Below are 128,451 nucleotides of genomic sequence, written 5' to 3'. Positions count from 1 at the left end.
AACAATTTTGTATGGCTTGCTGCATTTTATATTATGCCAGCACTAACGTATGCAGCTACACTGCTCCCAAAAGAATATTTATAAGTGCTGTCAGAGGAGAATTTTGATGTTTGATAGAAAAAGTGGGTATATCTAAGGAAACTAGAGTTATAACTGAAGTGATTAATACCCCAATGTGGATGATGATGTGGGACAAAATTATCAGTCAAACCCATTTAGTAATAACAAAGACAGAGTGAAAGTTCATCAACACTTTAACATGAAATTCCAAGTAAAACTAGGGCCTATTTTTCATATTGGAGTGAAGTTATGGACCTTGTGTCATACAGTGCAGGTCACATGGTGTGGAACAACTATTTCAAAATTTGAGCAAATGTATCAATTTAAAACAGAGATAAAGTGAAAGTGCATCAAAAACGTGAACCAAGCTGTATAATGCATGGCCGAGTAGGGAATTCATGAAGCTCTCCTTATTGTATGGTCAAACAAATGTCTGGATTATCGGTACCATTAATAATATTTCAATACACAGTTTTTAACTTCAGAAATACGTTTAAACAAGTAATTTATTGAAGTGAACAACAAATATTGTAAAAACAGAAGTACACAAGTCCTTGGTAACCATTTTTGTTTACTTACTATCATTATATTTATGGAAGTATGTAGGGAATGCTATAGATGTAACATATTTTCATATAGTATAAGATAGGTCATGTCCTGTTATCTTTTCTTCATTCAGAAACTGCCTATCTTAATTACATCCATAAATGACAAAGATATCAGATTCTATGAACATGTTCTTGAATAATATTAACTTAAATATTTTGAATATAGCATTATGTACATTTTCCCTAACATTTTATATGTGCAAACTTTCTCTCAATTTTGTCAAACTCTTTTTTAAATGGCAAAATTTTGTTTTAATGCTAGCAAGTTCAAATAAGGAAATTTTAGCAATCTAAAGAGAGACATTATCTTTTTGCTGCTGGGGAATAATTTGTGATACCATGTTTTCAAACTCATCGGAGGCCATCAAACCAAGGTCTTGTTAATTTCACAGTCAAAATACCAGAAAGTAGTCCATCATATATCTGGACGAGCTGTCTTTTCAGGGTCACTGACAATTCAATGTCTGAATAAAAATCTTGTAAACAAGTAGTAAAACAATCACTTTATAAACCTCTCACCAAGTAGGCTCCAATTTAAAATTGGTACCATGTACATGTATATTAAATGTTGTCAGAAAATCACCACTGTACCACTAACAGAGAGCTGGAATAGTCCAAAATCAAAACATCCAAAACAAATACCAATAATTATAAATAATATTGTAAGTATACAGAGTATCCTGACACACCTGTACCATAATAATCCACCAGTTCTAAATTTTCGAAAAAAATCCAAAATAGCAAGATCTATGTTAACAGCCTTGTGAACTGTTTCTCGAAAAACTGAATTTTTAGTCGGAATAAAACCCGTAATTTTTTTTCCCAATCAAATAAACCACAGATTATTTGATTTTATGTTTGAACTGTTTTGATTAAATCCAGGCACTGACAGACACAAAGAAGACAGACAAACAGGGAGCTGATAGTGTTTATAAATTGTTCAAGAAATCGGTCAAAAAGAATAAACAGTTTATCTACCTGAACTCTTTTTCCACAGGAAATCATAATCTTTATTTTCATAAAGAAATCTGATAAAATAAATAACTCGCTAGTGTTTCTGTTGTATTATAATTGTGTTTCAATCTGGGACAAAGGAAAGAACAAAAGAAAACCAGTAAAACGTCAGCAGTATAAATATAAGTTTTCCTCAAAACAAATGAATGAATTATGAAGACAAAGACATAATTACAGAGCAGAGCTTTTCTTAAATATGCTCTATTTCCTTAATTGGTACATTATACTAATTTAGGAAACTGAAAAATGAATAAAAAATATTTATAACCCTATCACAGAGCTGACTGCCTCCTATGAGGTTGCAGATGTGATGGCCGGCAGCCAGTTAAGCCTCAAATCTGAAACCACCCTCAGTATTTGACTGTACACCATCATAATTCAATGTACAAGCATTCCGTATTTTCTTTTGTAAAAACAGGCTATTATGGTTTTTATAGAACACATACCTACACCTCAGCACAAAACTTCTGTAATTGCAGGCTTCTTTTTATATTCAGTTACAATTAAAAGTCACTACTTAACACTGAGGGGACTATATTTGAGAACAAGTTTATTATAGTAATGCATTTTGCTTGACTAAGATTTCCCCCACTTTAAGAGGACTTTATTCTGTCATTTAACAACTGATATTACACTAAAAGTACCAAAGCAAACACATGACCCACATATTAAAAATAAAATAACAAAGTACAAAAGTTTATGAGCAAGTAGCACCTAATTTTGAAAAATGAAAATAACTAGAAAAATCTTTTATTAGCTATAAAATTTCAATGCTTTACCACAACCAAACAGTAAACAAGCCCACCTACTATGTATTAATTCTGCCTTTTTGAATAAAAAAATTGAACAAATTCAAAATTTGTTCAGAAAATTAAACAAAAATAGTACATTATAATCAAATTGTCATAAAAGACGAGAGTGCATGATTAACGGTCTTAAAATGATGGAAACACCATGATGTTTACATTTCAAAAAGCGATGCTGAATGTTTCATGCATGTCAAGTTTCATTGATATCCATCTAAATATAAATAAAAACCTGAAACAGGCAGTCTTTTATTCATTTTTTGTAAGTTATTTCTGGCTCATAGATAAACCTTCATATACAATGTATGTCTTGAAATTTATAATGTTTGAGGTTCTTATTAAAGGGCTTATCAGTAAGTGCTTTCTACATGCATGCATGTTGCAGTGGTTATAAATAGTAACTTTATGACTGAACTATGAATTGCTAGAACTATTTTTACATCTAGTATAAATGAAAAAAATCATGATTCACATGATAAACAACAGACTTGCAAAAAGAGGCAAAAAGTGCAAGAATACATTCTCTTTACTTTTACTGTCAATCAAACAGGGCATGTTTAACGGAAGCAGTTGCATGATGTCAGTAACATATGATTAATTATTTCCCAATCAAATGCAGACAAAAAGTCTAACAGACAAATCAGGCTTAAAAGAAAACCAATTAAATAGTGAAATGTGGTCAAAATCTGGGGAACTTGTTCACCACAAATCTAACGCCAAATTTGCTCCTATGCCCCACCTTTACTGATCAAAGGATCTCAAATCGGAAATTACTGATGAACAATTGTGGCAAAACATTATCAGTTTTTTGGTCGAAGCAATCATTTTTAAAATGAAGTCCTTCCCATGGTTCATTTAAATCTGATATGTAACCTTTCTTATTTCTTGTATATAACATTCAGTTGACTAAACTGAGTTCTGCAAATATCCATAATGGAAAACAAGTAAAGTAATTCAATCAACACAAAAACAACAGACTTTTTGGTGAAATTTGGTGAATTTATATCCCCACGGACTATATTTTGAAAAACATAACAATTAAAGGACAGTAACTCTGTAGTTATTGAGGAAATCCTGATGAAGATAAGATCCTATAGCTACTGTGTTCTATATTTGTATCAATTATCCCAATTTAATGTATTAGTTTTACCAAGTCAAGTAAAGGGGGATAATACTATATGTAAGCAAAGGTCTGATGATGATGAGCTTATTAATGTGAGGTTTGGTGATTCTAGCCAAAATACTTTTTGAATTACAAACATTTTCCATTTCAGAGAGACGCACAAATGCACAGACGAGCAGCTTGAGGGGCAACACCAAATCTATATTCATCAACCTTCCATCATGGGGATAATAAAATGTTTAGACTGATCAGAACAACCACAGGTTTTATACTTTGCATCACAGAGCAATTCAAGTATTATGCTCAGGCTCAAGTCCTATATCACTCATAATTTATGTGCTGGAATGATAATAAAATAAAGCACATCTGAAATATTTGCTAATGATGGATAACTGATGTCTCCTGGATGAACAAACTTCAAAGAAAACCTTAATTACAGGTAGGATAACAGTTAAAGTATTACAAAAGCTTGATCTTTGCGCTTATCACATGATAAAGTTTCAAAATGAAGTTTCAGTATGCTTTGAACTGTTTGCCAGACTGATAAATCTACATCCACATTTACTTTCATACATAAAAAATGAGAAATAAACAAGTCTGTTTAGTGAACTGTCATGGACATAGCACCATAAACTCAGACTGAATTAATCAATTAGACTTTATTTTGTTTTTCAGTAAATTATCAAAATATCTGAATAAAAATAATACCTGTTATTTTCAAAATGAAAAATATCAAATATATTTTTCACTGGTAAGAAACTATAATATGGATAAATTTAGTCAAAACATGAAGAAAATCTGTAAGATCAAAATATTCTTTAACTCAAGAACACAGTATCTCACATTTTCATTTGCGGCTATGCCCTTCGTGATGGATCGAGTTCACTTATGAAAGATATAATTTCATTTTTACCCCTAAACAAACAAATAACTTGGCATCGTTGATGTCTTGTTTTAAATCTTAATTAAGAGTTCTGTGTATCAAATTTACTTCAAAGAGATAGTATCTATATGATAATGTTTAATTGAAATACATTCTTCAAAGTGATTAAATTTCATTTAAGCATAAGGATAGGTTGTCAACCTGTGACACAATCAAAATTCATTTCAATCTGAAGCCTGTTTCATTCAGAAAAGCCACATTATAAAGGTGGGTTTTCCCTACTTAACACTTGAGGATGTTATCAGAGGTTATACAAATATAGGATACCTATTAATCTGTCATTTCTTACTGATTTAAAACAGTATCATTTCTTCCTCAAATACTTTGAAAATATTAACCTAGTACTATTATGTCCCACATTAATGACACACCCCGAGAACCAGATATACCCAGAAATAATTCCACAGATGAAGTTAAACTCCTATGGGTATCTGTAAACAAAGCTTACTTTCTAAATAATGAGCAATACAAAGAGACATATCATATGGCTGGGCTGAACTTCTCTAAGCCCATCTCTCAAACAAAATCAAACAACAACAACAACAAAGACTGATAAGCCTCTTTGGCAGTGTCAAACAACCCTAATATATACCCATATTCGTCTGGAAGCAATTGTATATTAAATCTTCCTGACATTCTTGTCAATCTGAACATCTCACTGAAGTTCAAAATGTACTAATTAGTCATAACTATACCAGAGTTCCCAAATTAACAAGCGGGTTCAAATCATTTAGCAGCAAACCTTGTACCCCGCATTGGTGATGAACAAAATAAAGCATTAATTTTACCTTTTTCTATTGAACACTATCCATATAAGTTCTGCTAGGAAACAAGTGACAGGTAGCCTCAATATAGTATGAAAGTAAGACCAGGACAACACGTTCAGCAGAACACAGTACCCTGTATGTGTTTGCACTGATGTTCAGTTTCAAGTACTTTTATCACAGTATGAATACAGATCATTAATTCATGTGGTCACTCTGTGGTCAGTATAAACAGTTTTATCACCCCACCACTTTCCCTTTTTCAATATATCAGGTCATTTCATTGTACAGTTATCTCCCCTTTGTTTAATGAGCAGGGCAATATCATCTGTTCAGTTTATGAAAGTCTCTGTAATAATTTAGACCATAAAACTGCAGGTGAATGCCCTTAATATGTTTATTGGTCATTGACTTGTCCATAATTACTTCTGGAGAAATTATGTGACCTGACAAGCAATCTTGCGCTACAATTTAGTTCAGAATGTTCCATAATCTTCACTGCAGCAAGTAATTGCTTCATACCCAAAAATTTTAGTTTGATTTTCCCTGTTGAGAAATTCATGAACAGTTCATGAATAATCCTTGAACTATTCCAGAACTTTGTTCATGAACAGTTCACGAATAGTTCACAAAAGTTCGTGAACTACAAATGGGACTTTTTACGGCATCAAAAATTCATGAACTGGGCATGGTTCATCAAGTTCATGAACTGGACTGGTTCATCAAATTCATGAACTGGATGTGTTCATCAAAGTTCATGAATTGATAGGTTCATGAATTTGATGAACCAGAAATTCGTGAACTTGATGAACAGTTCATGAATAATTCTTGAACTATTCATGGACAGTTCATCAACTACAAATGGTATGAACCAGGGGTTCATGAACTGAAAGTAACAAGATAAATGGAAAGTTGATGAACCCAGCTGAATTAGAAACAGTGATTTTGACAATAGTGACGTTACTATAGCAACTGCCTGATAAAGCCTGTCTGAGAAAAGCAGGCTTTCTCAGGTCAGTGACTTGAGAACACTTTGCACTGTTTAAACCTGTGATTAAATCCCAAGGACATCCAATTGTGTTCATTTTGCATTTAAAAATTATTACGCCCTCATACGACACTGAAAAAGGTCTTTAAATTCCAAAATATAAAAAAGAGGAAAAAACAACAAAATCCCAAGTGAAATTTTATCCAAAATTCAGTTGCTAGATGGTCTAATTTACTTTAATCTCAAGACTGACATTCAGATTAGATACTAGCTTTGTTTCAGGGTCGTGAAAACATGTGACATTTTAAAAGGATTTTATATTTTTAAAATGAACAATTTATGACAAAACCATAATTACTTATTTGATATTCAGTATACTCATGTTCCTTTTAAACCATTCCTTACTGTAGTATGATAAATATTTCCTTCTCATTTGCTGCACAAACTTCTAAAAAATTGCTGAATCACATGTGCAAAAAATCTCCCAGCATGCAACAAAATAATGGAAACTGATCATGTGACATAAATTTAATGTTCATGAACATTCATGAACAGTTCATGAACTTATTCATTTATTGTAAAAGGAAAACCTAAGTTTTATGTTTAATGAGTGAACAGTTCAGAAACTCCTTATTGGGTTCAAGAACTGGTACTGAACTAGAAAAAGGTTTTGAATTTTTAGTACTTTTATTGAATCTTAGATGACTTTTTCTTAAGAACACATCAAGAATGTTTTAAGAATTTAATATTCTTAAACTGCTCATAAAATGTTCATCATTCTTTTTCAAGAATTTTTCTTGAATTCTATAGGTATATTGACATTCATGAAAAAATCTTGATTCATTCTTAAACAAGTTCATGAATATTTCAAGGATTTCTGGTATGAAATGAAAGACATCAATAAATTCACCAACCATGTATCAGTGTACACCATTAGTCTTTGCCAGTGACATTTTCTAAATTGCCAAATAATGATGAAACTTCTGTTAGTTATCCCCAATGTTTAATCAAAATTTTGTACAAATTGCAGACAACATAAAATACAAAATACATGTAGTAACATTCCTAGTCATATGTATGTTATCAGTAACTCTGGTATTAGCCTTCAGCTGTAAATACTAGAAGCGTTTACAAGTAAACAGATCCTGTTTTATGAATTTCAGACTTGATTGATCAATTCATTAATTTGAAGTTCATGAACAGTGTATGAACTTCAGGTTCATGAACCATCAGCATAATTGAAATAAAATCAAATACTGCACTGGAGTTCTGAATGAAGTCACTTGTTTGATTACTGAACTTATAATTCGTGAACTTAAAATCATGCACCAAAGGTAAATTTTGAAGAACCAGTTCATGAATAATTCTTGAACTTTAGGTTCACAGACAGTTGGTGAACTTTTTCAGGAATAGTCAGGGCCCACGCTGCCGTTCGCCACTCGAGCCATTTGGCGAATTTGTGATGAAAGTGGCGAAGAAAAATCGCGAGTGGCGAAAATGAAAAAGTCATCGTAATTTGGACCGCCATTTTGTTTCAGACGTTCTAAATCGTAACCTCCGAGAAATTATGTTTAAAAAAACAGTTGACTGGTTCCGATAATTTTACCTTATAAAATCAACTTATTTTGAGATAGTATACTACCCAGTCTGCGTTCACTTTACATTTAACAATGTGTAATAAACATCTTGACACGCGAGAAGATGCAATTTGCAATCAGTTAGCAACCAATTATCGGGTAAGAATAATCGTTTTGTTTTGTTGTCATTACGGCAGATTAAATGTCTGATGCCTTTAATTTCCATGGATCAAATAATTAATAAACAAATCGGCAAAATAATGAACGGTTTGATGATTTTTTTTTAACGTTGTCGCCACCGTCAGATCTTAGTAAGTAATTAGTAAAGGTGTTTGCCATGTTTTTTTAAATGTCTTTAAAAGTTAGGAATGGATTTGAAATGCAATCCTGTATTGGTTTTACCAAAGTTACCAACACAGAAGATAATACTGTAAGGGTAGATTTCTCGGAAGCACAGAACACCAAAAACACAACCCCAGAGCCATGCATTTACATAGTAGGCCCACAACAAAAAGAAGCTGTAATGGAAAAACATTTCAGACGGATTGATTCAAACATCCAACAACATTTTAAAATACAAAACTTGCTTTAGAGGTATACCCACTTTCATTCAAAAGTCCCCCTATATAGCTAGAATATCATCATTTGCTTATGGGAAGTGAAAAAAATTTTAACGCGCCGCAGGAAGGGAAACCTCTCCAGCACCCTCCCCACCGTTCCCGAAAAAAAAAGGTGGCTCCAACTTTTTTCAGCCCAGTGTGGGCCCTGAATAGTTTCATGAACAATTCATGAACTTTTGGTTCGTGAACAGTTCACAAACTTTTTGAGGAACATTCATCGCATTGTTCACGAATGGTTCAGGAATGTTCATGAACAGTTCATGAATGCTCATCAGTTCATGAACTACAGCTCAACAGGGATTGTATTTGTAGTCTGGCTAACAACTAGATAATCTTTTCAATTTTTTAAGAAATAATTTCTCTTATAATTTCTATCTGCTGGTCACAACATAATTGTTCTCTAGTATAAATCGAATGAACTAATAAACTTTGATAATGTGGCAATTGACCTGAATACAATCGACACTGTTTATTGTCCAATACAGGTAAATCCAATAATTGCTTTGCAATAGATCTATGACAGATTATCTTTGAACACCCCTGGACTTATTGGACTCAACTGCCACATTATCAAAGTTTATTAGTAAGTGTAATGTAAAAAGAAACGATCGCAAATCCACCAAAACAACGGTCATTGTACACGTAATGATTAACTATAGGAATTATTTTCATCTAGCCTTAAATCTGCATGCAGAATAGAATATTTACACTACAAATCTGTAAATTTAGTATCACTTATAGAATACTTAGAAACCAAATTAATGCAATTATAGATACTTTATTAGCTAACATAAAATATTTATGTTAAATCTTCATATAACTGAACAATAAACAATCTCGTTCATCAGAAATGTGCAGCAAAAGAGCTTTAAAAGATTTTTTGTTTTCCTTTTAAAACTGCAATACTTTCAAAATTTAATTTGCTGAAATTGGAGTACTTAAATTCATTCTAATTCTCAACTTATTTGAGAAAGTATTTTATGGTGCAGTATTTTACATAATGGTTTTGCAATCAAAAGATTTATTTCTGTAATATGTTGACACTTCAGAGCTCAAAAGATTTTCAAAATACAAACAAGGAGCTGCGTTCAATAAATGCTTGATGCCCCCCGGTGGCATCCTTGTCGATACATTTTCCAAAACGAGGTCAAGGTCAAGGTCAAACTTAGGTCAGGTGATGTTTGAAGATGAGGAATGGTCACAGGTTACATCTGTATTAGTATCAATTCATTCTTGTAAGCGGTATTGATGCTAGATGTAAAGGTCCCATTTGGTTAACCAAGAGATGGCCCATACAAAGCAACCTAAGTCCAAAACGAGGTCGAGGTCAAGGTCAAGGTCAAACTTAGGTCAGGTGATGTCTGAAGATGAGGAATGGTCACAGGTTACATCTGCATTAGTATCAAGTCATTCTATTAAGGGGTATTGGTGCTAGACGAAACGGTCCCATTTGGTTAACCTCGTACGGACAGATGAACGGACAGGACAATCACTATATGCCTCCCGCATCAGTAGATGCCAGGGGCATAAAAATCTACTAGTACCTTATCAACTTTAATATAATATTGTCTCTACAGTGTTAAAACAGTTACTCTAATAATGATTTGACCTAGTGACATAGTATTTGACCCCACACAACCAAGTTTCTAACATGACCTAGATTTTATAAAAACAAACATTCTAAGATGTTTCCAATAGATCAACTACAAAATGTGACCTCTAGAGTGTTAACAAGGTTTTTCGATGATATGACTAAGACTTCCTTAGTTTTTGATTCAATATGATCCAGATTCAAACCGGACATACTGGCAGCCAACTGAAAATATGGCCTCTAATAAGTCTAAAGTTTTAACATGATTTTTCTATGACCAAGTGACCTAGTTAATAACCCTAGATGACCCACATTCAAACTTTTATTGAGATAAACATTTAAAGCATCAACAATGTGACCTTTAGAGTGTTAACATTGAAAATGTTAATGTTCAACCTTAATTTGCTGAGTAGTTTTAGTCCTCTTTTTATCCTCATCAGCATGTTTAACAGTTGGACATGATATTCACATCCAGCCTCAATCCTTAATGCACAGTGTCAAAGTGAGAAAGTTCAATCTTCTTAAAAGCTGCATGTTTAATAATTACTTCAATAGAATGAAGGTCATGCTGCCATTTAATCGCTTTCATATGCAGGGCTAAAATACTAATTAAGGCCAAAATGAGATGCTAAGGTGTCTATCGTGGAATATGACATTTTATCAATGTTCCTAGCTGGATATTAATAACTTTTCTGAAATCTGAAAAGCTGACATTGTAAGTTCAATTAGTTTTCAAAATGCTCAAGGACTTAAAAATATCTTAATTGATGCAAACTCAGTGAGCATGTCCGAGCAATGAACAACAGCAAAAACATTACTTAAATGTACTGGGAGTATGTAACATAATGCAAGCAGTCTGTGTCAAATTGTTACAAGCAGCACACCTTTGCTACCACTGTAGATTGTACTGTCATCCAATGAAAGCCATCCATACAAGTACTAGTTCTCACTCTGCATTTTTTCACAGGTTAACACTAGGGTCAATGTACACAGGTATGACTTCACTTCTGAGAAGTATCCGGCATATGTGACACAAGTAGATCAACACATACACTTGTTATATCTGTCAACACATGAAAAACATCTAGGTCAACATACATACACACACTTTGACTGCTATATCTGTCAGCACATGTAAGACAATTAGGTCAATACGTGCACTTTGACTGCTACAATTGCCAACATGTGTAACACAACTAGGTCAACACATACACCTTGACTGATACAACTGCCAACTAGGTCAACAGATATACCTTTATTGCAACAAATGCCAACATGTGTAACACAACTAGGTCAACACATACACATTGACTGTTACAACTGCCAACATGTGTAACACAACTAGGTCAAAACATACACCTTGATTGCTACAACTGCCAACATGTGTAACACAACTAGGTCAACACATACACCTTGATTGCTACAACTGCCAACATGTGTAACACAACTAGGTCAAAGCATGCACCTTGACTGCTACAACTGCCAACATGTGTAACACAACTAGGTCAAAACATGCACCTTGATTGCTAAAACTGCCAACATGTGTAACACAACTAGGTCAAAACATACACCTTGATTGCTAAAACTGCCAACATGTGTAACACAACTAGGTCAAAACATACACCTTGATTGCTAAAACTGCCAACATGCGTAACACAACTAGGTCAAAACATACACCTTGATTGATACAACTAGCAGCATGTGTAACACAACTAGCTCAACACACATACTTTGCTTAGTAACAACTGTCAACATGTTTTATACAACTAGGTCAATACACACACTTTGATTGCTACAACTGTCAACATGTTTTATTACAACTAGGTCAACACACACACTTTGATTGCTACAACTGTCAACATGTTTTATACAACTAGGTCAACACACACACTTTGATTGCTACAACTGCCAACATGTTTTATACAACTAGGTCAATACACACACTTTGATTGCTACAACTGTCAACATGTTTTATACAACTAGGTCATTACACACACTTTGATTGCTACAACTGTCAACATGTTTTATACAACTAGGTCATTACACACACTTTGATTGCTACAACTGTCAACATGTTTTATACAACTAGGTCATTCTTTGATATAAGTAGGTCAACACACACACTTTGATTGTTACAACTGTCAACATGTTTTATATAAGTAGGTCAACACACACACTTCAACTGTCAACACAAGTAACACAATTAGGTCAACACACACAAGTACTGAAGTACTTTGACTGCTACAACTGCCAACCAGCTTATCCAACAACTGTGGCAAGAGCTGAGAGCCTAGTTGCAAAGTAGTTAACCTTCAGCATTATATTAAAGAGTAAAATACAATGTTTAGGTAATAGAGTTTCTAGGATTCTCAATTTGTGGTATAACATTTCAATACTTTCCATTCTCATGACATCCTTAGATAAATTATTACCATATAAAAAGTATAATGCTATACAGGTGTAATGCAATATTTTCTAACACCTGGTAATATTTCTTATTTCAAAGTGGTTTATCATAAGGCTCATTTTATGACACTTCCAGTTAATTAAATTCAAATTAGAGCTGAGACTAGCATTTTTTTGTAGCAAAATATTTTCGCTAGTTAACAGTTAAACCCCCTTTTAGAACGTCTTAACGCAGGTGCTTAAACTATTCAATTTGCATGAGAAAACTATCATTTTAATGAAACTGTATAAATAATACAAGTCTTCATGACTGTGGTTTGCCACAAAGTTAGTTTACGGTTAGATCATCATTAAAATTCTGGGCAGTTTTCACAGTTTACAGTGAATAGGTTGTGAGTAATTACAATGATTTGATGGTTGCATAACAATAAGGATGAGACAATGTCAGGACAACATCGGAAGTGGTTACATGAATCACGATCTTTTTCAAATAAAATGTCAAATGAAGCATGTAGAAATGCTCCAAATATAGAATAAAACAGCACAAACTGGAAAGGTACAAAATGTTCATGTAAGAAAACCGCAAAATTTTACCAAAAGCTAAAGAAAATAATTCATGACCAAGGGTCCCATTTCATAAAAGTTTGTAAGTTTCATCTTAATTTCACTCTGTAATAGCATGGACTTTTAAAATACACTTATTTCAAAGGGTATAGCTTCTATCCTTTTAAAAAAGTATCATTAATTGAATTTTAGGACAGATCTATCTTGTTTTTGATTGGCTGAGATTCTAACAATAGTCAAATAATCAATCTGACTAAAGTACTTGATCTTCTAAACGAAGATCTGAGAATGACCCATTCAAATTCGTCTTCTGTATATTTTGGATTTCTAATATTGGTATTGTTATTTTCACAAATCTTTTTTTATTTGAACCAATCAGACGACTTGTTCGAATGTCAAAGAGTAAGAAAAATTTGCAGTCAGTCCAGGGCTCGAACCCGGGACCCCTCGCTTACAAAGCAAGTGTCCTACCGACTGAGCTAACCGGCTATCTGACATCTTACGACATGAGAATTATAGATACGAAAAACAAAGGCTTTTTTAAGCTTGCAGAATGTTGTAAGTTAGCTTTTGATTGGTTAGCAGAATGGTCGTCAGAACGAGGCTATCAATAGCTCGAGTTCAGATCCTAAGCGTAGCATAACAGGAGATGTACTTTAGTCAGATTGGTCAAATAATTAAAATAAATTTACTTAAAATGATGTTCATAAAACAATAAAACACCTTACTCCTAAGTTCAAACTTTGTCCGAAATAGGTTTCCTGAAACAGGCCCAAGAATCAGAATAATTTTGTTTCCTCTCATTCCACAATACATGAAATGGTGAATTATAACTGGTAAAACCTGAATAGCCCTGAAAATGGAAAAATACCAAAGATGAAAAAGGGACAAAACAACTTTTTGCTGAGTTATAAACTTGAATGAAAAAGGGACAAAATGACTTTTTGCAAAAGTATAAAGATGGATGAAGAAAGGGACAAAATTACATTTTCTTGGATCTTCTTCTTCTTCTTGGCTTTCACCTTGGATGAACAAAAAAGGTTTAAATGACATTTTGCTGAGGTATTTCAGTGATACTGTTCAATTCTACAGAGAAAAGGACAGGTCAAGGTAATCAAGAATTACCTGCATTATCACAAGAGATGTTTTCACATCCAAATTATCCTGAAAGAGACAACTCGGAATGTCATTTCAACAGGTGATCCACTAATGACTGTAATCAAGTCATTGCTTGAGACACCGGAGAAAGCGAAAAATATATGAAATCATTACCTCGGTCACACTATATCAAATGTGGCTTTCTTACCGCTCACTTTGAATTCTTAAGCGACCTATCTGGGTCCTCGTAAATTCTCATTTCTTCATTTAAATGTAAGTTATACTAGAAATTAAAGAAAATCAACTTCAATTTTACGAGCCATAAATTTCTTGTACCTTTCAAGTATGTGTTACCATACATACCCTGGGTATAGAAAAACTAGATTGGAGGCAAAATTTATGCAGGACAAGTGTCAGGTTCTACAAAAAAAATGTCACACTTTATATAAGGGAAAATTAATGGGAAAATAAAGCAGATTTGTCTGTTCAAAGTTCAACTTGACTTTCGGACTGAATTACATTTAATTTTATTTGCTTTTAACATTTATGAACTCCTCCTAAACTTTACCTGCATACTTAATTAGATCAAATAGGCTTTCAATAGACTTTATAATAAGTATAACAAAGTCATACTGAAAGCAATTATACTATTGCAGAAAAAATAAGACCTACAGTCAAGCCTGCATACCTGCTTCTTACTTGAAGGTAGGTATAAAAATACACTATGTTTAAGCAAACTCAAAGACTGCTAGACTGCATAGCCAGCTAGCTGTTTGGTATTGACTTTTCAAAAAGGTAACTTCATGTATCAAAAGAGTAAACACACCAGAGGCTTTTTGAAATAATCTATAAAATCCATTTTCTACAAAATGTTTGCTTGCTCTCTTATTTCTTAATGTCATTTAAGTTTAAATTTTGTATCAAAATGAAGAAATAACATTTTTTTCAGAAGAGTATAAAGAAAAGAAGATGATAAAACACAAAAAGACATTTTGAACTTGGTCAGACAGCTTTCTGTTGTCCGGTATTTACCAGATTATGTCCCAACATGCTCAAGTGGCTTATCCACTGTATTATCAACCAGATTATCTACAGATAAGGCACTTGCTTATTAAAAGTCAAGACAAAATGTAACAAAACCTATTACAACTTTCTATAAACATCACTTCTTATATTATTACCAAACGTCTTAAGATTTCTTGTGATTAAGATTAGGATCAGGTCTACAATAATAATAACAAGTTTCAAGTACTTTTTCTTCTAAACAAATGGGTCATTAATAAAGGTCAACTCCACTCTAAAGGTATTTTATAAAATAAATATTTATTCATTACTGTCTGGCATAAACCATTAAACCATTTGTTTCATCTAATGAAGGGAGCTTACTTGTACATGCTTCACTCTTATTTCAAGGGAAACAACTGCTTTATAATTCAGCATCATGTAACAGAAGAGTTACCTATATTGACTAGAATTCCTACACCGATTTATTTCTTTTCAGCCCACAAAATTGAAAGTTCAAGCAACATTTAAATAAGCACTGTGATCAAAAAGATGCACTCTACTGATTGGATATTTAGAAATTTACCTCAGGAAATATCCTTTTGATTAGACATCAATATTTAAAGTGACATGGTCACACTCTGACTGGTTCCCAAAGATCTTTTTTGCAAAATGTCTGATTTAACCTGTAAATATGTGAGCAAAATAAAAAAATTGGCAAAATGTGCCAGACGTTCAATCAGGGAACCATGGCAGTCTCTGGTGTGGGAGAATGGGGATTCGCTGAATTATTATACTCCTTTCAACATAATACATTTTAAAAATATCTTGAAAAAGAAGAACAGATTCATTTAAAGGTATAAAATATTATGTCTGGACACAGGTGGTGTCATCTAAAAATTTCTAAAATAAGAACCATTGTCAATCATTGTGAAAATATTTAACTGATGACTATCCTATCTATATTGTGCTGACATAATACCTAGAAATATGCATTAATTTTGTTTCACATTCAATAACAATTATATATGCCTATTTTGGATATAAAGTGCAGTGTATCATGTATCAAGCAATATTTAAAAATAATGTTTGAGAAATTAAAAAAGCATACAGTCATATCAAATTGCTTATTATAATTCATCCTAGATATAGAATATTGTTAAGCTAAATATATGTATCCTTAAATAAAATATTTTCAAAAATATGTCAATTAGTAGAAATGAAAACCCCCGTCTTCATTTGTGTGTTTTGATGCTATATATTATATATCCAAAATACTTCAAAGGGATATAGCATCTTGAGAGAGACAAAATATTTAAATATTGCCCCAAGATAACAATGGCCACTGAAAATGAAATAATTCTGAACTGGTTTAACGCTATATTTTAGACAATATATCTCTTAACTCAGGTTTCTAGATCCTGTACATACATTGCATACAACTTCCCTACAACAATGAGCTAACATGAGTTCTGATGTCTGTCTTCTGTTAAACCACCTGCTGGGTACCATTATTTCAAACCCAGGCCAAGGTGAACATTCACCTTGAAGTTCATCTACTTCTGTCCTCCATCTCTATAGTCTGTAATTCATGTGGGGAAGTTGTCACTTACATAAACTTATGGAGAACAAACAATAAAATCAGTATGATACTAAAATGATAGCTGTGATACATAATAAAAAGCCTAAATCCATATCAACTGTACATTCATAATGGCATCTGGCCCTACAAGTTTGATACAACATTATATTATAGTGTTCAGGACACTAAAGTTATTGCTGCATTATACCTATAAATTTGGTATCATTGATTACTTTGAAGACAATAAAATAAATATAGTCTGTCTTGATGAATAATAAATATAAAATCTCAAGGTCTATTATACAATAACAGGAAACAAAACTGCACGCTGACAGAAAATAGTGCCCGAAACGTTGCACGCTGACAGAAAATAGTACACGAAACGTAAGTCATAACAACAAAACCAATACAGAAGCAGAATAAAAAATGTGCATGCAGGAACACACACAGGTCAATACCAAGATTAATTTCATTTCCTCATATCCAATTTTTTGGTGGAGTAGCCATAAAAAGTTTCTGTTTTCTCCATTCATATAGATTATATTCTATATCCACTTACCTGTATATCAACCACAAAACTAGGCTATATGTTACAGCTGTCAACTGAGTGAAAAAGAAACATCTTAATTTTCAGGGCACCTGTCTTTGATGTGATAGGTGAGGATCTATATAAACAAATTGCTTTATTCATTACAGAATAGAACTGTTTACTCTAAGGTTACTTCTTGTCAGATAAATCAGTAAATGATCTATAAATGGTAGTAGATATTCTATCCTCTATATATTTTATTTGGCAAGCCTACTTAAGGTCAACCCCATTATTACTTCCTGTCAGAAGACCTATTATTACTACATATCCTATGAATGAAATTTTAAAATAACAAGCATAAACTGAATGATCACATTCAGCTCTATTTTCAGTCAGCTTTATCAAATTATTTTTCATGTTTCTTTACTCTTCTCAATCTAACTTTTAAAATACTTATCAAAGTTCAATAAAAATGATATTTTCTGTGACAAATTGTATTTTTCTGACAATGGTAGAAGTTCAATAACCATTTAGGAACTACGTAGGAATGTATCTTACATTAAAACATGACCAATTCTCTATTACGTTAGGACATAGAAAAGTGTTGGCATTTTGACAATACAACATTTTGGACTGAATCCTATGTGACCTTGACCTTGAGTTAGGAGTCTAAGTCTGGCAAGGGATATGTCTTTTTGTATAGTGAATTAATGTTAAGGCAAAGTAAACTGAATACTCTATCCATGCTTACAGATTTTATAGACAGGACAAAAATAATAACTAGACATATTTTACCTTAAATGTGACCATGACCTTTGAGCTAGGAGCTTAATTCCTGCATTCAACACCTTGCTTAATGTAGTGAATAATTTTATTTAGTTATTTGAAATCATACATGCATACAAAAGTTAAAGGTATATGTTTTCAAATAAGTTTATGTAAACATAAAACAAACATGTTATATATATATGTATGTTAAAAGTGCTATGTACATTTTTTTTGAAATAATACATACTGAATATAATGTATAACTTATAAACACAATATAAATGTGCAGTACCATTGAAAGTCTGAAGGTTTTTTTAACAACACATATTTAATTTTGAATGTAGCTGTATATACACAGTTAATTTATATATTTAGTTAAATACATTTGATTTATAAGATTTTCAACATCTGAATAATCTAAAGACAAAATGTTTTTATTGAAAGATGGTCAATGGATATCTTAACGACAAGTCAAGAAAAATGATAAAAAAATCCTTGATTTCTAAGTACAGCCTCAACCTTTGAGCTAGGGGTTCTGGATCATGCATGCGGCATATCATCTTGTTATGGTGAACGTTTGTGCCATGTTATTTGAATATCCATCTATGCCCAAAAAAGTTATAGACCAACCAAGATTTATGACAGTGAAACATACGCGCGGCGCGCAAACAAATGCGCGCACACACAAACACACAGACTGGCACAAGCATGGACAAAGTGTAACAAAATACACTGCCCCTGTCCTCCGAATCACGCGTTCATACATCATATAAGGTATTTCATAATGCATAATGTCTTAAACAAAATATTATATTATAAAGTGTAAGTGATACTCTCTTCTATACAGGACAATTAATTTTAAACATGCATAATATATTCATCCTGTCACAATAAAAAAGAAATAAAAAACTTACATCAGGATATCCTTTGGCAAGTTATTTTTTCCTTTCTCATCAAAATCCAACATCAACAAAACTTCTAAAACATGAAAATCCGACAGTAAATCACAAGATAAAAGCTCTAAGTCTATATTAACCCATTCAATCGAAAACACTAACGAAGCGGAGAAGCATATCCTCTATTTCTCACACATAACAAACCCGCTAGTAAATTTCAACAATTGCAAGTGAATGGATTAAAGTAAATGTCACTGACACCCCATATTTACGTCCATAATTGGGCATTTCTCACGGCGAACCTTTGACCTGAATGAAAATACGATCAGTATGTGATGAGCTATGTCCAGAGGCAGGTAGAGAAATATTCGTTACCTGACATTAATCTTCCCTAATTATCATTAATGTACAAATTAGCATATTAAGGTAACATCTAAACAAGCATGTCACCACCCTAACTGTCAACTGCTGAAACCGGCTGCTGTTCCAATTACTTTCTACAGTTTTTCTCATTTTTCATGGCAGAGATGTGATTCTGATAAAAAATGCTAGCAATCGATAACAGCTCACTTATGTAATACAATTAATTGTTGTCAAATCATCACCTACAAAAACTTAAAAGTCCTAAAAACTTGCCTATGGTATTTGAACTCTAAATTAATATTAAAGATTTAATTGTGACTAATTATTCCTACCATATATTACAAGCATACTAAAAGTAAATACTTTTTTAACTACGCTGCCACAACATTAAAAATAAAAAAAAAGTAATTTCTAAAAAAAAAGAAAAAAAAAGGCATAATCTAAATATTTAAAAGTCATGAGGTACCATTTTTGCCTTTTGTTTAAAATGCATTTGGCTGCCTTTCAAGATAATGTCAAAATTTAATGTTCAAAATGAAAAACAAACCAATTTAAAAACATTGACCTTAAACTTTTACAATTTTTTATTAGCTTCATACATGTGGTTCATGACATGCAATGTCAAGAATATATTCAATTCAAGTTCAGTTTGAACTTGCTGTAATAGACTGTGAATTTTGTTTTGTTCAAGTATACAATAAATATCAAAGTTCTGTAACATTTCATACAAAACTGTGTCGTAAGGTTATATCATAAAAAAATGAAAAAGTTTAAGTTATTGTTCATATTGTTAACTACAGGTACATTAAAGAATTTGTTTCATGTTGGCCAGTACTGGTTCTTTCAAGGAAAAACAGCCTCGCAATTGTATCTGTGCGATACACAGGCAGGCTGTCTTTGCAAAGAGCTAGGCTAAGTTAGAAGGACAGGCCTGTATCTAAAAGAATTTCTCTCTCCCTGTTCTAGGGGCTTTGTCTCACTCTGTCCCTCTCATCAGATTGCTCTGTGTCTGTACAAGTAGAGGATGAATTTTGTGCCTTGGGTGCCTGCCTTTGCGCTATGTAAAGCGCCTTTGAACTTGTTGTCATGAAAAGGGTGCTATATAAATCTGGTATAATATGATATAAGAAGGAAATAGCTTTTGGTCTGTATATATTTTATTTGTTCTGAAACAGATGTAAACATGCACATAAACATATACCTATGGAAAAGTAATTCTTATTTTACGCTATTGATGAAAGACAGTGTTTATTCAGTGAACAATTTCCTATGTTTTATTTATATTGATTAAAGATCATGAAAGTTCTTGAAACTGTTTTTTGAATTAAGTTTGCCAGTGATGTAACTACCTCAATATTGTTCATGACTTTTTCCTGAATTATTGTTCATGTAAACACTAATTTATGAACTGGTCATGAGTCTGAATTTCATTTGGACTGGATGGGTTCAAACAACTCTGAGGTCTTGATTGCGCTGCTACTCATTTCTTCCAGAGCAGATTATAAGGCTGTAAGTGGTTCAGCTCGCCCAGCTTCAATCCTTGTTTAAAATTAGATTTTGCACACTAAATTAAACAAGGCAGCCTGAAAGACAGCTAAATCCCCAGCCACTGTTATGGATAGTGAAAGGGTAAACCTTTGACCTTGAGCTGTGACCTTTACCTTGAACTGACATGACTGATTCATAAATTTTGCACACTGTCTTGATGAGGTGATCATTTGACCCAAGTTTCATGAAAATCCTTGAAGGGGTTTAGGAGATACAGAGCTCAAACCTTTGATCTTGAGTTGTGACCTTGACCTTGAGTTGACATGGCTGACTCATGAGTTCTTGATGAGGTGATCATTTGACCCAATTTTGATGAAAACCCTTCAAGGGGTTGAGGAGACAGAGTGGACAAAAAAAATGGAAGGCTCAAACCTTTGACCCCAAGTTGTGACCTTGACCTTGAGCCAGCATGGCTGACTCATAAGTTCTGCACATTGTCTTGAGGAGGTTATCATTTGACCCAAGTTTGATGAAAATCCTTTACGGGGTTTAGGATACAAAGCGGACACAAAATGGAAGGCTCAAACCTTTGACCCCAAGTTGTGACCTTGACCTTGAGCCGGCGTGGCTGAGTCATGGGTTCTGCACATCGTCTTGACCAAAGTTTTGCAGGTCAGAGTTATGTGACTTGATGCTATCAACCAGAAGACACGTGAAGTTTAATTCAATATCTGCATTAGTTTTGGAGACAGTAACTTGCATGTGAAACTTTAACCAGGATTTTCTAAGTCCAAGAGGGGGCAAAATTTCCCCAAAATACATTTCAATTTATGGGACTTTGACCCAGTGAGGTTGGGTAATTGATCTAGAAAAAGAAAAAATAAGTTTCAAATCAATAATTATGCCTTTAGTAATAGCTGATGTACTTGCATGCAAAATTTTAAAACCAGGATTTTCTAAGCCCAAAAAGGGGGGATAATTTGAATTTGGCCAAAATGCAGGTCAGAGTTATAGGACTTGATGCTATCAACTAGTTTTATAACCCCGAAGACACATGTGAAGTTTCAATTCAATATCTGCATTAGTTTTGGTGACAGTAACTTGCATGTAAAACTTTAACCAGGATTTTCTAAGCCCAAAATGGAGCATAATTTGCTCAAAATACATGTCAGAGTTATAGAACTTGACCCAGTGAGGTTGGAAATTGACATAGAAAAAGAAAAAATAAGTTTCAAAGCTATATGCCTTTAAATGATAGCTGTATGTACTTGCATGCAAAACTTCATCCAAGGTGTGACGCCGACGCCGACGCCAGGGTGAGTAGAACAGCTAGACTAATCTTCGAATAGTCAAGTTAAAAATATCTATAAAGTGAACATGAAATAAAATGTATACTATTTTACATGTTGACATCATAAGGAAAAGATTTATTAATACATTGATAGTTTAAATCATTTCAGTTGATTACTTTTCGAGATTGTTCAAGGGTTAAAGAAGATACAGCATGTCAAGGTAATTATATGATTTCAAGATATGACGTAAACAGTCCTCGCCTGACGACAATGTTATAATGCTCTTGTCAAACATTACAATCAAGTCTGATCACATGCCACAGTGACTCATTATCTTCTTTACACAAAATATATAAACAGAAGATATTTGTTTGTTTCAAGATCATACCAAATATATCTCACCTCAAAAGCAAGAAAATTTGACATCTTTTCACGAGAACAAAGCGGGAGTAAAAATGTTTTAACTTCGAGCTTAGTTAGATTACAGTGAAATGCACATTTTGCAATTAATTTTAATCTTGTTATGAGAAACAGACAATGTGTAAACGAACATGAAGTAAGATTTCTTGCAACATTACAAGACCCATATGACACAAAGTTCCATCATTTCTGCGATATGGACAGACAAAAAATTGATTAAAACACTGTATTATGTACTATAATTGCAAAGGGCCATAAATCTTGTCTTCCTCTTCCAATCTGAATGAAACTTGCAGAGCTAAGTTGCCCTATAGTAGTTAACATTTTTACCATGTTTTATTGAAATCCTTCCAACCATGTCTGAGATTTGACTCCGAATGGACATAAAATGGCATGAAACATTACATATTTAAAGTACAAAGGGCCATAAATCTTGTCATACTCATGCAAACTGGCAAAAACTTGTAGCAGTCAACATTTCTACCATGTTTTATTTAAATACTCCACACCATGCAATAGACAGGGTTGTGGACAGATTATGCCAAAACTTTATAATATCCCTCTGCCTTATGCGGAGGATTATATTATAACAGGCGCTAACGGGCCAAAGTCGCTCACCTGAAGACAGTCTTAATCATATTACCTTCTTTCTGACCAAGTTTAGTAAACAGCCAGTTCATCAAAATAAAAGATATTAAAAGGTTTTTCTATACCGGTATTTTGCTGCGACAGCCCAAATATATGAAACCATTAAAACAAAACTTTATGACAAGAAGTGTTTTAACAAGAGGGCCAAGATAGCCCTAGGTCTCTCACCTGCGTAAAACACCATGACGGTGTAAACAGGTTTGACGTAGTGACCCAGTTTTTGATACCACATGACCCAGTTTCGAACTCGTTCGAGTTTTCAAAGAAATTAACATTCTGACTTAGTTTCATGAGGACTGGAGCAAAAATGTGGCCTCTAGAATGTAAACAAGATTTTTCTTCGATTTGGCCTAGTGACCTAGTTTTTTATCCAAATGGACCCAATTTTTTATCCATACGAGATTTCATAGAGACAAATATTCTGACCAATTTTCATTAAACTGTACCTCTAGAGTGTAAACAAGCTTTTCCTTTGACCTAGTTTTTGACCCTATGTGACCCAGATTCGAAATCATAAAAGACTTCATGATAACATTCTGACCAAGTTTTATGAAGACTGAATAAAACATGTGGCCCCTAGAGTGTAAACAAGCTTTTTCTTTGATTTGACCTGGTGACCTAGTTATTGACCCAGCATGACCAAAATAAAAATTATTCCGAGATTTCATAGAGACAAACATTCTGACCAAGATTTATGTACTTCAGATGAAAAAGCAGCCCCTATCGATTTGACCAGGTGACCTTGTTTTTAACCTGAGATAACCCAGATTCGAACTTGACCTAGATTTCATCAAAACAAACATTCTGACCTATTCCCATAGTTTCAAACTTAAAATGTGGTCTCTAGTGTGTTAATAAGATTTTCCTTTGATCTGGCCTAGTGACCTTGTTTTTGACCAAACATCACCCAGATTCGAACTTGGCCAAAAGATCATCAAGATAAACATTTTGACCAAGTTTCATGAAGACAGGGACATTACAATGATGCTACAGACCAAGTTAGATGGAGATCAACAAGCAGTTCATGAGATGTTGTTTAAAGTATTTTTTTTCTATTTTTAGCTTCAACCTCCTGTAAAAGGGACCATGATTGTGCCCCTATTTGAATAAACTTGAGACAGGACCAGTTAAAATGACGCTATAAGTCAAGTTTGATGCTGTTCATGAGAAGAAGTCATTTGAAAGTATTTCTATTTTTAGCTCTACTAAGTGGCCACTAAAGGGGGCCAAGTGCCCCCATCATAACAAATTAAGCAAACGTCTTTATAATGATGCTTCCAACAAATATTGATAAAGATCCATCAAGCATTTCATGAGAAGTCATTTCAAGGTATTTCTATTTTAAGCTCTAGTGGTCCATAAAATCACTCAAGTGGAACCATTTGAACAAAGTTCAGAGAGGAACTTACAAGTGTGTGCGACAGACCAAGTTTGGTAAAAATCTATCAAGCAGTTCATGAGAAGAAGTTTTTTTAAGGGTTATTAATTTTTTTATCTCTGTCGGACATTTCAAGGGGCCAAGGTAAACCATTTGAATTATAATACTTGATAGAAGTTGAAGACCCAAGTTTGATGTCACTCTGACCAGTAGTTTAGTGAAATATGTTGATGTAGGACAAGGGACAATGGACGCCTGACCATCCACCTATAGTAATAGCTCGCCCTAGACAAAGTTCACGTTAGCTAAATATATACTCATGAATATTTCATGAATTAGCCTACTTATTCATTGACCTAGTTCATTGACACAGTTTATGAAATAATACTTAAAATGTATTCATGAACAGTTCATGAATCTGCCATAGAAATTCTTACTGACACAGGGTCTAAGTTTTTTCTTTTGTTTTTTTTCAAAATGAATCTTTGACATTATTATCTTAATATATAGATAAGTACATAAGGCACAACTAAAAAAAAAAAACTTTCAAAACTACCTGTACAGTATCAGATATAGCTGTTATCCAGACTGACTCTAAATGCAGAAAAACCAAAGGAAGTATCTGATAACTATCTGGCACATATCAGTCAGACATCACCAGATTTCCTTTCAAACTGCACCACTTTTAAATCCAGGTACACAAAAAACTGAACAGGTTGCTTGATATAAGTATTTACACAAGGAAATGAGTTCGCCAGTTTTACTTTTAAATGTTTCCTTTTCTTTCTTAAATTAAGATTTCAGAAACAACATTATCAGAATGATTTTACTGGGATTAGACACTCTTTTGGATCTCAAAAATTTTATATTATTTTTTTTTAATTCCATCATGAAAACCTGATCAAAGGTTATCCTAATTGCCTCATTTTTCACACAACTGATTTGAACTGAGACAAGATTTAGCAACTGCTGGAATGTACAGTCGGGTACTTTTAGAGATTTTCAGTTATCTGTTCAGTAAAATAAGTTCACTGTTCAAGATATATTTACTAGCAACAGTATGACATAATTTTCCCCAAAAACCTCCTTGTTAATGGTGATAATGATGATATCCCATTTCATTATCATTTAACAGATACGTTACTAAACTACTATTACATTATTTATCTTTAATAATAAAAATGCATTACCTCTTATGGGGAAATTTAAACAACCAAGAAAGTGGTTATGAGTTCAATTCCTGATCATAACAAGGCAGTCTGAAAGACAGCTAAATCCCCCGCCACTGCTATGGATAGTGAAAGGGTAAACCTTTGTTTGACCTTAAGCTGTGACCTTGACCTTGAACTGACATGGCTGAACCATGAATTCTGCAAAACGTCTTGATGAGGCAATCATTTGACCCATGTTTCATGAAAATCCTTCAAGGGGTTTAGGAGATACAGAGCTCAAACCTTTGACCTTGAGTTGTGACGTTGACCTTGAGTTGACATGGCTGACTCATAAGTTCTTGAAAATCCTTCAAGGGGTTTAGGAGATACAAAGTGGACACAAAATGGAAGGCTAAAACCTTTGACCCTAAGTTGTGACCTTGACCTTGAGCCATCATGGCTGACTCATAAGTTCTGCACATCGTTTTGATGAGGTGATCATTTCACCAAAGTTTTATAAAATTCCTTCAAGGGGTTTAGGAGATATAAGAGCGGACACGAAATGGAAAAACCTTTGACCTTGAGCTGTGACCTTGACCTTGAGCCAGCATGGCTGACTCATGAGTTCTGCACATCGCCTTGATGAGGTGATCATTTGACCTAAGTTTCATATGAATCCTTCAAGGGAATTAGGAGATACAGAGCAGACACAAAATGGAAGGCTCAAACCTTTGACCTTCAGTTGTGACCTTGACCTTGAGCCGGCATGGCTGACTTATAAGTTCTGCACATCGCCTTGATGAGGTGATCATTTGACCTAAGTTTCATATGAATCCTTCAAGGGAATTAGGAGATACAGAGCAGACACAAAATGGAAGGCTCAAACCTTTGACCTTCAGTTGTGACCTTGACCTTGAGCCAGCATGGCTGACTCATGGGTTCTGCACATCGTCTTGATGAGGTGATCATTTGACCTAAGTTTTATAAAACTCCTTAAAGGGGTTTAGGAGATATAGAGCAGACACAAAATGGAAGACTCAAACCTTGACCTTGAGTTGTGACCTTGACCTTGAGCCGACAAGGCTGACTCATGGGTTCTGCACATCGTCTTGATGAGGTGATCATTTGAACCAAGTTTCATGGAAATCCTTCAAGGGGTTTAGGAGATATGGAGCGGACACAAAAGTGTTACAGACAGATGGACAGAAGGATGGAAGGACGGACGGAAGGACGGACGGAGACCATTCCAATAACCCCCCACCACTTGTGGCAGGGGATTAACAACTGAAATTTAAATATACATATTACACCTCCGGTGCATGAGAAAAAGTTGTCACTTTCTGCAGGAAGGTCAGTAATTTTATATATTAATAAACTGAATTAAATAAAAAAAAGCCAGAAAGTGGTTGTAACTTTGATCCCTGGAGGATATTTATTTTATTTATTTGGGTTTTACGGCACACCAACACAGTATAGGTTATATGGTGCAAAAACAGGACTACAAATTTTGGTTCCACATCTCATTTACATCGAAATAAAAACATGAGGTATGGAATGAAAATAATAATCCCTGGAGGAAGACAATATATATTAAAAAGATTTAATAGATAACAACACAGCTGAAGTCCCTCAATGTCCTCCTGTGATTCATGTGAGGAAGTTGTCAAATACTGTCAAGGACGTACCGAATGAAAGGTCAACAAACCCTGAATGATGTACATAGCAAAAATGTTAAATTTGTGAATGAGGTAATGGTTTATTTTAAGTTTGAACTAACTTACAGGCATGTAAACTACCTAAAGATAAAAAAATCAAATATGTCAATCAACTATGTCTATTCAGAACAAATCACATAAAACAAGCACCCCAAAATCAAAGTACACCTATCTCAGCTATCAACATTATAATTGTCTGAGGTGACTGCCAACTTTTTCACAATTTTGATCAATTCAAGGGCCACAACTCTATACAGATATTAATCTGAACTAGCTGATTATCTTGAAACATAGCCTAAACTAAAATAACAAGAATACATGTCCGAGGGCTGTGCACTAAACTTCTGTTACTGTATATAAATAAAAAACCAGATATACTAGTTTCGCACTCAGCCCTCGATGTTGACTTTAAATTGTTTAGTTTCAAGAAACAAAACTAGTTTTACATTTTTCACAATTTTGAGTAATTCAAGAGCTTTAACTCCAGAACAACTGTGTAGATCTGGCTGGCATTCAGCCTGGCCAAGGTATTTTGCCTATGAACATTCTGATAAAATTTGTTGAAATATTTCTGAGTCCAGAGAGTCGACAACTTTGCCGAATGGCCACTCACTGGCTGCAAACGATCCTATAATATTATTTCTATCTATATACAAACAAATCTATATCAAATAACGATTTTGATCAGCATTGGCTATAATATCGATATAAATATATACAAGTGTTAGAAAATATATAAGTACTTGGATTTCAGATTTAAAAGAATTAGGTCTATATTTACTGTAAACCTGATGTTTAGCTGACTGCAGATTACGATGATCAAATGATACAGGAAATGATAATTTAAAATTGATAAAAACTGGCTTATTTGTAGCAAATTGTAATGAAAGTACATGAACACTTTTTCAAAGAATACTTACCTGATATCTTGATACTAAATCCAAGCTGACGAACTTGACAAATAGTAATCCCTTCAAACCTCAAAAAACAGTTTTTTCAGCTATTCCCCCTGCACAGTAATTGAGATATTTTAAAACTGTTTATCTTCGCTATCTTTTGTATGAATTTACATGTTTATATCCCACAATGCACTGCTTACACCCTTTTTCAATAAATTTTAAACACAAATATTTAAAACTGACAGGTAAAAAACATGGTCTGTGTAGATCACATTAAAAAAGTAAACAATTTTTAAATGTTCCAAGACAGCAGATACAATCTATATTTACCATACGCCCAGTATGAGAAAATATCGACCAAATATCTACAGCCAGTATTATTTAACAAAATGAATACCTATTATATTTCTGAACTTGAGAAAAAAACTAGTTAAGCCAAGCGTTAAAACCAAGTTTTGTAAAAAAAAATAAGGTAACAAGTGTAGTGATTAAGAATGAGCATATATCAAATCCTATCACAAAGACTGTGCACAATGCACTTGACAGAATGGTTTATTTGAATTTAACTGAACTAAATGTGTACATATCAGCTACTAATTTTGTAATCTAAATGACTCATTGTCTGTAAGATAACAATGTTATGTACTTTGAAGTTTGTTTTGGTTTGTGTACATATTTAGCCAATCTCAATAACTTGAATGAAGAAGCAACTGAGCATTTTAATTTTATGAAACTTTTAATGCTAAGTTAAAGCTCTGTTGTGAAAAATGTTGAAGGTTTCTGGGCAAACCTGCAGTGTCCAATGGTCAGGTGTGCAACTCTGGCAGCTGGATCAAAGTTTCAATCTAACATTTATCATCAATAAATTACAACTCTCCCCTGTACTCCAGTGCTTAGATATTCTTAAATGTCTGAACTTGGGTCTGAGACCTAGACTTGCGGACTGTAAACAAATTTCTGAAAGCTTTAATCTGGCTGATTAAAAATTCTGCAAGCACTACAGACAGCCTGTCTATTTTTTCATTATTCAGCAAAAGATTTCAGTTTTTTTGTATATAGATTCTTTTTTACTAATTGATAATTAAATGCACTTTAGCTAATTATTTACCAATAACGTCAAAATATTTTTGGTTAAAAGAACTTCTACAAAAGCCTCTGAAATACAAGATTAACAGGGCCTTAGTTGCTGTTCATAAACCTGTTATGATTTTATATCCGATTTCATCTTTAGTGTTGATCAAAGATTTATTGCTGTTTGACTGGAAAGAGTAATAAATATATAGGTTAATTTAACAAAGTTAACCTCTTTGATACTTGTTTGATACAGCAATAATCTTCACCTTGATTTACCACACATAATGTTTGCAGTGGGTTGCCTAAGGGTGGCCAAAGCATGAAGTTCTTGCAGGACCATAAGTTAAACTTTCCATGTTTCAATTTGTGTTAAGCTGAACATGGCATAACAAAATATTTATGTAAACCCTACTTGTAAACAAAACTCTTTGACTATCCCAATGGAAACAGACTTTCATTTTCAGTCTACAGATAGGTACCCTGTTTGTACAGACACTAAAGTGTCAGATAAGAGAGTGTTGTTATCAGCATATTTGGCCACTTTGTCAATGTGACACAGTATTATGTTGACAGTTTCAAGAACTCTCCTCTCCAAACCTTAAAACACTACAAATGAAAATACAAATTCTGAAGTATTAAAATGAAATATTTGACATCCTATATATACATGTAATATAAAGACCACAACAGAAAATGATTAAAGGGGTCATTATTGACAGGTGGTCTCTCAAAACAGGTGGATATTTTGCAGCAAGTTTTATGGTTGTGGTTTCGTTTGTGTAAAAAGACTGTATTTCAGTTTCATCTCCAGAATTCACTCCTGAACCTGGAGAGTTGCTCAACAGAAGTTGTCTGCACTGAATAATATGTATTTCTATAATATGATATGTATGTGAACTAAAATGTGATCATTGATAGTAATTAAAAATTATGACAGATCCAATCAGATATTTTCATAAAAATGTTTCATGTATTTGGCTCAATCAATGAGGATACATAGTGTATACTAAGTTTTCTGAACTTTTTACGATAACACATTCCTACCTAGCAGAAACACCCAACCATGGAGATTTTCTTCCAATTTCCTAGGAAATTTATGTAAGTTAACAAAAAGGGAGTTTTTTTAAAGGAAAATAAATGCAAATGGACTCATGACTTCTCAATATTAAGTTTCTGACATAATTATGTTACAATGGTATTTCTGTCACAAAAAATAAGTACTTACCCTACCTACAAAATTACATTAAATAACACTACTTTTAGGTATTTTTTTATCATTGCTTCACAGTGTTCATGCAGTGCTTGACAATGATAGAAAAGACTAAATATACCTGTCATTGAGCACCTGAGACTTGCACTAGTATTTTAGTCAGTCTACTCTGTTTTACCTTAATGCATCAAAAATGATTTCATTTGATTTAATGCTGCCTTCTATAACTAGATGCCCACGGGCAACGTGTCGAGCCCGTCAGCTGTCAAAAGGACTGGGAGTTACACACGACACTCTGTCGCATTGAGGCAAACATTTATGCCAAATAAAAAAAAGATTGCAAAAAGTTACAATATAAGTTATTTGTAGTAACAACAAAGGGAAGTATATTTAAAAAAAAAAAATTATAAGTCCACACAAAAATCTTTACCAGATAGGTCAAAATACACCTCAAAATTGGATGTAACATGCGTGTTGTACTACAGAAAAGTGGTCCTGATTTTTCCCTACGACCAGACTGAGTAATAAAAAAGTTACAATATAAGCTATTTATAGTAACAACAAAGGGAAGTAATTCTAGGTTCTTGCGCATGACACTCCGTCTCATGATGGTGAACAATTGTGCCAAGTTACATCAAAATCCCTCTATGCATGAAAAAGAAATGCTCCGGACAAAGTCATTCTTGTATCTGACCTTTGACCTCTAAGTGTGACCTTGACCTTAGATCTAAGGACCTGGTTCTTGCGCATGACACTCCATCTCATGGTGGTGAACATTTGTGCCAAGTTACATCAAAATCCCTCCATGCATGAAGAAGAAATGCTCCGGACAAAGTTGTCATTCTTGTATCCTTTGACCTCTAAGTGTGACCTTGACCTTAGACCTAGGGACCTGATTCTTGCGCACGACACTCCGTCTCATGATGCTGAACAATTGTGCCAAGTTACATCAAAATCCCTCAATGCATGAAGAAGCAATGCTCCAGACAAAGTCGTTATTGAATTTGACCTTTGACCTCTAAGTGTGTCCTTGACCTTTGAGATAGGAACCTGGGGTTTGTGCATGACACTCCGTCTCACTGAGGTTAACATTCATGGCAAATATAAACAAGATTGCTCCATGCATGTCAAAGTTATGGTCCGGACAAACAAATCCGGATGGACGCACACACGCACATACACCGAACAGCCATTTGGACAACTATGTCTTTGCTTCTGCAAGCGGGCTCGACAAAAATCATATAAATTTACTGTACTGATTTTTATCTTCGCTGCTTACAAGAAAATTTGCAAGTTTGTCAAATATATTATACAACCATATTGCTATTCAATCGAGAGACCCAGTGTTAATGCCTGACTATGAATAACAATTTCTTGTCATAATTTCTAATTTCAAAGGGACTTTCTTTACATTAAATTTAATAACCTAAGTTTTCAATGTAAAGAAATATTTACTTCTTGATAATGGAGAATTGCTTATGATTGCACTCCAATAATGGTGGGAAAAAGTAAATTTGAAATTCAAATTTTAAACTATTGAATAAAACAGACTTTGTTTGAGATTTATTCTCTGCATCTTGTTGAAAGGAAAGGTAAAAACATGTTTAAAATAAAAATTCATGGAGGAAGGCCAAATTGTTCAAATTTTTTGAAGCCTATCTGGCTACCTGAGATAAATGAAGTACATGGAATAAATCTGTTAGCATATGTTTCTGGAGCCTGTTTTCCCAGCACAATTCAGATTGAAATTGCTTCAAACCTGAATAGAAAACTTCATCTTAGTCATCTTTTTGTCTCATTTCATCTTTAAGATTTTTTTCTTGTTTCATCTTTAAGATTTTTGTCTCATTTCATCTTTTAAGATTTTTGTCATCATTTCATCTTTAAAATTTTTGTAATATTCAAGATTTTTGTTTCATTTCATCTTTGAGATTTCTGTTATATTTCATCTTTAAGATTTGTGTCTCATTTCATCTTTTAAGATTTTTGTCTCATTTCATCTTTATGATTTTTGCTTCATTTCATCTATAAGATTTTTGTCTCATCTTCAAGATTTTCGTCAGAAAAAGTTTCAGTGAAATCATAAATATTTGTCGGGGAATTTTCCAGGATTTCATTGCAACAAACAAGAATAATTCCCATTTATTATATGCACATCTCTGAAAGAGCGGAACGCATCATGTGAACACCAGTGGCGGTTGGGTGGGCAAGTCCGCTCACTAATCCGAACAGTTTTCATTCGATCTTAACAGTTAACTTGCTGACAATGTTTGTGGGCATAATATCTCGGCCAAATTCAATAACCACCCACATCGCTCCAGGCACTCTTGGATTATGGCCCTTGAATTACTTGAAAAACTATGAATTTAGCCTTGTCCACTCTCCAAGTCAAACAGTTTTCATCCGACCTTCACCAAACTTGCTGAATATGTTTGTGGGCATAATATCTCGGCCAAATTCGTTAACCACCCAAATCGCTCCAGGCACTCTTGGATTATGGCCCTTGAATTACTCGAAAAACTATGAATTTAGTCTTGTCCACTCTCCAAGTCAAACAGTTTTCATCCGACCTTCACCAAACTTGCTGAATATGCCCATAATATCTCATCCAAGTTCAATAACCCCCCAAATCGCCCCAGGCACTCTTGGATTATGGCCCTTGATTACTAAAAAAACTGCAAATTTAGCCTTGTCCGCTCTCTAAGTCGAACAGTTATTTAAGAAATTAAGCTTGTTCAATATCTTATGGCCATTATTCAGATCAAGTAAGTTAAATCACATTCTACTAAAGTTTCATGTAACTGCTCAAGAAATGTTACGCTGCTAATTTCTTAAAAGGAAATGCACATTTTTTACTTATTCAAGGGCCATAACTCTGATGTTGAGTATGCAATCTAGCCTATTGTCTTGGATCCTTACAACAAAACCATCATACAGTTTTTTCTTATGTCTATCATGAGGCCTTTTTAAAACATGAAATAACATAGTGGCAATTCAGCAATGTTTATAATTTTAAATGCTGAGATCTTAAGATCATTATTATACAGACTGGGTAAGTTTCATGGATCAGATCTCTAAATGTTAACAAGATATATGAAGGGTGATTACCACAAATGTTCAGGTAAATTAAAATTATACAGACTGCATTCTGGTCTGTATGATTCTCTATAAATCTAAAGTGTGGTTATGTGTATGCGCAATTAACTTTGATATATTCATTATAAATAATTTGTATTCAGTACTGGATGACAAGACACAATAAAATGTGCACATGTGCATTCCTGAAATGCAAAACAAGCCTTGTGAGGCCATTATAAATTAATTGCTTAATTACCATCCAACATTTTAGTAAATAAGAGGGTCATGATGACCCTGAATCGCTCACATGAGTAATTGGGCCTAAAGCCTCTGGATTGTTAACAGGCTTTTCCTTTGATTCGACTGGGTAACCTAGTTTTTTTACCCCACATGATCCAGTTTCGAACTTGGTCTAGAAATCATCAAAATAAGCATTCTGACCAAGTTTCATGAAGATAGGGTCTTAAATGTGGCCTCTTGAGTGTTAACAAGATTTTCCTTTGATCTTGCCTAGTGACCTAGTTTCTGATCCCACATGACCCAGTTTTGAACCTGGCCTAAAGCTCATCAAGATAAATATTCTGACCAAGTTTCATGAAGATAGGGTAATAAATGGGGACATCTGATGTTTAGCCTCTTTAAATAAAGTCGTTACTTACTTACTTACTGTGGCCTCTAGTATGTTAACGGACAATGACTGGTCACAACAGCTCTCCTTGAGCACTTAGTGCTCGTGTGAGCTAAAAATGGGGAGTTGTGGGGAGTGTTGGGGAAACAGAAGTATAAGAATATGTATCATCTGTATTTCAAAATTGTTATCACATATTCAAATATGATTCACCACATTATTTAATAGTGGGTAATCTTAAATTCAATATCAATTGTGAGATATTATACATTTTGAACACTTGATATGGGCAATATCTCTCTCTATATTGTGTGATATAAAAAGTAATAATTTTTATGATTATCTGTTGCCAGCAAATCTAAAATACACTACAGTGGAACCTGTCTAATCCGTACATGCTCGGACCAGAAAAAAAGTTCGGATTAGAGGGGTTTTCGGATTAGAAAGGTTTCTATTTCAGAACGATGAATTAGGCTATTTGTTATACACGATGTGTAGATTTATCTTTTTATGAAAAGACAAATAAAAAATATTTAAATCATAAGCATTATGTAGATAACTTTTGTGTTATGTAAATTTCATGTTAATTTAACTTCGCAATATCACTTGTGAACATTTTTTTCACCACTCCTACATTCCTAGAAGGTAGCTAAAAGGAGGATATTTTTACTTGTCTGGTTATTGTAATGGTCCGATTTAGTACCCAATTTAGTGAATCAGTTTGCTGCTTTAATGAACAAATTCTACAAAAATGTGTGAGGAAGATACAGATTAATAAGGATCTATTACATTGTCAGTTCTTATTGCACATATGTTTATTCTTACAAATTTCTGTTCAAACAAACTACTTAGACTTGTTTCTTTCAAACCTGTGCTAATTGCACGCATCTGCAAAGCAAAAATCTGACATGACTTTTGATCACCAGTGTTGGGGCCTGTTTCTGTTGACATCTTTATAAAGAGTAATAGTTAAGATTATAAACAGACTCCAAAATAACAGAAGAAGACAAGATTTATATCAGAGACATTGACTAAGGTTCAGATTAGAAGGGTAGATTTTAATGTAATTATATATACCTAATAGGTATAAAATTCTCATAAGTTTGTTCGGTTTTCGGAGTAGAGAGGTTTCGGATTACAAGGGTATTTTTACAATAGAGAATTAATAAGAAAAAATGGGACCAAATAATTTGTTCAGTTTACAGAGGTTTTCAGATTAGAGGGGTTCAGATTAGGGAGGTTCCACTGTATCTACTATTCCAATTGTTAGCAGTTGGTGACTTTACCTATCACCTTTCTATTTAGAATCACCTATCTGAACCGATGATATCATCAATTAATATAGCATTAAACTGCAAAACAGTACTAAAAAAGCCTGGATGATTAAAATGTATAAGTTACTTTCTCTTCAGTTCATTTAGCTTAAAGGATAACCCACAGTCTTAAGCCTAGCTTTTGGACTATATTATTGATATATAATTTTTGTAAGTTTTAAAAATTTGTTGCATGTATCGTATGTCCTATATCATCAAAACACCATTCATCAGAGGTTTACTCATTATAATATACTGTTTAAAATTTCTCTACAAGTTAAAAGAAGAAATAAAATGTAGAAATATTAATGCCACTATTCAATGATCACTTTCAGCTTACAAGTCAATTACTGCAGCAATTAGTGTTCCTCCCACACGAGGGGAATAAACTGTCATTGACCGCATTATACAGTAAATTCCTCTTAACTTCCGAAAATATTTCTTACGAAACAATAAATACAAAATAAAAACTATATATAAAGCTCTTAATAGTTAAAACACCTACCTATTACTTATTCCACTTGTATATCCTTGAGACTCAATTACCGCATTTAAATAATAATTCCTTCAACAGTTTTCAAAAATTATGACTATATAAGTGATACACACTGGATCACCTTGTTTACTGCAATACCCTACAGCTTAGCACAATCTACAAATATTTATCTTTGAATTTTAACTGGACGAGCTGAAATAGTCAAACAATCTTGTAAAGCTGTTATTCAATAATGTTTTGAGACCTAAGTCAACAGTCAACATTGATAACAAAAGCCGGCTTGACCATTATCAATACTACCCAGCCAATGGGTCGGCTGACATAAAGGGATGTAACTCCGACAGCAATGAAGAGATTTGATTACAGATTTAACAATGGATGTTTATAAAATGAAGAGATCAAATTGAAAAAGGCCATAAATTCTTTAATTCCGACCTAATGGACCTAATGGACAATGTTTTCATTGGTTATCTAAACTTCTTTGGCAGGAATAAAGTAAAAGTCAGTTTTACGACAATGATTACCACCTTTGGACAATAATGCTTATCTGTTTGTCAACAAAAAGACCATAATACCCTGATAAATCCTCTTACCCGCTGTGGTGGAAATTTCAGTTTTATTTTTTATTTTGACATTTTAATTAAAGGGCCTCTTGTACATTATAGAATAATCCTTGTAAAAACAGTTATTATATCATAATTACCTATTGAATAAGTATACAGAAATTTTGATGCTTCAGCATTTAGTTACTGTATAGAAATGACTTATAAAAAAGAAAAAAATTGTATATAAACAACAGTTTCTTTAATTTCTATACCTTATACTTTCCCTCAAAAATGTTTTATGTGATTACCATACATCCTAATGTACTTACCGGGAGTAATTCGTAATGTACGAACCTGTAGCACATTGTGTAATGTACTTAGTTGTAGCACACAAGGAGTACATTGTAATGTACTTATCTGTAGCACATCTTAAGGTACTTACTCATAGTACAACTGGAGCACATCGTAATGTACTTACTCACTGCATATTGGCAGTACATTGTAATGTACTTACCTGTAGCACATCTTAATGTACTTACTCGTAGCACAACAGGTGCATATCGTAATGTACTTACTCACTGCATATCAGGAGTACATTATAATGTACTTACCTGTAGCACATCGTAAAGTACTAACTCGTAGCACAACAGGTGCATATCGTAATGTACTTACTCACTGCATATCAGGAGTACATTATAATGTACTTACCTGTAGCACATCTTAATGTACTTACTCGTAGCACAACAGGTGCATATCGTAATGTACTTACTCACTGCATATCGGGAGTACATTATAATGTACTTACCTGTAGCACATCGTAAAGTACTTACTCGTAGCACAACAGGTGCATATCGTAATGTACTTACTCATTGCATATCAGGAGTACATTATAATGTACTTACCTGTAGCACATCGTAAAGTACTTACTCGTAGTACAACAGGTGCATATCGTAATGTACTTACTCATTGCTTATCGGGAGTACATTATAATGAACTTACCTGACTAGCACATTGTGTAATGTACAAAATATATAGACTTTTGGCATGCTGATTTAAAAAAAAACATTCCTTTGAATAGAAGATTTGACAAGAAGAATTAAACAGCATGGCAGCTTGTAATCTGAACATGAACACACAAATACTTATTCACAATAAAATGCAATGAAGCTGATAGGTATGTAACAATCAATGTAAAAAACTGTTTGTTGTATTTCTTAGTAAATGGTTAATAGCAAACGTAATAACCCACTAATACTGATACCCGACAAGATAGTCAAAGTAAGTGTACATGTAGTCCTATTAATAAGACCGGACATTTTTTCCACATTTTGGCGTCTATCCATTATGTCAAATTAAAAATAAAATGTAAAATAATAAATGTTGAATGTTAAAGGAGCACTCTTGTAAATTATTTTTGACTAATAGTCATGTTGCCCCTAAGGCCATGTTGAAAGGTTCAGCCCATAATACCACTAAAACTGCACCATTTTCATAACTTTAAATTAATAAAAAATAACTTTAAATAGTAACAAAGATATTAATAAAGTATAATGAACACTAACAATGATATTAATAAAGTATAATGAACACTAAGGGGAAAACCTGTTCCATCTTTTATATTAAACAATTAATTTGTATATTGTCGGGCCTGAAAACTTAAAGGCACTCCTTATTTTGTACCCACTGAATATATACTATTTTTTGTGAGTGTACCATTCCCAATCTGTACTTATGGTAAGATAATACATTTAAAGAGTCAATTATTCATGCACCATCAAAGACAACATGAAAGGAGAAGTACTTGAGGTCAAGTGGTTTCTCAAGGACTGGCACACTGCTACTGGTTATCTGATTGTGGTGTTCAACCAATACTTGATTGAAGGACCAGCACACTGCTCAGATAGTTGTGGTGTTCAACCAATATTTGATTGAAGGACAGCACACTGCTCAGATAGTTGTGGTGTTAACCATGTAACAAAAAAAGGGGTATAAAATGTACTTTAATGGAGCTGATAAAATAGTAAATTCTGTTCTAGACTCAAGAATTGTTCCTTGTAAAAGCGAAGTTTGTGTCTTCATTTTCTGCAATAGTTTGCAACTATTATAATCATGCAGTAATCAGGTTTCAAGGATGTAAAGCTGAGTTTGGTATTGAACAACTTCAGGCCACTGCTAGCTCACAGTCAAACAATCTGATACTACAGTTCTGAGACATAATCCGGTCACAGGTTTATAAATTAGAATCAAGTACTAATAGCAACTTCTTCATAACAAATGATGAGAACATTCCACACGAAAATGAGATTACATATAAACTGTCATATTAAAGAACGACAAACCCACCTCACAATACCACAACATTGCATTTTCTGCAAAAGAACTTTTTTTGAATTATAAAACAGTACCTTTAAGTTCCCCATCTTCATCAGAACTCTCTGAGTGACTGTCACAGGAAGGTTCTGCAATTCTTGATAACGTCTGAAAATATAAGCACAAAATTTAGTATGTCGTTATTTATTCAAACATGAATTGTTATTCTTCTTTGAAGGTATTGTTATTTATAAATGTGTACAAGCTAGAAAACAGCTAGGAACATAGTGCCAGTCTGAAGTAGCACAATCTGATAGGACCAAAGAAGTAAGAAAGACAAATGGTAGTTAAAAAGGTAACATTCTTCGCAAGAGTTACTTGCCATTACAAATCATATTAAACTTCTATTGAATTCGACGGCAATCTAATTGCACCAAGTAAGTTTGGCATCTAATACAATTATATAGTTGTCTAGTTCAGTGAAATTTTTCCATTTCTTCTGCCATATGAGCCTTTATATCTCTTTTAGGCAGCTCCCCATTTATTTATAGTTCCTGTAACCTTATTTCTTCAGAACTATTACCTAGTTTCATGTCTGTTATATTCCTAAACATTAAGATAATTAATGTCTTTTATTCATTAGTGTGTTGTTTTTTTTCCAAACGACCCTTGACCTTTAGTTCAATGTCGCAGTTAAATGTTTTTACTTTTTAGCCACATTCTAACATTCTTTGGTTAAAGGTCCAGAGTATTCTTGAACCTTGGTATCTTATCATCTATAAGTTTTTCATTTTCCAGTGGGGCCTCCATGGCTGAGTGGTTACGTCCGCTGACTTCAAATCACTTGCTCGATGTGGGTTCAAGCCTCATGCAGGGCGTTGAGTTCTTCATATGAGGAAGCCATCCAGCTGGCTTGCGGAAGGTCGGTGGTTCTACCTATGTGCCCACTTGTGATGAAATAATGCATGGAGGGGCACCAGGGGTCTTTCTCCACCATCAAAGCTGGAAAGTCACCACATTACCTATAAATTTGTTGGTGCGACGTTAAACACAATAATTAAAATAAATTCATTTTCCAGTTGCTTCCAGTTTATTCTTTAATTAAATGCTCCTTTTTATGCCCCCCTTCGAAGAAGGAGGTAAATTGTTTTGCAGATGTCAGTCGGTCTGTCGGTATGTAGACCAATTGGTTTCCGGATGATAACTCAAGAACGCTTGAGCCTAAAATCATGAAGGTTGATAGGGAGTTTGGTCATCACAAGAAGATGACCCCTATTGATTTTGAGGTCAGTCAGTCAAAGGTCAAGTGACCTGGAACAGTTAAATGGTTTCTGGATGATAACTCAAGAACGCTTGGGTCTAGGATCATGAAAGTTGATAGGGAGGTTTGTTATAACCAGCAGATGACCTTTATTGATTATGAGGCCAGTAGGTGAAAGGTCAAGGTCACAGTGACCCAGAACAGTTAAATAGTTTCCGGATGGTAACTCAAGAACGCTTGTGCCTAGGATATGAAACATGATAGGGAAGTTGGTCATGACCAGCAGATAACCCCTATTGATTTTGAGGTCAGTAGGTCAAAGTTCAAGGTCACAGCAACCTGGAACAGTTAAACGATTTCTGGATGATAACTCATGAACTCTTTGGTCTAGGATCATGAAAGTTGATAGGGAGGATGGTCATGACCAGCAGATGGCTCCCATTAATTTTGTGGTCAATAGGTCAAAGGTCAAGGTTAAAGTGACCCAGAACAGTTAAACCGTTTCAGGACGATAACTTGAGAACGCTTGGTCTTAGGATCACGAAACTTAATGGGGTGGGGGGTGAGGGTGGTGGTTGATCATGACCAGCAGATGACTCCTATTGATTTTTGAGGTCAATAGGTCGAAGGTCAAGGTCACTTTGACCCAGAATAGTAAAACTTTTGTGTACATTGACCAAATAATTTCTGTTCCTTGTGCAATTACTGTACGCATCAATTGTGGAGGAGGGGGAGCATTTCATGTTCTATGAGCTCTTGTTTTCTCTTACTGTTAGGTCTAATATCTCAATTTTATTCTTGTCTTTAAACATGTGGCATGCCCAAATGTCCCTTATTCTTGAATCACTTGATAATTATTCTTTATATATATATGACCCTTATTTACAAAAGACCTAACCATTTCTTAAATGCCACTTCAGAGCTCCTTCATCTTCAGTCAAATGACCATAGTCTTAAAGTTAAACTTTAATCACAATTCCTGTTTTCTTTAGTAATATGTCCCTAATATTCCTTAGTTGCATTTCCTGTGTATTTTAGTAACCTATTCCTTATTCATTGGTTACATTTCCTACATTCTTTAGTAGCATGTGTCCCTTATTCCTTAGTTACATTTCCTGCTTTCTTTAGTAACATGTCCCTTATTCATTAGTTACATTTCCTGTGTTCTTTAGTAACATGTCCCTTATTCATTAGTTACATTTCCTACATTCTTTAGTAACATGTCCCTTATTCCTTATTTACATTTCCTGCTTTCTTTAGTAACATGTCCCTTATTCATTTGTTACATTTTCTGCATTCTTTAGTAACATGTCCCTTATTCATTAGTTACATTTCCTGTGTCCTTTTAGTAATATGCCCCTTATTCCTATTTATTTATCTATTTGGGTTTTACGGCGCACCAACACAGTAAAGGTTATATGGCGCCAAACAGGACTACAAATTTTGGTTCCACATCTCATTTACATCGAAATAAAAACATGAGGTATGGAATCAAAATTTGCATACCTGCTGTAATCACAGAGTTACTGCAAAACCAAGTGTTAAGACCCTATTAGTCGCCTCTTACGATCATGCAAGGGTAAGGCAGTGGTTCCAATTCTTTTCATACACAGATCATCCCAGAACCACATGGGGCCCCCTTATTCTTTCATCACATGCCACATATTCAAACTAAATGCCTTATATTCTTCAGTTTACTGTCCTTTGCTCTTTACTTTAACTCTCACCATGCTGGGCATGATTGATCCTGCCTTTGCGACCGTGAAGGATGTGCAGGCTGATCATGATCTACACTGTTTGCTATTCAGTCAGTATCTTTTTGGTACAATTAGATGCAATGATATTGTACTGTCAGACTCGTAAAGGGAAGTAACTAAAACAGTGGATTGAATACTACTTTCTACAGTGTTACTTTGGAAGGAAAAAAGTTAACAAGGAATAAATATATCTTATGTCCACAACAAAAAATGTGGCAACATCGTTATAACAAAGGCATAATGATCCAGCTACATGCTCTTTTTTCTTTAATCTTATTTTTTTTTTTTTTTTTTTTTTTTTGCTAAATTATTCTTTATTTAAATAATTAAATCTGCATTATTGTTTTTAGTTGTAAGCCCCAATATGGCAATATGGTTTAGTTAAGTCCTTTTTGTTTTGATACTTATATATCTCTTTATTCCAGTCAAATGCCCCTTTTTCCACATTCAATAATGCTCTTTGTTATTATTTAGTAATTACAGTCAGAGTCTATATTCATCAGAAAAATGTCCTTGCAAATCATTTCCATCAACATAAATTATTTTCAATTTTGACAAAAGTAAAATTTGTCAACTTGTCAATTAAGTTGTTCTGGTCCACTGTGAAAAAGGTTCATGGATTTATTCATGAACAAATTCATTAAATAGTTCATGAATAAATATTAATGAAAATCAAAATTTTAATTCATGAACTAGTTCATGAATATTGAAATTCATGAAACATAAATTTATATTTTCATGAATATTTATTCATGAACTATTTGTAAAAAAAAAAAAAAAAAAAAAAAAAAAGTTTCATGAACTTATTCATGGACTAGTCAAGGTAACCTGTTAGGAGTGACACTATGAAACCTGAGAGATCTGCATGTAATAGAATTCTTTGAAAATTTTTGGTAGAGCTTGATACAACAAAAAATCCTGTAGGTCAAAGTGTTGTTCAGTTAGTGGCCAGAGACTGGTTTTTTTAGTCACTGTGACAATGACATTTTCCACCCTCAACAAATGACATGTTGAGTAAAACAGTAAACTAGAGTGGGATTGGGAGCATAATAAGAAGTAAACAATTGCTGTATAAAATACAAAACAGTAAGTTAAACTATGTATAATTTCCTTTAATCTCAAGATTGAAATTCAGATACTAGCTTTGCTTCAGGGTCGTGAAAACTTGTGACATTTTAAAAGGATTTTATACTTTTTAAAATTACCGATTTATGACAACACAATAATTACTTATTTGATATTCAGTATACTCATGTTCCTTTTAAACCATTCCTAACTGCAGTATGATAAATATTTCCTTCTTATTTGCTGCACAAACTTTTCAAAAATTGCTGAATCACATGTGCAAAAAATTTCCCAGCATGCAACAAAATAATGGAAACTGATCATGTGACATTATGAATTTAATGTTCATGAACAGTTCATGAACTTATTCATTTATTGTAAAAGGTAATAAACCTAAGTTTTATGTTTAATGAGTGAACAGTTCAGAAACTCACAATTGTGTTCAAGAACTGGTACTGAACTAGAAAAAGTTTTTGAATTTTAGTACTTTTAATGAACCTGTGTTCATGAACAATTTTGGTTCTTAGTCTAGACCAACATTAACTGTTCAGGAACTGGTAAGTTCTATAAGTTCTTGAACTTTTGCAGTTTTTGAACCAATGTTCAAGAACCATCATTGTTCTAGAACCACAGTCTAAGAACTGTTATGCTGCTTCAAGAACAACCAAAGATGTAAAAATGGTACTAGTAGCTTCCTTGCTTGGCGCTCAGCATTAAGAGGGTAGTGCTGGGACTGGTCAGCCCGGTGTCAGTATAATGTGACTGGGTGGGGTATCATGTCACATGTCTCCAGCGTGATATTCCAGTGAGGCACACTATAAAGTTGGGCATTGTGCTCACTGCTACAAGTAGATACCATCGTTTATATGACTGAAAAATTGTTGAAAAAGACGTTAAACCCGAACACACACACACACACACACACACACACACACACACACTCAAGAACAGTTCTTTAAGTTCTTCAGAAGTTCTTGAATGTTCAAGAACTTAATACTAGTTCGAGAACATTTTTTACAGGGCATAACCCTGTAGTTCCTTAATCACAATTTCAATCATTATCTGAATTTCATTTTCAAGTTCATGAATTTCTTAAATTATTTAATGGATTTTCTGAAATGTTGATGAACTACATTTACACATTCATGAAATGAAAGTAATATTCTTGAACTTGAGAGTTCATGAATTTAAGTTAGTGAACTTTTCCTTGTAGTTCATATACTTTTTTGATAATTCATGAAATAATTCATGAATTCTTACAAATTCATGAATAAATTCATGAAGTTCATGAACCTTTTTCACAGGGGCTGCTCTGACCAAGCTAATTAATTAAATATCAACTGTAAAGTCAGAGATGGTGGCAAAATGGGACAGATCTAGATCTAGGTTTAATAGGAATACATTTGCGGATGTCTCTAAATTACATTCTGGTATTTATAACATGTGTAAATGTTAAGTTCTGCTCAACCCGGGGCTAGAGGGCATGGACAGTAGCTTGCACTTCCACTACCATCCATGAACAGGCTCAATCAAACCGAGCCTGCAACATTTTCATTTATGCCATGTTGGGCGACCTGTGGTTTTCCACTTTTTTTCTTTTTTTATATTATTTTAATAGGAAAACTTGTATGTTTATCACCTATTTAGTTTTATAGCAGATGATACAGTCTCACAGCAATTAAGCTATCAATTAGTATTTGGCTCACTTCATTTGAAGGCTGAATGCATTGAAATATGCTGGTCCTGAAATGTTGATGGCATTTTTCAGTCTGTGCTTTAATCTCTAAACTTTGCAGTTTTAACTTTCTACACATGCACTTGATGAACATGTAGAACAAGTAACAAGTTACTTGTTGCTTTACATTTTATCTTAATTACTTAAGTGGTTTTTATCTCAGCAACCACACTTTGTTGTCAAACAAAAATAAACATACATGAATAAGCAATTATATATGAATAAAAAACTCATGAATGAAAAATCTCATTTAAGTTTCAAAACATGACAATTTCACTCATAAAATAGCAGCAGGATGCTGGAAGTAATTTTGATTGGGTAAAACTTATGGACCAATACACTTATCTGATCACAATGTAATCTCTGGGTTTTTTTCTGAAGTTAACAAGTGCTTTAATTGTGTTAAAGGTACAAAGTGTTGCTATGTTATTTAAGAAATAATAAGTTCCCATGAGTGGTTTATTGTAGAATAACCCGTGTTTTGAGTTCTTTTGCGTAAAAATATATCACGAAGGCCGTAGGCCTGAGTGATATATCATTACACATAAGAACGAAAAACTAGGGTTATTCTACGATAAATCACAACTGGGAACTTATTTCGGATCTCTCGAGTGTTAACAAACTTTTCCTTTGATTTGACCTGGTGACTCTGTTTCTGACCCCAGATGACCCAATATCGAACTTGTCCAAGATTTTATTGAGGGTAACATTCTGACCAAGTTTCATTAAGATTAGGCCAAAATGTGACCTCTAACAGTCATATTGTTGACGACGGACAGACGGATGGACGACGGACACAGGGTGATCGCAAAAGCTCACCTTTGAGCACTTCGTGCTCAGGTGAGCTAAAAAATTTACTCTAATGGTTAACAATGGTTTCACTATTGTCAGCCACAGTAATAAAGTGTGACCATCTTTTCTATCAAGGTTAACCATGACCTGGACAATGTTTTCATGGTATCTGATGGCTGACTGTGATACAACATGGTAGACCATCAAAAACCATGGTAACAGTGCACTGGCATCCATCATTGGTCATTAGTTACCCAGGGCTGCTTGGGACCAATTTTAACCAAATAGGCATCAGAAGTTTGAACAAATCTGATAGAAGACAATGCTACATGCAAATTATCTTAGCTCCGGGGCTTAAGGTTTGGACAATAATTTCTACATTATTATATTTTTAATATATAATTTAATCTTTTCAATTTCACACACAAAAGTATATTATGTAAGCTAAACCTGGAACTTCCGTCTGTTTACCGCAACAGACTTCATAAGCCATTTGTGTGTGAAATAGAAAAAATTGAATAGCATTCTAAATCACAGGTATTAACAGGAGGGCCATAATGGCCCTATATCGCTCACCTGCCATCATTGCATTTAAGGACAAGAAGGTCAAAAAATCATAATCAAGATCAATTAAATGAATCATGAGAAAATATAGTTGAAATTTTCTTAAAGGTACAGATATGTCAAAATACACTTATAAATTGGAGGTACCATCCATATGGTGCCACAGGAAAGTGGTCTCGGTTTTTCCCTACGGCCAACAAGCAAATTCGATGAATTGGTATCCCCCGCCGAAAGGGTTTGTGGTGAGGAATGGCAAAAAGATATATCCGGCAAAAAGTTAAGGATGTTAATAAGAAGCAAATAATTTCATTAGTCAAAATCAATTTAACAGAAAACAAATGTTTAATTAAAGAGTACACAATAAATGTATGATACTTTGATCCGGACTAAAGAATTTATTTTAAATGGGATATGCTTACTGTAATAAGCTTAGCTTTTAAAATTAAATGCAGTTAATTGAAATGTGAGCTTGAAGTTTAACTGGAATGAAATATTGTCTTTGAGTGGTTTGGCACCAGGTGTTGCTGTTTTACATGTACATTTGAACTTAAAAGATCAGATGTCCTTAAGAGAACACAGATAAGATATCTTGAACATGGCTGAGGGCAAGGTTTGTGCAGTCACAACTTAACATGTTGAAGGTTTGAACATTTAAAAAAAAAAAAGGATGGAAATATATATATCTATATATAGATATATGTATATATTTATTTTTTTAGGGGGTGGGGGTGCAGGGGAATGGGAGAGGAAACAAAATTTCACATGCTGATTATAAATATTGATTGAAAATTAAAAATGAAAAACAAAAAAAGGTAAAAGGGTGAAGTTGGAGTGGGGGGGCGGGGCAGAGGATGCATGATCAGTGGTGGGCATGACTGGGTGGAGAAGTGAGGTGGGGGGATAGTACAACTTGGAAGGTTTGAAAAAATCTAAAATAAATGAAAAAAAAAATTTTTGGGAGGGGGGGGGGAGTGGGGTTGGGAGGGGGAGGGGGTGTGACCAAGGCAAGTGGGTGACCAGGTGTGGGTGCGCAACTTCACATGTTTATAATAAATGTTCACAGAAAAGAATGAAAGAAATTTAATGAAATTCTGCCAAATGGTAAGTTTGTTATGTACAAATATGTGGATTTTTAGACAATTAAAGGGCAATAACTCTGAAGTTACAAAAAGAAATCCGTACAAAATTGTCTGTGCACAACCACATTATAGTGCTCTAAATTCTGTTAAAGTTCTAGGTCAAATATATCAAAAATTATGATGCAGAAATTGGCATATCTATAGATCTATAGTACCCTATATAGTTAACACTAGAAACTTCTAAGGGCCATAACCCTGGTGTTACTAGGGCAATCTGTCTGAAACTTGATGGGCCCCATAACCTCATAGTGGTGAACATGTATATGAAGTTTGTTTGAAAAAAATCTAAAATAAGGAATGAATTTTATTTTTTTTTTTGGGGGGGTGGGGTGGGGTGGGGGGGGGGGGGGGGGGTCGGGGGGGGAGGGGGAGGTGTGTGATCAAGGTAAGGGGGTGACCAGGTGTGGGTACACAACTTCACATGTTTACAATAAATGTTCATGGAAAAGAATTAAAGAAATTTAATGAAATTCTACAAAATGGTAAGTTTGTTATGTACAAATATGTGGATTTTTATACAATTAAAGGGCAATAACTCTTAATTTACAAATAAATCCAAATGAAATTGTGTGTACACAACCACATTATGGTGATCTAAATTCTGTTTAAGTTTCATAGTTCTAGGTCAAATATATCAAAAGTTATGATGCAGAAATTGCCATATTTATAGTATCCTATATAGTTAACACTAGAAACTTCTAAGGGCCATAACTCTGGTGTTACTTGGGCAATCTGACTGAAACTTGACGGGCCGCAAGAACTCATTGTGGTGAACATGTATATGAAGTTTTAAATAAATATTCCCAACCATTTCCTAGATATGGCTCCGGACGGACGGACGGACGGAAAGACGGAAGGACGGACGGACGGAAAGACGGACGGAAGGACGGACAGACGGACGGACGGACAATGCCAAAACTATATCCCTCCGACTTTCGTCTATAATAATAAAAAAAGTTACTAAATAAGCTATTTATAGTAACATAAAAGGGAAGTAATTAAAAAAATTATTGTAAGTGAACTAAAGGATCTGCCAAATAAAAACAAGAGCACGGCAATGCAACACAAATGCAGAGCAATATACACACAAAACAAAGTCATATGACCTTTGACCCCTAAGTGTGACCTTGACCTTGAAGTGAGCCATCCAAAATTTGTGCTCTGCACATCGTTTTGATGCGGTGAACATTTGTGTCAGGTTTCTTTGGAATCTTTCAAGGGGTTAAAGAGTTACAGAGCAGAAGGGAAATTGCTAACCAACAGACAGACAAACAGACAGATGGACACCGAGGCGATAACATAATACGTCTCTTAGAGTGTATAGAATGGAATTGAGATCTTATGGTGATACAAGTTGTGTGCAAGTTTGGTTAAAATCAAATCATAAATGAAACTGCTATTATGTAGACAAAGTCAAAATAGCTAATTCTGGCCCTATCAGGGGCCATAACTCTGGAACCCATAAAGGAATCTGGCCAGTTCAAGAAAGGAATCAAGATCTTGTGGTGATACAAGTTGTGTGCAAGTTTGGTTAAAATCAAATCATAAATGGAGCTACTATTGCACAGACAAAGTCAAAATAGCTGATTTTGGCCCTTTCAGGGGCCATAACTCTGAACCCCATTAAGAGATCTGGCTGGTTCAAGAAAGGAAACGAGATCTTAGGGTAACACATGTTTTGTGCAAGTTTGATTAAATTCAAATCATAAATAAAGCTGCTATTGTGCAGACAAGGTCAAAATAGCTAATTTTGGCCCTTTCAGGGGCCATAACTCTGGAACCCATAATGGAATCTGGCCAGTTCAAGAAAGGAACCAAGATCTTATGGAGATACAAGTTGTGTGCAAGTTTGGTAAAAATCAAATTATAAATAAAGTTACTATTGCGCAGACAAGGTCAAAATAGCTAATTTTGGCTCTTTCTGGGGCCATAACTCTGGAACCCATGATGGAATCTGGCCAGTTCAAAAAAAGAATCAAGATCTTATGGTGATACAAGTTGTGTGCAAGTTTGGTAAAAATCAAATCATAAATAAAGTTGCTATTGTGCAGACAATGTCAAAATAGCTAATTTTGGATAATAATAACTCTGGAACCCATAATGGGATCTGGCCAGTTCAAGAAAGGAACCAAGATCGGACGACGGACAGACGGACGGACGACGGACGAAGGGCGATCACAAAAGCTCACCCTGTCACTATGTGACAGGTGAGCTAAAAACACCACACAGTTGAATTTCCATTAAAATTCCTGTATTAGTCTTCATAAAATAAACTTTGTAAAAGACTACTACACAACTTTAGCCACATGCCAAATGTCTGAGTTCAAGGACTTGAGGTTTTAGACAAGAGGATTTATAATATAAAAGTTTGATCACAGTGGTATGATTTGAACAAAAGTGGTAGATGCAGCAGATTCTGGGGATTTTGAAGTTTTTTCCAATAATTTCCATGTCAAACAAGTGAACCCCAGGGAACATACTTGGTAAATGCATGACCGCCACACAATGCTACATCAGCCAACTATCCAAGCTCTAGGCTTTTCAGGCTTTAGACAAAAAGATTTGTAATATAAAGGTTTGACCCAGCAATAAGATTGGAACAAAAGTGATAGAGGACCAACAGACAATGCAACAAACTCTCTAAACTTACAAAGTCTGTTGAGATCAAATAATCTGTGATGATATTAGTTTTTCCATACTGACACTGACATTTTCTCAGAAAAAAAAACATTTTCTTTCTATGCTCATCTTAACATTTGAGACAGAGGAAAGGGATATTGTATTTTTTTTTCATAAAGTGGTATCAGAGTGGATTGATTTTATGGCCACGTGTTTTACATATCTAATCACTCTAAGGACTGATGCCACTCTACAAACTTTCTGGAGAATTCTGAATGGAATCAAATTCTTTGAACAATATGAACATATGACCACTAAAGGAACATTCCTGTGAAGTGTGGTTGAAAATGACCCTGCGATTTAAATGAGGTGTATCTTAGTTTGAAGCTACTGCAGATGATGAACTCAGATGAACAACAATGTCTAACAAATTACAAGTAATAGCAGAGCTACCGGCGCCGCGAAGCGGCGCCGATAGCGTCGCATTACGGTTAAACGTATGAAAAAGAAAATGAATAGAGAGATCTAACTGTGTATACTATCGAGTTGAAAATTCGTGGTACTTTTTGGAATCGGTGTTGTTCGGATTTTTTCAAGTACACTATGCACATAGTAATTAATCAGTAAAGACGTCAGTAGACGCTTACTGTTTACGGTTGACAAAAGCGTCTCGCTTACTGCTTTGAATATTGAATAAAAATGCAAATGAGCGTTTGATAATAAGAAATAAATGCTAAATACATTTTCTACGAAGAAAAAAAAGAAATAAAACACAATATTTTCATTTTGAAACGACTTTCGTCACGCTGCCATTACTGAACTTTGTTATATATACTTATGTTTGTCACATGACGTCATAACTCCACAATGGTGTAGTGGTTAGCGAGTTCGCGTTGTAATCCAGAGGTCGTGAGTTCGAATCTCACCTGGGTCAGATTTTTTTTTAATTTTTATTTTTTATTTCATTTTTTTGTATTATTATGAGTTTTGAAAATATTGTATAACTAAAGTCTATTGTAATTAAATTTGGAATTGGAACATTAACTTTTTACATTACTGTAAGGCCTCATTGCCCAACATTCACACGCAAAGACACAGAATTCCTTTGGCTATTGGCCTAATGAGATTCTGTTAGGTTTGAAATTTTCAAAGTTCAAGCTTTTCAATTTGAAGCAGTTATCATTTTGTGACTGGTTTCCAGTATGATAATAAGTTATGTAAAATTGTTGATGCAGTGCGTTTTAAAAAGAATAACATAAATTATTCAAATACGTTTTTTTCTTTATCTTGGTGCAGATGTTAATCTATACCAAACTTTCTTTTGATTATATACAGAATATTTGTAGAGTTTTCACATGTCGAGAATTAATCTTGATGCAGTCTAAAACATGCCTACAGAAATCATGAATTATCATTAATAATTTTAATAGATCTAAAGAACATAAACTTCCTAAACGAATCCATAATTCCAGATAATTCCAGCACCACTCCTTTGATTTTTAACGGGCAATGGTGATTTTTCATGGGAACTCTGCCTTTTAGGTAGCACCTACTTTCATATTAGTCTTAAGACAGTGATAGGGTCAGAGCAATATTCTAGTCTGGAAATGCGTAGTTCCTGCGGGGTGAGAGTGGGAAAGCCCTTCAATAGGATGGGAACACCCTCACCAAGCAACTTTTAAGACAGATCTTCAGCACTTGTATATGTAACAAGACTTATGTATAAGTGAACATATTCTACTGGTTTTTGTCTTTTTTGTAAATGCATTGTATAACATTAAAGGTTGACCTAGATCTAGTAAAATTCTGTTGTCATTCCAATCAGGAACATTTTAGTAGATCCATTTGGCCAACTCAATTTAGTAGATCTACCGCTACACCACTGAGAAAAAAAGAAAGCATAAAGCCTCCAGCTTTAATATACCAGATTTTTGTTTGAACTGCCATTCTCCTTAGTTATGATGTTCGGCTCTTCGGCTGCGCCTCGCATTTCTCGTGCATTTCTAAAAATAGATTACCAGTTATTACAACTTGACGTTTCTTACACTGACACCGGAGGCTTGACAAAGGTCAAGGTAAGCAAATTCTACGTGCAATTTTATTTTGTAAACAAGCACTGTTATTAATTCCAGACAAAGTGGGTATATGTCAAGACATATGCAAACGTAAGTACTGTCTTTTTGTTGTAAAATGCATTGTCTGTCATGAATTTTCAACAGAGTAAAATTGATATTTCGTGAAATTCGTGGGCACATTTCTTTTGCACACAACAGGTCCCAGGAAGTCTCAAATTAGCTATATAGCTAAATCTAGCTATATATCAAGAAGTAGCTATAAAACCAATAACAATAATGCAAAATATGTCAAAATCAAATGCAAAATGGTCATAATCGCATCCAAATGGTTTACAAGAAGATAGACAATAACACAAAATTATTAAAGGTCTTTGTCCATGAACTAGTCCAAATAATTAGACGTGAAAAAGTTGTCATTTGACGTTCAGTAGTCAATATTCTGACATTTTACATTTTTAGTATCAAAGCCTTTTTCGGCGTCTAAACGCTAAGTATGAAAGAAGTGTAGCATAAAATCAATTTCTATAACATTATAAAGTCAGTAAACTTTGTACCTAATAGGAACAAAAATACGTTTGCTTCAGTACTGCAAGGTTAAAATGATTTACAATCCATTTAGGGATTTTTCTGGAGCGGAATAGCAGGGCGCAGTGCCCTGCCCATTTTTAGCGCCGCCCTTCTGCCCGAAATCGCCGCCCTTTTGCCTTTCTTCAGTGCCCCTTTGCCCTTTTAGCACCGCCCCTTTGACCATTAATTAAGTATTTCTAAACGAACTGCCCATCAGTCATCTGTCAAAATACATCCCAAATAATTGTCAATAGATACGAAGTTATGACACGCACCGACTATACACAGGTGCTGTGTATTTGCCCGACGCATGTATGCAGTATCAGTATGCAGATGACGACCGATCGAATCGTAATAAACAACAATTAGATAGGTCAGCAATTAAAACAAACTGCAAAACAAAATAAAAAAGGAGAAAAAACATATCTTAAAACAAAGTCTGCTGCTTATTAAATGCCAATTAATGGCCAGTAATTATCGGCAATTAGCGTGGCACCTCGTGTCAGTTTTGCTGTTCACAGTTTGATCTCGGTTGAAGATAACAGTCGATCTTTAATTAGTATCACTGCCTATCAGAATATCTATGATTTTGTTATATTTATTTCATCAAAATACTATTAAATTTGTATGATATTAATTTTGTTTAAAAGAAAATAAACCACTCGATCTTTTACAGAACGTAACGACAATATCAGAATTTAGCGTAGACAGTCAGCGCGTAGAGTAGTTTCCCTTTACCAAAATGGTGAAAATCGTAAACAAAGTTATTTTGAAGTTGGAAAATTGTCTACACCTTTGTATAATATGCACCCACGATTCGGAGTGGGGTTTTGTGGGGTGGGGGTGTCATTTATACACGAGTATCAACGGTACGTTCAGTAATATAATGAATGTATAATGACAGATTTGCACCAGAATTATTAAATTATTCAAAAGTATCTTTATCAGTTTATGGTATATTTCTTATCAAGAAAACTTTCAAGGCTAAAATAATGCATGCAAACATAAAACAAATTGCATGTATTTATAAATGATAAGCATGTTATATAGACACACAGGTATTAATGTTTTTCCTGACATTCAGATTCATTGCAAATCTTTCTGTAGTACCTTACAGTGTAGACATTACAACAAAAACCATGGAAATCTACCTTATGATTTTCGTAGACAAAGGTACGCAACGCGCAAAATGCACCCTGCCCCTTTTTAGTAGCACCTTGCCCTTTTTAGAGGTCTAGAAAAATCCCTACCATTATTATCCACGAAATGACACTTCATCTTTTTGACATCGAATGTTTATATTTGACATGCCACCATCTTGTTTCGAAATTGAAAGTACCAATTAAATTTGATCGGCGGTAGACGAAAAAATATTTCCCGCCAAATATTTTCATTGTAATTTTTTTTTTTTTTCATCATAAATGTATATCTTCTATTTCCATCCTAATAAATTTTAAATGTCTCTTCTGGAAATAGAAAGATTATTGACATTTATAATTTCTCTGTACGAGATAGAGAAAAGGTAACTTTCATTCAAGAAATGATTCTAATATGCAAATCATGTTTACATCCGGAACACCCTCGGTTACTACCGTGCCACTATTCAAAACTTTCAGCAGCATGGATACTGGATTAATTAATCGGTTAATTAATAACAAATAAGGTAAAATACAATTTTTTAATTGCTGCCATAAAGCACATTTATGATTATTCTTCATACTCAATGTGAAATTTTCAGTCATTTTTGCCAGAAAATCGTTAAAAAACCTTCAGATCAAAATTCAGATCTGAAGCGATTTTTGTGCTATACGTTATTTCAGTTCAACGTTAAGACCCGACATAACATGGAAAATAAAAAATGTAAAATATCAGTTAAAATGAACTTATAAATTGATATGAGTTATGTCAGGTCTTATATTTAGGACTATCCATGAACAGGCTCAATCAAACCGAGCCTGCAACATTTTCGGTTTTGTTGTGTTGAGCGACCTGAGCAGTTTCTACTTATCTCTTTTTTGTAGTCACATTTTTTGTAAATGCAGCAATATTTTGCAATAAATCATAATACTGAAATTTTCACTTGGGATAATCATCATTGTATAAGACAAATTTATAAAGACTTAATGCAGATATTCGCAACATGTATGGAAACTAATTTAATTTATAATTTTAAATAGAGACTGAAATCGATGTGACAAGTGGGAGATAAACAACTGACTGCCGATTTCACTGAACTGCAGAAACATATAACACAAAATATGTACATGTATTCATAAAATTCCAGCGAGGGAAGTTTATGCTTTAATGTGAACATAAATTCATTTTCCGAGATGTAATCTTTACAAAAACTTTGTACATGTACCAGAAAACATTCTCCATGGATTTCAATTAGAACAAGTTTGGACATGACAAAGACAGCGACAGTCAAAAGTGATCACGCTGTCCCGAAATGTCCCATTATTTGGACTAGAGACATATATGATGCAGCGATTTTTTCCCTTCTTTATAAAGTACCCCTAAAAGGACCTTTTCCCAATTGAGAAATGCAATCTTTTTTCCCCAGTTATCATCCAAAATTCCCCAAACGACCAAATTAAGTTTGCATTTTGATGATTGCAGAAGGAAAACTTACTTACATTGATATTTACCACGATTTAACCATTTTAAACATTTTGTTTGATGCTATTTGCATGGAATTAAAGGAAGAAGCATATTAAATGTTATTATTTTAATAACTGTACCAGGCTCTAGTTAGACTGGCTTGAACCTCAGCTGGGAATATATCTTTATGTAGAATTATGGGTGATCGTATGTGGTAGAACTGATTTATGATCTATAATGGCCGATATATTTCTGGGGAATTTCTCTAAACTACAATGAAGACAAGAGTCAACAACTTAGTGCTATAATTTTATTTATAGAATTAATCTAGGCTATATAAATCTATTTTTATTCAGAATTTGTTTAAATTTAAATAAACAAAGAAACTTAAAGAATAAAAGTAGAATTTTAATTATTAATCTAAAGAAGAGAAGGGAAATTAATCTTATGTTTCAGTTTTAGAGTTTTGCTATAAGCAAGTATTATGTGAGAATGTTCCCAATTAAACAAATGAAGCTCTTAGGCTTCAGTGACGTACCGGTTGCCCGGTACAGCCTATCTAATTAACAAAATACTATGCACAGGTATATAAATGGAATTTCCCGCGCATAGTCACATGACAGGTATAAACAATTTATAATTGGACCTAACATAAACCAATGAAAATACTTAAAACAATATTATAAACCAATGAAATAATCCGTAGTAAAATACATTCGGTGAAGAAGGCAATATGGCGGTGTCCATGAATTACAACAACAAGTGAAACAAGAATAGTTAAAGAAAATATTTTGAGCGTAAATCTGACCTGTTACATTCCTTTCTCCTTAAGATTTAGGAGTATATCACCAAAACACAGAAATATTTTATAAACGAACAACATCGTTACCAATATTTTACCTGACCATTACATGTTCTGCGGTACTGTCCTGTACTGAAAATATTCTGAAAAAGTTGTCCCCCTTTGAAAATGAATGCCATTTGTAAAGAAATAAAAATAAACTATTGTTGAAAACTGTGTTCCACCTAGTTATGTGAAATTTCAACACTCGCACGCTATTACAAATGCATCTAAACAAACATGTGTAACAGTTCCTTGAAAATGGTGAGTTTTTAAAAGCGCTTGACTGTCTGGAAGTGGGGCCTATTTAGACAGTCCTTTTTCGGAATTCAGTGCTTATATCAGTATACTGACACTTGTTTTGTAGAGTAATATACACGCTATCATTACAAAAACAACAAAACAAGTGTCAGTATACTAATATAAACATTGAATTCCGAAAAAAAGGACTGCCTAAAGGGGCCCCACTTCCGGGCAGTCAAACGCCTTCGGAAACTCACCATTTCCAAAGAACTGTTACACATGCTTGTTTTGATTCATTTTGCAATAGCATGCGAGTGTTGAAATTTCACTTAATTAAGTGGAACACAGTTTTCAGCAATTGTTTATTTTTATTTCTTTACAAATGGCATTCATTTTCAAAGGGGGACAACTTTTTCAGAATATTTTCAGTACAGGACAGTATGGCAGAACCTGTAATGGTTAAGTAAAATATTGGTAACGATGTTATTCGTTTATAAAATATTTCTGTGTTTTGGTGATATACTCCTAAACCTTAAATAAATTAAAATATTGCAAAATATTTTAATACGTAATGAAAAATCTATGTGAATAAGGAATGAAAGCAGATATATATTTAATGCTGACTTAAGTCTTGACTTAAGTTAAAGAGTTACTTAATCATAATCAAAAACAAAAAATGTAAAGAACAAATAGTCCTAGAATTAAATTATAAAGTACTTTAAAACCTACTGACATTTAACTCTTAAATTAATAAAAAGTATGTAATAACTATAGATTCTTTAATTAACAATTTATTTATAGCTCTATAATAAAAAGATAGAAATTTCAATATGAAATAAATTCAAAAATAACTGACAAAAATAGTGTGTTCCTAAAAAAAACCCATATAACTGTAGCGCTATAAGTAAATGAAAAAACAATTAACACTTGACACTACCAGTGACTAATTTCGTCATAATAATCCAATTCAATAGGTGACATTGCATTTAAACCAAACAGTTCCACACGTTGAGTATTTCTCCTTGCCTCCCTATCTTCCTCCTTCCTGCGTTGTTTCTCTCTCTCGTTTTTGACCTGCCTTTCTTCCTCCATATCCCTCCCTTCCTGTTGCGAGGGGAAGCGTGGCTTACTGACCCCTACCGGGCTGATATATTTCTATTCGCAATCCTAGACGCCTCACACAGGTGTTGTAGCCCGTTGCGTTTACTGTGCTGCCGAGCCTCATTACCCCTGTAGACTACAGTGGAACATTTCATACATTTGAAAACGTTTACTACTGGCAGATGTACCCTTGCCCAATGTTCACTGAATCTGACATAAGGACTGAAAAATTTCCCTGCTGAGCAGTGGGGTACAGGGCATTCCATCCCTTGTTCCGGCCATAAAGGTCTGTCAGCTGCTTCCAACATTTGTTGAGCCATGTTAACTGAAATTGGCAAGGAAAAGATTTAATTTCAAACAAAAAATTATAATTAGAATTAATAAACAAAATACATACTGTTTATTTCCTTATTTTCAAACTTTTTAAAAGCATTTTTGTACTAATTTATACCTTATTTATTGATTTTATTTTAAATAAATGATTATATTTATACATCATTTTTTTTTTTTTTTTTTTTTGATATTTTTATATAATTTATATACATTTTATAGATATATATTTTTTTTACAAGAAAGACAACTCTTTATAATTATATTTATAGTTGCAGAATTTGTCTCCCTTTTGAGTTTTAACTCTGCATACTATTGTATGTTGATTTAACACACAAGTATAAAGTAATACAATATAATAATCAGCATCATTAAACATAAAACAAGTTCCATGACTGGTATACAATTATAAATTTACAAGTTTCATGACTATTACATTTACATATTGTGCAATTTCATGAATTTACAAATAACACTACATTTTTACAGAAAATTGTGCTGATATGTTTACTTTTAAAATAACTGTATTTTAAGCAATAGATTAAAAACATCTGTGCTGTATTGAATACAACTTGTTTTAAATTGTCTTTTATAGATAATTTTAGTCAAGACTATACATTTGTCTTGGTTTGATGCTGCGTTCCCTTCTTGATCTTGGAACAAATGGCACTGTGTAATCACTACTCTTAGATTGACATGTATCTGTCTCATTTTGAGAAATGTCAGAATTCGTGACATCATATATGACATCATCTAAAATTGTGACATCATCATTCACTTCATCAGGATCAATGGTAGGGTTATTTTCTAACCAATTCTCAGTTCTGGGAATACCCTCATAAGGCTTAAGGTAATCAACATGGACTGCTATTAATTTTGCTTTGAGTCCTTGGATTTTTGTATCCTGTATGTTAAGTATGTAAGTTTTTCAATAATTAGGTATGGACCCATCCACCCCAAACCTAATTTTTGATTTGCAGTTGGAGGATACCATCTCCAAACCCAATCACCAGTACAAAATTCTCTTGGTTTTAAGCCTCTATCATAATAACGTTTTTGTCTAGTGGCTGATATGCCTAAATGATCATTTGCGAACAAGAAAGCATCGCGCATTGTAGACTTGACCCACTCAATGTATTCAATGGGACATTCAGTGTCATACTGACCAGGAGGGGGACCAACCATTAAATCAATGGGGTACTCTATGTTTCTACCTAGCATGAGTAAATTTGGTGTACATCCAGTACTGGAATGTTCAGTGGCCCTATAAGCTGCCATAACATAGGGGAGGTGGTCATCCCAGTCTCTGAAATTTATTTCAGAAGAAACAAAGCTGGTTAACATTTGTATCAGTGTTTTATTACAGCGTTCTATCATTCCATCTGATTTTGCATTATAGGGACAGGTATGTGTTTTTTCAATTTGCAAGATTTCACACATTGCAGAAAATAAACGAGATTCTCCCTTGGTCAGTATGTAATTGTGCAGGAAAACCATACTGAAGGAAAACGTTGGTGATAAGTGTGTCAGCTACTGTATATGCAATTTGATCAGGTACTGCAAAAGCCATCTTCCACTTAGTAAAGTAACAACCACAGACAATTATGTACTCATTGTTGTTCTTTGTTAAGGGTAAGGGACCTAAAATATCTACAGCACAAATTTCCATAGGCCTGTAGGCTCGAATCTGCTTAAGTGCTGATTTACCTTTACCAGGACCAGGTTTACAACGTGCACACATTTCACACTGACGAACCCACATTGCAATATCTTGATTCATACCAGACCAAAAGAAACAGCGCTTAAGAGCTTCAATTGTACAGTCTCTTCCTAAGTGTCCTGCATACCTTTGGCAATGTAAATGCTAAAAAATTTGCTTTCTAATCTTATCAGGGGCTACCAGTTTGAGAGAACCCTGACCACTACTGCCTGTACTTTTGAAGTAAAGAAGGTTTTTTTAAACTTCAAGCACTTCCCAGTTTTGCCATAATTTAATTGTATCACTGTCTATGATAGACAATTTTGATTTTTCAGGTTTTTCAGATTGTTCTTATTTAAGTCTGATAATTTCTTTTATGGCTACATCACTTTTCTGTAAATTTATCAACTCTTGATGAGACCAGCAGTTTAACCAATTAACCTTAGGATTTGATAAATCACAAGTCACATTTGCACTGACTGAATTTATGCATGAGCAAGGACTGCTGAAATAGTACATGTCACCTTGACCTTCACAAGTTCCAGTCTGTGTTTGTACATTACATTGATCTTGCTGAATGTTATTTTCATCTTTTGACTGTACTAAAGATTTTACTCTTGAGCTTATTTCAGCTTCATCACCTGGCTTGTTTGAAGTCATATCTGCATTTTGATCGTTTTTTTCTTACAGTTTGTGCATTCTGGACACCCATATATGTTACAGCGTTGTTTAATTTGCCTTGTAAGACTATCTGCATTCAAATGTTTTGAACCTTCACGGTACTCAATATCATACTCATATGCTCCTAACACATTAAGCCAACGAGCTATTAAGCCTTCTGGTTCTTTGAAATTGTGTAAGTGAATCAAGCTTTTGTGATCAGTCCTGATAAGAAATTTCTTTCCTAATAGGTAATGTTTGTAAGCTTGTACAAAATGAACTACAGCTAAAAGCTCGCGTTTTGTGACACAATAATTCTGTTGAGCATTATTTAATGTCTTACTACCGTACGCAATGACTCGTTCTTGCCCATTTTGTATTTGAGAAACAATACCAGAAATGGTGTCTGCGCTTGCGTCTGTATCTGAGATGAAATTTCCATTTTCATGCGGAAAAGCAAGAATTGGCAGGCTTATTAAGGATGCTTTTAACCTATCAAAAGCTAACTGCTCAGCATCTTCCCATTTAAATTTTGCTTTTTTTCTTGTCAACCTATTGAGAGGTAGAGCAATCTCTGCGAAGTTTTTGATCATTCTCCGGTAATAACCACAAATTCCTAACCATGATTTTACTTCATGCTTATTTCCAGGTACTGGCCATTCTTTAATACATGTTATTTTTGAAGGGTCAGATTTGATACCTTGACTTGATACTTGATGACCTAGAAATACTATCTTAATTTGAAATAGTTTACACTTACTAGGTTTTAACTTCAAGTTTGCTTGTCTAAACCTTAGTAAGACTAGTCTCAGGTTTTCAGGTGCTTCATAAAAAGATTTGCCCATAATACAGACATCATCCAAATAAACTAGTACTTTATCAAAACCAAGACCAGCTAAGACAGCCTCCATTAGCTGCTGAAAAGAAGCTGGTGCGTTTTTTAATCCGAAGGGGACAACTCTGAACATAAATTGACCACGTGACGGAATTCTAAAACTAGTTTTTGGTGCATCAAACTCATTCAGTTTCAATTGCCAATATCCCGAAGCTAAGTCTAGACAGTGGTAAAAATGTCTGTTTGCAAGTCTACCTAGAGTTTCGTCAATCCTTGGTAAGGGATATGCATCAAAGATTGTCACAGAATTCAAGGCTCTCAGATCCACACAAAATCTGACAGAGTTATCTTTCTTTTTCACTAAGCAGATACCTGAAGACCAAGGAGAATTACAAGGCTCAATAACTTTTTTCTCTAACATTTTATCAATTTCTTCATCAACAACACCCTGTGTCTTGGTTTACACTGAACTGGCTTAGCATTTCCGGTGTAAATGAAATGTTCTGCAATATCTGTTTGACCTAGTTTGCCATCAGGTCCGACAAACACATCTTGAAATTGGGTTAATAATTTTTCAACCTCATCTTTTTGTTTTGAATCTATGGTTGGGGGTAATGAATCAACCAAAGGTCTTAAATGCTCAGGTAAAGTACTTCCAGTACTTTGATCTGGCAATGTCTCATTGCCAAGAAATATCTGAGTGACTGGACTCATGTTTCCCATAATTGTGTTGACTTTTATTCTGAAAGGAGAGTCGTTGACATTCATAACTGACAAAGTAAGATTTTCATCACGTGTCTACTAATGAATGTGCAATATAGATTCCTTTGCTTATAAAATCTCTGGAGGGATCTAACATATTTGTCTTATTTGTATAGTTGAGCAAAATTTATGCGATTTTCGCCAAAATAATGCGAGAATATCGTGGAATCGCGGCCAAAAGTGATCCCTGGTTCCCATTTATATGAGCTGGTATAAACATCTCAGACTGAGCTGGAACAAGTACAGATTCAGAGATTTTTATTCTAGCACAACATAAACTCTGATACCTATGAAGTTTGACTTTGCCGAGTTTTTTTAGCTCACCTGTCACAAAGTGACAAGGTGAGCTTTTGTGATCACGCGGTGTCCGTCGTCCGTCGTCCGTCCGTGCGTGCGTGCGTGCGTGCGTGCGTCAGTCCGTAAACTTTTGCTTGTGACCACTCTAGAGGTCACATTTTTCATGGGATCTTTATGAAAGTTGGTCAGAATGTTAACCTTGATGATATCTAGGTCAAGTTCGAAACTGGGTCACGTGCCGTCAAAAACTAGGTCAGTAGGTCTAAAAATAGAAAAACATTGTGACCTCTCTAGAGGCCATATATTTCACAAGATCTTCATGAAAATTGGTCAGAACGTTCACCTTGATGATATCTAGGTCAAGTTCGAAACTGGGTCACGTGCCATCAAAAACTAGGTCAGTAGGTCAAATAATAGAAAAACCTTGTGACCTCTCTAGAGGCCATATTTTTCATGGGATCTGTATGAAAGTTGGTCTGAATGTTCATCTTGATGATATCTAGGGAAAGTTCGAAACTGGGTCACGTGCGGTCAAAAACTAGGTCAGTAGGTCTAAAAATAGAAAAACCTTGTGACCTCTCTAGAGGCCATATATTTCATGAGATCTTCATGAAAATTGGTCAGAATGTTCACCTTGATGATATCTAGGTCAAGTTCGAAACTGGGTCACGTGCCATCAAAAACTAGGTCAGTAGATCAAATAATAGAAAAACCTTGTGACCTCTCTAGAGGCCATATTTTTCATGGGATCTGTATGAAAGTTGGTCTGAATGTTCATCTTGATGATATCTAGGTCAAGTTCGAAAGTGGGTCACGTGCCATCAAAAACTAGGTCAGTAGGTCAAATAATAGAAAAACCTTGTGACCTCTCTAAAGGCCATATTTTTCATGGGATCTGTATGAAAGTTGGTCTGAATGTTCATCTTGATGATATCTAGGTCAAGTTCGAAATAGGGTCATGTGCGGTCAAAAACTAGGTCAGTAGGTCTAAAAATAGAAAAACCTTGTGACCTCTCTAGAGGCCATACTTTTGAATGGATCTCCATAAAAATTGGTCAGAATGTTCATCTTGATGATATCTAGGTCAAGTTTGAAAGTGGGTCACGTGCCGTCAAAAAGTAGGTCAGTAGGTCAAATAATGAAAAAACGTTGTGACCTCTCTAGAGGCCATATTTTTCATGGGATCTGTATGAAAGTTGGTCTGAATGTTTATCTTGATGATATATAGGTCAAGTTTGAAACTGGGTCAACTGCGATCAAAAACTAGGTCAGTAGGTCTTGAAATAGAAAAACCTTGTGACCTCTCTAGAGGCCATACCCTTGAATGGATCTTCATGAAAATTGGTCAGAATGTTCACCTTGATGATATCTAGGTCAGGTTTGAAACTGGGTCACGTGCCTTAAAAAACTAGGTCAGTAGGTCAAATCATAGAAAAACCTTGTGACCTCTCTAAAGGCCATATTTTTCATGGGATCTGTATGAAAGTTGGTCTGAATGTTCATCTTGATGATATCTAGGTCAAGTTCGAAACTGGGTCACGTGCGATCAAAAACTAGGTCAGTAGGTCTAAAAATAGAAAAACCTTGTGACCTCTCTAGAGGCCATAAATTTCATGAGATCTTCATGAAAATTGGTCAGAATGTTCACCTTGATGATATCTAGGTCAGGTTCGAAAGTGGGTCACGTGCCTTCAAAAACTAGGTCAGTAGGTCAAATAATAGAAAAACCTTGTGACCTCTCTAGAGGCCATATTTTTCATGGGATCTGTATGAAAGTTGGTCTGAATGTTCATCTTGATGATATCTAGGTCAAGTTCGAAAGTGGGTCACGTGCCATCAAAAACTAGGTCAGTAGGTCAAATAATAGAAAAACCTTGTGACCTCTCTAAAGGCCATATTTTTCATGGGATCTGTATGAAAGTTGGTCTGAATGTTCATCTTGATGATATCTAGGTCAAGTTCGAAACAGGGTCATGTGCGGTCAAAAACTAGGTCAGTAGGTCTAAAAATAGAAAAACCTTGTGACCTCCCTAGAGGCCATATTTTTGAATGGATCTCCATAAAAATTGGTCAGAATGTTCATCTTGATGATATCTAGGTCAAGTTTGAAAGTGGGTCACGTGCCGTCAAAAAGTAGGTCAGTAGGTCAAATAATGAAAAAACGTTGTGACCTCTCTAGAGGCCATATTTTTCATGGGATCTGTATGAAAGTTGGTCTGAATGTTTATCTTGATGATATATAGGTCAAGTTTGAAACTGGGTCAACTGCGATCAAAAACTAGGTCAGTAGGTCTTGAAATAGAAAAACCTTGTGACCTCTCTAGAGGCCATACCCTTGAATGGATCTTCATGAAAATTGGTCAGAATGTTCACCTTGATGATATCTAGGTCAGGTTTGAAACTGGGTCACGTGCCTTAAAAAACTAGGTCAGTAGGTCAGATAATAAAAAAACCTTGTAACCTCTCTAGAGGCCATACTTTTCATGGGATCTGTATGAAAGTTGGTCTGAATGTTCATCTTGATGATATCTAGGTCAGGTTTGAAACTGGGTCAACTGCGGTCAAAAACTAGGTCAGTAGGTCTAAAATTAGAAAAATCTTTTGACCTCTCTAGAGGCCATATTTTTCAATGGATCTTCATGAAAATTGATCTGAATGTTCACCTTGATGATATCTAGGTCAGTTTCGAAACTGGGTCACGTGCGGTCAAAAACTAGGTCAGTAGGTATAAAAATAGAAAAACCTTGTGACCTCTCTAGAGGCCATATTTTTCATGAGATCTTCATGAAAATTAGTGAGAATGTTCCCCTTGATATCTAGGTAAAGTTCAAAACAGGGTCACGTACCTTTGAAAACTAGGTCAATAGGTCAAATAATAGAAAAACCTTGTGACCTCTCTAGAGACCATATTTTTCAATGGATCTTCATGAAAATTGGTCAGAATTTTTATCTTGATAATATCTAGGTCAAGTTCAAAAATGGGTCACATGAGCTCAAAAACTAGGTCACTATGTCAAATAATAGAAAAAACGACGTCATACTCAAAACTGGGTCATGTGGGAAGAGGTGAGCGATTCAGGACCATCATGGTCCTCTTGTTTTTAAAAGGCGTTAGGTATTTTCAAGCTAACATCATAACATTCAAAGAAATCAAGACCTAAAATGCCTATCGTTTCTTCCACATTGGCGACATACACATCTATGCTTACAGGAATATGTTCAACATGAAACACAAGTTTACATTTACCCCTTATTTGTAAACTAGTACCATTTGCAGACGACAATGTTTCATTGACTTGGTCTAAGTTTGGTTTATTTTTCATTCTGTCATATGCCTTACTAGATAAAATTGATACAGGACTACCTGTGTCAATAAGCATGCCTCCTTTAATTTGATCAAAGGAACATTTGACATAGTAGCATGAAGAAGTTTGCGGGCTCTCTTTATAAATCTTCATTTGTAATTGTAAAGGTACTACTTTTAGATGTCAAGTTCTCATTTTGAATCATTTGTGAACATCCCTTATTGTTTTTACTACTTGACGAACAACCCTCTGTCTCAACAACATTCAAGTTTCCTAACATGCAACTATGTAGCAACGTTTGCCTATTTAAATAAGTACTAACAGGTCGAGAGGTAGAACGACTTTCAGTGTTGTCATGTGTTTGTTGATGCCCTAATTCAAAAGTAACGCCATGTTCTCTGCTTCGATACAACCTAGTTGTGTCACTTGCAATGGGTTCTTCTATGTATGAACCAGCATAATTTATATTCCGTAATCTAGCAGGTCATTCATAATATGTTTCATCAAAGTCAATTCTTATCAGTTTTTGAACTGATTGGTCGACCCACACCATTAAGCTTTTCTTTCATACAGTTTTTATTTTCAGTTCTTGAGCTCTTTAAACAACCCTCATTCTCATTTGTCAGATAACTTTTACTTTCAGTCTTTGAACAACCCTCATTCTCAGCTTCACTTCTCTGTCTCAAAATTTCTGTATTTTGTAAACTTTTCTCTATTATAGAAATATTCATACTTGTTGAACAACCCTCAATGTAAATACAATCCGACCTTGACCTTGACTGTAATATATCATTATGTACTGACATTTGATCTTTTACGGGTGCGTTTGTACTGATACTCTCACACTGTGTGTTTACGGGAGGGGTTATTATAATTTCAGGTATACACTGATTCGCAAGCATATTTGTAGAACCTGCGGAAATCTGTGATTCCGAATTTTCCTTAGAACAATCAGACTTATTTTCTGGCCTATTTGACATGATATTGACTGAATTTTCGGCCTATGTAGCAACGTTTGCCTATTTAAATAAGTACTAACAGGTCGAGAGGTAGAACGACTTTCAATGCTGTCATGTGTTTGTTGATGCCCTAATTCAAAAGTAACGCCATGTTCTCTGCTTTGATACAACCTAGTTGTGTCGCTTGCAATGGGTTCTTCTATGTATGAACCAGCATAATTTATATTCCGTAATCTAGCAGGTCATTCATAATATGTTTCATCAAAGTCAATTCTTGGAGAATTTACATGAGAAGTTACGATACCTTCAGGTCTTCTAATAGGCGAAAACACACAAGTACGTGGATAACTCTCACTCCTTGGTAAAAACACAGAACTCGTGCACGCACTAGCATACATATGACTATCTACATTTGTATAACCGATACCGTCGGTATGAAACGATGTTCTTTGTTCTGCCATACTAATACACAATAATTTAACCCTACTTTATACATGTACTGTATACACAACCTATTTATAATTTATCTTCTTGATACACTTTATTTAAGCGTACATGTATTTTATACAAATTTAACAAATAGACTATTTATTTATTATAGTAGTAGTCATTGTAGCACTGATTTTCCTTATTTATATAATTTTATTTGATAATTTAAAGTTGTATGACTGTCCTGTATGTAGAGTTTATAAACCGAAATTATGAAAATCGGAGAAAAATGAAAAGGTTACGTTATATTTCTACTAGCAAATTTGTAATTATTCTACACCAGCTAATTGGTCGGTTTTATTCAGACCTGGGATTTTTCAGGACTGGTCCTGATTTCAGGCTTTTGGCTGCCAGAATTTCCCTTCTATAACTCTATGGAAAAAAGAAATTTCAGGCTTCAGAATTTAGATATTCAGGCTTCTGATTTTTGACTGAATCCTAGGCCTGTTTATTACTAGTCAGTTGGTCACGGCACCAGTGTACCAGGCTCTAATTAGACTGGCTCGAACCTCAGCTGGGAATATATCTTTATGTAGAATTATGGGTGATCGTATGTGGTAGAACTGATTTATGATCTATATCAGGCCCCAAAGTACAATTAATTTCCCATAGGGTTACATACAAATATATCAATGCAAGGCTTTGACACAATGTTCTGAAGACAAATGCAAATACCTTCTCTTTAGAAATCTATCCAAGAGAAACACAAAAATCACTTTGAAGTGACCTGTTGACCTGCTACTTTTCTCCTCACATCATTCTGTCAGAATGAATACTGTATTGCATTTTTACAAAGTGAAGCGGTCCAGCCTACTTTTTGTACAAATCCGCAGACAGTCATTTGCACAAGAAACCATGATTTTCCAGATTTTTTTTACCCCTTTCTCTTCATTTACATCAGATCTATAAAATTTGGCTACTTTCAGAAGCTCAGAATATCTATTTACAATCAAATCCATCATGAAATGAGGGACCTCTTTTCTCTCGGATACACTTCCTTTAGTTGGGTAACGAAGGGCAGGTAACTGTACCTTGTTACCTATTTTGGCCGATATATTTCTGGGGAATTTCTCTAAACTACAATGAAGACAAGAGTCAACAACTTAGTGCTATAATTTTATTTATAGAATTAATCTAGGCTATATAAATCTATATTTATTCAGAATTTATTTAAATATTAAAATAAACAAAGAAACTTAAAGAATAAAAGTAGAATTTTAATTATTAATCTAAAGAAGAGAAGGGAAATTAATCTTATGTTTCAGTTTTAGAGTTTTGCTATAAGCAAGTATTATGTGAGAATGTTCTCAATTAAACAAATGAAGCTCTTAGGCTTCAGTGACGTACCGGTTGCCCGGTACAGCCTATCTAATTAACAAAATACTATGCACAGGTATATAAATGGAATTTCCCGCGCATAGTCACATGACAGGTATAAACAATTTATAATCGGACCTAACATAAACCAATGAAAATACTTAAAACAATATTATAAACCAATGAAATAATCCGTAGTAAAATACATTCGGTGAAGAAGACAATATGGCGGCGCCCATGAATTACAACAACAAGTGAAACCAGAATAGCTAAAGAAAATATTTTGAGCGTAAATCTGACCTGTTACATAACTATAAAAATTCCCAATCTAAGTAAAACCCCCGCTATTTTCCCCAATTTTTCCGGTACCAGACCTTTTCCCAAAAGGGCAAAAAAAATCACTGTGATGTATATTTATATACTATCAATAATATCCTGTTGTGTTTCTTTTGTAGACTCAAATGCCAGGCTTATGTCCAGGACAGCGGTTTAATGCAATATTTGGAACATCAACATTAGGACTGCTTGTATTGTGCACATACTTCTCACGGAATATTCGTGGCACCATGGCTTGGAGATCTAGTGGAAATAGCAATTCAAATTTAATAGATAATTTAAAAGGTACATCGTTAAATATCAAATTTAGGATTTATGTATGTACTTGCAGACATTTTCTTAAAATGTTGAAGTATTTTAATACTGAAGTTAAACATGTTTATACTTGGAATCAAAGAGCTATAAAAATAAATAGATCAGCAACTTGAAAGGCATATAGAGCAAATCTCGCCAAAAAAAATCCCTGAGACAACTGAATGAGATCTCATTTACTGGAAGTGACACGTTCTCCACACGCCATTTTATATGTGAAAGCAATTATTTATTGGTAAAATAATTATCCCCATATGACCACACTTCTTTTAATGGTAAGAAACATATACTTTGTTCCTTAAACTAATGTTGTTTTAGAAGCTAACATGTATTTTAAATGTAGTTTTAAAGGTACAAATTGTAACTCTGTAACTCCATGCTCGCCAACGTTTGCTTTTACTAAGATAACGCCTGTTCACGCTCTGACACAAGGTCACGTGAGATTGCAGCCAGTTGCCATTTTGTGTATTTTATACTTCTTTGTTGGAATTCATAATTTTAGCTCACTTGGATTGAAGGTTCAGGGTGAAATATTAATATAGGTGAATGGTCTTGCATCCACCTTCCAATGTCCATTGTCTATTCTCCACAATTTTACATAAACATCTTCTCTAGTGACACAATCGGACAGAATTTCACCAAACTAGATATGTAGTATCGAAGCAAGATCTTCTTTAAAATTTATTCAAATAGTTCTACTTGATCTATTAGACCTATTTGTAGTAGATAGGAATTGTAGCGTTCCGGCAATGGTGTAATAAAAGAAAATTTTAAACTTTTAAACAAGTTGACAAGCTAATTAATGGCTGCTGTTTAAAAACTATGTAAAGCCCAAACATGTGAATAGTTTAATGGAATACACATGGTGTTCAGATATCCTTTATTCTGAATATTTCTTTTTCCTACAATTTAATCCATGATGAAAGCATAAAAAAGTTAATAACTTAAATAAGCTCCAAATGAAATGCATGGTTGCAAATTTAAAGCAAAAGGAGTAACATGTTTTAGAATACTGTAAAATCATTAAATTTCATGGGCATGAAATTTCGAGGTTTTGGTCAAAACAGCAAGTTCGTGGGGATATGAATTCGTGGATTTCAACTGTTGAACATGAAATGAATGGAATTTTACTTGTTCATTGGGATTAAATTTCGTGGACTGACTCAACCACGAAATCCACGAAAATTAGGCCCCCACGAATATTAATGATTTCACAGTACTCAATTAAGTTTTAAACAATACCCAATTCAAATTAAAATGATGGGATATTACCCATCTCACTCTGAAAACTTGCCTGGTACTCTGCTAAACACAGTCATTAGCATTCATGATTCTATGTGTCATACATATATTCAAGGTCAAACAGTTGAGGTCACTTGAGCAACTTAGGGCTACTTTAGTCCTCTTGTTTTAACAGTTTTATGGATGGAACAATATGTGTCTAACTATTTATATGCACATTTTGGTTTTGATTTGGCTGTTCTCTCGCTGAGAACATCAGTTGGTCTTTCTTTTATTTTTATATTCCCAGAATTTGTGCCATGCATGAATCTAATTTTTATGTTCCATTTCAGCAAATGGAATTATCCAGTCAGAGAGAGTAGTAGATGCAATGAAAGCTGTTGACAGGAAACACTTCTCTAAACACAATCCTTACGCAGATTCCCCACAAACTATCGGATACCATGTTACAATAAGTGCACCACATATGGTAAAATATTGAACTTCTAATATTACAGAACTTTAATAATTAAACATTGAAGTCTTTGGTGTATTTTTTTGAAGTATTGAGTATCCAATACAACTCACTGATTGTATTCAAGTACTGAGCTCAAAAAATATAGCTATTAAAAAAAAACCAGCTTTTTATTCTGATATTTTCAAATTTTGGAATATACTACAATGTAAAGTGGCTCAGACTAAATGTAGGCAAGCTGTCAGATACTCTGGTATAATGTAAAAGATATTTTTGTTCAAAAATAAATATTGATAAAAAAACAGATTTTTTCAGCTAAATTTGTTGTTTTATTTCTGCTAAGTTGTATTTGAAGTATGTAGGTAGTGGTGTTACCAATTGCTGTCGCAATAGTTTGTTAATGTAAAACTATAATTACCCCTGACAGTTCCTCTTATTAACACAAAAGTGCTTAGGGTGAACTATTTTGATTGTCTGGCATTTGTCCATCCACAACTCTGACATCTATGAAACTACTTGTCAGAATTGCACCAAACCTGGAAGGTCCTCTTTCAAGATTGTTTAAATGTTTCAGCTAGGCCCCAGAGCTAAAAATAGAAAAACACTTTCAATGACCTCATGAACCACATGATCTTCCTCAAAATTGGTCTATAGCTTCATTCCCAAGTTTGTATAAATTGAAATGCTTGGCCCCTGTTTAGGGCCACTAAAGCTGAAATTAGAAAAACCCTGAAGCAACTTCTTATATGGCCCTCTTGTTTTAAGTCTTGGAAGGTTGATTAATTACCAATTTCATGAAGAGAAGACTTTTACTATGGATTTAAATCTGTTTTGTAGCAACAAAACTTTTCTGTTATTGCAGCATGCCCATGCGTTGCAGATTTTATCGGATCACCTGAAGGAGGGTGCCAAGGCTCTAGATGTTGGTTCTGGTAGTGGCTATCTTACAGCTTGTATGGCACTTATGGTAAGCTTATACACAGTATTGCTATATTTAATACTTTTAAAGTAATCTTTGTTTGCCAAAATGTGAACAAAAATGACCGATGAAGTCTCGTTATCTCTGGAATATTTTGCCTTTGGGGTCAGTAGATTCCTTACGCATTGGAACATTGGAACTGTACATGAAAGAAATGCATATGAACTGTAAATATTTAAGAAATAGATCGCAGTTTAGTAGTTCAAATTAGAGTATGAAATACGCAAGTATGTGGATAGACCTCCGCAGCTGCTTTAAACATGGTCATGTATTTCATTCTCAAATGGAAATCACAAAAGCATGATTTATATCTTATATTTACTGTTTTGCCATCTGTTTCTTTCACATTATTTAATTTGATCCAGTGTTGCATACTTTTAAAATAATATATGATCTCAATAATGACAAAATCGTTATAGTGGCAGCTGATGGAGTAGCAATTTTTAGCTCGACTATACGAAGTATGGAGAGCTATCCTACTTGACCCGGTGTCGGCGTCCTTCTGCGTCCACACTTTGGTCAAAGTTTTGATGCACTTTCCCTTTATCTTTGTTATTACTTGATGGATTTACTTCAAAATTAAAATATTGTTCCTCATCATCACCCATATCATATGGCACAAGGGTCATAACTCTGGCACCAATATTTCATGAATTATCCCCCCTTTTTACTTAGAATTTCAGGTTAAAGTTTTGGTGCACTTTCCCTCTACCTCAGTTATTACTAAATGGATTTGATTCAAACTTAAAATAGTTGTTCAACATCATCACCCACATCATATGGCACAAGGGTCATAACTCTGGTATCAATATTTCATGAATTATTCCCCCTTTTTACTAAGAACTTCAGGTTAAAGTCGGTTCACCATAAAACCCAACTCATTCATTCATTCAGGTTAAAATTTTGGTGCACTTTCACTTTATCTCAATTATTACTAAGTGGATTTGATTGAAACAAAATAGTTGTTCAGCATCATCACTCACATCATTTGACACAAGGGCCATAACTCTTGCACCATTATTTCATGAATTATCCCCCCTTTTTATTTATAATTTCAGGTTAAAGTTTTGATGCACTTTCACTCTAACTCAGTTATTATTGAATGGATTGATTCAAACATAAAATAGTTGTTCCACTTTATCACCCACATCATATGACACAAGGTCCATAACTCTGGCACCAATTTTTCATGAATTATGCCCCTTTTACTTAGAATTAAAGGTTAATTTTTTATGCAGTTTCACTATATCTCAAGTTATTACAAAATGGATTTGATTCAACATGACACAAGGTGCACCACTGTTGCATCAATATTTCATGAATTATGCCCCACTTTTTGCTAAAAATTATATTTAATATTTGCTGTTTTGATACACTTTATCCTTTTCTCTCTTAGTACTTAATACTTCTGACACAGACTCAAGCTATTATCCAATATTACATCCACGTTGGAGTCATTAATCACACTAGTGACAGCTCCAGCTTCGTCAGATTGCCCAGTTTCACTATCCAGCATCAAAATAGTCGAGCGCGCTGTCTCCTGTGACAGCCGTTGTTTACCATCTTCTTATTACCCACATCTGCCCTAGGTAATGTCTTGTGAAATGCTTGTATCTCGCATATGATGTGTGCTTTAACCTGTATGTGACAGGATATTTCAATGGGAGTTAAACACACATATGACATTTATAAGTTTATTATTGCAAATGCAGAAGCAATGTTAAGAGAGGAGCTGTGAAAAGAACAGGCTTTTGTATGGTATACTCTCTGAAAACTGGTTAGTTAATGAAAAATACTGCTTTTACTGTCACCAATTTTATAATACTTTTTCTCATCATTATAACATCTAATATGGAACCAATAAGGGCTATTAAGTGATAACATTCTAAACTAACAGGTAGGGCCACAGGGTAAAGCAGTTGGTATTGATCATATCAAAGAACTTGTAGATGATTCAGTAACAAATATCAAAAAGGATCCTAACTTGGCAAAACTGTTGGAGTCGGGACAAATTACCATGGTAACCGGGGATGGTAGGAAAGGACATGAGCCCGAGGGACCCTATGATGCTATACATGTTGGGGCTGCTGCACCCACTTTACCACAAGATGTAAGTCAACATACTTTGTACATACGTTCTGCTTAATACTGATTCAGTTAGTTACATATATGACAAGGCATATTTTAATGAGGTTTAAAAGATTCCACAGAATATAAAAAGGTCAGTGCTTGAAAAATGGCTTTTCCTGTAAAGCAGCAATTCATCTAATAAGAAATTAACATTTATGAAAGCTCTGGTTGAAAAATACAAATATGAGAACACAGTTTTTACAGATGATTGAAGATATTTTGGCCATGTTCATATGCTTATTTAGTCAGGAGTTAGGATCAGCACTGCTTTTTAGGGAAAGTCACAACTTAATGCAAAATATGTCATTATATATTTCAAGGAATACTGTTTTCAGTTGTTTTGTTAAATTGATTTTTCTTCTAAGAAGTTACTATACTTTTGCAGTTAGTTGATCAGTTGAAACCAGGAGGTCGTCTCATTATTCCAGTAGGAGGAGTGGGTGAGAGCCAACAGCTACAGCAGATAGATAAATTACCCGACGGAACGACGAAGAAACAAAACTTAATGGGTGTGATTTATGTGCCACTGACAAGCAAAGAAAAGCAATGGCCAAGGTTTCGATAAAAGTTTACTACTCTGTTTCCCTGCTGCATGAGGTTATACGAGGTGTATATCTTGTACCTTGCTTTAGAGATGCTGCCTCTGCATTTCTCTACTGTAAAACAGGATCAGTCGCATAATTTAAGAGAATACTAGATTGCATTTCTATCTTTTTAGCTCAGCTGAACCAAAGGTTGAGGGTGCGCCATTGTGGTTGTGCTATGTCTGGCTTTAGCTTTTTAGATAAACAGTTTCTTCTCATTAACAACATTATGGATTGTCACCAACCACATTTTGTCAAAAGCGTCATGAACCTCTCTCAAGTTTTGTTCAAATGGTTCCGCTTAGCCCTTTTTAGGGACCACCATAGCTAAAAATGGAAAAAAAAACTTTGAAAAACTACATTACCATAGTGTCCTCAGTCAAGTTTGTTTAGATGGTTTTAGGGGTTGTATTGGCCTAAATTAGAAAAACCTTTAAACAACTTCTTCTCACTTAACAGATCTTCATCAAGCTTGTTGTGTGGCATCCTGATAAGGTTTTCCCCTCAGATTTATTAAAATAATTAAGCGTTGCCCCTCATATAGGATGCCAGATAAGCTTAAACAACCAACTATTTGCCATGAATGACTAAATGGATCTTCACCAAACCTGGTCAGTAGCATCCTTGTAAGGTCCTGCTTGACCCTGTTTAGGGGCTGCCAGAACTAGAAATAGAAAACAATATAAAGAACATCTCATTATTGATGGATCTTCACCAGACTTTGTATGTGGCATCCTCGTATGGTCTTCTGTCAGATTTTTTCTCAGCTTGGCCTGTGTTAGGGGCCACCTGGGCTAAAATTAGACAACTCTTGATAACTTGTTTTCATGAAAAACTTGATGGATCTTCACCAAAACTGGTATGTAGTATTCTTGTAAGGTCCACTCTTAAAATTTTCTGTTGGTTTTGTCGGCATGAAAAGTAAAACAATCTTTTAATGGCTACACCTTGTGAACCATTTGTTGGATCATCATCAAACTTCATCTGTAACCCCCTTGCAAGTTTGGTCAAATAGTTTGGCTTGAACTCTTTTTTATGGGCAGAAGTAAAAATAGAAAAATTTAAACAACTTCTCATGATACAGTGTTAATGACATATATTCAAGGTAAACGGTCAAGTTCAGGTGAGTGACTTAGGATCATCATAGACTTAGGGTCATCATAGCCCTCTTGTTCCCTATAGGAGAATATTTTCTGATTTACAAACTCAATTTTCATGAGACTTTGTAATCTCATTATTTGTAGGGGACCAATTTTCCTGACATTGGTACAAATTGATTAAAATTCCCATTTATTTTATCCATAAAATTTCAAAGACACAAAAATTATTCCCAACAATATATCCATTTGTCTAAAAGCACAAAATTCAAAATTCATTTACAGTATGTTAAAGTTGAAACACAGAATTAGGCATGGTCAACAATGGATCCTGTTTTACAGTAAACTTATTACTGAACACCAAGTTTTGCTCTCTTCCTACATTTGTACATCATACTATGTTCATGTGCATTTTTATGCCCCCAAAAGGAGGCATATTAGTTTTCAACTGTCCATCCGTTTGTTAGTTCGTTCGTTCGTCACAACGTTAACTTTTTGCATGAAGGCACTTTACTCGCAAACCACTGCACCCAGGACCTTCAAACTTCACAGGCTGATAGTACATAGTTAGTACACGACCCCTACTGACTTTGGGGATACAAGGTCAAAGGTCAAGGTCACAGGGGCCGATGTTAACTTTTTGCATGAAGGCACTTTACTCGTGAACCACTACACCCAGGATCTTCAAACTTCACATGCTGATAGTACTAATTGAGTACACGACCCCTACTGACTTTGGGGTCAAAGGTCAAGGTCACAGGGGCCAATGTTAACTTTTGCATGAAGGCACTTTACTCGCGAACCACTGCACCCAGGACCTTCAAACTTCACATGCTGATAGTACTTATTATGTACACGACCCCTACTGACCTTGGGGTCACCAGGTCAAAGGTCAAGGTCACAGGGGCCAATGTTAACTTTTTGCATGAAAGCACTTTACTCGTGAACCACTACACCCAGGACCTTCAAACTTGACATGCTGATAGTACTTATTGAGTACACGACCCCTGTTGACTTTGGGGTCAAAGGTCAAGGCACTACGGGGGGGCATTTGTCACCATTAATGACAGCTCTTGTTCCATTCTGTTTTTTAAAGATCTAAGTGTTCTAAATTGTTTTCACACTTAGGAAATGGAATGAATAGTTGCATCTTAACTTGCAACACTGTAATTTACCAAAAATTGTGCATTTCAGGTTGTGAATATGTGATCATTTTGACTCATACAGGTCAAGGTCAATTTTAATTGCAATCCAACATCTTTATGCAGAATTATTATCCTTTTCTGGCTTAGAATTCTGTAAAAAGTTAAGTCTCTCCTTTTTAATTCATTCTTAAAATGTAGGTGCGATTTGTAATGTTTTAACTACTGGTATCGTATTATAAATAGAAATGGGAAAAAAGTCTTTTTCAGTTGTAATGCATCTAAGGGTGAAGATTTTAATTGATTTGTAGAAAAAGGCATTGAAAATAACATGAATAGGTTTATATTGCCAGTTCCCCAGCTGATACTGCAGTGCTGCCATTTTGAGGCTTATAAGTAAAATACTGAAGCTGTTCCACTTATTTTGGTAAAGGTTTACTCCTCCTAGTTAATAGTTATGTTTCATGGTAGTAACTGATAAATCAACATTATGTATCTAAAGTCTCATTTTTCTATGTCTTTTGTTGCTGTTGCATAAAATCAAATAATATTTAAGATTGTGAGGCATTGTCAGTTTGTTTCAATGATTTTGGGTTGATTGTACACAAGGATGAATGTAGCATTAATTGTTTACATCATCAAGATGACATGCAGATTGTACAACTGAGGTCATTAGGTCAAAGGTCAAGGCTGCATTTAGAAGTCAAAGGTCAATATGTTTGTTCCATGTCTGCTTAACTGATGGATGGATTTCCATTATATTTATACTCATCAAGATTATGTAGAAGAGACCAATCTGGCTACTAGGACCAAGGTCAAAGTTACAAGTCCGGTGCAGTACACTGTTGTCGGTACTTTCTTTTATCAATGCAGAGGTATTAATCTCTTTCAGTGATAGCTCATGTTAAGATTGTAATTAAGTGACTGACAATATGCTGCAGATAATTGGGATGTTATATTCTTTGAAGTTATATTTACTCTTTCCTTGCAGATCTCTTAGCTTTGCTATTTTTCTTAAACTATGTTGCTTTACTAATTAGGCTTTGGGATGTGGTTATTTAACCTGCTTTTTATTCTCCATCATTTTATATTAACACCTATTTATTGTAAACTTGATCGAAGAATTAATAAATGTACATAGTATCACAAGTTAAACATAAAATAGAAGTCTCATTTAGTCTTCTTACAGTAGATGAGAGGTTATCATGCTGAAGATAATTGCCTTCACTTCTGTTCAAAGTCTACACCAGGAGAAACAATCCCCATAACTCTGATTTGAATTTTGATGGAGTTATGCCCCTTTTTGACTTAGAATTTTTGGTTAAAATTTTTGATGAAGTCAAATATCTCTGTTACTATCAAAGCTATCAACTTGAAACTTAAAATAGTTATTTACTTTCAAAGTCTACACCAGGAGAAACAATCCCCATAACTCTGATTTGAATTTTGACAGAGTTATGCCCCTTTTTAACTTAGAATTTTTATGCCCCCGAAGGGAGGCATATAGTTTTTGAACCGTCTGTCGGTCTGTCAGTCTGTCAGTCTGTCCGCAATTTTCGTGTCCGGTCCATATCTTTGTCATCGATGGATGGATTTTCAAATAACTTGGCATGAATGTGTACCACAGTAAGACGACGTGTCGCACGCAAGACCCAGGTCTGTAGCTCAAAGGTCAAGGTCACACTTAGACGTTAAAGGTCATTTTTCATATAGTGCATTCATGTCCGGTCCATATCTTTGTCATCCATGGATGGATTTTCAAATAACTTGGCATGAATGTGTACCACAGTAAGACGACGTGTCGCGCGCAGTCATTTTTCATATAGTGCATTCGTGTCCGGTCCATATCTTTGTCATCCATGGATGGATTTTCAAATAACTTGGCATGAATGTGTACCACAGTAAGACGACGTGTCGCGCGCAAGACCCAGGTCCGTAGCTCAAAGGTCAAGGTCACACTTAGACGTTAAAGGTCATTTTTCATGATAGTGCATTCGTGTCCGGTCCATATCTTTGTCATCCATGGATGGATTTTCAAATAACTTGGCATGAATGTGTACCACAGTAAGACGACGTGTCGCACGCAAGACCCAGGTCCGTAGCTCAAAGGTCAAGGTCACACTTAGACGTTAAAGGTCATATTTTATGATAGTGCATTGATGGGCGTGTCCAGTCCATATCTTTGTCATTCATGCATGGATTTTAAAATTATTGGGCATGAATGTGTACCACAGTAAGACGACGTGTCGCGCGCAAGACCCAGGTCCGTAGGTCAAAGGTCCTAAACTCTAACATCGGCCATAACTATTCATTCAAAGTGCCATCGGGGGCATGTGTCATCCTATGGAGACAGCTCTTGTTGGTTAATTTTTTTGATAAAATCAAATATCTCTGTTATTATCAAAGCTATTGACTTGAAACTTTAAATATTTATCTACTGTCAAAGTCTACACCAGGAGAAATAATCCCCATAACTCTGATTTGAATTTTGACAGAGTTATGCCCCTTTTTAACTTAGAATTTTCGGTAAAAGTTTTTTATAAAGTCAAATATCTCTGTTACTATCAAAGCTATTGACTTGAAACTTAAAATAGTTATTTACTATCAAGTCTACACCAGGAGAAACAAACCCTATAACTCTGATTTGAATTTTGACAGAGTTATGTCCCTGTTTAACTTAGATTTTTTGGTTTATGTTTTATAAAGTGTTTACTGGCAAAGCTCTAATTTAGAGTCAAGCACTGAGAAAAGTCGAGTGCGCTGTCTTAAGGACTTAAGACAGCGCTTGTTATATCCTGAAATAGAGGAATTTTCAGATACACTATGTTACCATCATAAATAATAATTCAGTAACTCATTAGACACAGTGTCAACAACCAGTAAAACCTGTGGTTATGTATTCTTACTAATATGTACCCACTCGCCTTCACTTGCTGTTCTCCTGCTTGGTTTAATAAGCACCCATTTACTCTTGATCTGTGTCAGTTGTCACTAGCTAAATCATGCGATCAGCTAGTTTCAGTTTTCTGTATTTATTAATTCTTTGATTTGTTATATCAGAACTAACTGTAAATCACACCAGTTTTTAGCTCGACTATTCGAAGAATAGTCTAGCTATTCTACTCACCCTGGCGTCGGCGTCGGCGTCGGCGTCGGCGTCGGCGTCGGCGTCACACCTTGGTTAAGTTTTTGCATGCAAGTACATACAGCTATCTTTTAAAGGCATATAGCTTTGAAACTTATTTATTCTTTTTCTAGGTCAATTACCAACCTCACTGGGTCAAGTTCCATAACTCTAACATGTATTTTGAGCAAATTATGCCCCCTTTTGGACTTAGAAAATTCTGGTTCAAGTTTTACATGCAAGTTACTATCTCCAAAACTAATGCAGATATTGAATTGAAACTTCACATGTGTCTTCGGGGTTATAAAACTAGTTGATAGCATCAAGTCCCATAACTCTGACCTTCATTTTGGCCAAATTATGCCCCCTTTTGTACTTAGAAAATTTTGGTTAAAGTTTTGCGTGCAAGTACATACAGCTATTACTAAAAGGCATATAGATTTGAAACTTATTTTTTCTTTTTCTATATCAATTACCTACCTCACTGGGTCAAGTCCCATAACTCTGACATGTGTTTTGGCCAAATTATGCCCCCTTTTGGACTTAGAAAATTCTGGTTAAAGTTTTGCGTGCAAGTACATACGTACATACAGCTATTACTAAAAGGCATATTGATTTGGAACTTATTTTTTCTTTTTCTAGATCAATTACCTACCTCACTGGGCCAAGTCCCATAACTCTGACATGTATTTTGAGCAAATTATGCCCCCTTTTGGACTTAGAAAATCCTGGTTAAAGTTTTACATGCAAGTTACTATCTCCAAAACTAATGCAGATATTAAATTGAAACTTCACATGTGTCTTTGGGGTTATAAAACTAGTTGATAGAATCAAGTCCCATAACTCTGACATGTATTTTGGGCAAATTATGCCCCCTTTTGGACTTAGAAAATCCTGGTTAAAGTTTTGCGTGCAAGTACATACAGCTATTACCAAAAGGCATATAGCTTTGAAACTTATTTATTCTTTTTCTAGGTCAGTTACCAACCTCACTGGGTCAAGTTCCATAACTCTTAACATGTATTTTGAGCAAATTATTCCCCCTTTTGGACTTAGAAAATTCTGGTTAAAGTTTTACATGCAAGTTACTATCTCCAAAACTAATGCAGATATGGAATTGAAACTTAACATGTTTCTTCGGGGTTATTAAACTAGTTGATAGCATCAAGTCCCATAACTCTGATATGCATTTTGGTCAAATTATGTCCCGTTTCGAACTTAAAACTCTTTTGATATTTAACATTTTGGGTAATAATTTCCTGCTTCTGTGACAATATTTCGAATAGTCGAGCTTGGCTGTCTTACGGACAGCTCTTGTTTTAAAAAAAATAATAGCTTGTCAAAATGTATATGTTACTTTCATGCATGTCAACCTCTTTAAAACTTAAACCACAATGGTATCGTAATGTACACAATGTATTTAAGTTTTGCTACCACAGAAAATTGCTTTAATAACTCTAAAGTTCTTTTTTCATGATAATCTTTTCTCACCTGGTAATTGCAGGTACTTGTAGTAACAGTAATTTCATTGGTCAGTCAAAATTGTTTTAATCTACAGTTATTTGCTAAAAGACAATATACAACAGCTTTGTATGATACTTTATTTATATGCAGATTCAGTTTACAATTTTTTTTTTCATTTTATTTTCAGCCCGAAGAATGAATTCTGAAATGTGATAAACACTTCGTTATCTAGAACACAATGATGGCATCCCAATTTTTATGGCATCTAGCTGGCACTGATCGTGATTTGCTGATACAAGTGCTTGCAAACCCTTCATTCAAGCTTCCAGTGATCATGATGTATTGGAGTGATGCAGATATTTATACTTTAACCTTGTTTTTCTTTATGACATGACACAGGAAGTGGTCGAAATCCATATTTTATAAACACTTTTCACATTGCTTGGAAGGAATTTTGAGGAATTATCTAACCAACAGATCATCTAGCAGAGTAGATCTTATTGTACAATATACCACCATATCTTTCTTTTGTGAAAAAAAGTTTATTTTGTAATAGTTCCTTTCAAGATGGAGCAAAGCTGTTAAGTTCAAAGTTTACTTTTTATGTAAATTTAGTGAGAAGGATTCTTGTAGCAGACTATAAACTAGACAGTAACACAGAATAGCAAACATTGTACTCTTGATTTAAAATTCGTTCAACTTTGTGTTTATAAGAATCTTACATGCCTGACTATGTAAGACCGGTATTTCCCTACCCAAGGGACAGTGTGAAATGAAAAAACGAGCGTTAGCGAGGTTTTTATCCAAACTGTCCCGTTGGTTGGGAAAACAGCTGTCTTACAAAAGCAGACAAATGTATACTTTCCCAGCTAGGTACGCAAGAATATGCTGTCACCTAATTTAGATTTTCCTGACAGCAGAGGACATTTCCTGTTGCTAATGCAATTTAGTTCTGAAGTAGGAAAAGGGCTGTATTTATGTTTAAAGTAATAAGATAAATGTCAGTACTAGCATCTTAGAATGTATTTTCCATATGCTATACCACAGAAAGATAGCTAGTAAAAATATCTGTTATATATTTTAAAGTAACAAATTTTCATTGAAAATACACAAAGAACAGCTGATTTACTGTTAGGTTATTGACAGTGTGCCAAGTAAAATGTTACTGGAACACTTGTCATTCCGATGTTAACATCATGCAGCAGTTTATGTTATAAAAATGTCAACAAACAGCTAGGGTGTACCTCATGGCCATAATGTTACACCTAGAATCACTAAGACCCTTTGGCCATTATTGTGCAAGATGTGCCATTATGGCCAGATAGTACACCACAGTTTTATACTAACCTCGTTGTATGGCAAGGTACATAGAAGTATAATTATGTAGAGTATTGCAAAGTCTTTATTTAGTTCATTTTATTGATATGTGCCATTTTGTTTATTGGTGTGATGATGTTTTCTTTTGGAACAGTTGTGCATTATTATGAATCCAAATGTTGGGAAGAGGCCATGTTATGAGGTGTCAAGGGTTGTTGCAAGATTGTACAGATACGGACAATATTATAATAAAACAGAGGCATAACAGACATTTTAGACGAGATGTGTGCACAAGTATCATAAATTACATAAAAATTTGCTTTTTTTTCCCCATTAATTTGTAGCTCATCTATATAAATTATATGGAGAGCTGCCCTACTCGCCCATGCATTGGCATTGGCGTACAGAGCTTGGACTTCCACTTTATCTCTGTTATTTGTAGATGTATTTGCTTTGTTACTACTGCATTGATTTGATTCAAACTTTAAAAGTAGTAGTCCCACATCATCACCAATATCTTATATGACAAGGTCCATGAAGTGTAGATAGTATGATTTTTTTCTGGAACAATGATGGAGGACACCTATAAACCCCAGGCTTACGGAAGGTCGGTGGTTCTACCCAGGTGCCCGCTCGTGATGAAATAGTGCACGGAGGGGCACCTGGGGTCTTCCTCCACCATTAAAGCTGGAAAGTCGCCATATGACCTAAAATTGTGTTGGTGCGACGTTAAACCCAACAAAATAAATAAATAAATATAAACCCCAATTTTCTAAACTTGAGTTTTTCTTGTTAACATGAAATGTTTAGTGTCCTCTGATAAAGTAGTTGTACCCCCCGACAACAAAGTTGTAAGGGGGTGTATACTGGTTTCAGGTTGTCTGTCCGTCCGTCTGTCTGTCTGTCCGTCCGTAGACACTATCTTGTGCGCACCATCTCTCCTCATCCCCTTGACACGATTTAATGAAACTTCACACAAGTGATCAGTAACAACAGTAGTTGTACATGGGGTATGTTAGGTTCTTTCAGAAAAAGAAATTGCAGTTATGGGACTTTGTTTTTTGTTACTATACTCTATACATACACAGAATCTTGTGCACGCCATTTCTCCTCATCCACTTGACACAATTTAAGGAAACTTCACACAAGTGATCAGTAACAACAGTAGATGTGCATGGGGCATGTTAGGTTCTTTCAGAAAAAGAAATTGCAGAGTTATGGGACTTTGTTTTTTGTTACTATACTATATACATAGACACAATCTTGTGCGCAACATCTCTCCCCATCCACTTGACACAATTTAATGAAACTTCACAGAAGTGATCAGTAACAACAGTAGTTGTGCCTGGGGCATGTTAGGTTCTTTCAGAAAAAAAATTTGCAGAGTTATGGGACTTTGTTTTTTGTTACTAAACTATATACATAGACACAATCTTGTGCGCACCATCTCTCCTCATCCCCATGACACAATTTAATGAAACTTCACAGAAGTGATCAGTAACAACAGTAGTTGTGCATGGGGCATGTTAGGTTCTTTCAAAGACAAAAATTGCAGAGTTATGGGACTTTGTTTCTTGTTAACATACTATGAACATACAGTCTGCATTTGCAGTCTTGTGTACGCCTAATCTTCCGAACCCTTGCACACAATTTAATGAAACTTCACACAAGTGATCAGTACCAACCCTAGTTGTGCATGGTGCATGTTACGTTCTTTTAGATAAATATTCTGCATAGTTATGGGATTTTGTTTTTTGTTACTATACTGTATTCATACAGTCTATATACATACAGTCCACATAATTATGCAGTCTTTGTGTGCGTCAAATTGCAATGTACTGTGTCAGTGCATGCGGGGGGTACATTCATCACCTTTAGTGATAGCTTTATTTTCCCCAGATATGCCTTGTTTCCCTATCCATAAATAGTCTAGCATGCCATCTCTGACAGCTGTTATTCATAGTTTTTGTTAATTATTTCATACCAGATAGGTTTTTTTAATAATTCATATTATTGGGACAACTTGCAGTCTTTAATGTTTTAAAGTTTTTTTGTTGTTTTTTTACGTGTTAAAAACAGTGTTTATACTACACAGAGTGTTACAAATGTAACTAAATATTACCCTTATTATAAGTTTTGTTAGTAATGTACCTTAAAAATCTGAAGGAAGAGTAAATATTTACAGAGATCATCAAACCTGTACGGATATGAAAACCATGCTTTGAAGATCCAGAAAGGTATTTGTATTTGCAGGTGATCTTTATTCACTAGTCAAATTCTGATGAAAATGAAGTAATGGCCTTTTGATGAAAAGGGCCTGCCGTTACAAGTGTTATTCAGCACAGGTTTTACCATAACATATTAACAGATAATTGTGACCTAATATATTATCAGCTGTTAGAGAATGATTTGAAACTGGAAAATATAAATGCTGGTATTGAGGTTTCATGCTCTTCGAATTTTATCTCTTCTCTTCTTCCTTAATTCATTTCTATTATAAAGGAGTAGGATATTTTTGTTAGTGATTGTATGGCTATTGTGTCAAGTTGGTTTGTATAAATGGAAAAAAAAACTCATGTGTATTGTATTAATTAGAAAACTTTTTGCAACTTCCATTTATTGCTAAAATGTTATGAACAATTCACAAATGAAAGAAAACCAACATGTGTTGAAAGCTCTTGTTTCTGGATGAATGTATTGAAATTAGAAAATAATACAAAAAGGATATTTTGTTGTTAGTTTTAAATCAAAAAATATCTTTCACTGAGTGACAAGTTGATGCAGTATTTTTAGTGAAATATCTGTGTAAATGAATGGAAGATGTTGTGTTTGCAAGTGAAACATATTTTGATTTTACATGTTACACAAACACATTTTCTTTTTATGCCCCACCAAAGGTGGGCATATTAAAATCACTCTGCCTGTCCATGTGTGTGTTTGTTGTGCGTGCGTGCATCCATGTAAATTCTTGTCTGGGCTGTAACTCTGCCATCCATAAAGGGATTTTAAAATAACTTTGCCTAAATGTTCAACATGATGAGACATGTGTCATGCACAAGACCCAGACCCCTAGCTCCAAGGTCAAGGTCACAGAGGTCAAAAGTTAATTGGGTCTGTTTCGTGTCCGGTCCATAACTCTGTCATCTATGAATGGATTTTAAAATAACTTGGCATAAACATTGACCATAAAGAGACAGTGCGTAATGCGCAAGACCCTGCCTCCAAGGTCAAGGTCACACAGAAGTCAAAGGTTAACAGGTGTCCGGTTCATAACTCTGCCATTCATCAAGGGATTTTGAAATTACATGGTATAAATGTTCCCCATAATGAGGTGACATGTTATGTGCAAGATCCAGACCCTGAGCTCTAAGGTCAAGGTCACACTTAGAGGTTAAAGGTTGGCATGGTCTGTTTCTTGTCTGGTCCATAACTCGGCCGTTGGTGAAGGGATTTTAAAACTACTTGGCAGGAATGTTCCCTTTAATGAGATAACTTGTCATGAGCAAGACCCGGACCCTTGCTCAGAGGTCAAGGTCACACTTAGAAGTCAAAGGTTAACATCGTCTTTTTCATGTCTTGTCCATAATTCTGCCATTTATCAAGGGATTTGAAAATGAGCTGACACAAATGTTAACCATATTGAGAAGGTATGTTGCGCTTATGACCTGCTGTCTCAGGTCAAGGTCACAAAATAATTGATACCTGAACTATTCTGGCATATTTTGCACTGACAACTGTAGCATTCTTAGGCACACTGCAGGGGCATTTGTCACTAACAGTGACAGTTCTTGTTATTTCACATTTTCTCAATAGCTTTTAGCAATTTTGTTCATACTGGTGAGTTTGATAATTAACATTTTAAATGTTATAATTCAATGTTGCACTGAAAAACATTCAAATATTTAAAGTCTACCTACAATTGCTAAATAAGTAAAAAAATTCATATCAAATGTACTGTTGTGTTCCTGTGACAAGATTTTGTTTGTTCAGTGTGAGACACTGCTATTGTTTGTGTTGTAAACATGTATGTTTCCACATGTTAATGTTGTGTTACATCTATATGATGCTGCTTGAATTAAATTGACCTTTGTTATTTAAATATAATGAATTTATACACAAATGACCTTGTCTTGCTTTTTAGCTCACCTGAGCATCAAATGCTCAGGGTGAGCTATTGTGATCACTCGCGCTACCGTCTGTCCACACTTCCCTTCAAACAACATCTGCTCTGAAGTGATGAAACTTGGCCTTGGATGGTCATTTTGCAAAGTTGTTCAAATGGTTTCCCTTGGTTGCAAACAGGAGCTTCCAGAGCTTGATATAGAAAAATCTGTCGACAACATTTCATCCAAAACCACCAGTCTGATTTTGAGGTAATTACACACAAATGAGCCTTTTTATGCTCCCGGCGTCTACTAATGCGGGAGGCATATAGTGATGGTCCTGTCTGTTCGTCTGTCTGTTCGTACTTCCATACGAGGTTAACCAAATGGGACCGTTTCGTCTAGCATCAATATCCCTTACTAGAATGACTTGATACTAATGTAGATATAACCTGTGACCATTCCTTATCTTCAGACATCACCTGACCTCAGTTTGACCTTGACCTTGACCTCATTTTGGACAGGTTTCTTTATATGGGCCATCTCTTGGTTAACCAAATGGGATCGTTTCGTCTAGCATCAGTACCCCTTACTAGAATGACTTGATACTAATGCAGATGTAACCTGTGACCATTCCTCATCTTTAGACATCACCTGACCTCAGTTTGACCTTGACCTCATTTTGGACTTAGGTTGCTTTATATGGGCCATCTCTTGGTAAACCAAATGGGACCGTTTCGTCTGGCATCAATATCCCTTACTAGAATGACTTGATACTAATGCAGATGTAACCTGTGACAGTTCCTCATCTTCAGACTTCACCTGACCTCAGTTTGACCTTGACCTTGTCCTCATTTTGGACTTAGGTTGCTTTATATGGGCCATCTCTTGGTTAACCAAATGGGACCATTTCATCTAGCATCAATACCCCTTACTAGAATGACTTGATACTAATGTAGATGTAACCTGTGACCAATCCTCATCTTTTGACATCACCTGGCCTCAGTTTGACCTTGACCTCATTTTGGACTTGGGTTGCTTTGTATCAACAAGGATGCCACCAGGGGCATCAAGCGTTTATTGAACGCAGCTTTTTGTTTGACTCTACTAAAGTTGTTCATATTATTCAATTTTGTCAAAAGAACCTCCTTGATAGCCTAGTGGTAGAGCATCCGCTTCGAGTGCGGGAGGTCATGGGTTTGATTCCCGGCCATGTCATACCAAAGAATGTAAAATGGTACCAGTAGATCTCCTGCTTGAGCTCGGCATTAAAAGGGAAACTGGCCTCTTCTCTCATACGCTCTTGGTAATGGATTCCATCAGGAATGAGGTGTCGAGAGTGATTAATATAAGTTCTAGAACTTCCTTCCCAATCGACCTAAAATAAATTATGTATAAAAAAAACGAGGCCACTAGGGGGTGTGGTCACTTCTCCCAACTGCTGGCCCAATTTTGAAATGACTCAAATTGTCCCTGTGTGACCCTCTACCAAGGTTGTTTAAATTATTCATGCTTGTCAAATACATGGGCACCATATGTATTTAGTGCAAACTTTAAAAATCTTCTTGTTTGAAATTGTTGGCCTGATCTTAAAATAATTTAAAACGAATGGTCCTTGTATGACCCTCTGCAAAGATTGTTCAAATTATTCTGATCCTTCAAAAAACATGGCTGCCAAAGGGCACCATCACTTTTCTGTATATGTATATAGTGTAAACTTTAAAATTAACATGAAAATAACTTTTTAACTGCAATTTCCAAGATTGGTTTGTAGCATTCATTCTTGTGTTAAACTGTGTTAGAATTATTTCACTATAAATAACCCTAAGAATTAAAGAGAGAAAATTGCTTGTAAAGATGTTGCTGAATATTCTTACTTCTACATCAGGGACCTTTGTGGCCAAGTGGTTAAGGTAACGTATTCTCCTTACCTTTGCATCAGGGGCCTCTGTGGCCAGGTGGTTAAGGTAGCATATTCTCCTTACCTCTGCATCAGGGGCCTCTGTGGCCAAGTGGTTAAGACTGAATATTCTCCTTACCTCTGCATCAGGGGCCTCTGTGGCCAAGTGGTTAAGGCAGCATATTCTCCTTACCTCTGCATCAGGGGCCTCTGTGGCCAAGTGGTTAAGACTGCATATTCTCCTTACCTCTGCATCAGGGGCCTCTGTGGCCAAGTGGTTAAGACTGCATATTCTCCTTACCTCTGCATCAGGGGCCTCTGTGGCCAAGTGGTTAAGACTGCATATTCTCCTTACCTCTGCATCAGGGGCCTCTGTGGCCAAGTGGTTAAGGTAGCATATTCTCCTTACCTCTGCATCAGGGGCCTCTGTGGCCAAGTGGTTAAGACAGCATATTCTCCTTACCTCTGCATCAGGGGCCAAGTGGTTAAGACTGCATATTCTCCTTACCTCTGCATCAGGGGCCTCTGTGGCCAAGTGGTTAAGGTAGCATATTCTCCTTACCTCTGCATCAGGGGCCTCTGTGGCCAAGTGGTTAAGACTGCATATTCTCCTTACCTCTGCATCAGGGGCCTCTGTGGCCAAGTGGTTAAGGTAGCATATTCTCCTTACCTCTGCAGCAGGGGCCTCTTTGGCCAAGTGGTTAAGATAGCATATTCTCCTTACCTCTGCATCAGGGGCCTCTGTGGCCAAGTGGTTAAGACTGCATATTCTCCTTACCTCTGCATCAGGGGACTCTGTGGCCAAGTGGTTAAGACTGAATATTCTCCTTACCTCTGCATCAGGGGCCTCTGTGGCCAAGTGGTTAAGACTGAATATTCTCCTTACCTCTGCATCAGGGGCCTCTGTGGCCAAGTGGTTATGACTGCATGTTCTCCTTACCTCTGCATCAGTGGCCAAGTGGTTAAGGTAGCATATTCTCCTTACCTCTGCATCAGGGGCCTCTGTGGCTGAGTGGTTAAGACTGCATGTTCTCCTTACCTCTGCATCAGGGGCCTCTGTGGCCAAGTGGTTAAGACTGAATATTCTCCTTACCTCTGCATCAGGGGCCTCTGTGGCCGAGTGGTTAAGGTAGCATATTCTCCTTACCTCTGCATCGGGCCTCTGTGGCCAAGTGGTTAAGGTAGCATATTCTCCTTACCTCTGCATCAGGGGCCTCTGTGGCCAAGTGGTTAAGACTGCTTGTTCTCCTTACCTCTGCATCGGGCCTCTGTGGCCAAGTGGTTAAGGTAGCATATTCTCCTTACCTCTGCATCAGGGGCCTCTGTGACCAAGTGGTTAAGACTGAATATTCTCCTTACCTCTGCATCAGGGGCCTCTGTGGCCAAGTGGTTAAGACTGCTTGTTCTCCTTACTTCTGCATCGGGTCTCTGTGGCCAAGTGGTTAAGGTAGCATATTCTCCTTACCTCTGCATCAGGGGCCTCTGTGGCCAAGTGGTTAAGACTGAATATTCTCCTTACCTCTGCATCAGGGGCCTCTGTGGCCAAGTGGTTAAGACTGCTTGTTCTCCTTACCTCTGCATCAGTGGCCAAGTGGTTAAGGTAGCATATTCTCCTTACCTCTGCATCAGGGGCCTCTGTGGCCGAGTGGTTAAGACTGCATGTTCTCCTTACCTCTGCATCAGGGGCCTCTGTGGCCGAGTGGTTAAGGGAGCATATTCTTCTTACCTCTGCATCAGGGGCCTCTGTGACCGAGTGGTTAAGGTAGCATATTCTCCTTACCTCTGCATCAGGGGCCTCTGCGGCCGAGTGGTTATGGTAGCATATTCTCCTTACCTCTGCATCAGGGGCCTCTGTGGCCGAGTGGTTAAGGTAGCATATTCTCCTTACCTCTGCATCAGGGGCTCTGTGGCCGAGTGGTTAAGGTAGCATATTCTCCTTACCTCTGCATCAGGGGCTTCTGTGGCCGAGTGGTTAAGGTAGCATATTCTCCTTACCTCTGCATCAGGGACCTCTGTGGCCAAGTGGTTAAGACTGAATATTCTCCTTACCTCTGCATCAGGGGCCTCTGTGGCCTAGTGGTTAAGACTGCATGTTCTCCTTACCTCTGCATCAGTGGCCAAGTGGTTAAGGTAGCATATTCTCCTTACCTCTGCATTAGGGGCCTCTGTGGCCGAGTGGTTAAGACTGCATGTTCTCCTTACCTCTGCATCAGGGGCCTCTGTGGCCGAGTGGTTAAGACTGAATATTCTCCTTACCTCTGCATCAGGGGCCTCTGTGGTCGTGTGGTTAAGGTAGCATATTCTCCTTACCTCTGCATCAGGGGCCTCTGTGGCCGACTGGTTAAGGTAGCATATTCTCCTTACCTCTGCATCAGGGGCCTCTGTGGCCGAGTGGTGAAGGTAGCATATTCTCCTTACCTCTGCATCAGGGGCCTCTGTGGCCGAGTGGTGAAGGTAGCATATTCTCCTTACCTCTGCATCAGGGGCCTCTGTGGCCGAGTGGTCAAGGTAGCATATTCTCCTTACCTCTGCATCAGGGGCCTCTGTGGCCAAGTGGTTAAGGTAGCATATTCTCCTTAATTCTGCATCAGGGGCCTCTGTGGCCAAGTGGTTAAGATAGCTAACTTCAAATCATTTGACCCCCACCCATGTGGGTTCGAACCTGACTTGCGCTGTAGAATTATTCATGTGAGGATGCCATCCAGCTGGCTTAGGGAAGGAATTGTTCTATCCACTTCCCCATCCGTGATAAAACAGTACCTGTAGGCGCACATGGAGTCTTCCTCTTCCGTCAAAAGTTGGAAAGTTGCCATATGACCTATAATTGTGCGATGTTAAGCCAATAGTTATACATAATTCCCTCACATGCTTTGATGGTTGAAAGAGTTTGACTCAGCAGCTAACAGTGTCCACCACAGCTGGAAATGGAAAGGTCTTTTTTGTCTGCAAAACAACTATGTAGCATTCTTATATGGACTCCAAAAGTTAACTCCAACTGGTCTATTGCACTGCATAAAGGAACCACTGGAGCTACCTACCTTCTCAACTGGGTTAGCCATCCGGGCCTAGATCAAAGTTTTAGTCCAGGTCAGATACAGTTATCTAACTCTTCTTAAAACGGTAGAGAAGTTCTTGCCTAGCTGGTGGAGAAAATGTTTTATGGGTAGTGGGAAAAGGCAAGCTACACATATTGTGACAAGATGAGGCAAGCTACACACATTGTGACAAGATGAGGTAAGCTACACAATGTGAAAGATGAGGCAAGCTACACACGTACTGTGACAAGATAAGGCAAGCTACACGCATATTGTGACAAGATGAGGCAAGCTACACACAGTGTGAAAGATGAGGCAAGCTACACGCCTATTGTGACAAGATGAGGCAAGCTACACCCATATTGTGACAAGATGAGGCAAGCTACACGCATATTGTGACAAGATAAGGCAAGCTACACACATACTGTGACAAGATAAGGCAAGCTACACGCATATTGTGACAAGATGAGGCAAGCTACACGCATATTGTGACAAGATGAGGCAAGCTACACACATACTGTGACAAGATGAGGCAAGCTACACGCATATTGTGACAAGATGAGGCAAGCTACACACATATTGTGACAAGATGAGGCAAGCTACATACATTGTGACAAGATGAGGCAAGCTACAGACATATTGTGACAAGATGAGGCAAGCTACACACATATTGTGACAAGATGAGGCAAGCTACACACCTATTGTGACAAGATGAGGCAAGCTACACCCATATTGTGACAAGATGAGGCAAGCTACACGCATATTGTGACAAGATGAGGCAAGCTACAGGCCTATTGTGACAAGATGAGGCAAGCTACACGCCTATTGTGACAAGATGAGGCAAGCTACACGCCTATTGTGACAAGATGAGGCAAGCTACACGCATATTGTGACAAGATGAGGCAATCTACACGCATATTGTGACAAGATGAGGCAAGCTACACGCATATTGTGACGAGGCAAGCTACACACCTATTGTGACAAGATGCGGCAAGCTACACACCTATTGTGACAAGATGAGGCAAGCTACACACATATTGAAACATATGGTGACAAGACAAGGGAAGCTACACACATATTGTGACAAGACGACATAATTACTAATAGGGAGATTTTATAATGAACATCTTTGAAAATAATGCAATGGTAGGCAAGAAAACTTTACCTAACATGGCTGCCTGTGTCAGATGAGTGTTTTCTCAACCCTCCAGACAATGTGGATAAGAAACCTGCTAATGCACGCGTCTCTTTCCCTGCTGTCCCTTAGCTTTTTTTTAAATTCTGTCCTATGCTGGCAATCTTGTAAGATGTTTACATTTGTTTACAGTTATTATATACAAAATACAATTATACATTGGAAATGGAAGATAAGTAACTGTGTGAGACATAATTTCATTGGCAGTACATCCTAGAATCAAAACCATAGATCTATAGCAACAGTTACTCCATAGATGAATGGCAGCATTGTGGACATCTTCTGAATAATGACCCTTGTATGACCTTGACCTTTGAATGAATGGCTTTAGGTTCAAGTGCAATACCTTGTCTTGTTGAGGTTTACACTATACTTCCAGGCTTATTTTATGTACAGAACATCCCAGATAAAATCACAGACTTCTCTGATCTTGACCTTCACACAACGGTCCTAAGTCTTTACGTGACTCCTCATTAATTTGTGCAAAATAATTTAAAATCTTGTTATGGATTGTAATGTTACAGAGAAGACAACACCTAATTTGGCCTAGCTTTCATATAGACAAACTTTTTGACTATGTTTTATGTAAATCTAGACCCCACCCCCCACAACCCTCCCCACCCCATCCAGGTAATATATCCACAACTTTGCTTGTTACTGGTCATTATTGTCATATGATGTGGTTGATGGTGTGGAACAACTATTTTACATTTGAAATAAATCTATTAAGTAACAAGAAATGTGAAAACTCCACAAAAACCAGGCTTTCAAACTTTGCATCATGCCATCCATTAAGTATCATGCTCTAATATGCTCGTTAAACTTCATCCAATCAGGTCATAATTCACGCATATTTTCACTGAAATTTGCAGGGCCAAATTAATATTATTACCAGGTTTTATTAATTTAAAATGCTTCAAACAATGTCCAACATGACCTAGATGGAAGAAAATGGAATAAAAACGATTTATCTACTAATATACGAGTACAAAGGGCCATAAATCCTGTCTTTTTAAAACAATATGACTAATATTTACAGGGCAGCAGCATTTTATTGTCCTCAGTACCTAAAAAATGTCCTTTCATTTGCTCATACAGACGGACAATGGAGATTGCCAAAACAATATCCAACCACCCTCAGTGGGAGATAATAACTTGTGCTTAAAGCAGGCAAAAATAACAAGAAAAGGGAAAAAACAATTCTATAATTTTTTATTTGACTGATGAAAACACTTTGAAATAAACAATATCTTGAAATGCTAGAAAGGAACACAGATAACAACAATTCTTTGCAAAAGCAAAATAAGTATAGTGATTATATATGCGTAAAGTACATAACAGTAAAAGCGCAGTTATCAAATAAGTTGCAAAACCCAAAAGGAAAAATATATCTGTATACGTTTAACACAACCAAGTTTTTAGTATAAAGGTATGATTACCTAGAATTTAAAATGTAGACAAATGTCAATCACAATCATAACTGTAAGTTTACCGTAACTTAATATATCAGTACAGTATAACTAAAACTAACAATTTCATACAAAGCAGTTCTAGTGGTCTTTTTTGAATTTCTGTGATTTTTTTTTGTGACATGCCATAGATATATTTTACTGCTTGGCCATTCTTCTTTAAGGAATTAATGAACAGTAGAACAATTAATTGTGTATTTTCATAAATAACCCATAATATAACAGAGTCACTCAAGCACATTTTCAAAATGAAAGTGCAAAAAAGTGCATTCTTGCATAAAACCTTTGTTTTTTGCCGATTTTGGGCATGCACAAACAGGGAAAAAACGTGTACAAACAAGGAGATTCTCGTGAGCACACGTTGTTGGTGAACGATTTGAATATGCTGTTGCGGGTCCAACGTAAGCAAATTATGGATCCCGAATCAATTTTGGCCGAAGTCGAAAGGTCCGTGATGTATGAAATATTTTCTTCTACATTTTTATTAAAAATATCATTTTTCAACCTAACTTTACTTTAACTTGTAATAAGCGCTACCTATCTTGATACGCGACTGCATTGATGTTCCTTATTAGTGTATTATTATGCGTATTTGACTCAAAGTAAGTTTACACGCCGCGATTTAATCCCTGAAAATGATAGGCAAATAACGTTTACAAAAATAAAATTTCGTTTTCCAAATTAATTTGAGTCGAGAAAGTTGACATGCTAACTTTAAATCTTACACTAAAACTTTTAAAAAATGTTTGTGTCTACTTTACACATCTATGCAGTCTACTGATGTAGTGATGGTGTGTAATGTAAAGCATAAACATGACGAAGCGTAAAGTTTGAAGGATTTTCCATGGTTAATGAACATTTGATGAACAGAAGGTATTTATTATATATTTTTCAATTTATTTGTAGATCTCACCAACCATGTTTGAGTTTATAAATCCAATCTAAGTTGATTATATCGATGTTGGAAAAATTCAAATTTTTGTGTTTATCAAACTTTGATCGCGATGGGAGGGGGTGCAAAGCAAACTTTTCTAGTTGTAGGCCTAGATATTTCATTTTTAACGACATGAAGAATATAGGTATCGATACCAGTTTCTATTAAACGATAATATTTACATTTAAAAAGGGTAAGGGACAGACTATTAATTTAAACCAAGCAGAATTGTGTTCTGTCGGCACCTCACCTGCAAACTGTGTAAACACAGGATGCCGTTTATGCCCTTTTCTTATAATTCCGAGCCTCTAAAGCTAAAGTTCCTACCGATAGATCGGAAAAAGGGGGAGTCATGCTTATTTTACATATATTTAATATTAAAGAAATTACCACAACAAGAATGTCCGTTCGACATGTATAAAATATGCACTGTTTCTGTATGCCCTGGAAATGCATAAATAAAACAGTGTCCATAACAACCTGAAACGGCCGACTTCGATCGGCTAATGTCAGCTGAATAGTCTTGTTTTTTTCGATATTTCCAGCACTTTAGTTGTGTTTTATGCAAGAATAGCGATAACACACGTTTGTTTCGTGAAACAACATCTGCAGAATCCCTCGGGCTATGTTGGTGCACTCGCCCTACGGGCTCGTGCACCAACCAATCCCTTGGGATTCTGCAGATGTTGTTACACAAAAAAAACATGCGTTAACCCTACATTTGTTTACACTATAAAACTTTGTCTTTTTTTTTTATTTTCTCAAACAATGGGTGATGCTTTTGATTTTATTAAAAGTAAAGATTTTCAAAAAATATCAACAATACTAGTATATGAATGATTTGATCAAATTGTTTCAACCTGTTACACTGGTTGCTATATTTCAACTTGCCATGCTGATTGCTGTAATAACAGGCATCTAACTCTTTGTAATGTCTTTTTTTCCTTTATAGACCAAACATAATATATGGAAAAGAAAAATATTATAAAATGTTGCTTAAATGAAGCTGACCACCTTATATGGAATTTAACAAATACAATATACTTAGAAAATATGGAATGTAGATGTAAATGAACAATTTTCATACCCTTGGAATTCATAAATATGGAATTCTTAGGCGGTAAACATAACAAACGTAAAATTATCAAAACAAGATATAAAGCTGATAAAAAGTAAGTCATGAGGTCTTTGTTTTCATTCATATAAATTTTACTACCAGAAGATGAGACACAAAGTTTTCAACAACTCTATACATGTATATCTGTTTTATACCGAGTCTAATGAAACTATTCATTCTATAGCCAGCTGTATCTATATATTAATTTTTTACTTGTATATCTCAAACAACAAACACATCTTACCAAAACAGGAAAAAATTTCGAAAAAATCAGTGAACTGACTGTTATCTTGAAAAGACATAATCTATTCAAACTAATACACATGCAGGTTTGAAGAAATGCACTCTTAGCTTTGTGTGAAGATATTTTTAAAACTGTACAATCTTTTGTTCAAAACTAATCGGTATTGTTTTGTAATACTGCACTGTAATACACAGACTGAACAGAAGCAGCAGTTTAAAACAACCTCTCATTGAAAATATTTATGCCTGTTCTCGAGACAAACTTTGTAAGAATGTGAACAAAAACTAACCTTGAGAAGTAATTACATGCTGACTTTAAATGGAATGCTAGCAAGAAGTAACACATATCACAGGAAATAATAGCTGACTATGGAAAGAAATACAAAGCAAATATATACCTATTCATAGTAAATTCTAAAATAAAGCATATCCGATAGAAAGACTAAGAATACATAAAGTTATAAATACATGAATATATCTGAGCTGCCAACTCAGGTCAGATGTGTGGTTTAGTATACTCCTTTATAGGAACCAGTCCTAAAATGGCGAAAAATTTATCATCTATACAGACAAATATATATCATCAAGTTATGCTCTTGTTGCAGCTAAGTGGTGGACTCAAAGTAACTGGTTCCATGCTAAGCACACAGCAACATACATGGAGCATTCCATCACAAAGTTTCTCTGGTTCCTAGCTTGAAGTGAACAGCTAACATTCTTATACTTCTATTCATAGCACCACACATATCACCAGAAATGGTCTATATTGCTTAAATTTGCAAGACTGAATAATAAAATATGAAAATCTTAATGCAAATAAATTAACAAAATTTCTCACCTTTTTATGATTTTCAAACCTTTATTACAAACTGTATACAAAGTATAAACTCTCACAGATTTATCATTTTTATATAGAATATCCTTTCTCACAACACACACAACTATATGTAGCATTTATTACTAGACAACAATGGACACAGTGGTCCTGTGGTGACACTGTCTGACAACAAAACCTGGGGTCCTGAGAACAATACCCCATTTACCAACTAAGAATAAATAAAATTCATATAAGAGTCTTGTGCATGGGTTCTTTACATCTAGCATGCTAAAGAATCAAGGAAGATTCTGACATTGGAAAATCTTCAGTATCTTGCTACATCCTCACACTAAAATTACTAACAGCCATGTGCCCGCACACACACACACATACTACTAGAGATTCATGGTTATAAATTTTGATCTTGAAATACACTTTAACAATTCTATACTACACTACGACTGGCTCATAACATAAAATTGAGTCTAAAGACTAGTCTTAGCATACTACTTTCCCACTGGTCAATTGTAAGATTGTCCCAAGAAACAACCAATGAGATGCTGCAGATTCAAGTCTAGTTTTCAAAATCAAATCTTTAAATTTTGTGGCACAGATTATGAATAAACAAGTTTTTCCTTTTATACTTCCTTCATATTTCAAGAGGATGAAGGTAGACATTACAGTTACTGCAGCACTTTTAATAGCTATACTACTTTATTCTTCTTTTTCCTAAATTAGTCTATTTCATCATCTTGCTGTTTAGATAAGATCTATAATAAAGAGGCAGTAACATCACTTTCTCCACAATTTTCCACACATTCTATTTAAGTTATTAGTCTTATAGCATTACAATCAACTATTTCCAGTCCAGGCATGTGTTGATTACTAAGAACATTCTTTACATACAATTACACTAATATTCAACAGCAAACAAATGCTTTTTATGCAGTGCATTTTTTTTTTACTAAATTAATGTAACTTTGTTTTACAATATTTATACATTTACCAGTAAAAAAGAAATGAAAAAATCTACTTTTGGAAAGTGTGAGACCTATATCTTTTTCACATTATCACATTTCTTTTCATCATTAATATTAATTACCAATTTACACAGCACTGTATCTGTAGAATTTCAATCCAAATATTTCAATGTTACAAACCAGCAATATCACAATTTTACAAATACATCCCATTTATGAGATAATCTGCCTCGTTTGAATGTAATGCTCGACCTTTTCTCAAACGTCTTTTCACTGTTCTCAACCTACAACCTACAATAATTAACAGCATCATGGTTATTGCTAACCCAAGAGCCAGGGCAACTATAGGACCCTGAAAACTGTCTGTATAGCTTTCAACTTCTACAGCATCATCATTCAAAATTTTTAAGAAATCACCTTTTGATTCACCACTTTTGACCTCTGTGTGTTGTTACTTTTTACTGGAGAGCTTTCTTCAACAGACTGGTCTCCTGTTTCTTGTTCACTACTGACTGGTTCTTGGTTATCAGATTCATCTGTATCCGTAGATGCTTGTGAATCTATTTTTGGTGCATCTACTTTGTTTGTATCAGTCGCAACTGGTTTTACAGCATCTGTAGGACTGGGAGTAGCAGCTTTGGGCGTAGACTGTTTTACCACTTTTTCTGAAAAGAAAAACCAAACTACATGTACTTATATTCCTAGATGAAACTAGATAATTAAGTTTAGGATATGCACTCAAAAGCCAGTCCCCTGTGAATGTTAAATCATATTCCACCTTGTGATGACGTCAATTTGATTTTTTGAGGTAAGGATTGATGTTCCTGTGAATCTATACACTCACATCCCCTTGGTGAATTCATATCCATTCATATATAATAGGTTCTTTTGTGATGAGGGAACTACATTTTGAAAGGTAGTTCAAATACACATAAGTTATGTACAAAAGGACCGTGCAATGGTGTGTTGGTTCCTATTTTTTACAAAACTGAGTTAAACTCTGCTATACAGTGATCTATATTTGTCTTAAATTTTATGAAGATCTATCAATGGGATAACAAGATGTCCAGTATGAAATTACAGCTGTATGCCTTTACATGAAAATGAGCAGTACTCTTCAAAATGAACAAAACTCATTGTACAAACCAGTAGTTTTCTGTGCATTATGAGGTGGCTCTGTGACCTTCTGCGTGTCTGGCTGACCCTGGAATATTCCTGAAAAAAAGAAGACATTACCTTAAGAACAATATTTCACAGTCTGCAGAAGATATGGATATGTGGTTGTTATAACTTATACAGAATGATCAGCATTTTTTTCTGACAGAAAGTTCATCAAAAGAAGATATCCATTTCTGACAAAATGAGTCAATGGCACAGTGATTAACAGGTTGGACTACAATGCTAGTGACCAGGGTTCTATCATGACTGTGACTGATGCCCAGACTATTGTTCAGTCCTGTGTGATCTACTTAGTAGCCTCCTAGCAAACTTGAAGGGTGACGGGGAGATAAATATGACAGCTATTGTGGGACTGACTTTACACAAGTTGTTCCATCCATACCTGGTTGAGACTTTTGTAAACCAGACCATGCTTAATAAGAAACATTGACCTTCATACACTTTGAACAAATTAACTCAAATGATTTACTCTGTTAAGTTTGCAAGAGATTACTTAACTGTTTTTCAACTACACTGATGATGACTAGGAAAAATTTAATATGAACTATAACACCTACCATTTTTATTCCCTGGTTCAAAAGGTCTACTGTGAGAAGGCTTCTTGTCTGTCAAATGGAAAATAAGACATTTTTAATATGAATGTACAATGCTGCAAAAGTATATCTACTAACTGTAAGTCAGCAGCATTTTTCCAGTACAGGGAAAACAGGACTTTGGTGGGATTCAAACCAACAGCAGTGTGGGCATAAAATTACTTGTCAGTGTGTTAAACCACTCCACCAATACAAAAATGTTTTAATTTCTAACAAGATTATTTAAAATTAGGTTCAGACTCTGGTCTTTATCTAAACTGATAATAAAGAACAAAATTTTCATTGATTTAATTGTATTATGACATTAGCAAAGAACTGGTAAGAGAAAATAATTTTTAATTAATAAAAACATTCTGAAAACTACCTGTTCTATATATTATTTATATTTTACAGAGCAAAGACATTCTGAATTGCACAACAATCAAAAGCATGCTACAAGTAATTTATACTATATCTACAAAATAAAGCACTTCACACTTACAACTAAAAGTAAGAGAACAACAAACATTGTCAAGCAAAACATTTCAAAATCATGCCTGAAAATAAGATATCTACATTCCCATGCAATACATTCAACTCTAAAAGAAACACTAACATGTTTTTACACAACAATATGGACAGACTACGGTCACTGTACAATGCTGTTTATACCTGCCGGGCCATCATAGTCCAGATCATGACTTAAATGTCTGTCTTCATATACATCTGGGTAATAGTATTCATCCTTGTAGGGGTCCCAGACTGGATACCGCTCCCTATCCCTATTCCAACCCTGCTTGTACCCTGTTTCATAATAAGGATATCTAGACCCTGGACTTGGTCGGCGTCTGCTGTTGTCATACCTATTGTCATACCTGTTATATGAAGGTCTGCGGTTATTGCTGGGTCGCTGATAATCATCATATGGCAGCCTGTAATCATCTGGATACCGGCTGTCTACGTCGTATCTACCCTTTTCCAATTTATCAGTATCATATCTAGAATCGGATTCAAGTTTAGCACTTGGTTTAATATAATTATTTTGCTTCGTTTCTTGCAGTTTTGATGATTTACCACTAGTGCTTTTCACGTTTGACTGGCTAGGCTGTTTTCTAGTATCACTTGTGTCCTTATCAGTGCCATGACTTGAGGCAACTGTCTTTCCCTTCTTGCCACTGACTCTAGGTGAGTCATCATCATATTTCAGCCAAGAATAGTCTGGAAACCCCTCTGAGTGAGACTGTCCTGTTTTCTGACCAGACACTGTAGACTGAGTAGGTGAAGCTATTTGTGTTTTTGTTTTTGTAGAGGGTGGGTAGGTTCTAGCCCTGTTGTAGGCAACATCATCTTCTTCTTCTGATGAATGTCTGTGATGGTCAACAGCATTGTCAGGATTATCATCATCACCTTTGTCAACATTTTGACTCTCCATTCTACCTTCATCATAGGCATAATTATGTTGCAAGTCAGTCTTAGGAGGCACTTTTTGGCCTATGTCGGGATTTCTGTCATCGTAACTGTTTACATTGTCATTTCCATCATCATTCATGCTGACAGGATATCTATCCCTGTCTCTTGCTACCTCTTCTCCCTCAGTGACAGTATCAGTATCATAAAACTGGTCATTTGGGAAACCAGTGTACTGATTTTTTATCTGGTTGACTGGTTCAATAACTTTACTTTTTTGAGTGACTGGTTTAACCACAGGAGCACTAGTAGCAGGATTCTGCACTGGAACATAGTTCTGTTGAACAACACCACTTGGAACTAAATTAGACTGAACCTGTGGAATGCCTTGTCCACTAGTTTGCTGGACTGGTTGCATATTCTGATTTACTTGCGGGACAGGCTGAACTGGATTTTGTATCAAACCAGTCTGTGCTGGAATGTAGCTCTGCTGCTGTCCAGCTTGATAAGGAACATTGTTAGGGTAAATCTGGGAACCAATCCCACTGTTTAGCGGCCACTGCTGGTTGTACTGATTCTTGACTGGTACTAAATTTGCACCGCCATTATTCTGATTGGTCATTCCTGGTACATAGAACTGTCCTCCAACATTCTGACTGGCTGTACCTTGAGCTGGATAGATCTGATTGGGTGATGGATACAAACCAGCCTGCTGCTGGTTGGTCAAGCCAGGAATAGGGAAGCCATATGGAAACTGAGCATCTGGTTGGTTATATTGAGAATTATATAAGGGACTGTTGTATACATTGCTGTTACCATCCCCGTCCATGTATGCTGCATGCAAAGAGTAGGATATCATTGTTATTGTTAGAGAAAAAATGGCATCATATTAACCTAGTTTTTGATGTATTCCTCTAAAATGTAAATCATGATTACTAAGATAAAGATCTCCTACTACAAAGAGGGTATCTGTTTCGTTTTGTATCAAAAATAGTTTCTCACTGTGAAATCACCAGATACATTTCACCCTGGTATTTCAGGGTTTTTCACACACAAAAAAGCGAGATATGCCCATTGCTGCAGTAATAAGATGATAGTACTAATATACCTGCACAATTTAGCTCATTGTTTCAAAAGTGCCAAAAAGAAAACATCAGCGGTACAGTATTTCAGTGAAAGCAAATATGATTGCTTTAATCTATTTTGCCTAGAATATGAGAATAACAAGTAAATTCACAATGCCAAATAATGCTACACCTTATATATTGCTACAAACAATGCCAACCCTTGAACCTTAACAGATTTCCTGTCACCAGGTAAACACTGACCCAACACCTTTCAACTTCTAAAGAAAAATGATAAGACACATACATGATATAATGTACCAACATTCCTAGAAGAGATTCATTTACAAAACTCTGTATTAACCTTTAGCTTGCTGGTGGCAAGAACTTTTGCCTTTGCGACCAGTGCAGACCAAGATCAGCCTGTATGTCTGTGCAGGCTGATCACGGTCTACACTGATCGCTATTAAGGCAGTAAATTTTCAGTTAACACCCCTTTGAATAATAAGTGGTACTGCCTAAATTGAATGATGGACCTGTCCATTTTAGAAATTTAGCAGCGTAAAGGTTAAGATCTATAACATTATGTTTATCCCATGTTCTGTTACATTTCAAATATCAAGAAAAAGTCTGTTTTGCAATTTGTTACATTTTCAAGAAGTAATTGCAAGTCTTAAAACGTTTCTTAACAATATAAAAATTAATACATAAATGTGTACAATAACTAGGATAAAAATTCAACCAACATTTTTACATTTTTGTTTAAAAAGTACTGGTAACAGTGAAAAACGTCTCACTGGAGCATTGGTTTGAGCATCCTGGTCTGACTGAGCAATTCAAGTGGTCTACCACCCATTTCTTTTTATTATTTAAGTTTGGATCACTCAAAACCCTTGCAACTTTGAGGAATAAGTGTTTTACTAAAGTAATTTAAGTAATTTTGTTATAAGAAGTAAAAAATCTCAGATTACTATATTCTCAATATAAATGTTAGTGGAAAGCAGAATAGATAACATAAGTTTGTTGTCATGTTAAACAGGAAAACATGATACACTAATGAACTTAACAAATGTTGTGATAAAATCAGAAACCCGGATCTTAATTCATTTTTCTGTTAAAATCAACTCATTTTTGCACATAAAATATATCTTTAATTTAAATCAAAAGATTAGAAAGTATCAAAATGCAAAACATACAGAATCTTCAAAATGTATTCAGGTGATCTTGTTCAACATTATCGCTACATTATCACTCAATTTATATGCTGTTAGGAAATACTGTTACTAGCTACAATAGAAGGAAGAAAAAAAATCCAGAGCCCTTATAATCAAGCTTTTGAATATTTGAAAATAAAAACAAATTTAAATTTTCAAAATCTGCATGTTAACCCTTATCATGCTGTACACAACTGATTCTGCCTTTGCGGCCAGTGCAGATCATGATCAGCCTCCACATCCGTGCCGTCTGATCAAGATCTGCACTGTTTGCTATTCAGCCACTATCTTTTTGGTATGCACCCCTTGTAACAGTTAATGGTACTGTCCAAACTGAAAGATGGACAAGTTCATAATAGACAGTTAGCAAGGTAAGGGTTAATCAACATACCTGGTTTATTTTTATCTGGACAATTCATTTCATCTGAGCCATCATCACAGTCAGGATGTCCATCACAAACATATCTGCTGAGTACACACTGTCTCCCATTGGCACCGTACTTTATATTCTCACACTCAAACTCCTCATTAACTCTACAGTGCTTTCCTGTCAGAAATAGGGTAAGAACTATAATATGCTTATTCTTGTAGTAACTTAATATGGAAGTAAGGCACAAATGCAGGACACAATACCTATCACCTACCCCTATTCCAAAATATCAGTACACTCAATTTGACCAAGGTGGGCAAAATCACGAGAGAATTTGTTAAAAGGTTTCTGTTTTTATTTTTTGGCAGTCACTTAGTGAAGTTAATGGGAACCGTTCTAATACAAGAGGGTCATGATGACCCTGAATCGCTCACATGAGTATATTGAACCACATGTTTCAAATGGCAAACTGATGCTAAAATATTAGAAAGTAGCAGGGTTTTTTCTAGCTAATTTGTGAACATAGCCTATACCCCTAAAATTGGGAATTTTGACGCATAAATGTTCCAAATTGGGAAATATTTAGTCCCATAGGATTAGTAAAGATGTGTTTAAGCACTTTCTCATACACTTGTTTCACATTGTACAACCTCTTACACATAAATGCCATTACAAAATTGTCCATAATTTGGTCAATGTTTGTGCAATTTTGATGAAATTTATTTCAGAATGTAGATTGGGAATTTTTGCACTCATTTTGGGAAAAATACATACTTTTTGGCACTGGGAATATAGCCAGATAACGGCTATAAAAACGGCCGAAAAAAAACCCTGAGTAGATAAGTAGGTCACATTTATGGTCACTGAAAGACAGTTTAAAGATTGGTGTGCAAAACTGTACATGTCATCCAAATAGACCTACTGACCTAGTTTTTGATTTTATCATCAAGATGAATACTCAGACCAACTTTCATACAGATCCCATGAAAAATATCGCCTCTAGAAAGGTCACAAGGTTTTTCTATTAACTGACCTACTGACCTATTTTTTGATGGCACGTGACCCAGTTTCAAACTTAACTAGACATCATCAAGGTGAACGTTCTGACCAATTTTCATGAAGATCCATTGAAAAATATGGCCTCTAGGGAGGTCACAAGGTTTTTCTATTTTCAGACCTACTGACCTAGTTTTTGACCACAGTTGACCCAGTTTCAAACTTGAACTAGATATCATCAAGATGAATACTCAGACCAACTTTCATACAGATCCCATGATAAATATCGCCTCTAGAGGTCACAAGGTTTTTCTATTATCTGACCTAATGACCTAGTTTTGGACCGTACATGACCCAGTTTCAAACTTGACCTAGATATCAAGGTGAACATTCTCACCAATTTTCATGAAGATCCATTGAAAAGTATGGGCTCTAGGGAGGTCACAAGGATTTTCTGTTTTTAGACCTACTGACCTAGTTTTGAATGCACAAGACCCAGTTTCGAACTTGAACTAGATATCATCAAGATGAACATTCTGACCAACTTTCATAAAGATCCCATGAAAAATGTGATCTCTAGAGTGGTCACAAGCAAAAGTTTATGCCATCACAAAAGCTCACCTTGTCACTTTGTGACAGGTGAGCTAAAAAGTGAGATCAATACAAGGTTGTTACAAAGTTTGATGAAAATCCAACAAGTAGCTCAAGAGAAGAATTCTTTCAAAAGTTTTCTCTACTTTCAGTTCCGAAAGCTGAATTTTAAACTGATAAATGTCTCTTAAACTGAAAAATGTAAAAGGCAGCATTCTGCCCATCACAGTCAAATTTAACAGTGGATATTGTATTCTGCACCACACAAAATGGTATAAAGTTTACATCTGTCTAAGTAAGTTCCAATTAGCAGCTGAATGCTGACAAACTTACTCCATTAAATATTTCAAAACCTGACATACAAAACAATCACCATATCTCAAAATGTAAATGGAGAAAAATCAATAAATCAATATCTGTATAGTAGGTCTGTCTGTTTCAGGTGCAGGTACCTAGGTAGATCCACTTAGGAGTTAGGAAGATAGCTTTTATCAAATCAATTTCTGGGTTTAAGCCACAGTGGCGAAGGACAAGTGATTAGAAATTCTTTGTATTAAACACTCAAATATTGAGGATCTACCATATACTCATAATTGAGCATTATCTATAAGGACTTACGACAGACTTGATTCTTTTCATGATACCCAACCCTGCATCTACAGGTTTTCATCAGACATTCTGCATGTGGATCCTCACAGTCTGACTCATACGATGCACAGTAGTCTCCTAGACCTGAAATACACAACACACATTCTGCACATCTAAAATACACAAAATATACACAACACAATTCTGCAGTTACATCAAAGCATCGAAGAATACTCAACCTGAAACAAGAGGGCCAAGATGGCCCTTGGTCGCTCACCTGAGAAACACACCATAACAGTGTAAACATGTTTGACCTAGTGTTTTCATGGAAACAAATATTCTGGCCAATTTTCATAAAGATTGGACCAAAAAATATGGTCTTGAGTTTAAACAAGTTAAGATATGACCTAATTACCTAGTTTTTTACTCCAGATGACCTATATTCAAACTTGACCTAGATTTTATCGAAGCAATCATTCTCACAAAATTTCATGAAGATGAATTGGAAAAAAAAAAAACAGTCTCTATCGCATACACAAGGATTTTCTTTGATTTGACATAGTACCTACTTTCTGACCCAAGGTGATCCATATTCAAACTCGATCTAGATTTCATCAAGGCAATCATTCTGACTTATAAATCTCACAAAGACTAATTGAAAAATACAGTCTCCATCGCATACACAAGTGATTTGACCTAGTGACCTAGTTTTTGACCCTAGATGACCCATATTTGAACTTGATCTAGATCTCCTCAAGGCAATCATTCTGACCAAATTTGATGAAAATCAGTTGAAAAATACAGTCTCTATCGCATACACAAGACTTTTTCTATAATTTGACCTAGTGACCTAGTTTTTGATTTCAGATAACCCATATTCTAACTCAACCTAGATTTCATCAAGGAAATCATTCCAACCAAATTTCATGAAGATCAATTGAAAAATACAGCCTCTATCGCATACACAATTTTTTTCTTTGATTTGACCTCGTGACCTAGTTTTTGATCCCAGATGACCCATTTTCAAACTCGGCCTAGATTTTATCTAGGTTATCATTCTGACAAAATTTCATGAAGATCAATTGAAAAATACACCCTCTATCGCATACACAAGGTTTTTCTTTGATTTGAACTAGTGACCTAGTTTTTGCTCCCAGATGACCCATTTTCGTACTCCGCCTAGATTTTATCAAGGTAATCGTTCTGAATAAAATTCATGATGATCAACTAAAAAATATAGCTTCTATCACATACACAAGGTTTTTCTTTAATTTGACCTAATGACCTAGTTTTTGACCCCAGATGACCCATTTTCGTAATCGGCCTAGATTTTATCAAAGTTATCATTCTGACAAAATTTCATGAAGATAAGTTGAAAAATACAGCCTCTATCGCATACACAAGCTAAATGTTGACAGACAGACAGACAGACGACGGACATTGAGCGATCACAAAAACTCATCTGAGCAGGTGAGCTAATAAAAAGGATTGTACTTTTTGAATATCATACTAAATGCTCATTTAAGGAACATTTGTATGTTTCTCTAACAATCTCTGTCCACTTTCTTACATACAAATGATACATACTGATCAGTTTTCAGACAATCAAAATATGCCTCTGACAAAACACTTAAAAATCAACATGTCTGTTTAATTTGATTTAACTTGTGTATAAGATATACTATTAGTATAAACAAGAGGGTCATGATGACCCTGAATGGCTCAACTGAGTAATATGAGCCACATGTTTAAAATGGCAAACTGATGCTAAAATATTAGAAAGTAGGTCAGTAGGTCAAATTCATGGTCACTGAAAGTAAGTTTTAAGATCGGTGTGCAAAAAGTGTACATGTCATCCAAATTTCAAGGCTGTATCTTAAAAAACAAGAAAGAAGGTCAGTAGGTTAAGGTCACAGTCAAGTGACCCCTAATCACATGGGGTCATCAGGTAATTATATAATTGAACAGTCTAGGAAATATGGTTTGATAATTTCTGAAGTATTTATTCCTATATAACTCATATTACATGTGACCCCCAGGGTGGGGCCTCTTTTTACCCCAGGGGAATAATTTGAACAATCTTGTTAGACATCCACTAGGCAATGCTACATACCAAATATCAAAGGCCTAGGCCTTGAACTTTCAGACAAGAAGATTTTTTCCCCTAGATAAGTCTATGTTACATTTTGGGACCCCCAGGACAGGGCCTCAGCCCAGGGCCGTAATTTGAACAATTTTGGTAGAGGACCACAGGGCAATGCAACATACCAAATATCAAAAGCCTAGGCCTTGCAATTTCAGGCGAGAAGATTTCTAAAGTTCTTTCCTATATAAGTCCATGTAAATTTGAACAATTTTGGTAGAGGACCTCAAGGCAATGCTACACACCAAATATCAGAGGCCTAGGTCTTGTGGTTTTAGACAAAAAGATTTTTCCTTTATAAGTCTATGTAAAACTTGGGACCCCTGGGGTGGGGCCTTTTTTCACCCCAGGGGCACAATTTGAACAATCTTGCGGTTTTGGACAAGAAGATTTTTAAAGTTTTTCCTTTCGGTTGCCACGGCATCGAGAGTTCTGCATGGAATTCAATTCTTTGAATAATTTTGGAAGGGGACCATCCAAGGATCATTCCTGTGAAGTTTGATATAATTCTGTCCAGTGGTTTTCAAGAATAATGTTTTTTTAGAAAATGTTGACGGACGGACGACATACGACACACAACACACGATGGAAAAAAGCTCACCATGAGCCTTTGGTCACCTGTTATCATTGCACTTAAGGACAAGAAGGTCAAAACAAGAGGGCCATGATATCGCTCACCCTGTTATCATTGCACTTCTTGTCCTCAGAAAAAATATCTAAGTCCAAAGGACAGGAACAACAAAGGGAAGAAATTTAACCAAAAAGAAAAAAAAATTCTTAAAAGGTACAGATATATGTCAAAATACACATAAAAATTGGAGGTACCCTCCATGTTGTACCACAGAAAAGTGGTCTCGGTTTTTCCCTACAGCCAATAATAAAAAAGTTACTAAAAATAAGCTATTTATAGTAACGTAAAAGGGAAGTAATTAAAAAGAAAATTACTGTAAGTGAACAAAAGAAGGATCTGCCATATAAATCTGTTGACATAAATGAAATTTTAGATCAGTATCTTCATTAGTTACGAAGATATACCAATTTTAATTTGAAATAAAAGGGAGGTAATTTGACATAAAATCAGTCCATAGTTATCTACCCTGATTGGCTCAGTCCAACTAATGACAATAATGAAATTTCAAATAAGTCCTATAAGTAATTACTGATATAAATCCATTTTGATTACTATCAGGGGAGGTAATCAGATTATAAAATAACTCTGGAACCTACGATTGGATCTGATTTGTCAAGGAATCCAAGATTTATTGTTGCTGAAGATATTTTGGAAGTTTGTATAAATGTATCAAACAAAACCATAAGTGAAGTCTCTATATGGCTGCAAAAGCCAAAATAGCCAATTTTGGACTTTTAAGGGGCCATAACTCTGGAACCCACGAAGGAATCTGGCCAGTTCAAGAAAGGAACCAAGATCTTGTGGTGATACAAGTTGTGTGCCAGTTTGGTTAAAATCAAATCATAAATGAAGCTGCTATTGTGCAGAAAAGGTCAAAATAGCTAATTTTGGCCCTATCAGGGGCCATAACTCTGGAACCCATTATGGGATCTGGCCGGTTCAAAAAAGGAACTGAGATCTTATGGCGACACAAGTTTTGTGCAAGTTTGATTAAATTCAAATCATAAATGAAGTTGCTATTGTGCAGACAAGGTCAAAATAGCTAATTCTGGCCCTTCCAGGGGCCATAACTCTGGAACCCATAATGGGATCTGGCCAGTTCAATAAAGGAAATGAGATCTTATGGCGACACAAGTTTTGTGCAAGTTTGATTAAATTCAGATCATAAATGAAGCTGCTATTGTGCAGACAAGGTCAAAATAGCTAATTCTGGCCCTTCCAAGGGCCATAACTCCAAGACCCATAAAGGAATCTCGCCAGTTCAAGAAAGGAACCAAGATCTTATAGTGATACAAGTTATGTGCAAGTCTGGTTAAAATAAAATCATAAATGAAGCTGCTATTGTGCAGACAAGGTCAAAATAGCTAATTCTGGCCTTTCAGGGGCCATAACTCTGGAACCCATAATGGAAGATATGGACCGGACACGAAAATTGCAGACAGAGTTTAGGACCTTTGACCTACGGACCTGGGTCTTGCGCGCGACATGTGACCTTACTGTGGTACACATTCATGCCCAATAATTTTAAAATCCATGCATGAATGACAAAGATATGGACCGGACATGCCCATCATGAAATATGACCTTTAACGTCTAAGTGTGACCTTGACCTTTGAGCTACGGACCTGGGTCTTGCGTGCAACACGTCTTCTTACTGTGGTACACATTCATGCCAAGTTATTTGAAAATCCATCCATGGATGACAAAGATATGGACCGGACACGAATGCACTATCATGAAAAATGACCTTTAAAGTCTAAGTGTGACCTTGACCTTTGAGCTACGGACCTGGGTCTTGCGCGCGACATGTCACCTTACTGTGGTACACATTCATGCCAAGTTATTTGAAAATCCATCCATGGATGACAAAGATATGGACCGGACACGAATGCACTATCATGAAAAATGACCTTTAACGTCTAAGTGTGACCTTGACCTTTGAGCTACGGACCTGGGTCTTGCGCGCGACATGTCACCTTACTGTGGTACACATTCATGCCAAGTTATTTGAAAATCCATCCATGGATGACAAAGATATGGACTGGACACGAATGCACTATCATGAAAAATGACCTTTAACGTCTAAGTGTGACCTTGACCTTTGAGCTACGGACCTGGGTCTTGCGCGCGACACATCGTCTTACTGAGGTACACATTCATGCCAAGTTATTTGAAAATCCATCCATGGATGACAAAGATATGGACCGGACACGAAAATTGCAGACAGACTGACAGACGGTTCAAAAACTATATGCCTCCCTTCGGGGGCATAAAAATTTATTGTAAGTGAACAAAAGTAGGATCTGCCAAATAAAAACAAAAGCACTGCAATGCAACGCAAATGCAGAGCAATATACACACAAAACTTAAGTCTTATGACCTTTGACCCCTAAGTGTGACCTTGACCTTGAAGTGAGCCATCGGAAACATGCGCTCTGCACGTCGTTTCGATAAGAACATTTGTGTCAGGTTTCTTTGAAATCCTTCAAGAAGTTCAAGAGTTACAAAGCTGAAGGAAAATTGCGAACAGACAGACGGACAGAGAGGCAATAACATAATATGTCCCTTTGGGCATACAAAAAGGAATCGAGATCTTATGGTGATACAAGTTGTGTGTAAATTTGGTTAAAATCAAATCATAAATGAAGCTGCTATTGTTCAGACAAGGCCAAAAATAGCCAATTTTGGCCCTTTCATGGGCCATAACTCTGGAACCAATTAAGGGATCTGGCCATGTCAAGAAAGGAACCAAGATCTTATGGTGACACAAGTTTTGTGCAAGTTTGATTAAATTCAAGTCATAAATGAAGCTGCTATTGTGCAGACAAGGTCAAAATAGCTAATTCTGGCCCTATCAGGGGCCATAACTCTAAAACCCATAATGGAATCTGGCCAGTTCAAGAAAGGAATAAAGATCTTGTGGTGATACAAGTTTTGTGCGAGTTTGGTTAAAATCAAATCATAAATGAAGCTGCTATTGAGCAGACAAGGTCAAAATAGCTAATTTTGGCCCTTTAACTCTGGAACCCATAAGGGGATCTGGTCGGTTCAAAAAAGGAACCGAGATCTTATGGCAACACAAGTTTTATGCAAGTTTGAATAAATTCAAGTCATAAATGAAGCTGCTATTGTACAGACAAGGGCAAAATAGCTAATTCTGGTCCTTTCAGGGGCCATAACTTTGGAACCCATAACGGAATCTGGCCAGTTCAAGAAAGAAACCAAGATCTTATGGTGATACAAGTTGTGTGCCAGTTTGGTAAAAATCAAATCATAAATAAAGCTGCTATTGTGCAGACAAGGTCAAAATAGCTGATTTTGGCCCTTTCAGGGGCCATAATTCTGGAACCCATAATGGGATCTGGCCAGTTCAAGTAAGGAACAAAGATCTTATGGTGATACAAGTTATGTGCAAGTTTGGTTAAAATAAAATTATAAATGAAACCACTATCGTGCAGACAAGAAATTGTTGACGGACGACGGACGAAGGGCGATCACAAAAGGTCACTAATAGTAATGTTTACAAAATGGCCTTTGCTTGGTATATTCTGAAAGGTAACCGTGTTTTGCACTATTTTTTCAAATTTTAAACAACTTTTACCGTGCCGTTTTTTATAAAGTTTGAATAACTTATGGTATCTCTTCAAGCTCAAGTAGAGACAAATTTCAAAGTGATAGCCACTATCCAAAACGTTTGCAGAGAATTCATTTTATCATTAATTTCAATAGAAGAAACATCAAACTATTGGTAAACAATTATAAAACACAAAATAAAAATGTCGATATCATTTTTTCTATGGTGCCTCAAGTAAACGGATTTAATGAGACAGAATTCATACTTCAACATTGAAAAAATAAGGTCGAATGATGTGTTTCTGTTTTGAATTTTGCTTACTCCATTTAAAAATAACCTTAGGGAAGATGTAAAACCTACCTAAATTTCTTCCACAATATATAATCTAAGAGTGAAAGCAAAATAGAGGACTTTCACCGCATGTAACTCAATATTTTTAAAGATGTGTAACTCTACCCCTTCTGTTTAAGTAGTAAATTCACTTTGAACACCAAGAAATCGCTTATAAGATTCATCTTTTTCCATTTTTTATAAAAAATCAATAATAAGTCTTGAAAGAAGTAAAAACTTACTAGTAAAAAAGGAAAATAAGGAAAAAAAAATTTGGTCCCAGTAGGGCTTGAACCTACGCACCCCTAAGAATTGCCGTAAAAGTAGACTTATGGTAGGAATTGAATACTCTTCAAAAAGGAGGTTCTCTATTAGTGATCTAATACCTTAAATCATATTAATGCTACTCAAAGCCTGTTTTGCACATCTGTTACACTCAAATGCAGCACACAATGCCTTTATAGAACTCTCATATTGCATAATATATAAGGACTAAGTGCACTTCTCTACACATTGAATACAGGACAAAATTTACAGAGGGAAATCAATCATTAATTCCTGCTGTATATAAAAACTAGGCCTATTAAAACCACTCTTTCCCCTTTTATTTCAGACTGCTTATACAAGCATTAAGTATTTTAAGAAACGTTGATACACTAATCTGCAACATGCTGTTATTGATGTCACAGATAAACCAAAATTACCCCAAAGATTATCCAAAATTGAGACTTTAGTTCAATTTTCATTCCATTAAAATGACAACTTCGTGATAAAAAATCGTCAGATCTTACAGCGCACAATGAGTACCTGTTCTCCCCTAATTTTCTTGTCGCCATGTTATACAAATAGCCCCAAAATTTATAAAGTTTGCATGAATTAAAGCTCTATGTTTGTCCCATAAGCACTTGAGAATTTATGGAAAAGCTTCTGTTTACAGATTACAAAGTTCAAAACATAAAGCAAAAAAGGGCTAAGTTCGCTGAACTTTAACGTTTTAAATTAGTTTATTTAATGTATAACAAGTAATTTATTACAGGGAGACTTGGAGCTCATTGAGTCATTATCAACTCCACATAATGGAACTGTATAAGGAGAAAAGGCGGTAGAGCAAATCTAGCATCTAAGATTAAAGAAGTAAGTATGAAGACCAGTCTGAGACTGCAAACTTGTCATTGGTTGATTTCAGATTGTGTTCAACAAACAACCAGTCAGCTTAAAATTCTGTTCTACAACCTGGGACCCAGACCATTATCACAACATCATCAATGTACAGAAGCAGTCTTTACAGGCAGGGTGACTGGACAAGCATCTGTGTGAAGCTGAACACTGTAGTTGCAGAAGAAAAATAGGACTCCACTCAATCTAATTCAACTCAGACACACTAAATTCTATATAGTAAGTATTGTTTAAGACTAGAGATCAGACTTAAGTATCTCTACAGAAGGATTTCTGAAGGACAGTTCACTCTCAGGATAATACTTTTGGGCAATGCTAATGTAACTGCCATTCCATTGCATTTGCATTTTTTGACCTTCGAGTACTGAACAGGAACTGTCCAATTTTGAGTCTGCATTGCAATGCACAGTTTTTTTTATAGTCTCTTAAAGCAGCATGTGAATTGGAACTTTGAAAGCATAAGGCTTTGAACTCTGCAAACTGGGTGTTTATTAGCACCCATATAATATGCAACCTCACATGATTCATGTTTTACTGTACATAGAACAAGCGCTTCTTCATGTACACACAGAACAAGTGCTTCTTCATGTACACAGAGCAAGTGCTTCTTCATGTACACAGAGCAAGTGCTTCTTCATGTACACAGAACAAGTGCTTCTTCATGTACACAGAGCAAGTGCTTCTTCATGTACATAGAACAAGTGCTGCTTCTTCATGTACACAGAGCAAGTGCTTCTTCATGTACATAGAACAAGTGCTTCTTCATGTACACAGAGCAAGTGCTTCTTCATGTACATAAAACAAGTGCTTCTTCATGGTTAATTGAATAGAATTTATATTATGCCAAGGTACAGGACTTTTTTTCCCACATCCAAAAATTAGTTGTCCTTAAAAATATTTTATCTCTTAATCTTCTCTTCAACAGCTCAATTCGACAAATGAATTTCATATATATTCATAAACATACTAGTACTGGTATAAAAGTAAAGTAAATAGTGTTACCCCTACTGAAACGGCCAGCCAATTTGGCTTATGAGACAACTACATACATAATATATATAACCAGTAAATTTAATGGATATGTGATATGTCAATGTTTTCATTATTTGCATACTTGTTTTAAATAATCTGTATCAATTTGTAAGACAGTGATTCGTTAAATAAACATTGCATCTTCACACCTCTGTCAAAAAAATCAAAACAGGTTTTAAATCCCCCTAGCTTAAAGTTTCAAATATGGGTGTATAAAGTTATTTATCTTAAAGTAATTTATCAAGCCTCAAGTAGTGTGCTATCATAATTTATGAAATTGTACAAATATATATGATAAAGTAAATAAATATCATATACCAGGTCAGGCCAGGTGAAACAGGATATAATACCAAGATTAATATGAGTGGTAGAAAATTTGGGAATCAAGCACTTATTTGTTTAGTAAGTAGTAATTAGGTAATCTGTTAAATATGACTGGTAGAAGATTACGCAATCAAGCACTTATTTGTATAGTAAGCTAGTAATTAGGTAATCTGGTATATATGACTGGAAAATTAGGGAATCAAATATTTATTTGGAGTTTTAGTAAGTAGTAATTAGGTAATCTGGTAAATATGACTGGAAGAAGTAAGAATCAAGCACATACTTTCAGTTTAAGTAATTAATTGAAGAAAAGGCTCTACTATACGGAAAAGGTACCCACCCCGTGACCCATGTATGCATACTGCTTATAGATATTATTGTTTTAATTTTCTATCTTCCATTTAACTTCTAACTAAATCATGACATCTATAATGCTTGATATTATTATCTTAATAATATTACAAATCACATTCTTTAACAAGAGCTGTCGGAGGACAGCAACACTTGACTATTCAACAGCCTTGTCACCTGAATGAATATAATTGAAAAAGGGGCATAATTTTGTAAAACTGCAAAACAGGGTCATGGAACCTGTACAATGCATACCAGCTCATGACAATGGACAAGTGTGTGAAGGTTCAATCCATTCCCAGTAGTGGGTACTGAGATATCAGCTTACATACAAAAGCTTAACCAAAAACTGCTAAGTCGAAAAAGGGGCTTAGTTTTGTAAAAATGCAAAGTAGAGTTATGGAACCTGTGCAATGCATGTCAGATCATCACAGTGAATAAGTGTTTGAAGTTTCAATCCATTCCCATAAGTGGTTACTGCGATACCAGCTTACATACAAAAACTTAACCAAATCGGGACACTGATGCAGACACTGGCGCATGGGTGATTCCAACAGCTCTACCTATTCTTTGAATAGTCGAGCTAAAAAGTGATATTACATTCTTAATGGGACATATCGTTCTTAATGTGACATTACACTCATCAAATGACATTACACTCTTAACTTCATTTTTCAACAGAAATAAAATTCCCTTTTAAAAAGGGATAGGTTTAAACAAGTTCTCTAAAAGTTCAAACTGTACACTAAGTTCTTCACATTTACCTATCTATAATATCAAAACTATACAAATATAGTTCTAACATATCAACCATAATTTTCTTTCATCTGGCCTTCTATAATCTTACCCTCTTCAAAACAAAGATAATAAACACAGATTAACAAACTTTTATCATACAGTAGCCCCTATTCACAATTATTTATGTACATACATTTTTGCACAATACTGTCAAATATTTTTCCTGCATAAAATTATCTTTAAAAAATAACTACCTCATTCTTTGTTAAACTGTGTTAAGTAGGAGTGGAAAATATATTAAAAACATATTTTAAAAGCTTTATACAAATTCAAATACTGTGACAATTCAAACATCTCCCAATTATATGATGAGATTTCAATGACAATATGACGCAAAAAGGAGAAGCAGCGTAAACGAAGTGGAAAAATATGCATGGATTTTGGAAAAAGATGACAAATTGATATCATTAGAAAAGGATTCACTTTTTAAGAAAGGATGTTGGGAATTTTTTACATGTAATTTACTAAAAATAAGCAACATATATAGTGTACATCAAAGATATTGCATGATTTTTTTTTTATTTGTATGAGTACTGACCAGCCAAAATGTCACAGTAAGTATTTTATTAATATCATCTTTATGTAGTTTTATTTCTTTTTCTTAAATCTAATTATTGACAATTAAGATAACAATAGCCATCACAGGAAACAGCATGCTCAACTATTTTGATGCTGGATAGTGAAATAGTGCAAATAGGAGGAAGCTGGAGCTATCATAGTTAGACTTTTTAATGAAGGAAATAGGGCAATAGTTTAAGTCTGAGTCAAATTTATTTAGTAACAACAAAGATAACATGAAACTGTATAGCATACGAGATGCCCATGGGCAACATGTCAAGCCTGCCACCTGTCAAAAGATCTAACATTTATGATACTATTTGGTGGCTACAGAACTGACTGTGGCAAACATTTCTGCCAAGTTATATAAGAACATCTTCATCCATGGCTAAGTTACAGCCCAGACAAGAGAAACTGCATCAACTTTTGACTCTGACCCCTAAGTGTGACCTCGACCTTTCAACTACTTATGCCTGACACACACACACCGAACAGCCATTTGAAAAACTATGTTTTCGCTTCCGCAATTGGGCTTGACAAAAAGGGACATAAATCAAGGATTATTTCTGCAAGAGTAATGCACCATGTATCATATCATCTGACTAATAATGTAGAACAACTATGTTAAGTTTGAATCAAATTCATGTAGTCTGAGATAAAGCTTAAATTTGTCAAAACTTCAACCTGAAGTTCTATGCATAAAGGTAGCATAATTCATAAAATACATGCACCTTGTGTCATATAATGAGGACAAGGATGCTGAAGATTTTTTTTAAGTCTTAATCAGATCCATTAAATAATAACAATGAAAAATTTGAGCCAGGTTATGGAACATTGTGTAGTATGATGTGGGTGATGATGTGAAACGACTCATTAAAATCTGACTCAAATTCATTTACAAATTACAGAAATAAAGTGGAAGTGCACCAAAACTTTAACATGAAATTCAGTAGAAAGGATAGATAATTCATGTAATATTGGTTATAGAGTTATGGTCTTTGTGTCATATGATATGGGTGATAATGAAGAATAACTATTTAAGTCTGAAGCAAATCCATCAAGTAATAACAGAGATAAAGTGAAAGTGCATCAAAACTTTAACCAAGATGTGTATGTGGACACTGGGGTGAGTGTGAGAGTAAGAGGCCAGCTCTCCGTATACTTTGTATAGTCAAGCTAATATAGGTTCAATTGTTCAAATATTCAGGAAATCAATTATTCTCTCAACTTCAAGTAAGATCAAATAAAATGTTTACATGGATACTTAATGTCAGAATGAAAGACCAGGGTAGTAGTATCAAGTGGTGAAAGTGTGGCTCCAGTATTTCATTAATCAGACATTATTCGATCAATTCATAAACATGTTGACTATTTGAACTGCGACATAGGGATATTTTGGTTTTTGTAGTTACTGTTTAAATAAAAATATTTCACTTTCTAATATCTCTAGTGGTGTCTTCTTCTTACAAGTACAATCTTGTTCATCAACATCTTTTAATGTGGTCTGAAATGTGGTGTTTTTTTTTGTTTTGTTTTGTTTTGTTTTGTTTATTGGTTTATTGGTTTAGAGTCAAGTGACACAATTTGAGTCGTACAGTGACTTTTCCAGCTTTTAATAGTGAAGGAAGACCCTGGGTGATCCTCCAGTTTTTGTTTCAAGCATTTTGTTTCAGGCATCTAAGCAGAACCACCAATCTTCTATAAACCCAACTGATCGCTTCCTAACATGAAGAATTCCTAGCTTACATGTACATCAGTGTGGCGCAGTCCAGCAAGTGATTCTAAGTCAGCAACCTAAACCACTCAGCCACAGAGGCCACTCCTAAATGTGAGAGCAATGGTAAACAGCACACATATCGTAAGACATTATGTACAATATAAAAGCAATACAGAATACATTTTGTGCAGAACATAATTCTGCAATTTTCTAACACTCAGCGCCAAACCTAATCTAGTTTCATGTCAATAATTCCCATCTAAAACGTTTCCCTATTTAGTTTTATTCCATACAACTGACCCTTCCAATTCAGGTGTCACTCTGCCATTCAATACCTGCGTTCATGATAGGGACTTAAGCTTTTCTTGTGGCTAATAAAACTTGCATCACAATCAAGCTATAACAAATTAGTATAAACTAATAAAACTAAGCTATTTCCTTAAATGTAACATTCTGTGAAATGAAAGTGGCTCAAAAACCTTTTAAGGCAGTGTGACCCATACATATAAGCATTTGAGTGAAACTATGACAAGAATTGTCAGCAAAGTGTTTGAAGGACAGCATTAGAAAAATTATGAGGAACTGAAAACATGAAGAAAATATAAAGTTGGTGTAAATCAGAAAATCAATTTTGTCTTAATGTATTATAGTGAGAGAAAAATTACCTGGTAGACTTGTTGTTGGCCTTGTTGTAGTTGTTGTTGGAACTGGCTCGGGAGTTGTATCTTGTTGTTTATCATGAGATCCAAGGTTCTCCAATTCATCTTCATGAATATAGGTGGCTCCCCCTGGTATGTAACCATGAGATTTGTGCGTGGCCTCAGAGATCGACATCCTCCAGTAGTTACTGTGATGAGAGAACAGGCAGACTCCTGAGTCTCCACAGTGGAATAGAAAACACTTGCGAGCATCCTAAAACATAATGCAGTTCTTCATATAATCTTATCAAATATCTCCATTTAAGAATGGAGCTACACTAACTTGACACAAATGTGCCTTAAAAAAATTAAATGTGAAGAAATCGAGAAGGAGCTGAACCACATAAGGCACACATCACTCTGAATGCACCTCAGTGATCACTATAGTTGCTTAACACTTTACATTGATCAAAGAAAAATGCATGTTTTAAAAAGCTGAAAAGAAATAGGAAAATTAAAATAACTTGTAAAACATGAAACTGTGTAAATATTTCTGAAATGGATACGATAAAACTGAACGCCCAAGGGTGCATTATAATTTTGATAGTGCTGTCAATAAAGTATTAAACTTTTGTCAATTCCTAGAAAATTTGTTTCATTTATTCTGAAGAATATAAGTATAAAAAAAGGTCTTTTAACAACTTTATACCCATACCCATTTCAATCGCAAATGATCACAATATCACAAGACAGTAACATTTAAGTGGGTGAAAAAAATCTGTTTCATTTTTTAGTCAGACCAAGGCAAATTCTCTATCTGCTCAAAACAGTTGTTAATTGTTAATATATATATTTATGCATGAATTTGAATTTGCCTGCCTATTATAAAACACTTTCTTCAAAAGTATATACCTTAATGTTTTAATGTTATGTTCAGAATCTTAAAAACTCACATTAGATCTGAAAACCAGTAATACTTCCCTCCTCTTGTATGGGATGAAAAGTCACAAAAGTGTTTTGTCTTTTGAATACTAGCATCTTGACAATAGGCTATAGGTATTCAAAAAGTTCAGTCTTACACTGTGACCTTGAAGTTTGAAATGTTAACATGGCTTTTGTCTGCCAGGGCTCTCACTATCATGACTATGGTATGAAAAGCTGTCCTAGCATTCCTACTCTGGGAAAACTTAAACTGACTTTTTTCTTTAACTTAGTTTAAGGAAAAAACTGCATGTTACACTGATACCCTAATTTCTAACCTCTACCCTACTTCTTCTACATCCCTACCCCTTTCCTCTCCAAATTTTTACATTTCTCAAATGATCTTACACCTCACAAAAGGAAGAAAATGACTGTATTAATGGTAATTATTATGATTATAAATAATACCCACGGATGTATAATGCACATTTTTTACCCATGGGACCAACCTGAATCTTTGGTCCTTTCATACACAGGTTTAGAATTTTTTTCTTTTTTGGTTTATAAGTTTTTGTCATTCCCATAAAACTCTAAAATGGTAAAAACTACGATTACTGCTTCTCAAAGGGTAAAAAGTAAAATTGCTCTTATGTTCCATAACAAATTAACAGAAAAAGAGTAGTTTCTTTTCTGAATATGCAAAGTCACTCATATTTTGAAGTGAGAAATATCAAAATTCTTAATAATCATGATAATGATGATACTAATTATTTTTGTAACTGAGATCAAACTGTCAACAACAAAAAAACTGACATGAGGCTGAAACATAGTAAATTTAACGTATGCTGCTTCTGAGAAAAGCGCATGTCTCCAACAACTGCCTAATCATCTGAATAGTAGTATAAGAGTCAACCATTCACCAAAATCTCATCTGCCTTATCAGACTTTCAGTGCTTTGATTATCAAAAACAAGTTTCAAGGGGCCTAATTCCGGAGTGCCTAAGCCGATTTGGCTAGTTATCGAACTTAGCCGAGGACTTATTGGCAAACGCATTTTGTTCAAGTTTGGTGAAGATCAGATGAGAAATGTTGGACATAGAGTGCGGACAAGATTTGTGACAGACAGACGCAAACACACAGACAGGAGTAAATTAATATGTCTCCCACACCACTGTGTGGTGGGAGACATCATTAGTAATTAGACTATCGGTACTACTGAATGACTTTAAATACCGGCATGACAAATACCCCTAAAATCAGCTAAGTGACAAATACTGACATTTACTTCAAAAAGCAATCAAATATAATGGAAACTTTGTTTATTTCACAGAAAATCATCAGATAGTAGAACATATTTACAAATATCTATACATTGCTGGACATAGTGATAACTCAAAGTCATACAATTACATAATCACATTCAATAAGTCACTACTCAAACTCCGTTACTCCCCCCTTTGACTTTTAAAAAAGCATTCTTTAGCAAAACACAAGTTTTGCTGCCTTGTCCAAACCAAGGCTATTTTTCACATTAGTTTGAATCATTCCAAAAGCTTGAGAATACAATGTTCTATGACACCTGAACTTGCTGGCATTGCAAAAAGTTTTCTAGCTGTTATATTTCATACATTTAACCTTTTGTGAACCATCCGCTACCTGGGTATATCAAAGTTACCCCAAATTGGGTCTTCAGGCTTCATGATGACTTCGAAGGAAATTTGAAAATATTCTACTTGATATCCCAGTCTCACCAGTTTCGACGCACATACCAGGCATCTTGGCCGCGCTTTTTCATTCAGTAACATGTGACTCCATTAGATGTTGTATGTGCACTAACCTTTTATGCACTGAATCATACCAATAACATCTTATTCTAAACAACTGACTGTCAGAAATCAAAAGGTAAACAACAACTAGTGTGGTTGGCCATACTTTTTTCTAACACACCTATTTCGACGCATCTTACATGATACTTGGTACAAAGCTTTCGATTGGCTTAAATATTTGTGCAATCACTGTAAGTAATCATAAATGTGCTACACCATAACTGTCAGGGATGCTGCAACAAAACCTGACACAAAAGCAGATCCAAGTAGTTAATCAATATTAAGGCCAATGATATAAATAAATCTGAAAACATTTAAACATTCATGAACATAAGAGTAAATAATGATTTAGCAGCATTTTTTACACAAGTGGTATTAGTAATTATTGGATTTCCAGCGATTTCCTGTTAAGCCACATAGACTATTGTGGTTGCTAATAAGAGGCCAAGAACATAAATAGTCACTCTGCTTTTTTAATACACACTGCTGTTAACCAGTTTTTTCTTTCATTCTTCTGGACTGCAGTGTTTACAGAGGAATTTGGCACATTTTGTTTTATACAAAACTTTAGATGGATCCAGTGTTCGCAGCCTACTTGACAAGAGAAAAAAAATTGAAGTGTGTAGTAATGATTGCAGTGCCCACCCTGGTCAATAATTGGCTGTAGTAAAATAAAGAAAAAGCTGTTAAAATCATACAAAACTAGAGCTGCTTTTGAGGAAAGCAAATGTCTGCCACAACTGCCTAATCATCTAAATAGCAAGTCAGTCTTTATATACTTTTTACTCACTACAATTCAAGGGCCAGAACTCCAAAATGCCTGGACCGATTTGGCTCATTATCGAATTTATCCGAGGTCTTATGCTCAAACACATTTTGTTCAAGTTTGGTGAAGATTGGATGAGAAATGTTCGACTTAGAGTGCAGACAAGAGTCAGGCCTTTTTTTCATCAATTTGGGAATGCCACCGACACCGGTGGAATTGGGAAAATGTTCTCGGAAATTATCTTAATTGGGACAATTTGAAAATTACCAAAATCTACATAAATGTGTTTTTGTGTGAAATATTAATGAATTGCATTTCAGTCATTGTTCAACAATATTATAATTTACCTAAATATACGTACAAATTAGCAAAACTATCTTAAAACAGCAAATACCCTAAAAGGTATAATCATTTGGGAATTTTAAATTCAACTTTGGGAAAAAAACATACTTTTTGGCATTGGGATTACCTCCTTTTACCGGAGGTAGATTTATAGGGGAAAAAAGCCCTGAGAGTAAAAAGGCTAATTTTTCAGTCATTCAAGGGCCATAACTCCAAAATGCCTGGACAGATTTGGCTAGTTATCTAACCTGGCTGAGGTCTTATGGTCAAACACATTTTGTTAAAGTTTGGTGAAGATCGAATGAGAAATGTTTGACACAGAGTGCGGACAAGAGTAAAAAGGCCGCTTTTTCGGTAATTCACGGGCCGTAACTCCAAAATGCCTGAACCGATTTGGCTAGTTATTGTATCTGGCTGAGGCCTCATGGTCAAACACATTTTGTTCAAGTTTGGTGAAGATCAGATGAGAAATGTTCGACATAGAGTGCAGACAAGAGTAAAAAGCCCGATTTTTGGTAATTCAAGGGCCATAACTCTTAAATGCCTAGACCGATTTGGCTAGTTATCGAACTTGGCCGAGGTCTCATGATCAAACACATTTTGTTCAAGTTTGGTGAAGATCGGATGAGAAATGTTTGACTTAGAGTGCGGACAAGAGTAAAAAGGCTGATTTTTGGTAATTCAAGGGCTGTAACTCCAATATGCCTGGACCGATTTGGCTAGTTATCTAACTTGGCCAAGGTCTCATGGTCAAACACATTTTGTTCAAGTTTGGTGAAGATCGGATGGGAAATGTTTGACTTAGAATGCGGACAAGCTTTGTGACAGACAGACACACGGACACACAGACAGACTGGAGTAAATCAATATGTCTCCCACACCACTGTGTGGTGGGAGACATAAATATGTTTAAAATTGCAAAATGGATCATTAAATTTGTAGCCAAATTGAAAAAATTGTAGCCGAAGTGGCATTTTATTAGCCATTATGGCAGAGCGGGCCCAGGACTGCATTGATATATAATGCGTACACCTTCCAAAAGAGTGCACAAAATAGTACGACTACATATGTCACATGGCAGTGATGTGACCTTGATAGCATCAAAGTCGACTGCAGACGTAGAACAAATTAAAAAAAAAAAATTTTTAATGTAAGTTTCCACAAGGACGTTTTTATAACGGATGAAAATTTTCATTAGGAAAAACATTAAAAATCATGTACTCTGTAATTGTAAGTTGATAAATATTTTCAAATCCCAAACTTTCCACCTTTTTTACCGGTAAAATTAACCATGATGTTTTCTGTCATTATACCAAGTAACTACATCATCCGAAACCCCATGTTAATTGAAAACGAGATCAAAACAAAAATGATGTCAAAATAGGTGTGCGTGAAATTACGTGGTGCGACAACATTTATATTTGCCTTTTTATCATGAACAGTTGTTAATCACTCAATGGAAAGGTTTTACCAAAAGTAATTGTTCATTTTGGGAATATAAGTAGCGTAGGCAGGGTTGGCAAAATGCTGCCATTTATGAGTATTTGACACGTCAGTGGCATTTACTGACATATACAGAGGGCCTAAAAACTATTCCCTGCTTTAACAGCAGTATGGAGTTTCACACACTTTTAATTAAATGTCTATGTCTTGCCAACTCAAAATATATTTTACATTTTTAGTGAATTCTTACATCTATATTTTGTGACTTCAAATTCTGTGTCAAAGTTACTCATCCTTACCTTATCCTGATAAACTGCAGTGTCACATTTCGGATTTTCACAACAACGCTTTGTACACTCTCTTGGGCAGCTGATGTTCTTGAAATCCTCTAAAAATTCAGCACCTCTTTGCATAGATTCTGAAGTTTTAATGATCAAACTACTATTTGCGATGAAACTGCATCCCGGTGCTAGTGTGGCAGTCTTTTCGTAACAACCAACTTGTCCATCCGAAAATGGTTCACTGTCGTCGTCTATAAGTTTTAGGCGTTTTTCAATTTCTGACAAAATTGCAGGATCGTTTAACATATCATAAAGATCAGAAACCGTTTCCTTTTTACAGATAACCATATAAAATAAGGAGATAAAAAACAAAAAAGCCTTCATTATCGATTTTTGTCTGAAAATTTTCTGACAATCTGTCACTCTTTCATTTCAACTACTTCCGGTAATCCATGTGTAGGAAATTACATTGAACGAAATAATTTTATGCACACACTTCAAAATGCGGTATTACTGCGTTCTGCCTGGATACAAATAAACCCTCTTAAATGTTTACTTAATAAAACTGGACGGGAAGAAAGAATTACATTTATTGAGAAAATAGATTTTCAGATTTGTATTTCTCTTAAAAAAGACAAATATTTCTAGCGAACAATCTTTGCATATTTAAAGACCACATTAAATTCTTGTCTGTGCAGTAGATTCAAACACATGACACACATAGGTATACTGAAATGTTCAGAAAAAGTACGCTAATCTTAAAAACATGAACATTTACAGTTGTGATGTATTACCATATCTTAGAAACACTTTTAAAAGCATGAAGAAAAAAAACATAGTTCCATTGTAACAAATTAATAGTGGTATTCATAACATTACCATTGCATCAGGAGTTCTAACTGACCAATCAGAGAGCTGCATTTTCAAGTACCTGTGTGGGTAAAATAAAGTATTTTTGCAACGAACCTGTAAACACATATTTTCACATTAACACATATTTTCACATTCTTAATTACTGTATAAGGATTCAAAAATTTCAGTTACCATATATATAAAAAGATGGTCGGGGTCGTCCATGATATGGTCCGGGCCGTCCATTATGGAGGAGGTAACTTATATAAATTAATGTTCATCATTGACTCTACTAGTGACCTTTAAACAACAAATAAGACATATTTGAAATGAATACTGGTCAATACCTTATAGAATCATCGCCCGGGTTGTCCCTAATATGGCCAGGTTGTCTTGTCCAGGTTCTCCCATGCTCTGCAATAACGAGAATCTCTAGATCTTTCAAACTGACTCGAACTGTTAAGATGGATCACGTTCAAAAATGCATTTGAATCTAAAATTAGATGTGTGTTCATAGGACACAGGTTCATCCAACCAGTCACTGTACATGATTCATGACTCTAAGTGAAATATTTTAAGACATATGCAACACAAACTTTTATGCACTTAATATGTATTTTTTATTAAGTCAAGGACCAGAACTCCCGTCAAACTAAATGAAACTCAAAAGAGTGCAGAAGGTTCACAACATGCTATAAATCACTCCTCTAATGAAACTCTAGATCAAGTGCATTTTAATATAAATGCGAAACAAACTTGTATTCCATTTATGCATATTTTTACCAGCAAGAGCCGTAACTCTGGACTAACTGACAAAAATCACAAACAAAATCCCAGGTGCAAACACTGAATAATATTCCTATGATGTTTTATGACCCCGGGTGAAATGCTTTTCTGAGATATGTGCGACACAAATCTTTATGCCACTTATGCATATATATATGACTGAGTCAAGGGTCATAACACTGGTCTTGTGAGTAAAATAAAGAAAAACAAAAAGCTCAGGTTCACTATTCACTTGCTGAATAATATTCCTACATGGTTTCATGACTCTTCGTTAAATAAAGTGCCATAACAAAGTGAAATCCCAAAAGAACACCAGGTGTACGACTTCACATGCTTAATAACTATAATTATGACTCTAAGTCAAATACTGTTTAAGATACACGCGACACAAACTTGTATGTCAATATGACTATTTTTGACATAATCAGGACCATGACTCTAGTCATCACGAACTAAATGCCAAATGTACAACTTCACATGTTAAATAATAGTCCTATTATGTTTTATGACCCTAGTTCAAATACTTTTTGGGATATATGCGACACAAGCTTCTATGTCCTTTCATTCATATTTTTGACTAAGTCAAGGGTCATATAGGTCTTAGGTCTGGCTGAATAAAATTTCTAACAAAATCCGAGGTGGGCAACTTCATATGCTAGACAATATTCCTGTACTGTTTCATAATTCTATGTCAAATACTTTTGGGATACCTGTGACACAAACTGTTGGGCCCTTTTAATGCATATTTTTGACTAAGTAAGGTGTCATAATTCTGGTCTGGCTGTGTGATATCCCTGTTAAATTAAAACTGGCGGCTCTGAGTCAAACTGAGTTATACACGATACAAATTCGGACAGACGGAAAATGACATCTCTTAGCTGCCCCCGCCCCCACCCCCCACAAAAAAAGGCGGGGGGAATGGGGATGGGTATTAAGAGTTTGTCAGGGTATATACACATTTTCTTTTTCTCAACATTTTACTGTGTGATATAGACTGTTCCTGCCTTTAACACTCGCGAGAAAGGTTGGCAGTATTGAGAGAGAGAGAGAGAGTAGCTAGTGTTGGTTGTGTAATAATATGTTCAGTGTTGGCTGTGTACTAATATTTTGTGTTAAGCTGTCATGTCTAAAAATGCAGTTATCAAATGTAATCAACTGCTCTTGTGTTTCTTTGTTTCTGATTTTTTGTTGCCACCTTATTCCAAACTGGGCGGAAATCCCAACAGTTCGTAGTCTGTTTAGGGGAGATCATTCTGTCGTACCGGTATACATATTTTTTCGTTCAAATATTTTCGTTCAATCCGTCTATTAAAATTTACTCTGTAAATAAACACAATTACTGCGCGCACCTGTCGTCCCGAACTGGAAACAAGTAGTTCCAATTAACGTAGTTGCATACACTTGTAGGATCTGCTAACACGGGGACTTTGATAACTTATCAGGTCCATTTCATTTTTCATTATCTAGAAAACCTTGTTTTTTATTTATTTTCTTCAATTACGAGTTTTACAAAATTTGTTGTCAGGGAACCTAGAGAGAACGCTGGAGTGCAATCAAAGAGGGTTGGATTTTACAGCGTGATGTCTGCTTACAGTGCCACGACGAACTATCCGTCCCGGGTGGAAAGTTACAGACCCAGGAGCCCCCAGAGGGCAAATACTCCACCCAGTGCAACAAAAACAAATTCACCGCGTAGTTCTGATGGACAAACTTCTCCAAGAAATGTGAGTTTTGGAAATTCGTCGAAGAGAGAGGAAGAAAAAGATAAGCGTCAAAAATATTTGACGGCTCGGTATGGGCAACATCAAATGATGTTGATACGTAAGAGACTGGCAGTGGAAGACTGGTTATACGAGAAGTTAAGGGATATGTATAATTGTGAAGTAAGTGACTTTAATTTATGGTATCAGTTGATACGCACTTATTTTTCTTATAATTTTATTAAGGATCAGTGTGCATTGAATACACTATTCATAAATAGTTTAAGAAATTATATTTTTTTAAATTATATATATATCATAAAGAGATAATTTTATCAGTTTATGAG

At 35.2% G+C, this 128,451-nt stretch overlaps 2 protein-coding genes across 5 annotated transcripts; one reads left to right on the top strand and one right to left on the bottom strand.

The window, feature by feature from the left end:
* Nucleotides 1-51,935: 51,935 nt before the first annotated feature.
* Nucleotides 51,936-86,261, top strand: LOC123544200 (protein-L-isoaspartate(D-aspartate) O-methyltransferase-like). Of its 4 annotated transcripts, none has more exons than XM_053541917.1 (7): nucleotides 51,936-51,954; nucleotides 68,416-68,581; nucleotides 70,183-70,319; nucleotides 71,167-71,271; nucleotides 73,181-73,393; nucleotides 73,799-73,968; nucleotides 82,296-86,261. In XM_053541917.1, exons 2-7 carry the CDS (start codon nucleotides 68,422-68,424, stop codon nucleotides 82,309-82,311), a joined length of 801 nt encoding a protein of 266 aa, XP_053397892.1. In that variant the 5' UTR covers nucleotides 51,936-51,954; nucleotides 68,416-68,421; the 3' UTR covers nucleotides 82,312-86,261. The 4 variants fall into 4 exon arrangements, with proteins under 4 accessions (XP_053397892.1, XP_053397890.1, XP_053397902.1 ...); XM_053541915.1 differs by having other exon boundaries at nucleotides 81,012-86,261; XM_053541927.1 differs by having other exon boundaries at nucleotides 73,799-74,020.
* An 11,928-nt stretch (nucleotides 86,262-98,189) lies between these two features.
* Nucleotides 98,190-125,230, bottom strand: LOC123544209 (uncharacterized). The gene is made up of 8 exons (XM_045330274.2): nucleotides 124,785-125,230; nucleotides 119,215-119,461; nucleotides 105,946-106,059; nucleotides 103,762-103,917; nucleotides 100,358-101,926; nucleotides 99,671-99,718; nucleotides 99,081-99,149; nucleotides 98,190-98,599 (listed from the first exon to the last, which is right to left on the bottom strand). The coding sequence occupies exons 1-8, from the start codon at nucleotides 125,148-125,150 to the stop codon at nucleotides 98,340-98,342; spliced, it is 2,829 nt and encodes a 942-aa protein (XP_045186209.2). The 5' UTR covers nucleotides 125,151-125,230; the 3' UTR covers nucleotides 98,190-98,339.
* Between the last annotated feature and the right edge of the window lie 3,221 nt (nucleotides 125,231-128,451).

Source organism: Mercenaria mercenaria, chromosome 1, assembly GCF_021730395.1.
Source record: "Mercenaria mercenaria strain notata chromosome 1, MADL_Memer_1, whole genome shotgun sequence".
In the NCBI taxonomy this organism is placed as follows: domain Eukaryota; kingdom Metazoa; phylum Mollusca; class Bivalvia; order Venerida; family Veneridae; genus Mercenaria; species Mercenaria mercenaria.
This window is presented reverse-complemented; position numbering and strand designations above follow the sequence as displayed.

Coding starts and splice junctions, on each gene's coding strand:
- LOC123544200 (XM_053541915.1), top strand. CDS start 68,422: ATGCCAGGCTTATGTCCAGGACAGCGGTTTAATGCAATATTTGGAACA. Junction 70,320..71,166: donor CAATAAGTGCACCACATATG/GTAAAATATTGA, acceptor CTGTTATTGCAG/CATGCCCATGCGTTGCAGAT. Junction 73,394..73,798: donor CACCCACTTTACCACAAGAT/GTAAGTCAACAT, acceptor ATACTTTTGCAG/TTAGTTGATCAGTTGAAACC.
- LOC123544209 (XM_045330274.2), bottom strand. CDS start 125,150: ATGAAGGCTTTTTTGTTTTTTATCTCCTTATTTTATATGGTTATCTGT. Junction 101,927..103,761: donor TCCAGATAAAAATAAACCAG/GTATGTTGATTA, acceptor CTTTGCATGCAG/CATACATGGACGGGGATGGT. Junction 99,150..99,670: donor TGAACCAGGGAATAAAAATG/GTAGGTGTTATA, acceptor TCTTTTTTTCAG/GAATATTCCAGGGTCAGCCA.